At 37.7% G+C, this 144179-nt stretch overlaps 8 protein-coding genes across 8 annotated transcripts in view; 5 read left to right on the top strand and 3 right to left on the bottom strand.

Moving 5' to 3' along the window:
- Nucleotides 1-5296, top strand: part of LOC139719798 (uncharacterized) — a 7576-nt gene extending 2280 nt beyond the window's left edge. Inside the window, exons 3-7 of the mRNA XM_071631184.1 lie at nucleotides 1-76; nucleotides 731-812; nucleotides 1980-2679; nucleotides 3409-3572; nucleotides 5052-5296. The exon at nucleotides 1-76 is cut by the window's left edge and continues 69 nt beyond it. Of these exons, the coding sequence (XP_071487285.1) occupies nucleotides 1-76; nucleotides 731-812; nucleotides 1980-2679; nucleotides 3409-3572; nucleotides 5052-5296 (1267 nt within the window). The remainder of the gene's footprint in view (nucleotides 77-730; nucleotides 813-1979; nucleotides 2680-3408; nucleotides 3573-5051) is intronic.
- Nucleotides 5297-17814: 12518 nt separating this feature from the next.
- LOC139719799 (dual specificity mitogen-activated protein kinase kinase 5-like) lies at nucleotides 17815-52427 on the bottom strand. Its single transcript, XM_071631185.1, has 20 exons — nucleotides 52310-52427; nucleotides 50829-50877; nucleotides 47494-47561; nucleotides 42772-42841; nucleotides 41470-41507; nucleotides 40159-40223; nucleotides 39353-39395; nucleotides 38257-38321; nucleotides 37639-37678; nucleotides 36465-36533; nucleotides 27824-27905; nucleotides 27170-27231; nucleotides 26514-26562; nucleotides 25589-25713; nucleotides 24501-24572; nucleotides 21177-21203; nucleotides 20062-20088; nucleotides 19305-19337; nucleotides 18757-18818; nucleotides 17815-17971 (listed from the first exon to the last, which is right to left on the bottom strand). Exons 1-20 carry the CDS (start codon nucleotides 52409-52411, stop codon nucleotides 17815-17817), a joined length of 1305 nt encoding a protein of 434 aa, XP_071487286.1. The 5' UTR covers nucleotides 52412-52427.
- Nucleotides 32910-34290, top strand: LOC139719788 (complement C1q-like protein 2). Its single transcript, XM_071631172.1, has 3 exons — nucleotides 32910-32927; nucleotides 33448-33747; nucleotides 33784-34290. Exons 1-3 carry the CDS (start codon nucleotides 32910-32912, stop codon nucleotides 34288-34290), a joined length of 825 nt encoding a protein of 274 aa, XP_071487273.1.
- Nucleotides 52428-66857: 14430 nt separating the features above from the next.
- LOC139719800 (uncharacterized) lies at nucleotides 66858-71193 on the bottom strand. The gene is made up of 3 exons (XM_071631186.1): nucleotides 71144-71193; nucleotides 69486-69656; nucleotides 66858-67141 (listed from the first exon to the last, which is right to left on the bottom strand). The coding sequence occupies exons 2-3, from the start codon at nucleotides 69609-69611 to the stop codon at nucleotides 66950-66952; spliced, it is 318 nt and encodes a 105-aa protein (XP_071487287.1). The 5' UTR covers nucleotides 69612-69656; nucleotides 71144-71193; the 3' UTR covers nucleotides 66858-66949.
- Nucleotides 71194-72808: 1615 nt separating this feature from the next.
- On the top strand, nucleotides 72809-76540 carry LOC139719801 (probable peptidyl-tRNA hydrolase 2). Its single transcript, XM_071631187.1, has 5 exons — nucleotides 72809-72928; nucleotides 73370-73471; nucleotides 74165-74328; nucleotides 74480-74594; nucleotides 76429-76540. Exons 1-5 carry the CDS (start codon nucleotides 72809-72811, stop codon nucleotides 76513-76515), a joined length of 588 nt encoding a protein of 195 aa, XP_071487288.1. The 3' UTR covers nucleotides 76516-76540.
- A 6003-nt stretch (nucleotides 76541-82543) lies between these two features.
- On the bottom strand, nucleotides 82544-86215 carry LOC139719802 (uncharacterized). The gene has a single exon (XM_071631188.1). It carries the CDS (start codon nucleotides 86141-86143, stop codon nucleotides 84269-84271), a length of 1875 nt encoding a protein of 624 aa, XP_071487289.1. The 5' UTR covers nucleotides 86144-86215; the 3' UTR covers nucleotides 82544-84268.
- A 4511-nt stretch (nucleotides 86216-90726) lies between these two features.
- LOC139719820 (stimulated by retinoic acid gene 6 protein-like) lies at nucleotides 90727-107067 on the top strand. The gene is made up of 18 exons (XM_071631207.1): nucleotides 90727-91308; nucleotides 92800-92885; nucleotides 94241-94383; nucleotides 95205-95337; nucleotides 95892-95934; nucleotides 96958-97083; nucleotides 97770-97864; nucleotides 98338-98399; nucleotides 99258-99319; nucleotides 100090-100240; nucleotides 101174-101249; nucleotides 102064-102139; nucleotides 102765-102813; nucleotides 103430-103547; nucleotides 104435-104536; nucleotides 104865-105028; nucleotides 105898-106035; nucleotides 106616-107067. Exons 1-18 carry the CDS (start codon nucleotides 91060-91062, stop codon nucleotides 107065-107067), a joined length of 2325 nt encoding a protein of 774 aa, XP_071487308.1. The 5' UTR covers nucleotides 90727-91059.
- Nucleotides 107068-110358: 3291 nt separating this feature from the next.
- On the top strand, nucleotides 110359-127487 carry LOC139719821 (stimulated by retinoic acid gene 6 protein-like). Its single transcript, XM_071631208.1, has 19 exons — nucleotides 110359-110802; nucleotides 111522-111607; nucleotides 112031-112173; nucleotides 115380-115512; nucleotides 116248-116290; nucleotides 117028-117153; nucleotides 118267-118361; nucleotides 118892-118953; nucleotides 119340-119401; nucleotides 120009-120159; nucleotides 121100-121175; nucleotides 121563-121638; nucleotides 122289-122337; nucleotides 122819-122936; nucleotides 123538-123639; nucleotides 124068-124231; nucleotides 124585-124722; nucleotides 125898-126220; nucleotides 127182-127487. Exons 1-19 carry the CDS (start codon nucleotides 110518-110520, stop codon nucleotides 127485-127487), a joined length of 2538 nt encoding a protein of 845 aa, XP_071487309.1. The 5' UTR covers nucleotides 110359-110517.
- The last annotated feature ends 16692 nt before the right edge of the window (nucleotides 127488-144179 follow it).

Below are 144179 nucleotides of genomic sequence, written 5' to 3' on the forward strand. Positions count from 1 at the left end.
CAAGGATCTGCCACCAGATGAGGTCACGATATCTGCCATCATTGCCAAGGAATCACTTGAGGAGGTTCTCAACAAGGTGCTCATTTATTTTGTTGCATTTTTTGTATGTTTGTATTGTTTCAACCAAAAACATTGTATTTGTAGTTAGGGTTCATTGCAGGCAAGCAGATCAGTTTTGTTTCCCATTCACTGAGATTCCTAGGTGACACAGTATTAATATGCTATCATCACCATGCTTGTTTGTTTGTGCATTTGTCTTTTTAGCTTTGAGAAAGTGGAACACTTTTCAAATATTCACAGTGATAAACTAATGTGTATGTGGTAGGGTGATGAAAATCATCAGCACAGCATGACTTCCTGAAATTTCTTGTATCTTCTTGTTTGTTGCCCTAACATTTGCAAGATGTGCTGCCCAACATGTGGATCATACAAGAAACCATTTTGATTTTTTTTTTTTGCCATGTTTTGTGTTTGCGTGATCACGAATGCATCCCACAAAGCCATAGCAAAATTTTGTTTTCTCTTAGACCCTTTTTCTAGCGTCCAATTTGGTACAATTTTTTTCCCAAAAGCAAGTTTGTTTAAATGGCTCTTTCATGAAAATGTAATCATCTACATTTTAACATTGATAGCTCGTGCTAAGCTTTCAAAATTGTTGGTGGTGCTTTACTCAAGTATAAAACACTAGCAGTTAGGTTGACACTCTCTCTAAACTTTTTCTGTCTGTTAGCCAAACTCAACAGCTGACGAACGGGGACTAGCTCGTCTAATCCATCATAAGCTTATTGTTCAGCAGTTGGCCACTTTCAAGGGTAAGTTTGAGGGAGGAAAATGAATCCTCATTCTCTTTAATATTGTATATACGTAAATGACAGCAACACTGATGATAATGATATGCCAAATATTGTTTCTTAAGACTAAATGAAACGAATACAGCCATTGCCACATTAATCATTGATTGGTTCCTACTGTGTAGCTCTTCCCCTGAATATAATTTACAAGACAGTATACCATTCTATTCTGTTTATGTTCAAGTCATGCATTCATTCAAGTGGAATGGAGCAACAGACTTGGTTTGAGTCTGGTATGTTTATTGTTACTGGATCCAGTAGCAGTTGTCATGATTTTTTTTTTTCAAAATAGAAAGGGCATTCTGCCAAACTGATTTAAGTGCTGTCATTCTTAACTCTGGCACTATCAATTTGTTTGTGTGCACGGGTGTGTGCTCTGAATCATTGGGCTCTTAGGAGCCATTAACCCGTTGAGGACGTGCTGATTTTGCTACAACAAGCATTTCCCAAAGACATTTGCGCGATTATACTCAGGACTCATCTTCAACAGGTTAAGCATTCATCAGCTGCCAAATTTGGCTGGAAAGTGTCATTGGGCTTGTGAGAACCTCAAGCAAACTATTGGTTTTCCAGAATGAAAACCAGAGTGGTTAGGCAGATATTGCTATTTTATATACGCCATTGTTTATCATGAGCATAACATTTAACAAATCTGGAAGTGTATGACAATTTTTTCAAGGGGTTGAACTTGCAATCAAGAACCACAGCAATGGAATGAGAAATGAGAATAATCTCTCTTCTCAAGCAGAAAGTTTGCAATTTTGAAAATTGGACACAATATATGTACATTGCATTTCAGTTTTGGGCCACAAGTTATTACAAGTTTTGCATGTCATATCTCTACAAAATACTGTGGCATGGCACTTTTGTTGTTGAAATAGCTTGCTAATATTCCTGGAAATTTGGCTTGCATACATGTGTTGCTATGTATACTAACTTACCTATTCTTTGTCGAAGAGTTTGTGTTTATTACATCAATTTGATTTCAGTACAAGTGTCATACAGACATCTCTTAAATATTAATTTTGTCTGCCATGGCTTCTTTCTCCACACAAAACTTAAACCGGCATTTTCAAGTGTATCTATACGATACTCATTCAGTTTTTGTGCTTTGATCTCCCTCTTCAGATCTTGTAACGGATGATTTACTCGCAGTCGGGAAGAAGAAGGAAAAGAGCATGGAGAGAATTCAAAATCCTGAGCAGAAAACTAGTGAAGCATCAGATGTATCCGAAGAAAGTGAAAGTGATGATGATGAACGTGAGAATGATGAAGACTCCCTGATCGAATCTGGAAAGAATTCTGTGAAAGGGATCCGTAATTCAGCTGAAGAGACTCGCAGAGGAAAATCACAGAAATTAAAATCAACAAATGCGGTGTCACTGTCGGGACAGAAAAAGCAGCTTGAAAAACATACGAGAGCCAGACACAAACGGAAAGAAGAGTCCGACTTCTTTGTCACTGGCTCAGACGGAGAGGATGCAAATGTGTCTGGGGAGATATCGGACAATGATGGCAGTAGCGAGAGTGACTCAAATGCAAGTGATGCCGAGGATGATTACGGCGTGGATGATGTGGATGACGACCTCGATGATGATGATCATGATAACATGGAGGCAGACTTCGGTGCAGAGTTGAGGGAGCTGTCCGACCACGTCCACAAACAGCAATCCCGGCATGCCGACAAGAGTGCTGCTAATGAGAGGAAGAGATCGAAAGGGCTGGATTCCCTGTTTGTGGGCAAGCTGTCAGGCAAGAGCCCCCTGGACGCTGCTGCGAGTGTGAACAGGAGCGGAAGGAACCGCCCTGGACAAAAAGAGAGGCATAGGTCAGTACCTCTGCAACAGTGCATCACATATTACCATTCCTTGTTAGACCAGAGCTCAGTTGCATATAAACTGTGCTGAAACAGTTTCTTTCATTAAAGGCAACATCCAAAACATAATCTCACAAAACATGATCTTACAAACCATGAAGCCAAGTGCTGATATGAAGGTTGCTGTGGTAGTTCATTATAATTTTTCAAGGACAGCGTGTAATTTGTGTGATATAACTGTGAGAGGATTTATGGCAATATGATGTGGCAAAACATTATTTATCATTATCAGTAAGTTTATGGATGGTGATGGTAGTGCAGGTATGCTTCTTCTGTGTTGTGTTTGTCACACCTTATTGAGTCCCTATTTAGTTTATTCTCTTTGTTGCATTTTCATTTCTGATTTTATGATCTTGTCTTATCAAAGTATGAATAAACAAGGAAAATGAACTTGCAAGAACCATGAGTCGAAAGACTCACTCTCAAACACAAACATATTACGCATACGCACACAGATGCACAAACTATTTGGTTTCTTGTGCTTTGCATTACTCTGCTTAAGCTCACAAACACTTAAATAAACGTTTCACTTCTACCATGCATTTTGCCAATTTTATGTACCAGGTAGTTTAGTTAAATGAAATAGGCTGAATGAAGTGGTTTTCTCATGCGGTCACATATTGCTTTCTCTCAATGGAGTTCCTTTTCTTTCATTTGTTTTTGTTCTTCTTTTTTTTATAGAATTAACATCAAGAAGCAGCTGCAAGTGCTGAGAAGGCCATCTGCTCATCAGCCACAGAGCAGACATGTAGCCCTGGTAGATATGCCAAGTCTTGCCACCAGAGACAAAGCAGTGAAGAAAGTCATTACAGGCATCAATGCTATGCCAGAGAAACCAAAGATTGGTAAGACTACAGAATGTGTTTGCCCTTTACAAACATGCATTTACACTGTACTCCTAGCTACTTCACTCACTTTTTCCTGATGGTGTGTAGTGTATCAGTTGTCGTAAATTCAATCATAAATTTCAAATACTTTTCCAGTGTTTTGTAATGAGATAAAACCGTTGGGAACCGTTCTAAAAAAAAAGATAAAGATTTGCAGAACCGTGTGACTCTAATTTCTGTAACAAGTTGAATCAATATGGATAGATTTGAGGATTAAATCCAGTTATTGTAGAAACTTAGCCACCTGTAGAGCCGCCCTACACATCCCCACTATCAAGGGAGTGAAAACAGTGAATATGCAAGACTGTATTTTAGAGCCTTAATGCAATGGATGTATTACAAGAAAAAAAGTAAACAGAGTCAGGGAGGATGAGAAAGAAAGATGTAGCACATTCTGAGAGTAAGATGTTGGGGGTATTGAGCATTTGGACATTGAAGACAAGCTGATAAGAATGACACTAAAGAGGAGTTTCCCTTACCTGTAAATTTGATAGAATGTATGAAAGGATGTGCCAAGACTTTTGAGCTGGGCAGAGTGTATTGATAAATGGAAGAATTACTGAGGAAGTTTGTGGATTAAGGGCTATGAAGGTACTACTTTAGACATGTTGGAAATGTTAGGGGATTAGAAGGGTCCATGTGAATGAAGGGGGGGGGGGATTGTAGAGTGGTAATAGGAAGACAATGGAGAGCATTTTGTAACAGTTAACCATTCTTTATTCATCTCCATTTCCCCATTTGACTTCATCCAGTTCCTTCCTGCTGACCATTCTTCTCCCCCTCCATACAACTCCAAGGTGACCATTCATCACCACCAATGCCCATACACCCCACCTCCTCCTTTGTCCTTTTGTTCCCACACATCAGTTTTCCCCTCAGCTCCTATTGTCCATTAGAAATCCCTACCAGCATAGCTGAACCTTTTCCTTCCTCTTAAAGCCCAGCCCTTTGACCTTGTCCTTCCATAATGTCAAAGACATGATAGTGTTCCTCCTTTTGAAATTGCTTGCATCCTCTACTTCCTCTCCTTTTCACAGCACATCCGTGGCATTGTTTAGACAACAGATCAAACCTGAATGTAGTTCTAGTGCATACAAAGTTTGTAATTCATGGCCATTTTTTTATACAACCTATTACTTTTGTTGTTATCTAGGATTAAGAATTTTAATGCTAAAATTGATAGTTCACAGAAATTGAAGGCTATAGATGTGTCATGAGGTAATTGCTGTTGATTGTATAATTGTATGTCTTACATTGTATCTATTGTTCAACTAACAATTGAACGTAACTGGATATTATTATTCTGATTGTCTCTGCATATAACAGCCTCTTGGCACTGCTGCCGGAATATAAGGAAATGCATCCAATCACATGACTGCACAAAATTTATGCGACCAACTAATCCAATATGTGTGACATGTCCCTTTCCTTCATCAGAGCCCACAGGAGAGAAGAGGCTGCCGCCATCGCAGAGGCCCCTGGACCACCCCAAGGCCAAGAGAGGCAGGGAGAGGGATGGAGGAGGAGGAGGACGGGGACAAGCTGGAGGCAAGGGGGCAAGCAAGGCACCCGGGCAGAAGGCGGAGTCCCTCCACCCTTCTTGGGAGGCTAAGAGGAGGAAAAAGGAACAGGAGTCTAAGATTCTTCCCTTCCAGGGGAAGAAGATAACATTTGATGACTAAATTTCATGCAGAGAACCAACTGAGAAATTACATGATACTTGAATAAATATTTAGAAATGTGAAAATTGGAATATCTATAAGAGTGACTTCACTTTTTGTGTCTTTTCAAAATGAGGGAAAGACAGAGAGAAAGGGCTGCATTTTGTTATCATGGCCCCAAGATGTACCAAGTATGAAATATGGTTTCATGATACGTATGAATTAAAAGTTAATGAAATTCTTCCGTCGAGTTGTTTTTATTGCAACTAATTGACAAATTGCCCTACATTGTCGTAACTAAGCACTGAATTGATCAGTGTTTTAGTAGTAGCCGTGACTAAAGAAATCACAAGTGTACATACTCAAGAGCAGGATTCGAACCTACGACCTGGATAAGATGCCTGTCCGGTGATCAGGAGGTCGTAAGTTCAAATCCTGCTCGAGTATTTCATTTCATTTCATTTCAATTTATTTTCATATTTCTCACATATATCACAATAAAGTATATAAATACGAAAATTATACAAAACATAATTCAGATGAGACTTCATCAGAATGTACAGAAGTTTGATTTGGTATAAACACGAGGTCTGTATGCATGCGAATTACACTGTGGTCATAATGCGAAAAAAAAATATGATGGGGCCTGCGTAAAAGCATTAGCTTGTACAGCCGCAGGTCCCGTGAGTAATCAGATTAGGGGAAGTTTAAAGTACGGATGTTTTTTAAGACCAACTATATCTGGGGAAACCGATTAAAACAAACAAAACAAAAAATCCAATTAAATATATATCACTAAATAAAAATACAGAAAAACAGAAAGCTGAAAGGTCACATGTTGCAGCAGTGAACAACAACTGCAGAGATTCAAGGGGTGTGTTGCAGAGTATAGAAAATGGCGTAACTGTATGTCATAAATACATAAGTAGAAGGTGGGATAATGAGATTTGTCGTGAATGTAAACAATACCGAAAGCTCAGGAGTAACATTCCAGCATGGGTCCTAAAACCAAGCATTCCGTGTGACCATAGTAACCGACAGCTGTCACGCGCGAGAGTTTCGATAACCGAGTGGAACAATAGGTGCATGAACAGCGCAATAGGCAGACTGTTCAAAAATAGTGTTCATGGTTAGGATCCCGCCGGACTAAGGTGGGATAGACAAGGGGTAACAGTAAAGAGCAACAAGAACTATACACTATGCATGCCGTACAATGTAGCTGCTAAGAAGATATTGCTTCAGTTTTCGTTTGAATGAGGTTACAGTGGTACAACTTACAAGTTCCATAGGGAGTTCGTTCCAATATTTGGGCCCAGCGAACATAATGGTTTTTTTCGCGAAAATTGTTCGGGTACGTGGAAGGTGATATGCGTAACGTTGACGAGTTGGATAATCATGAACTGTATAATTTCTTGTAAACATTTGGGAAAATACGTCTGGTAATTGGCCAGTTGAAAATTGAAACATAAACAGGCCGACGTTGTAATAAAATAACTCGGGAATTTTCAAAATTTTATTACTTACAAAAAGTTCGTTCGTGTGGGATAAATATCCAGTGTGGTTAACAATTCTAACAGCTCGTTTTTGTACAAGAAATAACGAATCGATAAGGTTTTTAGAAGCATTTCCCCACGCCAGAATCCCATAGTTGAGATAGGGAGATATCAAAGTTAAATATATGCTCTGTAGAATATTACTTGGAAAATAATAGCTAAGTTTGTTAAGAACCCCGGTATTTCTAGCAATAATTCTGCTTACATAATTAACATGGGTTCTCCAAGATAAATCACTATCGATATGAAGACCCAAAAATTTTGTATTGTTGACCTGTGACAGATCAATGTTGTTTATCTTGACAGAGAGAGGTAACACAGGTAGCGAATTACTGAATAACATATACTGAGTTTTATCAATGTTTAAGGATAATTTGTTCGCAAAAATCCAAGATTGGACAGAAACAAGTTCTTTATTTATTATGTTTATAAGCGCATCAGGATTTTGATGAGAGAAGAACAAATTTGTATCATCTGCAAAGCAAACGAAGGAGAGAATCTTAGAGGAGTTCTGGATATCATTAATATATAAAATAAAAAGAAGTGGGCCTAACAAGGAACCCTGTGGAACACCACAAGAAATCAGTTTTGGTTGGGAATCGTGACCGTGAATACTTACAAATTGTTTTCTATTCGTTAAATAATCAGTGAACCATTCTAGCGCCCTTCCCCGAATTCCGTAATGATTTAACTTATAAAGTAAAATGTCATGGTCTATTGTATCAAATGCCTTGGAGAAGTCAAGGAAAACACCGACAGTGTGAGAAACATCATCTATAGCATGAGCTATCTTATCAATAAACTTGAGTAATGCGTGAGTTGTACTATGTTTTTTCCGAAATCCAAATTGAGATTCAGTAAATATTTTTGCCTGAAGAAAAAAATTAAGGGTGCGTTTATACACAAGTCTTTCGAGTATCTTTGAAAAAGAAGTTAAAAGAGAAATGGGGCGATAATTATTGACACGGTCTTTTCGCCCTCGCCCTTTTTTAAAAATGGGAACAACTCTGGCTACTTTCATTTTTTGAGGAACTTTACCAGTAGACAAAGATTGATTGAAAATATAAGTAAGAGGCGAGATTATTTCATGAATCACATTTTTTACCAAGAAGTTTGTGATTCCATCATATCCCGAACTTTTTTTATTATTTAACTTATCAACAATCTTTATTATTTCATCTTCGACAATTGGGACAAAAAATAAAGATTCCATATTCCTACTACCCAGGAAAGAGTGAAATTCTCGCTGTGCTTCAGGAATTCTATCAGCCAGATTTGGCCCAATGTTTACAAAAAAATCATTAAAAACTTCAGCTATATCTATGGGGTCATCAATACGAACATCATCCTCTTGAATATAACTAGGCACGTTATTATCAGTATTACGTTTCAACGCTCGGTTTATCACCCTCCACGTACCCTTCATATCAAATTTACATTTGTCGAATTGATTCATAAAATACATCCGTTTGGCTGACCGTAATGCAGAAGTGAGGATATTACGATACTGAGTATATCTGGACTTGTTTGTAACTGTGGGTACTTTGCGATATTTATGATAAAGTTTATTTTTCTTATTGATTGATTTTAAAAGTGATTTTGTAACCCATGGCTGCCGGGGTACTTTTTTATGATTTGAGTTAGAGAATTTACGACAAGGGATAGCAATATTAAGCTGAGTTATCAAAATATCTATAAAAATATCAAAAGATAGATTTACGTCATTTTGATTATATACAATCGACCAATCAACGAGTTTCAACCTTTCTCTAAAACTATTCAGGTTCGAGTCTGACATAACACGAAAACCGGATTTTTTTTGCACACTGTCAGCAAGAGGGTGGATACTACCAATAAGTGCATACACAGGAAAATGATCAGAGATATCCGTAACAACAATACCAGATGAAATATCAGAAAATGACTTGTTAACAAATATATTATCTATTAAAGTAGAAGAGAGGTCGGTGATTCTTGTAGGTCTCCTTATGAGAGGAATAAAAGACTTAGACAACAGTTGATTAAGAAACTCTTGGCAATTATGATTATCATAATTTAAAAGATTTAAATTAAAATCACCCATAAGAAAACATAATTTATTCTTGAAATAGTTATTCGACAAAATACCGTGGATTAATTCACCGAATTCAGTAAAATTAGAGTTTGGTGGCCTATAAATTTCTCCAACAATTACATTTCCTTTATTTGGTACTTTTATCTCAATGAAAATACTTTCAAAAAATTCTGTCATAAAACTGAACTCTTCTAATAACCGATGGTTTAAATTTTCTGTTACATAAAAACCAACTCCACCTCCTTTCTTGCACGGTCTATTATTTGTAATCAGTTTGAATCTATCAATATGAAACAATGAAGAAGGAGACACCTCCTGTAACCATGTTTCACTGAGGCCGATGACACCAAATGTGAATCGTAATTCATCAATGAATAAGCGAAGTTGATCAAAATGTTGGTTTAAACTCCTAATATTAAAATGAGAAAAAAAGATTTGATTTGGGTCCGAATTGGATAATGTAATGACATCTTTTTCTAAGCAGTAACTTGTAGAAAACATGTGAGGTGGAATATCATTAGGATCAAAATCAAGTTTTAATTCATCGGTTTCTGTGGTTGAAAAAAATTTTAAGTCAGAATTATCACCGTTCTCATTATTTGTAATGGTTACAGAACTTTCACCTTCCAATGACCGAACATCTACAAAAGCATTACTCATATTCATTGTGATAAAACTCAAAGCAATTCATCCTATTTTCGTTGGGAAATGTAACAGAATGTACAGCAATGTTGGGCAAGCCATATTGCCGTTGACCTGGACACAAAATGGTAGAAGACACGTAAACATGTTTGTCTTTGAGACATACATGCACCTGGACAGTTGATGCCGACATTGGAAAAACATGTTTATGCAAGAAGGAGGAAAAATACACCAGCGTGAATGCATGGAATTCGGAAATGCGAATAACAAGCGAACAATTAAGAAGTACTGGGGCACTGCAAATGCGAATGGAATGTGACACTAGGTGGGATAATGTATGAAACAATTTTCCATAGGTAAATATGAGAACATAGGGATGCATAGGTTCAACCTGTGCGGGTGACACTTCGGAACGTTCAATTAAAAATTGTAAACATGTGACCTTCCTTAAGGGCAAATGTGCACATTTGGCGTTGCCAATGAATACAAGGATGAAACATTTAAACATCAATGCAGAGACAAACGAAAAAATAAGCATGTACATCACTAGCTCTACCTTAGAGCACTTCACTAATGATAGTAGAGTGACAAAAAATATCAAACTACACATTTCTTTCGAAGATATCGACAGCCAACCCACCCTCCTCTCTTAATCCATTATATAAAATAAATTTTTAAAATCTAATTATCCAGGTTTATGGTAAGATTCATTATGTAGTACATAGCGGTATCAAAAGAAATATCACAACCCCCTCCAAAAGAGGGACTCATGTGAATACATTATACCTTGTGCATGTCACACGAGTTTAAAACATGGAGGGAATATACTCCGGTAGCCGTGGAAGAAAAATGTACTATACCAATGCATGCCTTGAACATGCAAGTTATGGGAGACTTTCCTTTCCAAGAGGAGCAAAAACAGACAACGAATACATAATGCTAAAAACACGCAGTTATTAAACCTTCAGTTAATCGTTGCTTAAATCACCCGAAAGGCTCCTGACCTACACACACAATACATGGAGTCGCAGCTAGGCCGCCAAACTCGCAACCCCCGCAAGCAAAGCCTGGTTCTAAAACAACATGGCGGTCGGTCTACTTCTCCGACCCGTAACCGATGCACATATCGGTAAAATATCAAAATACAATTTATCAATACAAAGTTGTGAGTCATTTCTTTTCACTATTGTAACAGTAATAATGTGGGTATCATCATCACCTTTGTATACAATTATAGCCAGAAAGCATAAAACACTAATACGGTGTATTGTTAAGAACTCAGAAATGGCAGAGGTTAAGTGCAAAATGCGTGAATGAAAAAGACGAAATAAATGAAAGGATATTACTCATGATATAAATTCCAGTCCGACGCAGCTTTTTCTTTCCATTTTAACACAACCTTGATTCATTATGTAGTACATAGCGGTATCAAAAAGAAATATCACAACCCCCTCCAAAAAAGGGACTCATTACATTATACCTTGTGCATGTCACATGAGTTTAAAACATGGAGGGAATATACTCCGGTAGGCGTGGAAGAAAAATGTACTATACAAATGCATGCCTTGAACATGTAAGTTATGGGAGTCTTTCCTTTCTAAGAGGAGCAAAAACAGACAACGAATACATAATGCAAATAACTTGAAGTTATTAAACCTTCAGTTAATCGTTGCTTAAATCGTTGCTTAAATCGTTGCTTAAATCACCCGAAAGTATGTACGCCCATTATTTCTTTTGTCATGGCTACTACTAAAACACTGATCACTTCAGTGCTTATTCACGTCAATGTAGGGCAATTTGTAAATCAGTGGCAAGCAAAAGTTAGCTAGAAATCGTAAATGATCTTTCTACTCTTGGTGTTATGTGCCAATGTAAATCAGATTTAGCGTAGTGCAAGCCACACTGTATGAGACCATTTTTTTTTCCGCCCTTTTTTTGGTGTTGTGAAATACGGCTTGAACTCCTTTACCAATCTCTTCCACTTTTACCCCTCCCCTCCGTTTCTGTTTCCTTCTGTGGTTCATTCCTATGTGATCGTAGTGCATTACCAACTCTTGTCAATACTCCCAACTCCTACATGAATATGTAGAAAAAGAAAGTCTTGAGCAACAGTCAAAGCAATGCCTTCATTACCAAAAGCTTTGATTTATGTACTGAGGGGAAAAAACAACATTTTTTTGCATTATTACTTACACAAACACTCTATAATCTATCAAGCTTTTGGCCACTTTCCCCAATATATGGGCCAAAGGTAAGTATATGAGTGAGGGAGGCAATGTCAATTATCTCTGAATGAATATTGTAGAGAGAAGTGTCCTTTTTTTTATCATGAAAAGAGCAAGAACACTAAATTAAAGTGGAAAAGAAAAACTTTGTTCTTTTGTGTTTCCATATCTACGTAGGTGTCTTGAAATATGATGATTAGCACTAAGGTCAAAGGTCCAATATACACGCAAGTAGTAACAATTTGTGTATGTGTATACATACCAGTGTTAAGAAATTGTGCTTGGGTGTACACTTGAATTGACCCTCATTTGGATTGTTGAAGCGAAGGAGGTATATTGGCTCTTGAAAAACTTCATGTCACATCTCAAGGTCCATAATTAGATATTAAAACACATACATCACAGGAATTGAGATAATATTAGTGAATAAATTACATATATATATATATATATATATATATATATATATATATATATATATATGTGTGTGTGTGTGTGTGTGTGTGTGTGTGTCTGTGTGTGTGTTTCTAAAATATTGGTTTAAACAATGCACATTATTTTAGACTTGGAAAAAAAAAACAACTTGCACAATGCTAATGTATTTGTACTGATATAAAAATGAGGCATGCAGGGTGGATCAATATAAAAAAAGAAATCACACATGACATGTTCCTTTAATTGATGTTGTTACTCTGTCATATTTAATTCAGATCTATTACCAGGTATGTACACATTTACATGATAATACAACTTTGCACTCAACACTGGACATCATCATGCTATGACTAACATATTGATAAGGGCATTTGGGGAACTTCATGCAGGTTTTATGAATCAGTAGGCTAGAAAGCAAGTTCAGTATTCCATACCACAAAATAGAGATAAGTATCAACTTTCTATTACAAAACACTACATAGTGATTAGACTGAAATGTACACAAGTATGATAAAAATGGTATTCTATATATTATCATTTGACAGGCACGGGTGACGTTATCAAACTTATTCTTGGGTTGGGAGCATACGAAATAAGGAAGGAAAAAAAAAAACTGTTTTGAGAGGGGGAAAAAAAGTGACCAAACATAAATTTACAACTGTGCGGAGTGGTCTTGAGCATATCGAACCAGCAGGTTTTGTGTCAAAAAGACGCAAATGTTGGAAAAAAAGAGAAGGTCACAGTTTCTCATCTGTGCCAACAAGTTCTGAGTGACAATTAGCAGAGAGAAAAAAACAAACACCCAACAATAAAACAGGGTAAACTTCAACAGACATTTTTGATCCAGGCACTCTTTCCCAGTCAAAATCTGGCCATTTTTTCAAAAGGTTAGAATCAAGGAGCATCAGCATTGGTTTTCTTTTTTAGAGTTGATGGAAGTAAGTTATGCCCTCCTGGTTCTAACCCAACGATGCAGACATATTTATTATATTCGTTGGTCTTGGAAGTAGAGACAGACAAGAAGGAAATGAAAAAGGCCATGATGCTATCTCATCTTTTCAGTGGATGTCCGATAAGATCACACAGGGCAAACTGAAGATAAAGCCAGAGGTGCCATCTTGTTTTCCAAGTGCCATAAAACAATTCTCATTGCTATGAATGAATACAATAATAGACACAAGATTGACATATATAGCTGATCACAGCTACACTATGTCTGTTTGAACATTTCGCTGCAAACTAACGAAAGTGCTGGCCAAACTAGAGCAATAGTCAGAGTGACACCACAATCAAATTGAGGAGAAGAAACTTGTGATATTCCATACATGAGCAGACACTGTCTAACATAAACATGACAAGCTGAACCATCAAGGTGGCAAAGTCGACTTGTCTAGATATTACATTGTAGTAACTGACACATCTTTGCACAAGATGGATGATCTCTCATTGGTTTGCACATGCCATCATCATGGAATGTCATTATTCACGATATTCAAGCCTATATGTATTTCTGGCAATCAAAACGAAAACAGAAATACCTAAAAAAAGACATTCTCACTGTCACAGTCTGTGAAGTTTCGACCAAAAATAATGAACAGTATTTTAAGAGACCAGGTGACTAAGTAATACAGCTGTATTACATGTTTCCAAAAAAACAACAATGACAACAACAATAACAATACAATAATATATAGATTGTCAGAGGAATATAGATTTGCAGCCATGCAATATGAATTGAAATTTTCAAGGAGAAACTCTACTTCATGTCCGAGTTCACTTAGCGAGTTAGGTCAACTGCGAGTTTTAATCAAAAGTTCAAAAACAGAAAAGAAAAAAAAAACAGCAGTGTAATTAAGTTTTCTATGTTTCCGCATAAGAGTGATCTCAATCATAATCACCATTGATGTCATGTCGCTATCTATAAATATTTCTTCTCTCTTTTTTTTTTAAATGAGCAGAATTGCTGCTTCTTCATGTAATATGATTTTCTCCAGTGGTAATCATAATGATCATTTCAAAGCAACAAATAGTGTGAATGTCACCAGAGTTGCATTCAGAAACCTGACAGAACATTAAATTTGATCAGCATCCATCAAATACCAGTCAACAATAAGTGGATACACATGGTCAGAGGGCAGTGGACCATTTATAACATTTTCTGATGTACAGACAATTCTTGGAAATGGAGCTTTGTAGAGTTGCGCAGCACAGCTAGCTAGATATTTGTGGGCTTGTTGGTGATGCTGCAGAAAGGGCTACTACAGAAAGGTCAAGGTGAAGGCAGTATGCATTACCCTGGTACCCTTTAATATATTTTTACTATCAAACCCCCACAAAATAAAGAACGGCCACTTTTGTTGTTGGTAACATACAGAATGTTCCAACCTCCCCTTATTAGGATAAAAAATTCATAGGATGGTAAACTCTGTATGTTCCCTCCAATGCCAGTCCTTATCTATACATTGATGCATTTTCAAAAGACATGTCATCCACTGTCCTGTCATGCTGAATCCGTGCAATGAAAAAAATAAAGGTATACAGATCTTCCATTATTACAAACATAGATGATCATACATTGATTTAAAAAAAAAAAAATCTACAGTCCAAAACACAGAGACAGCTGTTTTTGTTTGGTTGGTTTTTTTTTGTGAGGCCTTAAGTAAGGGAGACTGGGTAGGTTTCGGCATCTCAAGGAAATGGTCCGATAATATGAGGGTCATGCTTAAATATCACAGAACAGAAGATGCATCAACTGTGACAATGGGAGAGAAAAATGACCTGGTTACTTCAATGACCATGCTATAACATAAGACCTGCATTGCTCATTTGATAATGACAGAAGGATAAATCTTAAAATTCATTGCTGTGCACACAAATTTCCACTCATATTTTCTCCCAACACAAGAACTCGTCTTAACACGTTCAGCAACAGTATACTGCTATGAATACAAAGTGACAAAATTTTGCTGAAATTTTATATATACTACATTTCACTGAATGAATAAAATATCACAGTTGGTAATATTTTACTGCCAAAAGCTGATTTCCACTTGATTAATGTCCTTATCCTTTCAGCACCCAAACAATCTGGCTTTCTCATTGAACCACCCTAAACTGCCCTCACGCTGAACTCTACCACGCTGACATTTGTGTGGTCCCGTCCATTGGATGGCTGCGCAACTTGATGCAGCTCTGAAGGTGGAGGAGCAACTATCAAGATAGTCTTGATTCAAGCACTCGGTGCTGATGTGGAATATATTACATATATATGTGGTCAGGTCTGGTGGGCAGTTGACCAGTGAGAAGTGACCTCAATGCCTTTAGCTCCTTGTTCCTAAAGGTCAACGCTGGACATCTTTTTTTAGCGATGATGTATACGGTTACAGATCGAACACTGCAGCTTTCATATGATATAATTATTGCAAATGGAAAATCACTGGCCACATGATTACAATCTTGCTGACTCTCACCAATGCTGCAGTGAGAGTTAAAAGCATTTACCATTCTGCAATTCATCAATGATCTCATCTGAGCATTGGTTGAGTTTAATACAGTGTAGCCATTATCTCTTTTCTCCACCAAAAATAGCAGAATTCATTGCAAACTGACATACTTTGTTGCCTTGTAGCTACTGTCTGGGCATGTCAAAATAATCATTACTGCCATGACATCATTGTCAAACCAATCAGAACTAAGCCTGCCATAATAAGTAGGGGAAGTAACCAACGCTTCATACGGTTGTACACCTACAAGATTCAGCTGACTATCATATGTTCATTATATTTGGCACAGAATGCCTGTACAGTATTTGATTGCTACCAACCATGCTTGCCCGAGCTTACCCATAACCATTTCTCTCGATGAATGCCTTCCAAAATGCTAATTCATCAACGCTGAAAATTGATAATGATAACCATAATGATATAAATAATAATTATTTTGCTTCTTGTCCATCCCTGCTCAAAAAGTCCACAGACATATGCTTACATGTCACCACCTTTACTTTCACTACCTTACTATTAAAAGGGTGTAACTCCTTACCAAAATCTACCCAGTGAGTTTTCTGAAAAGCAATGACCAACAATGACCGAAGTTGCCCCTCAATGACAAAAAGCTTGTATATCAATATTCAATGGATTACAAAGAAAAAAAATAAAGAATTATCAAAGAGTATATATTCATTACTTCACTCTGCAAATTATCATGGCAATGACTCATCATCATCCTTGACAGTTCATTTTTTCCAACTCAGAGAGGTTGGACAGGTCATTTCCTTTAATGGCTCTCTTCTATGATATCCTGTCTGTTGGGTTACTGTGGGTGATTTTAGATGCCCTTCTGTCTCCTTTGATGGTTTTGCAGGGTCTCCCAAATAAGTTTTTCCCAGCAACTGGGAAATTTACTATTCTCTGGTGCCTGCGGGTCTTTTCTCTCCTGGCCACATATCCATACCATCTCAGTCTACTCTTCCTCATTATCTACCCTATCGTATGTAGATACATTGTTTTGCCAAGTCCATGCCCGAGGTGTGTTGATCAGGAGCACCCGTATCGCTGCTTACGTTGTTATGCCAACAAAATTTGAACAATTCCCACTGGGAGTGGGCGTCATATTTCAGTAACGGAATGGGTTCTGATTTAAAGATTTGGTCAAGAGTTAGACTATACTAAAATAAGCTGAAATATGTGACTAAGTCAATTTTCATTAATTTTAGACATACATTGTTTTGCCATCTCATGTCCGTATCCTTATTATGCCCTTTGACTGGAGGAGGTTTTCATTTTTCTTTCTAGTGTATAGTGATGCCCTGCACATCCATCTCACCATGCTAATCTTGGTCTTTTCAATTTGTTTACATTGGACAATTTCATTGCCCATGTCTTGCTGCCATAGGTCATGCATTTCTGCACACATAAGCTAGGTATTTTGCAAATACATGCATGTATGAGCCATGACTCAGAACTTGTCAGACAATTTCACAAATTTTTTTAATTTAAAGATGATTTCATGGTTAAATCAGAGATCACGAAACACAGCAGGGGAATAAGAAATAAAGAAATAATTATTCCTTCTCAAGAAGCAAAGCAAGCCATTTCACACCTCAGTGTGTGTATGTGTGTTACCTGAGGCAATATTTTGGCATATCGTTAATTTTACTGAACATTAGTTGACACACGAAATTCCCCATAAAACTATGGTACAAATGCCACAAGAACAACAAGAAGCAGAAGAAGAACCAGCTACAGCTGTAGGTATTGACAAAGAGGAGGTTTCAAGCAAAACTTCGCATGCACATCTTCTGGTCACACACACGGACCTACATTCTATCGTGACAGGCAGTGATAGATGTGAGATTCGCTTCTACACTCTCCACCAACCGTGTAATAAGTCGTGGCTGAAGTGTATAAATGAAACAAAAAGATAATGGGAGAAGTGGAGGAAGAGAGTCTGCATCAATGGGGAGGTGGTGTTGGAATTAACACCCGGTCATGCATCGTCAGGTGGCATGCTCCAGCTGGCATCCCCACAATGGTGGACAAAACTAGGAGTCTCATTTATATCTACATTTCACATGAACACATCCTGTCCATAGATGCGATATTTCCCCCCCTAGAGTCCCTTCACGAGGCCCCGTAGCCGCAACTCCTGGAGCTCCTGACACACCCACTCGGCGATGATCTGCTTGTTGCCGTCGGCGAAGATGCGGATGAAGGGATGCTGCATGAGGTCCTGGGGCTTGGGCCGTTCCCCGGGCTTCTTCTGCAAACTGTGTTTGATGCAACAAGGAGCAAGAGAGATTTTTAATAAAAGGAGGGAGAGGTAATGTGAGGGAAAAGAAAAAGAACACATAACAATTTCTGGGATCCATTTGATCAGTGCTTGTTGAAAAATGTTATAAATCTCAGCACTGCATGCATTGAGGAGAACTATGTTGGTGTGTGAACCTATCACTGATCCTGGGGCTATTGCACAGAAATATTACAGGCAACTCCTAATTAGAAATATATGCAGAGAACAATGGAACTAAATCCCACTCTATCACACAAAGAGAATGTTATCTGATGGCAAATCCAATGCATGAGGAAGAAATCTCCAAAATCTAGGCACATAATTTGTATGTAGATGTGTTCGAAAGAATTCTAGTAGTTTAAATGACAGACAGGGAAACAAACACACTTGTTCACAACCCCACTGCACATCACACATCACATCTCTGCACTGAACGTGTTGGTTTTCTGTGATAGCACATGAAGGCTCTTCCAATGGCCATATCTCACTTGGCTATATTTCAATTGCTTTAATGACAACAAGAAACACAAACTCTTGTATCCTGTGTATCACATGTCCAAAACTTGTCCTCAATTTGCCCTAAGACTATCACATTTTCCCACTTTCCTACAAATATATCTAACAAGAGCTTACAAAGTTTTCAAGTTTTATACATGCACAAGGAAGAAAGAATACATGCCAATGGGCAGAGTATCATGAAAAGTTCCTGGCATGTGTTGAATAGGATAACAGGAAAAAAAAATTGGCATCACTGTCACTCACCATCGACTGACAAAGTCAACAAATTCTTGTGTAAATTTGTCACTTGGTAACCTTGGAGGCTTCTGGGTGTCAGAAAAAAAATAATAAAAGAAGACAATGACTCACAAGTTATCAAAACAGATATATATTTGATTAGGTATATCAGCATCAAAGATAAAGAACAAAAATTAATATACTGCACACTAATTTCAGAATAACAAAACATGCCCTACTGTACCAAAAGTATCATATTATCTGCAATAAATGCATTGGAAAATGACATGATTTCATTTTATTCGTTTCTGATCCAATCTCATTCCTCTCTTTTCAACTGATTCTCACATCTATGGTCTGACTGCACTATTCATGCCACGGGATACTTGCACCTTCTAAGCAAGTTTTGCGGCTTATTGGGCTTCTTTGTTCCATATCAACTAATGTCATGTCTGGTCCATATTCTGTTGTAATGATTTATCTAAGGTGGTAAGGTGGTTTTTTTTGTTTTGTGAAGCAAAGAAACTCAAAACTCACTACAGATATATTGATACACCTGCATAATAAATATTTACCTCATGGACAATACACTGCAGAAGATCTATTGGCTGCAAAGAGAGAATCAAACACAGAAGAAATGAAATGAATTTCACAACTTCAATCACTGGGGAAGGAAAAGAAAGGTCCCATATTTTGAAAGACTTTTTTTAATGAGACTACTAAGATGAAAATTAGTACCATTTTCCATGCAAAGTTGTGGAATATTTCTTTGCCTAACTTTACTGCCCTATACCTGTGACTTCTGTTATCTCATTTGACTTTGTAATCATATAAGTTGAAAGGGAAGGCAGAATAGTAATCATGAAAATTGAAATTTGATTAAAACATAGATTTCATAATTTCAACTATCTGCAAGACAACCTCATTAGTCTGCAGGGGTAATAGATTGGAAAATGACATACTGAAATCAAATACTAAGGGCAATACAGAAGAATGAAAAATTATCAAAATGAACAGAGTTCATATTACTTCTGTAACACATAGAAGTGATACACAAAAATTCTACAATTCCCATCCATCATATGACTAATCAACAAATTTTTGTATCTCTTTGCATCTGACAAACATATTCCTGCCGGTGTCCACGCATACAGATGAAATGAAAAAAGAAAAAGCATCATCAATCAGCATCCACTACACTTTTCTTACAACAAGTCGAACACAAGAGCTAGAATATATGCGACCCGATGCAAAATCTTGTGATGATAATGTAACTAAAGTATGGCAAGTGTCTGCAAACGAGGGTTCAAAATGAGGAACAACACTACTCACCGAGAGGTCACGTTCTCTTGGTGTTACCTGCAGAATGGGAAAAATGAGGAAAGAAATGACCGTAGCTGTAGGCCCCCTATGCAGTATTTCCTCTTACAGGGAATGGGAGCAAAACACACCACAGCCTTGAGATGGCAAAACAATGTATCTACATCCAACCTCATTTCCAGTAAATCGAGCTTGAAGTTTTGCAAACCTTGTACAGCTCTTTTTCTGTTTTCGTTTAACACTTCATATCTTACCCTAGAAGGACAAACAGTATCAGTAATACAGTGCATGCAAATTTCACTAGACCCTTTATTTTTAGAATAATTTGCATTTAATCAAAACATACGTTGTTTTGCCATCTCAACATTACCACACTATTGCCATTGATACCGCAAAACAATGTAAGTCTCCATCACTGGGGCGTGTATAATGTATTACAATGTCAATATGTGCATGCTTCTGCAGCTGCATGCGGCACGCAGCCTATTACTGCGTAAACATGTAGATGGCAAAACAACGTTATCGCATGTAGATACGTTGTTTCGCCTAGTCCATGCCCGACGTGTGTTGAGCAGGGGCAAGCGTATCGCCGCTTACATTGTTTTGCCAACAAAACTTGAACAATTCCCACTGGGAGGGAGTGTCATATCTCAGTAACAGAATGGGTTCTGATTTCAAGATTTGGTCAAGAGTTAGATTATACTAAAATAAGCTGAAATATGTGACTAAGTCAGTTTTCATGACTTTTCGACATACATTGTCTTGCCATCTCAAGGCCGACCAATCAATGACTTCTCGACTTGAATTTGATAAATGGTATAAATGACACCCTCATCAGTCATTTGTAGCCCCTTATACATTTAATTAAACATAGGCTAGAGGTGACATGTCACAAGTCGCACGTAAACCCATTACAAATATGCATTCCCAATACAGACGATACCAAAAATGCCCAATGCAGATAGACAATGAACAAACAAGGGGGGGGGGGGGGGGGTTGGGGGTCACAGTTCATCATCATATTGTTTTAATTCCAGTCAGCAATAAGAACAAAAAGAAGCAGTAATTAGTCATCCTGTTCACTTTGTCAATGTAACTCTAAAAATGAGGGAAAATATGAAACTCACTGGATATGGAAATCGTCCGGTTGCCATCTGCAATGTGGAGGGATAAAAAAAAAAAATGTTATAAATGTAAAAGAAAAAAAATAGAAATGTCGCCATGGCGACTGGTATGCCTCCGCCATAATGCATGGTTCTCCTAATAGGTCTATAGTACAATGTCTTGACAATGTGTGATAACAGTTTCACATGATTGGCAAAATATTAAAATGACAGGTTTGTCACAAATGTGTTGAATGTTCACTTTCCTTGAACTGTAAGTTTAATTGGATGAATGGCTATATTGTCTAAGGGTGCAGGTATATGGGGATATGAGGATTTGAACTTGACTTTTGACCCTTTTATAAGTTCATGCATTGAGTAATTTTCAAGGTATTGAGAAAAAGTGTTATTTCAGTTTTATATAGTAACATTTTAGCATTAAACATGGCTTTTGATCCTTGATCTTTGACCCTATGACCCTAAAATTCCCAAGAGAATCACTGTCAGGTAAAACATGCATGAATATGTACTAAGTTTCATGATACCTGGAGTCACTTCCGAGATATGGAGGAAGAGGTGAAATTTAGCACTTTCACTTAACCTCTGACCTTTTGACCTTTGACCTTTTGGCAAGAAACTTCCAAGAGAATCTCTATTGGGCAATATATGTATATATTAAGTTTATTATCCTGCAGGCATTGCATAAATATGAGAGAAATAGTGACATTTTGAGTAGTTGACCTTGACCTTTGGCTCATGACCTTTGATCCATGACCCCCAAATTCCATAGATAATCACTGCCAGTCAGTATATGCATATGCACTAAGTTCCACGAAGATACCGTGAACCATTTGCAAGATATGGAGAAAAAAGGGACATTTTGACATTTTCACTTGACCTTTGACCACATGACCCGAAACTCTATTTGGAGAATCTTTATTTGGTAGTACATGTATACACTAAGTTTCAAGAAAATACCTTCAGGCATGGCAAAGATATGGGGGAAATAGTGAAATTTTGAGCATTTGACCTTGACCTTTTGACCTTTGACCTTCAACATGTGCACTCAAAAATTGATAGGCACAACTTCGCCCACTCATACATATACATGCCAAGTTCCATTAGGATACCTCAAACGGTTTTGTAGTTACGCTGTCCACAAAAATGCTTACGGACAGACGAACGGACAACCCGAAAACATAATGCTTCCAGTGACACTTCGTGGCGAAGGCATGAAAACAGTAGATGACTACACTTGGCTATCTCTGTAATATACACACCTTGTAATCTAATAGATTATCATTCAAAAAGTAACATTTCACAAACCTAGTCGTATTGACAAAAATCACTGCCAATGCCAACTACCATACAGTTTAAAAACCGTAACGTTCATATCCATGGAAAATTTGTTTGTTTATTTGTGCTGTTTGATTTGTATTGAGTACTCACTTTAAACAATTATTTCTACAACTCCTTCTCAAAACTGAGTTTAATCTGACAACCAGACTTCAACTGCATGTATCAAAATCATCTACACCAGTGGTTGTAGATCTTTCTCTTCTAAGATTTACATCTGGTTGACAAGGCAGAAACATACTGAGGCCAAATATCCTTCATCACCACAGCATTGCAGTGCACCAGGAAAAACAAGATATGGGACCAAAAAGATAACCCCCCCCCCCAACTTTCTGATAATATGTAACTAAAACCAATCATTAGCTCAATAATATTCTCAAAAGAGATTTGTCATGACACTAATGATAGGCCTTATCAATGCATATGTACAAATCTACTTTCTCACACTATTAAAGAATTACAAAATTTCAAACATTTCAAAGATTACTAGAAATGTCGCTATGGCGACTGGTATATGCCTCCGCCATAATGCATGATTCTCCTAATAGGTCTAGATAGTACATGTGGACAATGTGTGATTACATTTTCACAAAATTGGCAAAATATTAAAATGACAAGTTTGTCACAAGTGTGTTGAATGTTCACCTTCCTTCTAGGTTTAATTGGATGAATAGGAGAGCATGTATTTGGGATTTAAGGACTTTAACTGGACTTTGACCCATTCATACATTTATGCATTGAGTAATGTTCAAGGTATGGAGAAAAAGTGTAATTTCTGTATTGAACACTAAATTGTTACCATTTTCATCTGGCCTTTGACCCTAAAATTCATATGATAATCACTGTCAGGCAGAACATGCATAAATATGTAGTATGTTTCAAGATAACTTGAGCCACTTCCGAGATATGGAGGAAAAACTTAGTTCAGCACTTGATCTTTGACCTTTTGACCTTTGAGGCAAAAACAAAAGAAAAAAAAAACTTTCCAGAGAATCTTTATTAGGTTATACATGCATACATCAAGTGTAAAAAAAAAATAATCATGCTGGCATTGCATAAACATGACGGAAATAGTAAAATTTTGGAGTGTTGCCCTTGACCTTTGAACCCTGACCTTTGACCCTATGAACTAAAAATTCTCTAGATCATCACCGCCAGTCAGTACATGTATATATACTATGTTCCATCAAGATACCTTGAACAATTTCCAAGGTACAGAGAAAAAAGGTGAAGTTTTAATATTTCTACTTGACCTTTTGACCTTTGACCTTTGACCTCATGACCCAAACTTTCACCAGAGAATCATAATTGGGTAATACATGTATACACTAAGTTTCAAGAAAATATCTTCTGGCATTGCATAGATATGGTGGAAATAGTGAAATTTTATGTATTTGACCTTGACCTTTTGACCTTTGACCTTGAGCATGTGCACCCAAAAGTCGATAGGCACAACTTCACCCCCTAATGCACATACATGCCAAGTTTCATGAGGATACCTCAAAAAGTTTTGATAGTTACCCTGTCCACAAAATTCATTACGGACGGACGGAAGGACTGACGGACGGACAACCCGAAAACATAATGCCTCCGGCACCACTTCGTGGCGGAGGCATAAAAACAGTTCAGAATGCACAGTACGGGAAATCATGTCTGTCTTCAAAGTGGCAACCTGACTATGGCAGTCACTCATATATCACAGTCACTCATATATCACAGTACCATGGTAACCAAAAACATCAAACACAAGGAAAACACTTCTGTTCATAGAAATCCTTAGTGGTCACCTGCTTTAATTCGATATTCACTGCTTCCATTTTCATTGAGTGGTAATAACTATTAGCTTGTGTGACAGATCTACTATTATTCTTGCAACTGTCATATAGCATGTTACATTATGGTCAACAAATGGAAGCAGCACAGACAAAAGAGTTCCAGTTGTCATTGCTTGGTGGGGAGTTAAGTATGATGCCGGGGCCAGAGTAGCCTCACCTCTAATAAGAAGACTCCCAAACTCCAGACTTCTGAATGCACACCATACTCATCACCCAACACTCGCTCCGGCTGTGAAGGAAGGTTGATTTAAAGATAATATAAAGTTTTGGTACTTCAAAAGTTTCCCTGAGTTTCCTTGTCTTAGTTTGTGTTTCAGGTTAAAGTACCTTTCATATAACTAACACTGTGAGACTTACTCGCCCCAAAGTGCTCTCATGTCTTAGTAATCATGCAATAATGGTTTCGTACAATACGTGTATATTGATTGTCGCGGTACCGCGTCGAGTCAAACTAACGGCTCGTTCGCATTTTTCAGAGCCCGCTCTGCTCTGGTACGAAACCATTATTGCATGATTACTAAGAAATGAGAGCACTTTGGGGCGAGTAAGTCTCACAGTGTTAGTTATATGAAAGGTACTTTAACCTGAAACACAAACTAAGACAAGGAAACTCAGGGAAACTTTTGAGGCACCAAAACTTTATATTATCTTTAACGATTACAATCAAGGAAAATGCAAGGTACTCAGTATTTCTCGTAAAAGAGAAGAAAAGGATTGCCCATTCTCAATTCAAAGTGTGACAACTTTGCATAACAGATTTTGCTTCTGGGAAATTTTTCTTCATAAATCTGCAGGATGTTTGATGAAAATAGCATGAATCCAGCATTTATATACTCTACAATGACATAATTTCTTTACAAGAGAGGCGAAATAAGCTAATAATGGAGTTTTCATGAGAACCATAAAAAGTACTAGGTTGAAAAGATGACTGTCAAACAGTATCACAAAAAATTTATTCCCAGAAAGATAAAAATGGAGTCAAAAGGGGCCTGAGCTTTCGATCCTAGCAGAAAGATTATTCAAACTTTAATAATTACATGGAAGCAGCAGATAATCTTAATGCCTGTGCGAATAATGCATAAAATAGATGAGCAATGACTGTTTAACTGTTAGTGTTGCAACATCTAGTGCGCAATCAATCTTGTGTTCTACAGAATAATGACCACATTTTTTTTTTCTAACATGCTAAAACAGAAAGTTTTTACCTTGCATAAACAAGGTAAAGGAGAAGCCAGTTCGACTCACCGCCATGTAGGCATTGGTCCCAATGTAGGTTCTGGTGATAGAGCTGACCAGCTGGGCACTGACCCCAAAGTCGCAGAGTTTGATCTCCCCCTGAGTGTTGACCAGGATGTTGGACGGCTTCACGTCTGGGAGGAAAAGTCGGGAGACGGATTCACCGATGAATTCAGGCATTAGACGGTGAAATATCTCTTATGTAATTCACAAGAGAGAGGACTGAAAGGTAGACTAGCCTCATTCTGGCATGAAGCAACAACTAATCCAGTCACCTACGTGTAACTGCCAACATTCATTCTGTGTTCATGATACAAAGAAGCCATGATAAGCATTACACACACACACTTAAACAACAGTATACAAATAATGATTGGTTACGGGTGCAAAATCTCCTTCCACTGCATGAGTAAAGACCATACACTATTTATTTCAGACCAAAACTTGGACGTCAAGAGATATGGCCAACACCGACTATACAGAAATGGCAACCATTTCTTCATAAATGGGGAAGGAGTTGCACAATCAGTCTTATGCAAAACCAATCGGTTGAGGTTGTTTACAGTAAAATGAGTCACAGAATGCACGCTTGTAATTGTTGCAGTGCGTGCGGCAAAGGTTTGTTTATTGTGACATCAGAGCCATGCAATGAAACAAAAATTACAAGTCCATCATAAGTCTAACATGGGAGTCAATGGAAATTGGTGACGTCACCCATGCAACATCCATTTTTGCTCAAACGAAATTGCACGGCTGACAGCGACAACACGAAATGGTACATTTAACTGCATATCACGTAATGAGCAATCGACCAATTGGATAGCTAAGTTCTTTCTAGTTGTGCTATATAGAACACCGTCATTACGGGCCATATGGATGGGTTCAGAAATGTGTGTCACTGCTCTTGACTGCTTTAAGTTACTTTAATACTCACCTCTGTGCATAATCTTTAGATTCCACAGATAATTCAAGCCCCTGACAATCTGAAACAGTGACAACAAATATACGTAGATATGAAAGCAGCCATTTTCAACTTCAACAGAGCTCTGAACCAGCAGTTTCACTACACTCATCACAATGCAGCTATTTACTTGATAACTTCTATATTGTTTTTAGCCCTTTACATTTCAATTGAAATTAAACAGCAAAAGATATCACACAATGGCATATCATTCATGAACTGAGAAATGATTTGATTTATTTGAATTGTGACAATGCGAACTACAAATATATAACTACTACTACTACTACTACTACTGCTGCTGCCGCTGCTACTACTACTACTACTACTACTACTGATATTGCTTCCAATACTAATACAAATACTGTTACTAGCACTAATACTGATGCTACTATGAACTAGTACTACTAATAGTGTTGATGGAAACAATGATTATACACCACAGTTTGGTACTGCAGTGTTTTCTACTAACATTTGCAGCAGCATCCACGTAGAAAAGACACACATATCCTCATTTAATGACTCAGTGGTTACAACTCCATTATTTCTGGACATGGAGTAATGCATCCATATTGATCTGTTGGAAGTATATGGACAAGAGCAGATGATGACATCTAAATGACACTTACGGATACAGTCATCCTCCCAAGTATTGACTCTGGAATGCATCGATACATTTCTAGGGAGCCACCTACGGGGAGAGCGTGAACGACGAAAAGACTGCATCACAAACTTTGGCACTGAAATAATGTATTCTTTCAATTGCAACTCCACTCAAACAGGTTTCAAATGGCAAATCACAACGAAAATGTACCACTGAGTGGTTGCTATTACACTCTTTATCATAGAGATCAAAATAATATACTTACTAAAATGAAATCAGTACACAACTACATGCAAATAAGCAAATATGTCTTTTTGATTGTATGACTGCATTTTGTCTCTGAATTGCTTGTGTATCAAATGCTCTCAATGACCTTCCTAAAGTAAACACTTCTATTGTAGTCCTTTCAAATTATATAGCAAATTCTTTCATGCACATTATCATAAAGACAATTGTAACATTACTGCCACACTCTGCAGTAGTTTGTTCTTATGGAAAATGCCTTTAAAAGACAATAAGGGGCCTTGAAACATGTGATTACTGCATCACTGCAATTCAGCTAAAACTTCTCAACAAAAGAAACTACTTTGCAGATAAATCACAAATTTTGATAGTTGGATCAAACTTAATTATTTGGTACTTCTGCAGGAATTATAGATCACATGGGTTGTTGGCTTACCATCCATAAACTCTGTGCATATTGAGATTCTGTTTTCTGTGAAGAAAGCTCCATAGAAGCCAATAATGAAGGGGGAATCACACTGCAGATTGAAATAAAGGAGAAAGCACAAATCAATTGAATGAGAAACTTGACACAATTGGAAGGTGTTTTTTTTTTCTTAATCGAAATAAAGCACAAATCCCCTCTCTTCTTTACTTTGCCAGCTCACAGAATAATAAAAAAGAAGCAAACAAAACAAATCACTAACTAGACACCAGAAGACAGGAAACAGTTCCATCATCTACAATCGTATAGCAACATTGAAAAGTGAGCTTTTTTGGCTTTGTAATTAATTATCATGACATCTCAGATGCTGTACATAGAGTACCTCACCTTTGTTACACATTAACTTATCACCCACATCACAATTTTCAAATTTGTTGACTGACTTTCACCTCCATATTGTTGTATTCATCAAATATGTCCTCAGTATGGTAATTTCTGAATTTATCACAGAGGTGGTGATTCTAGTAAAAGTATAGTGACAAATTCATATGCAAAGCAACAAACAAAACACACTGTCCCCACACAGTAGTTTGCATGAGGTGAAGACAGGATGCTCACGAACGAAACTGGTATGAGAAAAGTCGTGATAACCTCCAATAGCTACCCTGCTTCATTGACATATTCAGTGATCAGTGTGCTTTAGTTTCTATGCTTTTCAATCATAGTAACTTTCAGCCTCAGAGTAATTCTCCTCTTGACTCGAAACTCATGCATGCCAACACACGGTAGAAATAAGCATGCACACTTCTGGTACATTTTAGGAGTGGGAGACTGACTCTTTCCCCGCGATGATTGTCCTATTCAGACATCCACTCTGATTACACACTCAGTTAGGCTCCCATTACAGCATCCACTCTCCCATGTAATCCAGGGACGCAAATCACCGCCCCACTTGAGGATCTATTCCGCTCATCAAATATTAATGTCTAACGTGCCTACAATCAGCCCATTCCCCTCCCCCCTCCCCCCTCCCCCCCCCCCCTCCCCATCCTGAGCACTGACAAAACCATACACCACTTGCTCCATCTTATCATGGTCTGAATAACTGAATGTAAAATTTGAATTACGAAGGGTTTAGAAAAAGTAATACCATAGACACAGCAAGTAATCTATGACTGGAAATCCTGCATCCTGTATTATTAACATTTTATGTTTTGCTTTGTCTTGTCTTGTCCTGTTCTAACGTTTTTACTTCAATTGGAACACATTATATATAATTGAAATTGAATGAATCATTCTAGGTCAGCTATAAATTAGGGACATCTCCTTTCTGGCTGCTACCTACCATAGCATAACTGTTAACCTATGTACGTGTAATTGTCAATCTATTTATGTATTTTTGTTCCTTTTCACTGTCTTACTGATATGTTTGTAATCATATCCGAATATTGATATATGTAATTGTTTTTAATATGTTCCTTGCTTTGGTGAAATAAAGAAACTTGAAACTTGAAACTTGAAATACTAAATAAATAACACTCAAGCTATTGCACAGTTGTTACAATAATCAGGTGAACTGATACTCCACATCTTATCTAACTTCCCATAATGTAGAGTGTAAAATCAACTGATCAAACTGGTAGAAAATTCATCAAAATCTGACAAAGAGTAAAAAAAAAATGGTACAGAACCTCACTGCTGTAGATATGTAGCCAGAAAACAGTGCAAGCAGTAGCAATTACATATGACAGTAAGATGGGATCATGATAGCATTGACCAAGGAGGTGTCTGGCAACTCTTACATTGAGTGACAAGTCCCTCTCTGACTTACACTAAAATATTTACTAAATTTCCTTTGACATGAATTTACACAGAAGAGATTCTGCAGTAAATCATGACCACTTGTAGTGACTCAAAAAGATTGACTCTTTAGGGGGAATGGGTGATAGTTACTTCTTGAGCATTGACTTATAATGAGTTTTTCTACAGATCAGTAATGCACAAATCGATGGGAAAGTTGTTAAAGATGATATGAAACAGGGGGTAGAAAAACACACACTCTAACATGCTGCACCTCATACTAGCACCCTCTCCCCCACCCCCCCCCCCCAAAAAAAAACCAACACATCCAGTTCCGCTGGCCATGTTCTTGCAACATAATTAAAAAAAAAATCACATCAACAATAGCAACAACAAAGAAATATCTGCTACTTGAATCTGCTTCAAAGATCCTACACTCTGTTCAGCAACGGGCATGAAATCTTGACTTTTCGCTGTTCCACACACTTTTCTAGTAATCATTGAAATATCTATTTATAAGAATAATCAGTCCTTCATACAGTACATATCCTCTCTCCCTTCTTATTTTCCTCTCTTTTCTCAGTCTGTTAAAAACCTAAGACCCTTTCAAATTTCAACCACAAAGATTATGCCCAGTCCAGCAATTTCTGCTTCTAAAATGCATGCAAGGATCATCCCCATCATCATGAACTCCTCGTAATCCCTCATAAAGATGCAAATTACCCCTTTCAAGCTTTCCATATGTCCTTTAATTCAGCGGAATCGAAGACACCAACTACTGGAAAACATGGTCGCAAAAATATTCGTGTGCTTTTATTTTCACACTAGTTTCTGGTTGCGCGAAATGAGCGAAAATTTCAACACCGTGAAAATTTCCACTTTTACAGTAGAAGGCGGAATATCTCTAAGACATGAGTACATCACAGATACACAAAACCAGTTTCTCTAGAAAATAACCTAAAATGATGCATTTTTTTTGGAGGGGGGGGGGGTGGAGGAGAGGGGAGGAAGGTTACAAGCCCTTCCTCCCAAGTAATCCACATTTCACACAATGCACTGCAAAGTCAGATTCTAATCCGCCTCTTCCTGATTTTTCCAAGCACAGCCCTTCTGCTGAAATGATGATAACAATAATAATACTAAAAAAAAAAACTTAATCCCTCAGCCTATAAATATGCATGAGGTAAAAATGAAATCATAAATATGCTAATCCAAGCAAACCTGGGAAATGTGAATGACCAATCATTGCCTTTCACTCTAGAAGTTACGGAACCGGAAGACTGATAGAGAAGAGAATCCGAGTGAAAGAGAGAAAATAAAGGATGGATTATTAGAAAGATAGAAAGAGAGAGAGAGAGAGAGAGGGGAGGGGGAGGGGCGAGAGAGAGAGGGTGGGTGAAGGAGAGAGGAAGGAAGAGAGAAAGGGAGAAATTCTCCTGAAATCATCCACATTAGGTATGATGCTTCCGCACTGGGACCATTTAATGCCACACGACTGAAACGGGAAGTTAGCCAAGCTGAAGCTACTCATAGCGTTCCGAGACACGTTCAACCAAGAAACGGCACGCAACCCATTTTACAGTTCAACACAGACTCGCCAAGACCCCCAAAAATGGTAAGTGCTTCTCTGAACAACTACACTGAAACTATTAATTAAAATATAGCAAAAATACTAACTGTATAAATAAGCGGCTTGTTGCCAATTGTATCATCACGTTTCCATAGAATAAAATGGACTTGAATAATGATCTGCACTCATCTGGTTTTCACACAAGTTTGGTCCTCATTGCCTCTTGTAGCAATGTGAAAATGGTGTGAAAATGGTATGTGTGTGTAAGTGACTTACATCTTAAGACTAAATGCTGGCACTTCATGATAGGAAAGCACTACAAATCTTCCCATATTTAATCTGAAAATGGCAGTTAATATGCGTCAAATAACGGCTCAAATTACAAGCAGGTTTACATGTGAGAAATGAAATTGTTTCCACGGATTTACTCCTCTTAGATCTGTTACTACTTGACCTGTTTTCTGTCAACTTTTAGACAATGGCTATATTAACTTGTCAGTGCCTACTGTGCTCCTCCAATGCACCCTAAACTGTCAACACTGGTCCTATACATGCATTCACATACAAATGCCAAAATTAGATTCTGTATATAAAGTAGCAGTTTGCAGTATTTTTTTTTTTTAAAAAGTTTCTGGTTAAACCTAGCCTCAGGTCCTCATAGAGCCACAGGATCAGAGCAAGCTAACACTGGCACCAAATCATTACACGTCATTAAATGACAGGTTTTGAGTTTGATGTATTGTGGCAAGATAATAACATTCAGTTCTTAGAAATGCATAATACCATAAAGAGATTCTCTCTATGTGTGAAGATACAAAAAAAAAAAAGATTTCAACATTCCTATAACAGAAGCACAATCAAAAATTATCAAAAAGGTAAGTTTTTAGCATGGATTTAAATTTATCAAATCTGTAATGTGTCTAATGAGATCAACTCTTGGGAGTTTGACATAGGCTCTCAATACACTGGTAGCTGAAATAGAGACAAAGTATCACCGCAGCATTCAAAATATAATTTCATTCATAACTTGTGCATTTAGAATCAGATGTACAATATGGAATCTTGCTAAGTGTGAAAGAACAATTTCTGTGGTAGCACATATTTGAGGTCAGATTTTGCTGTTTCTAGACAAATGAAATAACAATACTCATTTCAAATTCACTTAGCAGCACGCACATAAACATAGCATCTCTGTCAGTCTGATTGTGCTCAAATTTTGACAGAACTCCTAGTTTCATTTACATCCGCAATAGCAAATGATGTTTTCTTTGAACAATTTTCACACTGAAATGATGTCTGTATTGACACAAGGAGTAAATCCTACTTGGGGGATAATCTCTTTCTACTGCACTGAATCCAACTAATTCTGCTTGCCCCTCAATCATTTATTGCTTTAAAAGTAACGGGAGGGGGAAGGGATATATTCATCTTCATTTCTGCACCTTCATTTGCTTAACCCGTTTAGGACGGTTTGATTTTGCTACAACACGCATTTCCCATAGACACCTGCCCGAGTATACTCGGGACTCGTCCTCAACGGGTTAATGTTCTAGCCCACAGAACAGTATTGAAGGTGTGTGATGCATCTTATCTCTCAACAAATACAAGCTGGATCTCCAAAATTCCCATCCGTCTGAAAACATTATGAGTGCTAATATGAGGGCTGCGACTGGCTGGAATGCTCCCCAGGGAGTGGAGAGTGAACACTGTCAGTGCTGGTTAGAAATAATGTATCCAGTGACCAGGGTAATACTAGTCTGTAAAGCGCATTGAGATACTTGACAAGTGTGAAATGCACTATAAAAAACCAGCTATTATTATCACTATTATTAGTAACCCTGTATGATACCATTTTATATTGAATTTTTTCTTTATATTCTACTTTTGGAAAGACATAGGCAGAGTTATGAAAGTAAAAGCTCATAGAAATCTACATCATTAAAAGAAAATAAGTCACACTGTATAAGACAAATGGAATCATGATTGATTACCACATAAAATGTGATACACAAGATACAAATGCAACATACAAGAAATATACAACAATTATAAAAACTTCAGGCTAGATAATGTTTTCCAAGAGCTGTCAAGAGTGCAGAACATTTATTTGAAAGATTTCTCAGTTATCTTTCCATCCTCGAGCTTTCAATAGTTTAAAAGTAAAGATCTTCAGTAAATGGTAACTAGAAAGTGTTGCTAATGATAACATATCGATGCTTCATGATATCAAAAGCTTAAATCAGCTTCCTCTGAACTCTATTCACAGGTAAAGCAAACTCTTGTGCATATATTGTTACTGCTCCTTCTGCTGGAAGGAGGCTGGATCGCAGCCCATGTGGAGCCAACGGACCCCTCCTCCACCAGACGCCCAAAGAAAGGAGATCTCATCTGCAAGGGGCCCATCTTATGTCCCGTCTGTCCCCCAGGGCCACAGGGTAGCCCGGGGATGGTGGGCCCACCAGGCCTACCGGGAAGGGACGGAATGAGTGGGGCCCCTGGAGCAGCTGGCGTCCCGGGCCTGAATGGTCTCCCGGGAGAGAAGGGAAGCAAGGGAGAACCAGGAGTGGTGGTGACGAGAGAGATTCCTTGTGCCAAAGAGGAGACAGGGACCCAGGGGGATTCTGGGCCACCTGGAAGAGGGGCCAATCCTGACCTCACAGGGGGCCCTCCTGGATTAGCCCATAGGAGCAGTGCCAGCTACCGATCAGCTTTCACAGCAGCAAGGACTTTTGATGTCTACGGCCACAGCGACGTGCACAAGGATTTGACCTTTGACCACGTCGTCTCAAACATTGGTGGCCATTTCAATGCCACCACGGGACACTTCAAGTGTGCAATCAACGGGACATACTTCTTCATGTTCAGCATTGGACACAACAGGGACACGCTCGTGGTGTTGCTGAAGAATGGGGAGAAAGTGGTGGGGATCCACGGCGACTCCGGCAACTCCCTGCGGCAGTCATACACGAACAGCGCCATCGTGGACTTAGTCGTGAAGGACGATGTGTGGCTGCAAGTCAAGCAGCGGCATTCGGTCAGTGGGACCAATGACAGGTTCACCACCTTCACTGGTTTTCTGCTGTATCCTGCACCTCCTGCAGTGCACTGACTTTCGCTCCTCATCAACGCTTTACATACAATGGTGTGGAAAAGCATGATTCCTATTACACTGAACTTGTTCTGCACAAGACAAGACACTGTCTCTGCGGTGATAGAGATGACTTCAGGGACTGGAAAGTTTGTAACTGTTTTCTTAGATCATCTCTTTTGATATGAATATTTATTACTGTTATTATTCTCAAGAATGAATTGTACTATTTAGTCTCACATACAGTCACTCTTATTTCACATTATCAATATGTGTACAGGCAACTCCCGTTATAATGAAGTCCTCAAGACTGGTAGTTTTCTTTCGTTACATCATAATTTCATCATAGTCGAATAGTAAAGTGTATAAAGATGTATGGATGACAATTTTGGGACCTGAATTTTCACTTTGTTGTAATGAGAATTTAATATATAAAATGATATAATAACCATGTTTGTTATGACGGGAGTGCACTGTAATTAGATTATATGAATGTGCATGCCTGAGCACAATATCGATAAACTCATCATACCTTTGTTTTCAGGAATAGAATACATAAAAAGACAGGAATATGTACAAACTTTTTCTTTATGCACATTTCACAAAGGTTTAGGACAGTTTAGGACTGTAGTACATGTATTTGGTGTAGCACATATGCAGTCCTACACTATAGCACATGAATAATCAGCCACTATATTCTGTATGTTATCTCATACTACATGCTTAAAATTGTAACAAAGTGCTGGTAATGTCTGCGCTGATAGAATGGTTTCCTAATAATTCAAATTGTATGCTTTCCTAATAATTCAAATTGTATGCTGAACTATTCACTTCCTATTTAATTCTGAAATTCCAATACCCTTCATTTCATTCCTTCTTTTGCAGAAAGACAAATATAATAATGCCTCCGGCACCGCTTCGTGGCGGAGGCATAAAAATTGTTGCTCAGGCAACTTTAAAGGTCCAATTTACCTTTGGGAGAAGTGATTTACAAAATGTTCAAGATATCACATTTGATGCATATGAGTAGGTCTGTTGTACTGAAAAATATCCTACTATAGATACATTTTTTTGCAATAAAGCCTAAAATATAAGCAGATATAAGTACTTTTCTTAACAAACCGTAACCGTAGACAGTTTAGTCTGGAATCATGTTTATTATATAATAACTTCTGTTCACATTTTGTATATTCAACAATACTTAACATTAATTTTACTGATTCAAATTTTTACAGTGGTTTTTTCTATCCCAACTCACATTTTAGAACTATTTTAGAGCACTAATGCTGGGTTTTTATTTCATCTGCAAATGGTAAAGTACAGATTACAGAGAGATTTAAGGAAGTTGACAATGACAACTTGTGGTTCCACTCGCCCATCCCTTCGAAATGAATGTTCCCTCAAAATGGAAAAACTGGTATTATTGGCATTCAAACACTTAGTAACATCAAACAACAGGAAAATAACTCACAAAACTTTTCTGAAACATCAAAAGAGGGACTACTGACCTGTCACATACTACTATCATTAACTCTGTCTCTCTCTCTCTCTCTCTCTCTCTCTCTCTCTCTCTCTTCCTGCTCTGCTCCATTCTGTTTGACTGTCTGTCTGTTTGTTTCTGTCTTTCTCTGCATCTTCTTCATTACTTCCAGCCCCTCTATTATTTGTGTGTGTGTGTCTGTGTCTGTCTCTCTCTGTCTCTCTCTTTCTCTCCATTCATGTCTTGAGTGAGTTTTCTCTCTCACACACTCTCTCTCTATTTGCTGCTACTATCAAACTCTGAATTCCTCTAAGAATTGTATGCTCTTTGACATTTCAAAAGTGGATTTATTCATTTATTTGTTTCAATCTTCTTTTAGCAGGGTAGCCCTAGCAGTTGTTTAACTGTTCTACCAAGGGGCCCTGCTCACATTATGTACAGATAAATATGTCATGAATATCAAAACAAAGAACAAACAATAAAATAACTTATACTACAATTAAACACTACTCCAAAACAAAAATACAAACAAACTCAAACATTATTACGATTACAGCTTCATAACTGCTTGATTCTAATCAACTCTCTCTCAACAAAAGAAAAAAATCTGAATCTCCCATCTCAACCAAAACTATGCACCATCCCTTCAAAATAAGGAGATTTAGAATGTAACATCATTCAATATACTTATCATTATGACTTGTGACACACTTACCTTGTATAGGATTTGTAATTCGGACAGGATTTCTTTTTGTGCCTCTGGTGTGATATCTAGTGGGATGACCTGATGGACAGAGAGCAGGTGTAATCATTGTTGGTCAGAGTCCTCACTTGTAGCTTCAAAATATATAACTGTATCTTTATGACATATGATAATACTCTATTTGTTTATTTGTGCCATATGAACAGTCAAAATGTGCATGTATTGCAATACATTCTTTGAAGAAAGGAGATGATACATTACAATAAGACTTACTTTACACTTAATGCACTTTTATAATAGCAATGGGAATAGTAAGATCATGAACAATTCACAGCAGAGTATGAAGCTATACGTAAGCAAAGATAGCATATTGTCTGTCACACTGAGTGAGACATATGATACATATGATCACTATCATGGTTATCATACATGTATTCTATATTCCAATGTGAAAGAAGATTCAGAGGATGTAACCAACAAGACAACACGTATTGACACAACAAATTATATCAAATGAATTGTAATAAAAGCATGGTAAAGTATATTTTATGTTGCAATTTCAAATCAAATGTTAAGACCCAGAAAGTACTAACAAGGAGAACGGATGGTCAGTTGGTCATACTGGGTTACTGTTACAACCACTTTCCATAATCCCATTTCCGTGGCAACAAGGGCACACACTTGTAATCTCCTTTTTTTTTTAGGGGGGGGGGGGGGGGGGACAGCATCAGTGGTTACTGTCTGTTGTGTATCAAGTAACCCTGATTCTTCTTTTACATGCACAGGCATTCAGCATTTGAACTTGCCAAGCTTTTCCTATCAGCGGTCGGTAATCTATTCAAACTTTACCTCGTTGTTAAGTTAGCAAGCCCACTCAGGTGTAGCGATATGCCACAGTCCAACAGGAAGGCCATGGGGACATAGTGGGGAGGGGCGGATTAAGTAATCTCTGTTCATTGACAATTAGTTCAAGTCATCTGTGCCAATCAGTGAAGAAAGAAATCCAGCGCGATACCGATCATCGGCAAAGTACAGCAAGGGCTGATAACAATATTTCTTATTCATAGCATACAGTGTTGAGAAACAATGACAAGGTTGCATAAAATGTTGCTACAATAGAAAGGAAAGAAATTACAAATTGTATGAGATCTATTAAAGAAGGCACAATGGTTTCATAGATCCTTACCTTCACTGCCATGACGTTATTTGTTGGTACATGCTTGGCCCTAAAAAAAAGGGAAAATTAAAAAATAGTAACAGGATAGAGAGGATAATGGGTGACATATAAAAGTCTTGTTTTCTTTTCTTTTTCTTTTTCCACTGGAATATGAGGTGGAAGTTGATTGTAACACAATGGGATGAATTTGTATACTCCTAATATTTTACAGATACAACACTGATGCCGCATTTTGTGAAATTAACATATGATTTTCATAACACACATTTGTATTCATCACTCATGTATGAAAATTCCATCATAATTGATTCCTTAATATTGATGGTTTGTGTATTGACAAAGACCTAATCATGTTAATATTTATAACCATTAAATTAAATGTTTCAATTAGCACTACATTTCCTATCGTTGTTGTTTATATCTATTTGTTTTATCATTATTGGTGTTGTTGTAATGCCATCAAATGTTATAACTACAAGAGTATTTCAAATCATTTCAAGCCTTTTTTAAAGAGCATAGCATTGCATGCCCCCCTAATGGAACATTACTGTATCTTTCCCTGCTATTGAATTCATCATCTATATAATGTATGTCTACACCTACATAAGACTAATTTTGCAAACTCACTTGTATACTGTACCACTGTGACCATGTCCAAGAACCTCTAGATGTAATATATCAGTTTCCGCTATCTGTACAGTATACAGAATATACATTGCATGACATATTGAATGACTTCATTATATTTGTCTTGCGTTACTACTGTTTAATAAAGAGCATATACTACACTCAAGTTGAATCAATGGCTAACTCAATATATTTCTAGTGTAAAATCATGAAATATAACATCTAATAACTGTATGACTTTAGATGTACAATATTCTACACATCAAGAGAGTAAGAAATTAGCCTAGTATAGCTTCATCTAATTTGAAAATTTGTTCATCTGCTAAAAGTATGAATCAATGCTGCCAATATTCCCCAAATCAAAATGAAGGAAGCTTAGAGTGAGCAGTTAGGAAGATGTGTGTTACGTTAATTACAATGGGAAAAAAAAAATAAGAGCTCCTGAATCACAGAGATTTCATTTCTCCCTTATTCCGACATAGAGAGACATCTAAACTTCTCAGGAAGCCTCATGGCAAAGTCAGTGAGACTTTGCAACTCTTTATGATTCAGTTGACATGCATGATTAGCCTTTGGCTGCTGATCATGTTTTCGTCACATAACTGTTCAATGATGTTTCTTGAATGGAGCTGATCAAATGCCGTGATGATTATTGAAAGTCTTGCGATCATATCTAATCAACGATTCAGTGTATCACTTGCCCCTCGAGTCTTTTAAATAGCAAGTTGTCTTTAAAGATGAAAGTCTACACTCTGGAAACAAGTACAGGCAGACTACACTGACTTCAAGCACATGCTTTGCTGTTTTGTTCTTGTTCTTGGTAATGTTTCTGTAGGAAATATTATCTAGGCAGATTGCTTGAGTTTTGTAGGAGTTTCACTCGAGTTTGTAATTGCTTTTTTTTTTTTTGGTCATCACAGCTTGAGGGCATCCAGACAGCAGAGAAGTTCGGATAGCAGTGGGCGGCATAACTCCAGGTCTGACTGTACATGTCATAATTGATTGCTGGAAACTGACAAGAACTTTCATTCGTTCATCCAGAATGTTTCATATGACTTGATGCAGAAGTTGAATTAAGGTTGATCAGTGTGCTTACCCTTCCACTGGCTAGGATCTCTCTTAGTTCCGCATCGTGTCTCCTGTGATGAAAGGAAATGTGGAATAGATTAGATCTGTATTGAAACCATCTCTATTGGGTGATGTTCATTATTCAAAAGGTTTTTATCAAAATCATGTGGCACCAAAGGTTTAATTTCACATGTTTATGATTATAATCATTCATATAAGTAGATATTACAGTACTCTACACTAACAATAATTCAAAGTATGATAACTAATAAATCCTACCTTCCCGGCAAAAGTTATAAAAGGTTAACTAAGAGGTACAAGTTAAAATTATATAAAGACAATATGATATAATGATTCAGTCGCTCGTCTGTACTACACATGCCATTCTTGGGTGTATAATCACAACTACAAATGCTAAGTAATTCTTCAACCACAAACTTGCGCAACAACAAAAGTCAGCGCATATGATCAGCGACAGCATATTCCCAAATTAGGAGAGTGATACCAAGTGAACACTTGAGTTATAATTCCCATGGGTCATGTAGTTGTGTATTGATTTGGCTTTCAAAATAGTAGCTCAGCAACACCATTGTCCTGAAGTATACTGAGCAGGAACAGACTGTCCCATTAGAAATTCTTGCTGCAATTCTTTCTCTCTCTCCCTACAATGAATCTATCTACCGATCTATCTATCTATCTATCTATCTATCTATCTATATCTATATCTATATACATATATATATATATATATATATATATAAGTTTCTCTTTGTTTTGTAACTTTCATCACTTTTTGTATCTCTAGCTGTCTGGAGAGGGGTCTTCTTGACTCACCCATATCCTAAACTGATTCCACTGTCAGCCCCCTTTGGCACGGCTCCTGCTGGTCTTGTGTTCACCTGCAAATCAACCATCAACATTCATCACATATATGAGGGCTTCATGGACAGATACAAAGTAGATGATCATATTACATTATGAATATAGCACTAATAATAACAACAATAACATCACTGCAGTCTTTTGTTGCTCAGGTGAACATTCACTCACAACTACTGACAAAGTTAATTATGCAGATTATTTAGAACTAAGAAAACCTTTTATTTTTATTTTCTTTCTTTATTTATTTATTTTGGGGGTGCAAGAATTATCACCTCAAACATATTAAATTGATGAGACTGCCTACATCTGAAAAAAAACCCCAACAATGCCATGTTAAATTATCTTTGCTCTTTAAACATGTCAAAGTGAAAAGAAGAAAACAGGGCAAATGCAAGAAACCATCTACTACTCAGCCCTGCCAAATCTTCAGTACTTATCTACTATAGCAAACAAACCCTGAACATACCAGGTATACGAAACATTGCAGGGTTTCTCTGAAAAAAATAACATCCTCTAAGAACAGGTCCATAAACTTTCCCAAAGAGCAGCAGACAAGTAAAAACCACATTATTGCTTTAAGCTTCTCCTTGTTATCATACAGAATCTATGGAAACTATTGACATATTGATGATGTTATTTCTTTTTAGAACTGACAACCACTGCAGATGTTTTGAAGGCAAGAATCACATTTTGCCCAAGAAAAAGGAAAATTGCTCATATGTGGCATGTAAATTGAAGTTAAGTAAATATATTTCTTCTTTTAATTGAAAAAAAACTTTCCTATTTTCATGAAAGAAAAACACAAATAAAGTAGTAAAACAAAGATACTAGTTGGCAGCTTTCCTGAAGCCTTCCTGTAAAATTTCTACCAGATGGAAACAAATATTGATGTGTCTTTAATTTTGTTTTTAATATAGAAACATATTATCGTCGGCCTCATGCCAAAAGGGCCTTAACACCATAGACTTTGTACACTGTTAGGGCCCTTTTGGCATGAGGCCGACGTTATATACTGTAAAACATGATATATTCGCGGCATGAAATTTTCGCGAATTGGAGCTGACAGCCCTTTTCGTGGCATGATATTTTCGCGAATTGCCACTGGTGTTCAATGCATGTAGTGTAGACAAAAACTTTCGCGTGCATTTTAATTTCGCGAATTTTGGCGCTCGCGAAATTCGCGAAATTAAAATGCACGCGAAAATTTCTCGTTTTACAGTAGTATGTATTATTTGGAGAGGAAAAGCCATGCTTAATACTTACAGTTAGATTGTGAATGTTTTTTCTTCCCCCAGCTTTGACTGGAAAATGCAAAGAAAAAAAGGGAAAAAAAGTAAATTCCTTTCTCATTGATCACAATCAAGAAAGTTTTCACATTACACAGTAATTATAGACCAAAGTTAGGAAACCAAATAAATACAACAAAAACAAAGTATGCTGCAAATGCGACATCAGATGTGATGTTGTTTTGCTGCTGGCACCATGCCTCTCATCATTAATCTACATACACAACTGTTATCATATATAAATCAAGAAAACAGTTGTCGTAATTTGCAAAACCCTTCACTTCTTACGCATGTTGCAGTTGGTGCCAGAAAGGTGCAAGAGACATTTAAGAGGAAAAACATCATTAAGTTTGGTAATGATTCATGAAAATGTAGATTAAATTTATTTCACTTTAATAGAGTTTGGAAGTTGTTCATAATCACTCTAAGACAATGATTAAAAAATTTGAGGTATTATATCACGATGAAACCATGACTCACGCACATACAAATTTGTGTATTTGACAGGCTGTAAAGTTCTTGATTGTGACCAGACAATGTCTTTATGGACACCAAGGGATTGTTGGTCAACTGAAGAGAAATGCCGCATATTATTTTGGGGAAAAAATGCAAAAAAAAAAATGTTTGTGAACAGTATTACTAGTAACAGTACCAGTAGTGGTAGTAGTAGCAGTAGTAGTAATGCTACTGGTAGAAGTAGTAGTAGTAGTATAATACATGTAAGAATTGTGGCAGTAGTAGTAGAAGTGGTAGTGGAAGTAGCAGTAGTAGTATTAGTGGTAATAGTAAGTATTTACAGTAGTAGTTGTAGAAATGGTAGTGGTGACAGCAGTAGCAGCAGCAGCAGTAATTGTGGTTGTAGTAGTAGTAGTAGTAGTAGTAGTAGTAATAGTAGTGGTAGAGTAGTAGTAGTAGTAGTAGTAGTAGTAGTAGTAGTAGTAGTAGTAATAGTAGTGGTAGAGTAGTAGTAGTAATAGTAGTGGTAGAGTAGTAGTAGTAGTAGTAATAGTAGTGGTAGAGTAGTAGTAGTAGTAGTAGTAGTAGTAGTAGCAGTAGTAGTAGTAGTAATAGTAGTGGTAGAGTAGTAGTAGTAGTAGTAGTAGTAGTAGTAGTAGTAGTGGTGGTGGTGGTGGCATTAGTACTGGTATTACTAGTCGAAGTATTAATAGTAAGTTCAAGTACAAAACGTAGTAACAGCATGTGTAGTAGTAGTAGTTATTGGAGTACTTAGTGACCCTGGAATCTTTTCATTTGCACATTGGTAGTCGCAGTTGCTTACCCTGTGGGTAGATATCGAGGGGCGGGGCCATGACACGTCGGGCTTCACACTCTGCTAAAACTGTCAGGTACTGTTAAAGAAAAAAAAAACGACAACAGTAGGTAGCTCTGTCAATCACATTGCTCAATTCTGTTACTTGACATCACACACTCATGGCCTGGAACAACACTGACCCTTTTCGGCAAAAGGAAGTGCATTACAAAAGTGCAGTGTGTTGTATGTTGACCAAATGTACAAGTATATCTGTCATTTACTTTGACATCATAGTCACATTAGAACATGTCAATATATCTCAGTACAGGATGAATGCTTCGGCTGACAGCCTGGAATCCAAGTAGAACATGCTACATCCAATCAAATTTCATTATGCAAAACAAACAAACAAACAAACAAAAATAAAACAAAAACATGAAAATGTGCAGAATTGTCTTGATACTTTCTGCAAACCACTTCCCTTTCTGTGACATTCACAGATTTTTGCAGCCTTCTAATCAATCAAAAATAATGATCAAAGCCAGTATGAATAAATCTCATTTCATCTTTATCTATAAAGTTCCCATATATTCTCACTGTTGAAGCATCCCCTAGCCAGCAGCTATGTTGATTGGATATAAAGCCATTTAGGTCAGGGGTACATCTAATTCAGGTTTGTATGGGATCAAACATTGTAAAACCAAGTTTATACATGTCATGTGGTCAACTTGTTGCAGTGTTGGTAAACACATAATTGCAAAAAGGTTGGCATTTAAAAATAAGCAAATATTCAAATGGACCACACATAAATCATAATCGTTTAACTTCTGAGTCCATGCTGAAACACAATTTTGAGCATTATTAGTTTCATCAGGATAGCTGCCAAAAGAGTTTCTCTTTAATCAAACAGACAAAGTACAAACTGTGAATGTTTCAATTAACAGACATTCTCCCTGTCTTACAGTCTAACCGAGACATACAAGTGTACTCCTTAGTCAGAAAGTAATATCTTCATCAACACATGAGTGCCTAGATTCATATGTTGGGTGTGGGACCATGGACTTTGACCCACTTCACATATTCAGGTTAAAGATAATCTTAAAATGAACATCACTAGTTTTGTGAAACTGACAGTTAGTATGCATGATGAAATGTTGACAGGCAAGCATCAGAATCAGTTGTTTTACATTTGCTATGAAGAGAGCGAAGTAAGCATCAAAAGTTTGCACCCCAGGGGTCATAGGTCATTCATATCATACATGCCTGGGTCACGGGGGTCACATGGTACTCAGTCAGTGTCTGGAGTATCTCCCAGGGTTTGAATTCTCTACCCTGAGGCTGTGTGTCTGACAAGATACCATTTGTGTTAAATTCTCTTTATCTTAAATACTTTCATTTTCCTACTTTTGGCCAAGGTCTCTCCTTTCTATCTCTCTTCATATTTCTATACCTAGATCTATCCCTCCCATGTCATCTTTGTTGGTTTTCTGTCTTTCTATATCTTTATGTCTCTATATCAATATATGTCTATCTCCATCCATCTATTTATCCTCCTCATGATATCTGTGTGCCAATGCCTGTCCACCCTTTGCTCATTCTTTGTTTGTTGTTGTTGTTGTTGTTGTTGTTGTTGTATCATCTCTCTTCCTGGTCACATTATCTCCTCTATATCTTTCTCTCTTCCTTTCTTTCATTCTTTTTTGTTGTTGAGATATTTGGTATGTTTAATGGGGGGGGGGGTGTTTCACAAAAGCTGTTCGTAAAGTTATGAATGACTTATGAACGACTGGTGATCAGTTCTTGTGCTGAATTATTGAAATTCTGATAAGTATAGCACATCAGAACTGATCACCAGTCGTTCGTAAGTCGTTCGTAACTTTACGAACAGCTTTATGAAATAAGGCCCTGGTATATTTTTCTTGCATACTACCTCTTCTTCTGCTTTCAATGAATACCCATTCAATTTACATTCTTCATGATCAAAATTTTCTTTTCAGTGAGGCAAGGATACTCTGTAGATATTACCATAGAAGTAGCCCTGCTTAAAAAGCCATCACAATCATTTGGTAATGACAGTAATTCATTAGCAACTGGTATTTGGGTAAGACCCATAAGAAAAAGAATACTTGTTTTGCTTTTTCAGTGGTCCATGGATAAAAGAAGATATCATATGACCAGTAAATGATGAAATATTGGCCAGGAAATTGCTACATATCAAATAATTCTAAATAAATGACACAAAGTCTTGCATTGTTTGATATCATTCTCTATCCAGGTTGAAAAGTTCTCTGTAATGCAAATATACATAGCTGCAAAGTTGTGTCTTTAGGAGGAAATCTGTGTAACACAGCATACATTTAAAAATATAGATTTATGATACAAATGGATCAAGAAAACAAATAAAAACTGAGATGGATTGATTATCTTTATCCTCATGACAGCATCATGGGCAGTCTACAGTCAAGCTTGGCAATAAGCTTGGGTTGCTTAGTGATTGCATTGTAACTAATGGGTGGAACACTTTCACATTCACCAATTGCTGAATAACATAGGATATGTAACAAGCTAAGCCTACTGTTTTCAGCAATCATACATCAAGGTTTGTCATTTTTTTTCTAGGGAGTGGGGCTTATGTGCAAGAGAAAGTGAAAATTCTTGTTTGAAGAAAACAAAAAGATGGAATGTATTATTCAGATAAGAAGCTTTTTTAAGACAAAAAGAATAACTGAACCAAAGTGCTTTCACTCATGAGAAAATATCTTACTGGCTGAGTTACAGAAAAATAAAAACAATTCAGCTGAATCGCTTTATAAGCATCCACTCATAGATACTCATTGTCCCTACTGAGATTGCTATCAATTGCAATTTCTTAGTGTAGAGACGACCTGACATGTGCCAACTATACAGAACCAACAAAAGAGATTGAAAATAGTCTAGATGTCATTATTCTTAACTCACTTACATGTGAATATCTGTAGTTCTTACAAGCAAAATGTAGCAATTTCACTTTCATTTGTCTGTAAAAAAGGATGATCACACGATGTTAGTTAAAAATGTCACTATTTTGATACATTGCATCTAATGCACATTCCAATAACTGTTGTTCTCTCTATATGATTTCTACTTTCCGTGATGAAGGAAGGTACGATTCCTCCTCGTATTACAACAAATAACCCTTTTACTCTGCCTAGAATAAATGAATGAATTTAGTGAAGAAGTGGATGAGTTAATGAATGAAATAATTCTTGCACAACAAATGAATAAACATTGCACTTCCAAACTTAGCTCATCCTCAAACACATGTCCAACTTTGTCAAAATGTATGTGCCCAAGCACCGAGTTCTATACAATTCTAGCAAGCACATTAAAGGAAGGATGAAACAGGAACAAAAAAAAAAAAAAAAAAAAATGCTGAGCGGGATATCATTTCTCTGCAGTGGAATGACTCATAAACTGATGTACATGTTGATGAGCACAATTACTGCACTAATGTACAGAGGATGTTAGGTATATCAGGATTACCATTGACCCTGTATGCCTGCATGCAAACAGGAAAATCTGCAACAGGATCGTTGTTCACATCGTACCCACGCATTTTTTTTCTCTGCCCAATTGTATTCTCATATAGTATGCTTACCATGCTATATTGTGCATTAATGTGTGCTTAACCCTCCTTAGGAAGGACTAGCCCAAAAGTGAGAAAAATATGGATCATTTAAACCAAACGAGGCAAAACATTGTGAAATTTGAGCATAGTCAGGGAAATATCAAAGAATATTAACATGACTTGTAATGTTAGCACTTGGTCAACCAACAAAAAGAACACTGTCATAATGATTGGGTGATTATAACCTCATTTTCAAGGTACTCCTTAACTGTTGTGTGTATGAGATTGCTGCAAATTTCAGTTTTTCCATCAAGAGGGATTTCCTGTCACAACCTTGGCAATCCATCACAACCAGGGTCCCATTAAAAAAAAAAAAAAAAAAAAACATTATCAGGAACAAATACAACATTTCTATAACAAATTTGCTCTCAGCCAATCAGATGTAAGAATTTCAGTAGCTTCTAACAACCATTGCAACTTGTTATTGACAACAAGTTTTATGAAACAGGGCCCAGGATCATTATGTTCTGACACACTTTCGAAGACAGAAGAAGTAAATTTATTATCATACAAATATACAATACAATCTGTATCATTGTATCACTTTGTGAATTCAGTGCAGGATGGGTCAGGCATATCATGATAAAAGTATCAGGAGCCACATGGGCAAGACCTACTTATTCTGAAATCCCTTCAATGTATGCATGCACTGGACTCCTACTGTTACTGCCTGATAATTTGCATATATTTTATCTCCTATGGCAACCTTGGATGACATCTCACAGTGCTTTATACTGGGGAAAAGGTGAGTTATAAAGATATCAACTACTGTTGTTGTTGTTATTATCATTATTATTATTATTATTATCATTATTATCATTATTATTATTATCATTATTCTTCTTATTATTATCATCATCATCATTATTGTTATTGTGTATCACCAACTAGACAGCATGTCAGATTTGATTTACTGATTAAATGATTCTAATGATATACATGATCATTACAACTGTCACACTATTTATCCAGTTCTACTCAGAATTTAGCGACTCTGCTGCCTTTGTGTGACCATCTTCATCTGACAATGATGTCTTCCCTGGAGATAATCTACTATAAGCATATAAATGATATGAACTTACATAGTTTATCATGGCCTCCATTTCATCGTCACTACGGACTGTGATGCGATCACCATCTTCGTCTTCATCTGGAAAATGAAACAAAAATAACAAGCATTATTGCTGGACCTGATTGAATTGTAATGTTAACTAAATGCAGCACAAGTCACTCATTAAATGTAACAACACTCTGGGTTCTACAATTAATCAATTTTTATTTTCTCACATGCTTGAACAACTGGGCAAGTATTTTAAAAGGTTACCCATATCATGAAGTCACTTGCCCATAAAAACAAGAAAATATAGAATGACACAAAGGCAAACCATGCTTTTAATAATGATAACAATATATTAATAGTACTCATGGCGCTGTGGAAACAGAAATGAATATGATAAAATATGTTACAACATACTATCATAAAAGATAGAACATAAGAATAAACAAGTGAACAAACAGACAAATTGACATACTTTATATGTACATACAGTCTGTAAACAATTGTCAATGTGAATTAAAAAGCCTTTAGGTAAGTTTTAAGGTTTGATTGAAAGCATCAATGAAAGGTGCCTGTCATAGAGATATATTGGGAGGATATTTTAAAACTAAGTACAAGTCTGTTGCCTCTTCTGCATTAAGTGATATCATCCATTTTAATCCATTGTTCCTAAGTTCAGATATTGCACCAATCCCTACTTCTATCTAGAGCATGTCTGGCTGCCTTGAATCATGGCAACCCAGTTCATTTTTAGACTTTACATGATCGATAGAACAATTTAGTTGCCACTGGACAGAAGACTAATGGCTTTGTAACCTTAGCCCTAATTCTAAAATGCACTGAGGGATTTTAAAAAAAAAAAATCTAATATAGAGGTATGCACATGATAGCTACGGTATGATACCTTATGCTGCAAACATTTTACAATGTACAATTTAAAAACATTATGCAACCGTCAAACACTTGCTGAGAGATGATGATCTTTATGTGGTAGTATTCCTTCAACCCAACCCCCCATATTTTCATGAAAAATAGACATTCCCTTTCAGTATTACTGAGACCCATTAATTGAAAGGCACATAATTTTCCCAGTGCTTTGTGGCGATGCTAGATCAAGCGCTCTTTCATTGCCCAGGAAAGATTAATTTTGTGAAATTCATGAACCTTTTCTTCAAAAAGTTGTACTTCTAAACAAACAAAAAAGTGGAAGAAGTTTTCATTAAAAGTTGTGGAATTTAAAGTTTCATATCTTTAAAAAAAAACCTAGAATTTAGCACTCAGAAGCACAGACCTCCACCATGCAGTTCATTTCCACACATGCTGAAAATCACTCAATTTCCCAATAATAAAGAAGCCTTGTTCCTGCATGCTGCAAGGCCGTGCCTTGAGCAGAGCAAGCACCTTAAAGGGATGGTATAGTATTGGTGGGGATGAGGATTGAGCTTTTAACTTTTTGAGAGATACCAAGAAACCACTTAAGAAATAGTACAAAGCATACCATTCTAAGAGGAATTCAAAGTTTATTCGATGACAATCGGTTTTGGAATGGCTGAGACATCCAAAAACAAAGCAAAACAAGCAATCAGAATAAAAGCTGGGTCCCAACTTTTATCAGGATTGCTGTGTTTCGGGTATCTCAGCCATTTCAAAACCGATTTTCATCAAGAAACATTGAATTCCTTTTGGAATTACATGCTCTTTCACATTTCATAAGAGGTTTTTCATCATCTCACCAAAAAATGTTAAAAACCTGAAATTAGGTCTCGACCAAAACTATACGATCCCCTTAGTGTGTGTATGCAGACCTCAAATGCACTCAGCTTGAACTCCCAAGTTAATTGACCGTACTCGCCAAATTATTTTTTAAAAAATTCTTCAAAAATTCATAAAACTACCCAAATCACTCCCAAAATTTAATAATCTGTTCCTTGTGCCATTATCAACTTTTCCTGTAAGTTTCATTCAAATCCATTCACAACTTTTTGAGTTATTTTGAAAACAGACAAAAACAAAACAAAACAAAGCAGTGGTGGATCCAGGTGGGGGCGCACTGGGCGTGGGCCCCCTTTATTTTTTATTTTTCAAAACAAAAGAAATGAAAAGAAAGAAATGGGGGTGTGTGCCCCCTTTATTTTGTACAGCCCCCCCCCCCCCCCCTTTACAGAATTCCTGGATCTGCCCCTGCAAACAAATGCTGATACAAACATTAAACCTCCTTAGCAGAGGTAGTGGAAAAGCAGTGACACTAGTCACAACCAGTATGCACATCAGAAGAGGTGGTGTGATCATCTCACAAATCTCTCACTGACCTGGACATAAATCTCCACTAAAACTTATTTTTTTAATTTTGAATGAAAACTAAACAGAAAAATCTAAAGCATCAAATGACTGATTGTGTGGTAATCATCCAGCAATGGTGACTGTAAGATGGAAGGAGTTGTATTTGCTAGATTATTGACTAACGATATATATCTGATATGCAGAAAATATTTCCATGGCAAATATCAAAGCTCTGCTCCTAAAAATAGAATTTGAACAGTCCATTATTAAAAATGTACCACGCAGTTTACATTGCTTTGCATCCTGTTCTTGCATTGCTACATTTCAGATAGAATGTTTACAATAAGCACATATTTTCCATCATGGATTCTGACTGGTTAAATTCATAATTATTTATGTTTGACTCGAGGCATAACTCGCAATATGATGTAATAAAGCCTTTATCTTGTTTCATAGCAGGTCTGAAACAAGGGGATCAATAAAATGCATCAACCTGTTTTAATGAACGAGATATAAAGAAATGAAAGCCATTTGTATTTGATAGAAAGGGTGCAAAAATGTTAGGCTGCCTGTTTTTGAGATCTAACTATTTTGACAAACTGATGCATACCATCCAAAGCGTCGACAAAATTTGTGGCGTTGTGTACCATGGTGATGGCAACACAGAGCACCCTAAATTTTCACTTGAAGCTTGAATTGATCACAAAGCAAAGCTCGAAGTCCCATAAAGTCTGTTGAGTATTCAGAGAATTATCCTGGTTATTTACATTTTGGTTTCTTTGGATCAATTTTCTCTACATTGTAACTTACTCATACCACTGCCTCTGCACCACGATTTTACACGTATGGGAATGGCTTGTCAGACACCTAACCTGATATACTCCACAAATTTATATGATAAAGAAGTTATTTCCCTCCAGACTGGCGTGACTAAGCAAGAATTCATTACCCCTTGCAAGTGACAGATGCAAGGAAAATTTGTGACAACCCCCTTCCATCATCCTCTCAAGGTCAACCTTTCTTTTTTATCCTAATTATCATTCTTCATACACATCAAGATTTAGAGGATAGAATACTCACATTCAAAGGCAGCTGGTGTATTATCTTGGAGAACCTGAGCTATTACCTCCTGCAAGAAGAAGAGATAACAAAATGTGAGACTCATTGCAATCACTTTATTTGTTCTGGTCATATTAGAAGAAAAAAAATCAAAGTGGAATATGAAAATCCATGAAAGTGCTAGCCTTGTTTTGCAAGCTGACCATTTTCTTTTTTGTTACATTTCATGAGAAAAACTTTTTTTGTGTGTATCTTTATAAATCACAAGAACAGAAGCAAAAGTTTTTACTTCACACAATTTCATGTTTGAAAATGAAATATAAACATAATTTGTGACTTTCTGTTTCTTAAAGTTCTTATGATATCCATCACTTATTTTGAACACTTTTAACAGATAAAACAAGCTATAGAAGTTGTTTCATCAATCTAATTATCATGATATCCAATATTATCACATTTAATATTATAGCATAAACATGAATCTATTGTTATTTTGCACAATTAACGAAAACTCAATATTTTGAAACCTTAATAATATGTTACAGAACACTTTTTATTTTGACTTTATGAGGAACAAGTTAAAGTTTAGTCAGTTTTTTAAAAAAAAGGTAAATTAGACTTTGATTTCTGATGAAGACTGAGATGACAAAGCAAAGGCTAAAGCTAACACGTGCACATGTGGGATTATTGAATAAATCATGAATAATTTCTTTACAAAAAAGGGAAAGCAATTAATCAAGAAAAAAAAAAACTTTGTGGGTTATAAAAATATAGTCTAGATCTACCCGGTACTTATTTTCAGTATTATTCGCTCGGTCGTCAATGCACTAAAATCATTTGCATTTAGATCACAGAATGCATGTAGAAGGGGATTCTAGTCATTTAACGATACAGTAAGTCGATACTCCTGTCAGCAACTACTAGAATATCTACATCCTCACTATGCAATGTGGACAAAAGGAATTTAAGAACCCTGTTTTAGAAGCACAAACAGTTGAATATAGATATAGTCTGATTTCTTTCACATGTAACATACTTTCTTCAACGCAACGTAATTTTACTCCAGGTAGAAAGATATGAACTTCATGAAGTATTAAATTTAAATTAGACTAAATTACACTTTGTAAATTTGTGTGGTCAGGTGGTGACTGCGACTGTGGGAAAGATTTCTGCATACGAGTAGTCTAATCTCGATCAACTTTCCATTTTTGCTCTCGAAAGGCGACTGGTTGGACTTAGATAAGGAGGACAGGTCACGCTCGTAGGATACTTATCTGCTATGCATTATGTGCATTCAAACCGACAATTATGATAGTATCGCTACCGGTACCCAAAGCGCATGCAGTCTTATTCACTGCTATTTACTGCTTTCTCTCACACAAATACAAACGTATGGGACCACTGGCTTTCCCGCTGTAGAAGAGGACGACCAACGACCATTGCGCAACCGGTATTGCGACAGTCCCGTCAAAATCGATTCTTCGGGCAGAAAATTCACTTACCAATACTTCTTCGAATGAAAGCTGGCCTAACTGTACCGTCCAATCTACATCTTCCCCGTTTTGGGTCTTTATCCTGATAACAAGTGGTTGGGCAGCCATCATTAACAATCACGGAAGCCGCATCCACTACTAAGTATACAGTAATCGGCATGTATTTCACGCAGGTTAGAGAGCTAGATCAGCTTACACAGCGAGCGTATGCTATATACATCTGTGTATCTAGTCTGTATTTACAGACTCTTTAAATTTCGAGCCAGTCGTGATGATCCGATAGAAATTGTCTTTTTCGTAGACCTACAAGCTACTATGTGTATTGTAATAACTTACTGGATCAATGATTTGGACTGCTGTGTTGTTTCTATTGTTTTGCCTATAAAAGCATCATGCCGTGAGCTGAAGTTTTTAACAAGACACTTGTTTGTGTCTTTGATGGCGGAAGGACTCTACTTGCAAGTGTTTTGAAGGTCTCGTGCAAGAAAAAGAAGAAAAAAAATGTCTTTACTGTGGGTACATACAGTACGTCCTAACAATTAAGGAGACATATCATTTTCCGCTCAGTTTAGTGGACAAAGCAAAAATTCCCTGAGCACCAGAAGAAGACATAGTTTCTTCAAAACGTTACAACAGCAACAAACAATTCCAACTAATCTAGCAAGCAAGCAAATAAACAAACAAGACAACTGTAAATGGACACTGGGATTTTTTTTTTTTTCAACGCCATTGTTTATTCGTCACTCTAGTCGAGGCTAGAATTTCTGACAGCTTGAGCTTTGGTCCACCCTCCCACCCCAGTCCCTTCAAATTTATCCCGCTGCTTGCCAAGTTACACCTCAGCACCACCATCAACACAGACAGTGAAGTAAGAGGTAGTCGACAGAGTGGGACAATGTCAAGGGAGTTACCGCTTGCTTGTGGAGCATGTGGGATGGGAGTGCCAGAAAAAGGTGGGGTGCTCCTCACCTCCCTGGAAGGTTGATAAAGGATGGTACTAGTGATGGTGGTGCGTGATGATGATGATGATGGTGGTGGTGGTGGTGGTAGTGGTGGTTCTTGTTGTTGTTGTTGTTGCATTTACTTGTAGTTTTTGTTGTAATTTTCTCTACAGAAATCAATCTCATTGGAATATCTAGAATGTCATTCCTGCGAGTAGACCTTGATGACCCAAATTAGCAATATGACCCTGTGTGATTATACATCTAGTCATAATTGGAGCGTAATAAAACAAAACATGGACTCGTGGAGAGTTCGCTGAAAGGCGTACGTGGATCTGTCGTCAAGTGGTCGTAAAATGGTTGTCGTCATGTTATTTTCTTTTTCCCAGGGACTAGAAAATGGAAAGATTCGTTGACTGAAAAAATAAGAAAATTCCATTAACCTATAATTGAGAGTCCTCAATGAAAAGGAGTGTTTGAGTTTCTGAGATAAGTTGACATTTCGTATAGTTATGATTTATATGTCATTCGCAAGTGTTATAATTATACATTATTACTAAGTGAAGTCATTAACTGTTCTCTCCCTCAAAAAAAGGAGGAAAAATAGGAAAAGGGTATGCCATATTATTCAAGGAGTCTGGTGTGCATTTCCCAATTTAACTGAAATAATGACTGACTGTTATCCACGGACAGAGATGCGTAATCATGCTGTTTATGTTATTAATTGTTTAATGTTTTTAGGATGCTTACATTGTCAGGAGAACGAACCTGCATCAACTTAATAATCTTCTTCTTACATCAGTGACTGAAAATAAGTGTACGGGGAAATTCCAGCAACCAAATTATATCACATTTCAACAACAACAACAACAACAACAACAACAACAACAACAACAACAACAACAACAACAACAAAAACAACAACAGAACAAACAACTTCTGATTTTTCGAGATGCTATTCTTATGTCTTGCATAATTAGTTAAAAAAAACATGACGACAACCATTATAGCCGATAATATTGTCGACAGACTATATTAAAAGGCATTGAAAGATGGGATATAATGCATGGTTTTCTGTTACTAAGTTTGATATGTTTTGACTTGATTATACGAACGCAGAATAGTATTGTATATATTGAAATTAATTCTGGATACAGATGATATTCTGCAACCCACATCATGCAACTCTACTTTGATTTTGAGTTATAAACGCGAATATGATGTAAAGTGAATGTGCGCACAATACACGAGAAGGAAGCACCAATACAAGGTTTTTGGAAGAGACTTTGCATGATGCACACAGCAACGGGGGCTTAATTGATGACTAATGGTTTAGGTATTACTAGTAGTGTAGTGATTATTGTCCCTGCATCGTGCAGTGGAAGTTGCGGATGGCTCTCCACAAAAAAATAATAATAATAATAATGATAATAAAAATGATAACAAAAATATGTATACATACTGTATATATTTACATGATAATCGAATCTAGATTGGACTCTTCGGTACAGGTGTAACAAATTGCTTGGCCAAAGTGGTGATATTTGCAACATTCATGATGTTGACAGTGTGGATTGATTTGTTCAAATTCTTTCTCTCATTACTGTCATTCTCCTTCTCTTTCTCCTCCTCATCCTCCTCTCTCTTCCCTCTTTCTACATTTTTATCTTTTTATGTACATCCATCTCTGCCCTTTCAAAATTTGAATGACCTCAAGTATAAAAATGAGGATGCAAGTTCACCATTAGAATATCGAACAACTGGAGAATTTGTCATTTTGAATACATTGGAAGAAGAAAGTGAAAACGAAGGCAATGGTATTGTGTGTGTCTGTTGTCTGTCTGTTTGTGTGTTAGATCGATTTGCAATGGATGTCGTTTAATGATACATAATAAAAGTGACTATATAACTTTACGTTTTCATCAATACGCAACTTATAGTAGGCTAGATACTGCATGATTATTACCATACTTGAAAACAAGTGTAAATATTTTATTTAGTTATGTATATAGTTCATCGCGGTGAAAAAACTATTACATGTATTATCGAATAGACAAGATATTTGCATGGTTGCATGAATCGCACCTTTCTGCTTGTGGAGTTTATCTTGAAAATAAGGTCATCTCAAACAGCTTGAGAAATATTTCCTTGTCTCGTAAGCATGTCGTTCACAACGGAAAAGGAGATGCCTTTTAATGCCAGGTATCCCAAATAGAAATTTGATTTTAGCACTAAGAGAGATGGGGGGGGGGGGGGGTAACACTGGTGTTGGATCATGACTGTGAACCCAGTATATGTTACTGTCTAGTTTACGTATCAAAATGCATATTTCTAACTATAAACACAACTAAAACGTCTTTCATCTTCCTACGCATCTTTTTTATGCATCTTTTTTTTTTCTTGCTAAAAATGTAATCAAAGTTTTAGCTGGAATTTCATGTTATGCTACCACGACGTCATTACGTCCGAAAACAAGGTGGACGAAAGAGAGCTACGAGTATTCACTGTGCGCGAAGGGCAACACGATTCTCAACGCACTATTTTCACTCCATTATAAGAGGAGGGATTCAGTCTGTTGTTTAATTTGTGTTATTTTGGGGTTAAGATATTCTCCATATGAATTTTGTATAAAGCGATTATCAGGAAAAATTACACACACACACACACAGACACACAAACATACACATACACACACACACAGACACACACACACACACACACACACACACACACACACACACACACACACACGCACGCACACACAAATATATAGCGAAGGAGAGATGGCAATATCTCCCCCCGGATGGATATATCAACGAGGGTGACGCGAAATACTCCCAAATCCTCTCGAATTCTCGGTTCTTTGCATGAGTATGTCGACGAGGCCCTGTAATCCTTGGAATAAAAGTCTGAGGTAATGTCAATTTACACAAAATCTTCTGACTATACTAGACCTATATACTTGGTAACGATATCACAGGGTTGCATCTGTTCGCCAAATGTCTTTCGTGTAAGTGTCCAAGGAAAAAAAGAAACAGAAAAAAAATATCATATAAAAGCGCATAATGATATTCGAGTCCATTCATATCAATTAAGTTGGAATGTGAACAGCGGGAATAAATATATCGAACTGACGACCCTTAATGACCTCCTGGACATCTATGTCTTTATAAAGTAATCGGACATGGAAAACTTGTGTTCTTAAAAGACGTATAGCGATCGTTCTGCCGCCACTACTGGATTGAACAGGTGCCATAATCAAATAAAAAATAGCGTTATTTGTATATGAACATTGCCATTTACTCACGTAAACATGTTCGACTTGTTAAGATGAAAATGACACGAATCGTTTTTGTATATAGAAAGCCATATTGCGTTATTTATTTGTAGTCGAATGTAGTGCATTTAGTACAATATACATTGGAATGTACTAGTAACGCTGCCATTTGTTGTCGATTTTGGCTCTTCGGGGGCGATTTCTGAGATGGTAGCCTTCTTTGGCATTGACGTGACCTGACCTCCCGTGAATTGATAATGAATGTTTTTAAACTTTACCATCGGATGTATAGTCTAGTGGGATTTCTGAAAAAGGGCTCTCTAAAATGGTGTTAGAGGCATTTTTTAGTAAAAGTTGGGAACCGGTCTCTTTTACCTAATTTGAGTATGCTGAATCCGAAAAATCCGGTTCCCAAGCGAAATTCGCCGATCTTGACCATCTAATTTGCATAAACAAAATGGCTGCCAAGCCACAGAAATTATCATTTTCAGATACGCATTTTCTAGAAATTCTTTGCAAACGAGCTGGAAAAAAGTGATTTGAAATGTTTGTATAGAGAATAGAATTACAAATTTAAGGGATAAACGTTTCTCAGGTGGTAAATAGTATATTTTATTCATAATTATGCAAATTAGGACTGAAATATGCAGATGAATATATTTATATAATCAAATACATTAACACTGGTAGAGTAATTTTGACATTTTTTTTTTCTTGAGAGGCAAATTAAATACTAAATATGAAGACTTTAAGGTTTTGAGGGTTAGGAAAACTTCGGTTCCCAAGCGAAATTCACCGATCTTGACGATCTAATTTGCATAAACAAAATGGCTGCCCAGCCACAGAAATTGTGAGTAACAGACACGCATTTTCTAGATTTTTGTTTTGTTTTGTGAACGACCTGGAAAAAAGTGATTTGAAATCTATGCACATTGAATGGACTTAGCAACTTGAGGGATAAACGTTTCTTAGGTGGTAAATAGTATATTTCTTTCATAATTATGCAAATTCGTACTGAAATATGCAGATAAATATATATTAACACTGGAAGGTTTTTTATGTTTTTTTTTTCTTGAGAGGGAAGGTAAAAACACTAGACATATAGACTTAAAGGTTTTGAGGGTTAGATAAAAACCAGAATCCCTTTTCAGTGGTATCAAAATAAATGCAAATATTGTAATTGGTATCCAAATTATATGTAGGCTTCATGAGTTTTATGTGCATGCAGTTCATTCAATAGCCTATATACCCTGGTAAAATTTTATTTGTTCAAATCCTCTAAAGAGGTCCTTTGGGATTTTTTTTTAAGAATTCAAGTTAGGATCTCCAAGATCTCAAAAGGCGCAGCCAAATTGGCAAATTATCGAAAAGTTTAAGTATTTCAAGTGCGTTTGACTGCAAACTTTCTGCGAAACTTCCCACTACAGCTAGGGATATTTCATTTTGGCTGTCCTCGCCAAACTTCTCGATCTCTTGCCAGTGTGACCGGACAACAAAAGATCGTGAAGACTTCGCGATCTTAAACTTTGCGATCTTTTGCCACTTTTGCCTTATCATGATAAACTTAGATAAGGATGTTAGAATAGCAGTGAGGGAGAATAAATGGGAAAAAGAAAAGACGTGTGGCACACACCTACCTATATTTGATCCTTGTACATCTGTTATAAGAATGTAACTTACTCAACTTCCAAGACAGTTCGAACTCTGAAATTGCCTCGGCCAGTGCAATCTGCGAAATAAGGGGTTTACACCTTCCTGTTCCTTTTTGTTTTAGTTTTAAATTTACGTGGATAACATGCCGCCAGTGATAACCACCAAGTATGATGCATTTCAACTTATTCTTAACTGGACGACGCCACGCTCCTTGTCTGTCTGACTTATGATATATCTCACCAGGTGTGATTCAGATCATAGAAATGACATTCTTAGCAAACAGACCTCTAGCTTTAAGGGCCAATGGGTTGTAAGAACTAAGGAATAATGAATATTCATTAGAAACCATGTTACATACAGAAGATTCCACTTCGTATCAGACGTAAAGAGTTGCCATTTTGCCTCTCTTAATATGCTTTATCAAGTATAGTTTTTGAATATCCACGTTGTCACTTGAATTTCTGCCCAAGAATTAGGATATGGATCTTTTCATGGAGGACCTGGGTTTTCCACCACCTTGCTAACATGAAGTTACTTTTGTTCTCTTGAGACTAACATCGATCCGATAGCTACCTTAAAGAAGCCTTCTTCCGTAGATACAGGAGTTGTTTTTTTTTTCTGCCAGACTGATATTGACAGTAGCACTCTTATTAAAGCAAGTGATCAATGGCTCACAATCATCAAGGATGCTGCTTGTACGAGAAGAAAACTAAAGCGTTCCAAGAATATGGTTGTTATCAGTCGTCTTTATAAGAATAAACTTATATTCGATTCAAAGATGTATCACACAAGCTCGTTTGGCACAAAATATGTTCCGCCATTTTACCGACAAAAGTATCCTGAACGCTCGCGGAAGCAGTTCAACGACTATACTCCTGTCTTTAAAAAAAAACGATAAAAAAGAAGAAAATCCTGCTCACTGTGGCAGACCTGATCTTTCTTCACCAGTAGACAATGGATGGGAACGTTTTGATGTGGTCTACAGCCTGTACAGCTGATATATCTAGCTCCAATCCTGCAAAGTTGCCTTGAGATGATTTCATCTGCATGCGAAAGCAATGCAGAACATTTCGATGCAAATATCACAAATCAGGCCTACGATGTACAGCAGTGTGTGCATGTAAAGCTAGTATCTCACCAACAGAGACATCTCCGCGACGTCTCCAGCCTATTGTCGCAGCAGTCGCGGAGACGTCTCCAACACAAAATGTCTTGCGGTCTCACCAAGGAGACGTCTCTGAGACGAGTTATGGCAGGTGTCAAAATTTTTCAAATATGAGGGAGCCGTTGCAGGATCACCTGACTTGATCTAGGCAGGATGTCAGTACGCAGATGGGTCACGTGGTTTCTAAAGTAGGTCAAACAGCGTCAAATAGAGTCGCGGAGACGTCTCCGCGACCTCTCACCAGTTTTTCTGGTCTCCAGCAGGTCCCGGCGACGTCTCTGAGACGTCTCGGAGACATCGCGGAGACGTCTCAGCAGTCGCGGATATGATTAGTATCCGCGACGTCTCCGCAACTGATGGAGACGTCTCGGAGACGTCGCGAAGACTTCACGAAAAATCGAACATGTTTAAATTTCTTGCGACTGATCGCAGACTCTGTAATTTTCAGGAGAGGTCTCGGAGACGTCGCGGAGACGTCTCTGCAACTAGTATAATCTGGAGTCGCGAACTAGTCGCAAACTAGTTTCAAGCCCGGTGAGATACCCCTTTAGCAATAATGTGATGATGCAAACCTTGTATGAATGTAGATCAATTTAGCTCGATTGTGAAATAGACTTTTCGACTCAGATTATGTTTCTTTTCAGCCAAAATAAGGTGTTGATGACTAGAATTACAAAGTTCATCCTTCGTTTCTGTTTCCGACACTGTCCGAGATAACAGGATTTTTCTTACATTTTTTTTTTTTTGCTTGAGCCTGGAGAGTGGATGAAGAGATAGATAAAAAAAAAATAAGTTATGACGAAATTTATGAAAGCTGCCACTTGATTTTAAATCAAACAGATTGAAAATAACTATAAACCAATTTATCCATTAATGAAAACGCCAAAGTACAGGGAAGGATTAAGTGACCTTGCACTAATCCGAAGAGTAATGTATAGTGTTGTGATTGCCCGGCTGGCGATAACTTTGATGGCAAGACCTTGTTTTTGGTGGTAAATATGCATAGAAAATGGATGAATATTTGCATATACTATTATGCAAATGAGATAATAGATGTGTGTTGTTTAGTAGTTGCAGTCAATTTTTGCATCTCTTATTCACACCAGGAATCATTAACAGGTCTTGATGTTATAACTGTTATGAAACATATTCATATATTGCGGTAGTGCGTTGTATAATCTCGAAACTTCCCTGGTCTACGGCCTCTTGAATATCAATTTACAAGCATATTTCCTTTTAGTGTCATTCAGTTCTCCTTTATTGATTGATTCCAGTACCTGGTTCACTTTGGACTCTGACGACATCATAATATGCAACTTGTTTGCTTGATAACTTAGCTGTATTTTAGTAAGCCAAGGTACATTTTGATAGCAAGACTTTGTTTTAGGGAATATATCCATACAAATGGCCAACTATTTGTATAATTCATTATGCAAATTAGATTATTAGGGTATTTCTAATAGCGGGTTTTTTTTTTGCATCTCTTTATCACAAGAGAATCATCAACTTATGTCTTGATATTATAACTATAATGATTCAGATTCATATATCGCGGCAATGTGTTGTAGAATCTCGAAGCCTGTTGTAGTATAGCCTCTTGCATACCAATTTCATACGTCATTGCAAATATTGTTATTCTTTTTTTTTTATTCTGAATTGGTTGATTCCAGTACTCGATTTTCCTCAGACTCAGATGACACCATGTACAGTTTGCTTGACCGATTGCATATCTATTTTTCACTACGCCAAGGTACATTTTACTAGCAAAACTTTGTTTTAGGGGAAAATATCTTAAAAAAGGAAAAAGTTTGCTTAATTTATTATGCAAATGAGATGCATGTTTTATTTTAATACTTAAAGTTGGTTCTTGTATCTTTTTATCACACTAGGAATCGTGAACCGGTCTTGATACAATGAACTATCATCAGAATTATGATTCAGATCCATATATTGCGGCAATGCGTTTTTTTTTTTTTTTTTTGATTTTCGATTTTCGATGATTTTTTTTTGATTTTTGAGTTTCGATGATTGGAAATAAACTATGATTGAATTGAATTGAATTCAATTGAATTGAATTCAATTGAATTGAATTCAATTGAATTGAATGCGTTGTAGAATCTAGAATCCTGCCAGTTATGTATCCTCTTGTATACCAATTTGCATAGATAATTGCTTAAGTGTAATTCAATTCTTTTGAATTGATTAATTTTGATTCGACTCTGGCGACACCAAGTCCTTTTTGTTTGCCCGATAACTTTTTAAAATGATTAAAAACAGAAGTGAACACGTATTAGGTACTATACATGTGCATATATATGCGGTAATGCATTGCTGTGTCAGCGGCAACTCCTATTTGCATATTTCACTTCTTAATTTGCATATATAAGTGAAAGTTATGAAAAATTGATGACCTAGCTATTGTCTTTGCACCTTAATTACTGAAATCATTACTATTTCCGCATGTCTAGGACCATTTTAGGAAAATTAGATCATCGAAACACCATAGAAAGCAATAAATTGGCGGCCATTTTGTTTATGCAAATCAGATGCTCTTAGACTCGAAATTCCTCTTTGGAACAAGAATTTTTGAATTCAGTGTACTTGATTTATACGAAATAGCCCGGTTCCCGACATGTAGGTACAAACACATAGATACACGGATAGATGAACACGTAGGTACTATACATGTGCATAATATATGCGGTAATGCATTGCTGTATCAGCGGCAACTCCTAATTTGCATATTTCACTTCTTAATTTGCATATGTAAGTGAAAGTTATGAACAATTGATGACCTAGCTATTGTCTTTTCACTTTAATTTCTGAAATTATTACTATTTCTGCATGTCTAGGAACATTTTATGAAAATTAGATCATCGAAACACCTTAAAAAGCAATGAATTGGCGGCCATTTTGTTTATGCAAATTAGATGCTCTTAGACTCAAAATTCTGCTTGGGAACCGGAATTTTTGGATTCAGCGTACTTGAATTATACAAAATAGACCGGTTCCCAACTTTTACTAAAAAATGCCTCTAACAGTCATATTTTCCCCAAATCCCACTAGACTAGTAGGGTTTGCATGACATCTTACAGAGTGCATTGTGGCTGGATTGGGCCGGGTCGGGTGGTGGGATGATCTACATCTATATTTATATGTACAGGGTATGTGTGTTGTGAGTGTGTATGTGTTGGGATGAGGATGTGTGGGGTGTGTGTGTGGAGGGAGGGGGGGGGGGGGAGGGAGGTGTAGTCTGTGTGGAAGTTCAAGTTATGTTTGGGTAAGGTGGATCTTCTCGCCCCCTGATTTGGCTTGTTCCAGTCTCTGCAATGCACACATTTTTTTCAGTTGGAAGGGAGGATGAAACTGTTAATTGATCACTCATTATAGTTTGTTTACTTGTTTGTTTGTTATATTCTCCTTCCCCATCTAGGAATATCGCTCTTGAACAAGATCTGATTTGTATATGGTAACTTAATGTTCTGCCTTTTTTTTTTGTTCTTTTTTACAATTCCTCTACGTTGTTCAGTGATTGCGTTATATTAATCAAGTTGATTGTTGTAAATAGTGTGATTCTGTATAATTTTTCAATAAAACATAAATAAAAAAATGACACGAATCGTGAATAAAGTGATTAATTTCGAACAAAGAGATGCTTCTATATGTGGCTGTGTGACTAAAATCAAAATCGATCCCTCAAGATTCGAAAATCATTTTTTTAATCGACGTCTTCCTGTGAGATCGAATATTTCAACTTGCAGAGCAGATCAATCTTGAAGCATAACAATTATAGTGTCACTTTTTGACAGCTGTTTAGGTTAAATTGGCACACAGACCCCCCCCCCCTCCAGAAAAGCAACAACATAACGAACAGATCTGTTTTCTTATTTTGCCTCTAAGCTATTGACAGGAATTCCATCCATCTCAAGTTCATGCACGACTATTTCACCGATAAATATTTTCCCTGTGTACGTTACATCTAAAATGCTTTTTGGGGGCTATTCCTGAATATCGCCTTTCCTAGGAATTGTCATACTGTGAATATACTTCAATGTACCAAAATTTTCCTGATCATCAACAGACGGCAATACTTACACCCTGATATGACGGTAGTAACTATACTTATATAGGTAAAATCACCTCCCCACGCTTGGAGTTTTACAGAAGGCTTACATTATTTTCAATGCTCGCTGAATGTGATATTGTAACATTTCTTACTTTCTCGTTGGTTTCTTCCAATAGTTTTTAATGAAAATTCAAATATTAACTTTAATCTGTGATTGTGGAATACACACACACACACACACACACACACACACACACACACACACACACACATATATATATATATATATATATATATATATATATATATATATATATATAATCCACATACACCAGAAACCATACAGGTACACTTCCCAAAGCCTAAAACAAGCCCTGAACAAGACGTGTAAGAAGACATGTAAAGGGTCAAAAGCTTAGCAGCAATAAAAGGCAGCAAGTGAACGACTAAAGAAGATCTATTTCATTTTTATTTTATATTCACTCAACCTGACATACACAGGCACACACACACACAAACAACTTGACGTATGCATGTGACACCACACATTTTCAAGTAATACATTCAATAACCATTAAGCATTCTTTTCTTTAGTATTTTATTTCAAAATAAAAAAACAATCGGCATGAGTAAGAATGTGGCACGAGCAGTACACGAGACACTATCAATTTTCACAAGTTCGAATCATTTGCAATGAATCATACTTCTTTTGCAATACTGACAACCAATTAAAAAACAACAATCTCAGATAAGCAGGGATGAAATGAAGAGAATGAATTAGGAAAAGATCCCGCACACACAAAGTCATGGAAGAATCAGTCATGCTAGAAAATATCATGGACCACTTGATACATCTAAATTTATCCAGTCAGGGTATTGCTGGTACTTTGTGTTCAAAACATAATAATATGTCGATGCAGTGAACCACAAAACAGTACATACTGTATATCGTCGGCCTCATGCCAAAAGGGCCCTAACAGTGTACAAAGTCTATGGTGTTAAGGCCCTTTTGGCATGAGGCCGACGATATAGTAAGACCTGGCTGTCTTGCAAATCAAATCACACAAACAGAAGCCCAAGAGACAGATTTCCAGCAAAGCTTTGAAATTTGTTCAGATGCTGTCAATTTCTTTGATGGTAAGCAGCATACATTATTAAAACACCTGCTAATCTATGCGATGTTTATTTTGACAACTCGCAGTATTCACTGTTGCACAACACTTCATGAATCCATAACCAGCACCAACACTGCATGAAGCTAGTGTGACAAAAATGACTGTGCACAAACATCTTCACAACTTCAATAACTACATACCCTCTTGTAGCTGGAATTCATTTCATACATAGAGTGAAACCTCATTGGAAAGCATTACACCTCAACATATTGCACATAAACGTGGCAGGCACAATATAAAAGAATTCAACAAGATAATACTGGAACTACACAGCACCCAACTGAGCCTTTGTGGGGCTATCTGAAAAACAGAATGACCATGAACACTATCAAAGTCCCTCTCATGTATTTTTACTGACATTATGGAATAAGAGACTGAAAGATAAGGTTGGCTTGCATCATTTTGACACAGATTATATAATATTTTTCAATGAATTTGTGGCCTTACATATTGATCATTTTATTACAATCAGGGAGGGCACCTCTCTTTTACAATAGATCATCCTTCACTATTTTATCCGTATAAAGTGTGAAATTTAGAGGACAAGGGGTAAAGTATAAGATATGAGATGTAATAAAACACATGTGTACACATATAACAGACACATGTTCTAGCAATCATGTAAAAATTAAAAAAAAAATGAGCATATAAAAACGTTTATTATCTACATACATGTACCAAATGATAACATAATTGTATATAGTTTTCACACAGTCACAAAGAGCCCATCACCAGTAACAAAAAAAAGGTTCATACGAAAAAAAGACATTTCCCACACCAAAAAAAAAAAAAAAAATAGTAATAAACATATTAATACAAAATAACAATGAGAACAATAAAGCTCACTGTTCCTAAGTATAGTGTATAGATAATAAAATTCTTGCAGGTAAAACAAACAAAAAAAGTAACAGGGTGTTACAATCTACTTACTAGCCTACTGGAATGATATGATAAAAAATTGAATACTGAGAAGTGAACTTTTGTTATTTCAACCTGACATATGCTAATACTTGATGAAGTTTGCTGAAATTTTGTTCAGAAGTACTCACACAGAATATCATTCCCATGAAAGCATAATGCCTTGCACCTTAGTAAGCACATACATCTGGATGTGTATTTTATATAATAACATAACTTCTGTACATTAGGTGTTTAAAAAAGATCCAAAGCCTCTCAGTGCACCGAAACCAAATACTGCAAATGTGAAAGATCAGGTGGTAAAAAAGAAACCTGTCATAGATAATGCCAATGATACAAACCTAATAAATAAGATTAATGGTTATTACACTTGCCCATTTACTGTAACAGTAAAGCAATCATGTTAAAAAGCACTGTTTACATTTATTATTCATTTTCAGAAGCAATTGTGGACAACAACTCTTCATCAAATAAGGTTTTACCTACAATAATTTTGGCTGACATTTGGACCTCTGAAATGGTAATGATGGCTAACAGGCAGTTCACTTGCATATAAATTATGGTGACTGCTAATTTGTAGGCCTACAGCTTGCTGATATCATCAAGAAGGATGTATTATGCAGCTTGGGTAATAGTGGCTTGATTATAAAGTAATGGCAAACATTTCAGATTTCAATGGACATTCATACTGAGCTTGTATCTGTAAACTGCAGATAAATACTGAATTTTGATGTTTATTCTGGCACTCTTTTTACTGCATACTAAATGGGATGAAAACATAAGCATTTGCTTTGCATATTGATAAAAAGTGTCAAAATTCAAAATGTGCACTCACTGCATTGTTCACAACCAAAGTATGTGAGGCACCACATGTCTTTTACAGCTCAAATTCCTTTTTCCCGTAAAGCTTCAATTACCTTACTTTTTGGTTGATCTTCATTTTGCCTTACGAAGGAATCCCATGTCATATTACTAGCTGGCTTCTAAAGATGTGTGTCAGTCACAGCTAATTTCTAAGAAAATATTTTTTGAGTAAAAGCACAAAGTGAAAGCTTTAATTGTTTCAGTATTTTATCTGATGCAATCAAGAGCTATTATATGATCAAAACATGGTAACAATATTCAATCCTTTTATCCCACAATGGGTATGTTTGCTTATAGTCGACCCAAATTCAGCAGTTTAAGCAATGGTAAAATTGCAGGGTCACTTTTCTTTTTTAGTGAGAGGCTGGTTCATAACTGTATTATGTCTGAATTTATATCTAGATTCAACATGAAACAGAGCAAGTAGAACTGGCATACATATTCCTTTATAAAAATGTATTGTTTGTAGTGGTAGTGTTGATATCTTCCACAAGTAGAAATAAATATTGCTGTAGTAGTACAAGAAGAATCTCATCTATACCTTATCAGAGGGAATGGCTCTTCTTCTTCATTCTTTCCACTTCTGTTTCTCAATAATTGTAGCCTTTCCATGCGAAGGAGTTCAGAATGCCAATATCTTTCAGTTTCCCTTCTGCAACTCGTTTAGCATCTGGCGCTTTCTCACCCGAGTTCCTTGTCAACCTGTCCAGCATGTCATCTACTGCCTCTGGAGTCATTTTGGGATTTTGCCGATTCGATGTGAGTGGAATTTCCTTCCGTATCTTGGGTTGTAGAAATAAAAGTTTAACATTTTAATCAGTTTTCAGTATTCTGATATTCTGAGAGCAACAGATAAATGAAATGCAATGTAATACCAGCTTAAAGGGAACGCAAACCCAAAGAGCAATGTGGATTGAGTGAAAGCGGCAACATTAGCAAAGCACATCAGTGAAAGTTTGAAGAAAATCGGACAATCGATGCAAAAGTTATGAATTTTTAAAGTTTTTGTATTGGAACCGCTGGATGAGGAGACTACTAGCGGTTATGACGTATGAGTGGAGAACAATATAAAGAAAATATAAAGAAAATTCTACAAAAACTCAGTTTTCATGAAAATTACAAATTTCATCAACTTGATACTGACATAATGTTAAGGGTAGCAATTATTCCCGCTGCTTTCTGAAAGCGGTTAGTCAAGTGCCCTTTCATAATGCTAGAGAATTGAATTTTTGTTGAATTTCCTTTATATTTTCTTTGTATTGTTGTCCACTCATACGTCATAACCTCTAGTAGTCTCCTCATCCAGCGGTTCCAACACCAAAACTTTAAAAATTCATAACTTGTGCATCGATTGTCCGATTTTCTTCAAACTTTAACTGATGTGTTCTACCAATGTTGCTGCTTTCACTCAATCCACATTGCTCTTTGGGTTTATGTTCCCTTTAAGAAGTAGACAGGCACTAAATATGCACTCTAAAAAATTCCGAGTCAGAACTGACCCGGAACTGGGTCCATTGGGGTCACACACCATTCCGGGTCAAAAATGACTTGGAATTTGGTCATGAAGACCCCGAATGGGGTCACCCTGACCCAATTCATGACTCTGAATGGGTCATATCTGACCCCATTCCTTGTCATATCTGACCCAGAACGGTGTGTGACCCCAACGGACCCAGTTCCAGGTCAGTTCTGACTCGGATGTATTAAGAGTGTGGAATTCATGTAATGTTGCTGTCACAAAATCTCCCATTCACTGCATGTCAGCAAAGTGCATTTGAGAAGATACAGTACACCTTGATCAGTTGCAGTATTAACCACCAAGCTCTAAGGGCCGCTGTTTGTGTGTTTGCATCCATGCGCATGTTTATGTGTGTATGGAAAATACACACTTCAGGAAATACACATTTACATACATTTACACACATACACATCAGGAAGTACACATAGGCACTGTGCCAACACCGGGCAGAGTCTTACTTTTGCTCAGGTAGTGGTGTATGTGCATCTTCCTTAGGCCCTAACTCCAGGGACTTTAAGAATGTGCACTATGTATATTTAGCAATGATGACCATTACAAGCCTGTAGTAACACACTGAAGCAAAATAACCTTCATATCAACGCATGAGAATGTATGTGAAGGCATGTGAAATAATGAATGCCTGGATATTTCGCTTCCTCACCCAACCTTAAATATACAGTGTAACTCCTCAAGAAAGTACCTATATTCCTTGCTCAACTAAAGAGAAACAAGAATTCTTCTGATCTGAAAATTATTTTGTTTTTCAAAAAGATATAAAATGACCTGCAGAAGATGACTATGGTGCTAAACATTAAGACAACTGAGACTGTTTTCTCTTTCAAATTTTGTCTCCAGCACATTTCATACAAACGATAATAATGCATGTTTGAAGTGGAGGGAGTGGGTATATAGAAGCTGTTGATATACGTAGAGTAGATAATGGATTCACTCTCCTTGTCAGGCATCTACTAGTATTTCATTTCATGGTGGAAATGAGGTGTGTTCATGATATTCCCATTTCATCAAAATAATACGTCCACCTCCTTCACTCTTCTCATTATAGTTTATGTAGGTTTTGCATGGCATATTACAACTTTGCATGATATGATTGAACACTACCATAAATCATTTAGATGAATGACTATCAAACATTAAAGATAATATAAAGTTTTGGTACCTTAAAAGTTTCCCTGAGTTTCCTTGTCTTAGTTTGTGTTTCAGGTTAAAGTACCTTTCATATAACTAACACTGTGAGACTTACTCGCCCCAAAGTACTCTCATGTCTTAGTAATCATGCAATAATGATTTCGTACCAGAGCAGAGCGGGCTCTGAAAAATTCGAACGAGCCGTTAGTTTGACTCGACGCGGTACCGCGACAATCAATATACACGTATTGTACGAAACCATTATTGCATGATTACTATTAAGACATGAGAGCACTTTGGGGCGAATAAGTCTCACAGTGTTAGTTATATGAAAGGTACTTTAACCTGAAACACAAACTAAGACAAGGAAACTCAGGGAAACTTTTGAGGTACCAAAACTTTATATTATCTTAAAAGGAGACAGATCAATGTTAGCACAGTAGAATAAAGACAAGTTTTACCTCATAGAGTCTTTCTACCAGCTGGTCGACCTCATACATGCTGACTTTCTGGTGGCCGAGGTGCATATCATCAGGCTTGGTGATGGTGCCCCAGGGGCGCTTGGATGTGCGATGGGGAACAGCCATGATGCTTATACTGATAAGCTTCTGTGCACAGAGAGTAGGGATCACCTATTGTGGTAATATGGAGGCAAAAATACATATTGTTGAATATGTGTAGGATTTATATGTTTCTTGTATTTTTTCTTCCAGTCGGAAAATTTCTCCTTTTTTTCTCTATAATGGTGGATGTGAAATAAGATTATGTTGGGTGAAGTTAATGAAATTTATTGATAGTGTATTTTGGTAGTTTTTATAATTGAATTAGGGCATAAAAGTTATTCTTTTTCTCTCTTTGGTGTTAAGTTAAATGTATGTTGTTTTTTTTGTCCTGAAAAAGCTGATCAAATGTATCATGTTTGTTTGTAAATATGTATGTATATTTGTGTCCTTCCCAACTGTGTTGTAATGGACCAGGTCCATTGTATTTCTTTCCTTGTACTTACCTGCCTGTGGGCAGGTATAGTAACCCAGGATTGTTTCTTACATGCTTTGATTTGTGAAGATATAAAGTAATATGTTTTATATATATATAGTTACACTAACTCATGGAAGGAGGCCAGTTGTTTGAGCATCATTCCTTTCCTCACAAGACCACAAAAATAAACTGAATTGCATTGATTCAGCTTTGTAAACAGCAACATATGCACACCAAGTAAAAACATCAGATGATAAATCAGATGAGAAAGATATGTACATAGGTAAGCAAATAGGTAAAATTGGTGTGATATATAGGTACATATCAAATCCTAAAGTAAAAAAAGGCATGTTGCTGAAAGCCATTTGAGCTTGACACATTAAAGTGCAACCTGCTCAAAATTCACTTGCTCTAATTGTATGATTCTCTTTGCATGAATGTATAGAAATTGTGGGGGTTTTTTTTCTATGACCAGGTGAAACATGAAATAAACATGATTCTGCGCTTGGCACAAATCAAGGAAAACATATACAATAGGGTGAGGCTGTTTAATAGTAGATTCAATGTATCACAATGGTAGAGTCAGCAAGAAGCAGCATTACATAAAAGATGAAGACTAAATCAATATATTAGCAGGAACTAATGAATAAAATGTAATAAAGATTATGTATTCAATTCAAGTCATTCACCACATCTGAAAATAATGGGGAAAAAAAACACAGCACAGCTCCACTATAAATCTAACATTTAGCGTTACAATGTCATTCAGATTGAATAAACCTGTAACTACCACATAACATCAAAATCATCAGTGCAAGTAAATTAATGGCAATAATAAGAAAAATAATAGAATGAATAAAATCCTCCATACGACAATGTCTTGGGAATGTTAGACACGTTTGGACCACTACAATTAATGCTGGAACATAATTTTACTCGGGCTATATATGTAACGTTAGAAATACGTAAACACATCTTCCCGACTTTGGTTGCACGATCCGAATCACGTCTGCGAGCAGGCATTTTTGTGGTTTCCTTCGCAAGACATTGTAGCAGATATTTTCAGCGCCAGTGTTTATCACAAGCATATCATCACAATATTATGTGGAATTAAAAAATAATTTAGCTCGCTATACATTACCTGAAACACTTGTGATCAACTCGGCAGTGATTAATACCCTGCTGGCTGATGATACCCTGTTGGCGACGTATACAGTAAGGAACGATCGTGTCAACTACATGCAAATGTGTTGACATGGTACAAATTTCCAAACGCGCACTTGTCTTCGGTCGACTGAGTCCGGTTGTCAAGCACGGCAGGTGTACGTTGCTAGGCAAGGGTCTCAGCTATCCGGGGATGCACCACCAAGTGAGGGCGCTTGCTCAAGAGTTTCTCACAAAAATTTTTATCTTTCTTCTGTCTCGTTCTCCGCTGCTAGCTGCTGGTCCCCAAATTTGAGGACAACATCTCACGCAAAAGCATCACCCGGCAGGATAGGATCTTTGATTGCACGATCACACACGGAGGACAACATCCCGAAAGACAACAACAACACCCATATCTAGACGCAGTAGAGTAGTCTGTCGTGGGGTGTGATCGGAATCAAGAATCGTGTTCTATTCTGTAGACAAGATACAGTCCCATGCATTTAAATTTGTGCTGTGAGTTTCAAGTTGCTTTTACTTGGTTGGAGAATACCAGGTCCAGGGGTCTGTTTCATTAAAGCGATACGATTGATCTTACGCTTGATTTTATTGAACATAACTCAGCGAATCGAGCATAAGATCAATCCTGATCACAGATAAGTCTATTTGAATTTCATTAAAACGCTTACGCTTGATTAAAACAGATTTAATGCATAACATCAATTGCATCTCATGTTCGTAAAGGTCTTTTTTGACTTTGTGAAGAAACGGGCCTCAGCACACAGCAGGTATCGTACTGTCTAACACTTGTGTTGATTGCATGTTATAGTCTTATACCTTATACCTTACTCCTTACTATAGGGTTCCTTATGAGAAGTCGACCAGCAACATACTAGACCCTAGCTAGGTTGGATATGGATTGGAGTCACATTCATAATATCAAGTTTCGACATGATTAATGGGACTTGGTCTGAGAGTCTGATTCTATAACAACTCACGGGGCATTCCACTATCTCCACTGTCTTCACATTCGGGCTGGTTGCAGTTACTACCTGATTAACTAGACCCCTGAGGGGCATTTCATGAAGCACTTTGTGTTGATATTCACCAAGATATTTTTCTGTCAGACTGTTACAAGCTACTGAAATCCTTTCATCTTTATTGGCTGAGAGCGAATTTGTCCGACAACTTTGTCAGACAAAATGCTTCATGAAATGCCCCCTCCCCCAGATCTTGGTAGCCTGTATTCCTGTCTGTCATCCTTCAAACCCATGCAAGTGAGGAAAGACTTCCTTAAAATGCCCCCACTAATTTTTCCATACCACGCCACACTACCCAACCCATGCTAGCTTATGCACTGATGCACACACATTTGCATTTGACAAGTGGTAGGGTATGGGGGGAGGAGGGAGGAGTATATGGAAGTCTCCCTGCAAGTTAAATCCAGATATTGCTGAGATAACAATATTGCTGAGATAATATTGCATTGATAACTCCCCTACTGGGTACCATACTGTGTACTGTTTTCGGGTGAGGATTAGGTAATTATAACAAGGATCAGTATAGAGACTCATTTATGCCATAAGATTAGGCACATGTCATAGTCTTTGTATTTATTTATCTTCCCTGAAACTTGCAGGAGTGATTGAAAAAAAAAATCATGGCAGCCCTTCCTGATGATAATCCTGGTGGAGTCCTTGCCGAAGAAGGAAATGCTCCATGTGAGGCATTTGTGGAAATGCTCATGATGATGGGTATAGACAGAAATCTTGCAGAAAAGGTAATTGTTGTAATACCTGCAGCTGGTCTTTGTTTTATGTTGTTATTTTCACCATGAATTTTACTCAAAGAAAGAATAGGTTTTATGCTCACTGATAATTCAAATGTTCTTGTAAAGTGAGACATGTTGAAGGTACCCAGTACTCTAAAAACATACCGGGTACATTTGATTTACCATAGTAGTGCACCAATTGTGCCAATATAACTGATACTTCTTGACCGTTTTCCAGAACATTAGAAGGCTTCTTCAAAAGTTTGTTGTGTGCCTTTAAGTCATAAAAGTGGATTTTGATATATATATTGATATAAAATGAGAAAACAAAAATAAGCCCATTATATATTAACAGAAATAAATGAATAACTAACTACTTTTTTCAATTTCTGAAGCTTGCTTAGTTTGTAACTAGAAAAAAGCATTAGTCTTTTCTCTGTTTGTTTTCAGGCAGTTCAAACAACAGGGAATATCTCAGCAGAAGCAGCTGTTTCTTGGGTATTTGAAAATGCTGATATGTCGAAAGGAAGCATTTTAACAGAAAATGCACAGGTGAGATATTTACATCTATAGTGATATCATCTCCAGTGGTGCCATCATTTTTTTTTCTCTTTTTTTTTTTTCCATTGTATGGAGTTCCGAAAGTCATTTCATGGTTACAACAATGAGTAAGTCAGCAGTCTGGCAGACTAAGATTGTACATTGTAAGCTTCACTATCACTATTACATTGTAAGTTGATAAAACATTCAATGTGATGATTACCATTATGCTAGATGTTATGTTATCAAACATTTCAGAGCAATTAAAGAATGTTATCTTATACATACCGTTAATATAAAAGTATGAATTTACAAAAGTATTCTTCTATTCATAATAGAATATATGCCTTCATTTATCTTCCCCCCCCCCCCCCAACAAAAAAAAGAAAAAAGAATGCACTATTTTGAGCATATTTTTAAATCTAGAATGCCATTTTAAACTATATTCGACATCCTAGGTGTAGTCAACAACTAATCTCAGCCCGCCATGACATCAAATGTCTGGTAGTGGCAAGGATCTCATTTAACTCTTACAGTCTTCAAATCACTGTCCAGTTAGTCAAACCATAAATCCCAGCCCTGTGATTAAATCAGCACCACAATCTTAAAATGCTTCTGACAATGCATTAAACCTGTTGTTGACAGGACTAAAGGAGTCCAAGATCAAATCACCATGCTACTTTTTCACCCTCTGTTTTGTCGAAGGAATTTGATAATGTCAAGATGGTCTTCGCCGTCAATACTGCACTAAAGATGGGAGTCGGCAAAGTGGCGGCACAGGTAGGCCATGCCTGTCTTGGCCTCCACCGCATCCTGGTGCGGGAGCAAGAACAGTACGGGGATCTCCTCGTGCAATGGGAAGCATTCGGGTGAGATTGTATGACAGACTCCCTTTTCTTACAAATTGTCTTCAATTTGATTTGATTGACATTGAAATCAATCCCTTCATCGATTCCGTATTTGTATTGTTTGATATTGTTACTGTTACTGTTTTTATGATGTTCTGTGATTACTGTGTAGAGAAGGAAAGATTGTGCTGAATGGTGGATCAAAAGAGAGACTGGAAGAGCTTCAGGCACAAGCAGTTTCCCTGGGTCTTCCAAGCTACCTCGTTCAAGATGCTGGTCACACTCAAGTAAGTTTGGACAAAATCTGATTTCTCACTTTGTAGTTTGTTGCTACTGTTGTTGTTTCATGTAATCTTGGAAATACCGTATTGTCACTCTGTTGCAAACGTCTGAGTGGTGTAAAGCATATTTTACAGGACAAGGGGCTACATAACTTTTTTTAACCACTTGCGCGGTTGGGCAAGCGGATTGTCAAATTTGCTGCAAAACACTTGCCCAAACATTAATTTAGCTTGCCTGAAAAAAGTCCAAAACATAAGGAAATAATATAGAAAATCATCTGTAAGTCAAGGGCTTAATGAAACACAATTATTTGAATAAACAGCACACATCGATTTGCATGTTTAATCACAGTGGAGTAGCAAACTTGGTGTTTGTTACTCCATTGTGATTAAACACTCCAATCAAGTGTTGCTGTTACATTGCACTGGGTCTTCTTCACATACCAGTAAGTGTTGGAAAGTTGCTGAAATGACATATAAAGTGTCTTGCATCACTAAAGAGCCATTATCTTGGGCTTCTGTATGGTTGACTTTGTGGGTTTTTTTTTTTTTTGGGGGGGGGGGGGGTGGGGAATAAGTGAAACAATGGTGGCTACAATACTTTGCTTGCCCAATTCAGGCAAGCATTAGTTCTCATTGTTCAAAAACAATTGCCCAAATTTGATTTTCACTTGCCCCAGGCAATCGGGCAAGTGCTTATGTAGCACCCTGCAGGATAATCTTTTTTCAAAGTTTAAGTTCCATTTCCTGCACATTTCAGGTGTGAGATAGGAAGCTTGCTTAATTTGTCCATTGAAGAAATTTTTTGCAAGTGCTTGAATATATTCAAAGGAGTGGGGGAGGGTGGCCACAAATAAGAATAGGTGCCTTTAACATGATCACAATCCAACCATCCATCTGGTAGACACTTGTCCCCAATATTCAAGTAATGGTAGAATGTAGAGACTGATGGAGGCCCATCTAGGACACTTTGTTATTTATAGGCATTTTTTAATGAAAAATTTTCAAGTTTTTCAAGTAGCCACTCAAGATTTCAGCTGAGAATCCACATCTGTTCTATCTCCAAGTTCTATTTTCAGTCAAGCTTTTGCAGAAATGAGAGAGTCTCTAAAGAGGAGGTTGCCTCAATTTGTGTGTCAAAAGAGTGGTTGCTGTACTTAGGATGGTTTGATTTTGCTACAACACGCATTTCCCATAGACGCTTGCCTGAGTATACTCAGGACTCGTCCTCAACGGGTTAATGTACCTTCTCTCTTACACCCAAAGAGAGCCATTAATTATGTTCTCTTCTAAACCTGTCCAAGGCATCAAGTTATACATTTAAAGATATATTTCAGATTTGATTGAGATAGTGTGTTTGTGTACTTGAGGATTTTGAATGACTTTGATCACTTAGAAACATAGGGCAAAAAAAAGAGGAAAATCTTAGTATAATGCAGAGTAGCAGATTTTCGTTAAATTTGTGAGAAGGATGTGATGGTACCAATCTCTTTTGGGGGAATACGAAGGAAGCAATTCTATGTTAATGGGACTTGGGAAAACACATCAAATTAGGCAACATTTGACTTTTGCATTTACAGAAGAATAACACATGTAAGGCTATGAATGCACTTTAGGACTTTCATTTTCATCCATTTATCGAATTATCAGACACATGCGCCATCAACATACATGGAGGTGACTGTATATCATTCATCACAAGATTCTTTAATGGTTATGTTCCTGTTATTGAATTTTAAGAGTGACGAATGTTTTCATATGTCATGCTTCATTATTAATCCATGCATCTATAATACATTTCATTATAACAGAACACTATCGCTTGCTTCTATCTTTGTAGATTCCAGCCGGTTCATGTACAGTCTTGGCCATATTCGGACTTGCCAGTAAAGTTGATCAGGTGACAGGACAGTTAAAGCTTCTTTGACGAAGAGAGAAGCAAGAATTTGTTGACCAGCAGACATTCTGCCCCCCCAATGGAAGAGCCACTGTTCCATGTGCAACAATAACCGCCTGACGACAATAGTGCAGTGTTTGTAGCACACTATGCTCTCAGTGTTTGTGACATTGTTGCAGAGTGTCATTTGCAAGCGTAAGATTGGAGCTGTCCGTGTTTGCGATCGAAAGCAGTGTATATCTATGTGTGTCATTCGTGTGACTTTCACTGCTTGGATGTTTTCTGTGGTCTTTCACGATGGAGCTAAGTGCAGTGTAGTAATCAAATGACAGTTTAGTGCTTTTCTGCCAGTCAAGTTCTTATGTCTATCTCTGTGAAAAAGATGCTGGAATCACTAAGTATCATCATTGCACCTTGGTAGTCTCTTTCAAGGAAAGCTTGATTTTTTTTTTTCAAAGTTGTTGCAGATTTCATAACGGCACAAGTAAAGAATCACTGTGAACTGCCCATTGTTGTTGTTTTTTATGTTTAGGAAAAAAAAATGAGCAAGGATTACAAAACAGAAAATTCAATTAAATGCTGTGAGTTTTAAGAGGAAAATTTGAACAGATTTGAATTCTGGATCTTTATGTTTAATACAAAAGTTATCCTTTTTTGGACAGTCTGCCATGAAATGCCAGAATCATTTAGAGCTACTTGACTTTAAGTAGTGTTTGTCCTGTTTAAAGGACAAATTATCTGACAGGTTCTTAGGCTACATGATTTCAGGTATTAGGAGTAAAGATTTTTTTTTTCAGTGTTATGGATTTTGGAGATATCTCCCATGTGGTACATTATAGTGCAATAACTATGTTATGTTTCCCTGTCTAAGCAATTAATGGTGTTGGAATTGCGCTTTTATGTTAATAGTTGCATAGTGTTTTGAAGTGTCTATTCGACGAATAACTCACAATATTTTAGCTCCTTTACAGGTGTTTTGGACAACAGATGACTGCACCAATTTCATCTTGAAATGCCAGTGATATGCTGAAGTAGAAGTTAGTAGCCCTTCATCATATTAAAATGAGAAAATCATCCTTTGGGTTTTCATTAGTCATTCTTAATCATTTGTGCCACCATGAGCAAATGAAGAGAACTGCTCATGAGATATTGAAACAACTATGTTGAATGGCCCATGGAATGTGAAATGGGAGGATATAGTGACGTTGACAAACACACAACCTGTTATTTGTCCACTTTGTTCACATCAACACTGATTGAATGTACAAATGTACTATTACTCTCTCTTATGAGTCAAAATTTTCTTTTTACAAATGGTGGTTCTCCTTCATTTCGTAATGTTTCATCTGGAGGTTAAGGGCATATCCATTCTAATGTCTCGGGTTAATGATGAGAAATGACAGTGTGCATTGAAGTGTTCTACATTTCTCTGACTGTGTCATCTTCCTGTGGTCAGTGAATTTTTACATCATGATCACGAATCGGGAGGTAATGAAGTACTTGCCACAAGATTTGTTGTTCTAAGGCAGTAGGAGTACACGCTCCTCCCCCCCCCCTTTTTTTTTTAATGCAAAAATAACAGTTTCTAGCTTTAAAGATACTGGAAGACACATTGACAAACTGTTTCATCCCAGTCATTCAAAGTTTTGTTTGTTTTGGATTTTTTGTTCAACCTGAAGTCACCAGACTCAAGAGTAGTATGACCAACAATCTTGCACATTTGGTTTGGAACATCACATTATTATTATACCCCCGCCAAACGAAGTTTGAAGGGGGTATATAGGAATCAGCGGATGGTCGGGCGGTCGGGCGGTCGGTCGGTCGGGCGGGCGGTCGGGCGGTCGGGCGGTCGGTCCGTTGCAAATCTTGCATCGCGAACTACTTCCTCAGTTTTCAACCGATTCCCATAAAACTTGGCACAGATGTGTGCCTTGGGTTGTAGATGTGCAAGACGTATTTTTTGACAGTACCCAAAAGTACGTTGCCATGGTAACGGCATATTATGGGCAAAAATGGGTACAAATCTTGCGTCGCGAACTCCTCCCACAGTTTTTAATAAATTTTTATGAAATTAGGTACAGATGTTCGTCTGAATATGTTAATGTGCAAGACACATATTTCCGCAGTGGCAAAAAGTGCGTTGCCATGGTAACGGCATGTTATTGGTAAAATATAGGGCAAAATGCTTCATGGCATAACTGCTTCATCAGTGTTCTTCCAATTCTCATGGAATTCATATTGAATGTTTGTCTTAGGATATAGGTCAGCATGACACATTTCTTGACAGTGACAAAAAGTATGTTGCCATGGTAACAGCTCACATATTATGAGCCAAAATGATGGAAAATTTTGTGTTGCAAACTACTTCCTCAGTTTTTGCCCAATTTCCATGAAACTTGGTACAGATGTGTGCCTTTGGTTGTAGATGTGCAAGACGCATTTTTTGACAGTACCCGAAAGTACGTTGCCATGGTAACGGCATATTAATGGCAGAAGATCAAGGAAAGATCTTGCGGATTTAACTACTTCCTCAGTTTTTTGACCAAAGCTTATGAAATGTGGCACACACCTTGATCTTGGTGGGAAGATGTGGAAGACATATTTTTCGGACGTGTCGGAAGCTGCGTTGCCATGGTAACGGCATATAAATGGCAGAAGATCAAGGAAAGATCTTGCGGATTGAACTACTTTCTCTGTATTCGACTGAAGCTCATGAAATGTGGCACACACATTGGTCTTGGTGGGAAGATGTGCAAGACATATTTTTTGGACGTGTCGGAAGCTGCGTTGCCATGGTAACAGCATGTTAATGGTGGAAGATCAAGGAAAGATCTTGTGGATTGAACTACTTCCTCAGTTTTTGACAAAAGCTTATGAAATGTGGCACACACAATAGTCTTGGTGGGAAGATGTGCAAGACATATTTTTTGGACGTGTCGGAAGCTGCGTTGCCATGGTAACGGCATTTAAATGGCAGAAGATCAAGGAAAGATCATTCCTTGGGTAAGACTGTCATCACGGGGCGGGGGTATTAATCACCTTAAGTGATATTTCTAGTTATGTTCCAAACTATAATGCAACACTGTGAATGCTTTGTTGAAATTGGTTTCTGTTTGTATCAAACAGAAACTAGATGAACTTTATAAAATTATGATAATTTGAATTAATGTTGATTTCTAGAGTTGCAAATACAGTTAAAAGATGCATATTCCTATTACCGTACATACAAATTGTATTGTCATACTTCATGATCTTCAGGGATATAATGAAGGCTTTTCCACTACACATATGCAAATGCTAGTACAGTTGCTAGTGCCTAATCTTGATGACTCGGGCACAAGACCTATGTACTGACGAAGTGACTGTCATGTATGAAGTGACTGAAATTGATAATCTGAATATCACACAAAAGTCAGTACACAGGCTCACACAACCCACCATAACTTGTTCACACTTGAATGGCACTAACAAGATGAATTCATGCAAATTGTCTTTTTGTGTAAGTATCTGGTGAAAGTGTTGACTCTTTTGGTAAGAGGTGAATTTAATGCACCTTGGAATTGTTTCAGTGATATTATTGTCCAATTGAAGCTGTGTTCAAGTTTATCAGAGTCCCAACTGAACAGCACAAGCAATGAATCTTTAGGTTTTCCTGATAAGCTTTATGTTCATTCTTTTCTTGAAATTACAGTGTTTCCTCACTGTAAGGAGATCCTTGAAATTGAGATTTTTTTTCCATGATATCAGCATATTCGTGTTAAAAATCAGGAGCAAATGGGCTGAAAGAAAAGAATGAAAAAACATAAGACTTGGTTGTATTGTGACCAATGGAAATAGTTTGTTATATTAAGTAGCTCATTATACTGAAGTTCCCATTATACTCAGTACAATTGTATCTATGGGAAACAAGCTTTATTGTAAGGACAATTGCATCTCAAAATGGATTATGATTGGACTAGAAATTGTCAATGAAGAAACAACAGATCCCACGGAATAGTGTTTGAGTGCTATGGTGACATAGGTAAGGACTGAAATTCATGACAGATTGAATGTAGTCAGAACTCAAGTGGCTACCAACAGGAGTTGTAAAGAAACCTAGAGTATGTATCCTATTCCAATCATTTGACTAACTTACACAATATCCAGCTAGTCATGATTTCAGTGCCACTTGTGGACATATCGTCACCTGCGTACCCGTACTCAAAAGATATTTTATGGCGTTCAATTTTGTTGGCATGGACATTTTGCATAATATTATTTGATTATGTTTGAAGACTCCAAGTGTCCTTAGTAAGATGGGCAGTGATGTGAATTTTTTTGTTGAAGAAAATATTAGAGAAAGTTATTTCAGTACAGTGACAGAACACCCAGGACTGACGTGGGTAATCTTCAGGCCACAGTGGCTATCTGGAGGACCCCGTAAGGCGTCGGGTTAGATTACCAATAGCTGTTCAAAATGTGCCTCAAAATGAATAGCACAGCGGAGTCCATCTCATGAATATGAAAAGCTTGAGAGAGCAAGTGAAATGATTGAGGATTATGTTTTAAGTAGTTTAAAATGCAACATTAAAACAGTGTGCAAAATACCTGTTTCATTGCCGTGGTAACTTGACCAGATGGGGATACATATACCCTGCTACCACTGTAAACAATCAAATGAAATACACACACACAAACATACACATACATCTGTGTGCATGTGTTGGTAAATATACAAAGGTATCTACTTGATTCTCTATTCATGATAACAGTAATACCGAGTGTAAAAAGCTAGAAATGTTTCATTTATTGCAGGTAGAATTTTCAGTGGAAATATGCCATGATATTCACTGTACATGTTTACACAGTGTATACATCAACTGGTATGTATATGAAGCAATTTAATATGCAGCATTAGAGCAGTGTGCAAAATACCTGTTTCTTTGCAGGGGTTATGTAATTAACCAGATGGGAATATATATACACTGTACTCTGCTACCATAGTAAAAATTAAATAAAATACACACACACACACACACATTCATGTGTAAGTGTGTGTTGGTAAATATACAGAGATATCAAATGGAGTCCCGATTCATAACAGTAATCAGGAGTGTTTAAAGCTTGAAATGTTTCATTTATGGCCGGCGTATTCATTTCTGTGAAATTATACATGGCATGATATATATGGTACACAATGTCTACGTCTACTGATATGTATGCATGTACATGTATTAAGTATTTTAAAATGCAGCATTAAAACAGTATGTGCAAAATACATGTTTCAGTGGAGTGGTTATTTAAACAGATGATTATGATTATATATACATGTATAAGACTATTTCCAGCCATAAGGAGAAATGAGGAATAAATGATAGTTTGGGGGAATTTTGATAAAAAGCATAATAATATTCAGAAACAAATACATGTACATGTATTGCCCTCTCTTGAAAATTATGCATTAATATGGGCTCAGTGAAGCATTGAATTGACAAGAGCAAAAAAAGACATACCACTAAATTCTGTATGTTAATGAGAAGATACACATGCACAACCCTCTTTCTATTTTTTTAAAGAAAAGGCAGATACAATGTATCCTCCACCAATGACCAGTTTTCTATGCACATCCAATACATTGTATTACATCCATGATATTTTTTTTTTTGGCATCACTGACAACCTCCCCTAAATTGTATTGATGGTACAGTCCTCTACACACACTAAGCCATAAGTGTCCTACTGTGGAGTAGTCCTGAGGCCCCAAATCAATGACAAGGCATTGAAAAACATTGTCAAAACCGTAAGGGGAATCCAAAATTTCCCTTTCGGAGCAAATTCCCCTTAAGATACCTCATTTTCATACATATATTCTCCCTATGGACAAGTATATTTATATTTGTATACGTACATGTATGATTACATGCTCTGTAATCATGGTAATATTATTTTGAATAAAATACATATATGTACAAAAAAGATATTTAAAGCAATGCTACAATTACCTGTGGCCTTTCAGTAAACACACACTGCTGACACTTGAACAGTGTACTAGTAATAAAGTTAAAAAGCAGTCTTTTCTTTTCCTCCTCAATGACATTGTTTGAAGACAAGAATTTTATAAACCGATTCATGAAAAATATACACATTGACCCATCACACACTAAAACAGGATAATCAAATTTTTGTAACATCTTTCGACTTTTTAAAGATATTTATGCACATACATAATATCAATGAATTTGACTGGAAATTATATATGGTGTACTGTATACCTGGGTACATATACGCATTGCAATAGTTTGATGATTAACAAAACAAAACAAACTTCTAGATTTTGTCTTATACACTATGTACACTAAAAAGTAGAAAACCACAACAAAGGGTAGAAACATGCATTAAAACCCCTTATCATGCATTAAGAAATAATATACATGCACGCCTTAAGGTACACTTTTCTATGCACCACTGTATTTGAATATTTCAGTTGAAAATTGTAGGCACTGTTTTGTTGAGCTGAAAGTGTCAGTTTTACTTTGTTGGAATCTTATGTACACACATACTCTTTCCCCTTGATATTTGGCTTGTGTCAAGCTCAGAACAAATTTCCAAAACTGTCATTTCAATGATTTGAAGGAATGTCAACAAATTTTGTGAGGTCTTGCGCACACACCACAGCCACAAAAGTGGATGAGTTGTGGTATGCCTGAGACTGAAAACATGCAAGTATTTTACCTGTATTTTGCCTGTACATGTATCTTACTTTCAGCTGGTTGCTCACCAGTATAGTGTACGACGCTGTTGGCGCAGTATGCATGTTAATATGAAGAGTTTGTTCTCAAAAACCAATAAGTCAATTTTTGAAGATTTTGAAGTACGGTGTCTGTCATAAAGTACAAAATAATACCTTTTAAATGATATATTGGTCACTACATATAAAGGTACATTTTTGAAGTTATGGTCAAAAGAAGCAAAAAATTTCTTATTATTCTCTTTATTTTTCTTGACCTTTAATCGCAAATATCTCCATTTGGCAAATGTGGACTTATTGGTTTTTGCGAACAAACTCTTCATATGTTCTCTACATACGAGTGCCATATATCCTGCAGTTCCTGCAGGTGACCATGCCAACTACGCTTGATAAATAAAGCAGGTAAGAGAAGTCTTTGACATTGATAATCAGGCCTGCAGGCGACTCCCATAGTAACAAAGTCGTCCGGACTGACAGTTTTCTTTCTTTATAAAATTATCATCATCTCATAATATTCAAACAAATAAAGTATATGAAGATATCTAGATAACCATTTTGAGCCCTTAATTTTACTGCCTTGTATCCGAAATTTTGTGATACAGCCTGTACACGTAGTCATTTTTCTCATAACGGGATTGCACTGTATAAAATTATTTTCACGAAATTGAGATCTGCCAAATTACACAGAATGTCAAGTTGCTATAGTAGTATATGTATAACATTATATTCGACCTCGAGACAACAAGCATCATTTCACATCATGTAGGCCTACATTTTTTTCACATTCATGCTCTCTGAATTGTCCTTAACAGCTTGCGAAGATGACCAATATTTTCATGTTGTACATATCAAAAACCTCTTGCTGGTACATGTATTTCACGTTGGCTCTGCATTTTCTTTACATATTAATGGTCGCAACAGATGGTCACATCCCTCAGTACACCACAGAGTATTTCTCTCTATCGAGAATCCAATCCAGTCACACAAGCACTTTATGTGGTAGATTCAGTTTGCATAATTATAGTAGTATATCAACACTTGACGAGGTACCGGTATTCATCCGTTGACAGGCAGCGTGATGTCAGGGGGCAACTCCCACACGCAGTCAAGGCAAAGGGCGGATTTGCACTCGTCACAGTCGCCAAATTCCTTAGCCCGCACGTACTCGGTCTCTACTCCCGCGACCGTCAACTTCAGCCGGCCACGCGACGAAATCGATGAATATGGCTGTCGACTTGGGATTGGCAGGACACTCGATTCGGGTGACGGGCTGCTTGTGCTGTTCCTGAAACGTGTTCCAAGACTTATCTTGACTCTTCCCTTTGCAGATAAGATGTGCGAGGTATCGCTAGGCTTGGGGGCATCGCTGCCTTCCGTTCCTTCCGTGCCTTCCTCTGGCTCTAGCTCTCGCACAACTTCCTCAGAAATGTTAACAGCTTCTTTGGCGGTATCAGCAGCTTCCTCGGAGGTGTTAACAGCTTCTTTGGCGGTATTAGCAGCTTCCTCGGAGATGTTGACAGCTTCTTTGGCGGTGTTAACTGCTTCTTCGGAAGTGTTGGCAGCTTTCTCTGGGGTGCTGGCAGCTTCCTCGGAGGTGTTAACATCTTCTTTGGCGGTGTTATTAGCAGCTTCCTCGGAGGTGTTGACAGCTTGTTCGGAAGTGTTAATAGCATCTACTTCCTCGGAGGTGTTAATAGCAGCTTCCTCGGAGGTGTTGTAATTAGCAACTTCTTCTGAGGGATTAACAGCTTCTTCGGAGATGTTGTCAGCTTCCCCAGAGGTGTTATTAGCTTCCTCGGAAGTGTTAATAGCAGCTTCCTCGGAGGTGTTGACAGCTTCTTCGGAAGTATTAATAGCAGCTTCCTCGGAGGTGTTAACAGCTTCTTCGGAAGTGTAAGCAGCTTCCTCTGAGGTGCTGGCAGTTTCCTCGGAAATGTTAACAGCTTCTTTGGCGGTGTTATTAGCAGCTTCCTCGGAAATGTTAACAGCTTCTTTGGCGGTGTTAGCAGCTTCCTCGGAGGTGTTGACAGCTTCTTTGGCGGCGAGAGCAGCTTCCTCGGAGGTGTTGACAGCTTCTTCAGAAGTGGTAACAGCCGCAGCTTTTTCGGAGGTGTTAGCAGCTACCTGGAAAGTGTTATTAGCAGCTTCCTCGGCGGTGTTGACAGCTTCTTCGGAAGGGTAAGCAGCTTCATCTGGGGTGATAACAGCTTCTTCGGGGATATTTATAGCTGCTTCCTCAGATGAGGTGTTAGCGGCTTCTTCTGAGGTGCTAGCTGCTTCCTCGGAGGTGTTAACACCTTCGTTGACGATGTCAGCAGCGACCTGGGATGTGTTAACAGCTTCCTCGGAGGTATTAACGGCTTTTGCGCAGGTGTTCATAGCAGTTTCCTCGGAGGTGTTAGCAACTTCTTCTGAGGTGTTAACAGCTTCTTCTGACGTGTTATCAGCTTTGCCAGAGGTGTTGGCTTCATCGGAGGTGTCAGCAGCTTCCTCGGAAGTGTTTATAGCAGCTTCCTCGGAGGTACAAACAACTTCCACGGAGTTGCTAGCAGCTTCCCTGGAGGTGTTTGCAGCTTCCTTGGAGGTGATAGCAACTTCTTCTGAATTGTTAATGTACGCTTCTTCTGAGGTGTTAGCTGATTCCCCAGAGGTGTTATTAGCTTCCTCGGAAGCATTTATATCAGTTTCCCAGGAGGTATGAACAGCTTCCTCGGAGTTGTTAGCAGCTTTCCCGGAGTTGTTGGCTGCTTCTGAGCACAATCTGCCGTTCTTTCTCTCAACAACAGAGTTCATGTCATCCCCATTTAAGCTATGCTTTGTAAAATGTGATCCGCAGTTGGCTTGGTTGTTGGAAACGTCACATTTTGCCTTGCTATCCTCGCGGATCGGTGGAAATTCACTTGTTGATTTCAGCATGTTTGTGCTTTCCATTTGGCTCCGTCAGGTGTTATAGGCAGGTGGATATTGCCTCTACAACCTCTCTGCGTTGCAAACTGTCCTACAGCGAATTATAACGTGGAATATAGTATGCTCGCTTCCTGCACAAGCTTTTATCAGCGTTATCAAAGTCAACAATGTTGACACATTCGACTGCCTCTCAATGACTACGCGGTAGAAGGACTGCACTGGGGAATCCCCAGTGTTGATAGTCTTAGTTTCTAGCCTAGTTGCCGAGGCGAGGCGATGGTGGGTCCTTGCCATGCTTAAATTGATTGAAAGTGTTTGTCCTTTTTTGAAGAATACAGAACATGGGTAGATTGTTGTTGACAGTGAGCAGACCTTCAGGAGATGAGTATGCAAGTTTAAAATACGAGGGACTGCAGTAGCTGCAGCGTGGACCCCGCTTTGACCACCACACCACCAGTTCAGGTCATCCATACCATTTAATCAGGTAGGTGGTGAAAAAACGTGTGCAGTGGCGGATCTATGGGGGAGGGGGTGGGGTACCATGCACTATGTAATTAGTAATGCTCGAAAAGCGCACTGAAATTCCCAATCAAATATATACAAGCACACATAATCATATAATAAGTATATATCTTATTATACATATACATTGTAATAAACATACATGTGTACACACACATAGGTGTTCATATATCTCACTAAAATAAAATGGTAAATCAACATTCTGAGTGTTAAATTCAACATTCAACAATAGGTTGGAGTGACATTTAAATTGTTGATTTACCATTTCATTCTTATAGTAAATGTATGGATATAGCGTCGATTGTCCGCCACCGGCGTGAAACCACCGGCAGTGGACAAGACGCCAAAGCACAGGTACGCCTATTATATATCAATATGTATACACATATATATCAGGGATCAACATTAGCAGTTCAAGTGTCGGGCCACCAAATTTCCATGAAAGGGTGTGTACAGTTCTGGTCGAGGTAAGGATTTAGCTTTTAACGTCTCGCGAGATATTCAGAACCACTCTATGAGATGTCACAGGGCAAGCAATTCTAAGGAGTATCAAAAGTTTATTTGATGAAAATCGGTTATTGAAATGGCTGAGATATAAAAAAAGGTGAAACAAAGAGATCCTTATAAAAGGCGTGGCCTGTAGTATTATATTATTTTTACTTTTTTTGGGGGGGGATATCTCTGCCATTTGAAAACCAACTTTTATCAAATAAACGTTGAATCCTTCTTAAAATTACATGCTCTTTCATATTTCATAAGAGGTTCCTCATCTCACTTAGGAATGTAAAAAAAAAAAAGAATCCCCACCTCAACCAGTACTGTATACAGCCCCTGGTTATCCTTTGGTGACCCGATTTAAGATTCAAAACAGGTTGTTTGTCTCCATTTATATCGGGCCACTGCATTTTTTTTTTCAGGCCACCAAAACTTCATATTTGACAATTGAAAGAGACACCAGAAGAAAAAAAATAGTGGCGAGTCCTGTTTATGAATGTGTATAGCATCTTATTAACCGTCATGCCAAGCCATTTTTACCGCAACACTATACACCTGGGGTATTTCATGAAGTATTTGTCCGACAAAGTTGTCGGACAAATTTGCTCTCAGCCAATCAGATGCAAGGATTTTAGTAGCTTGTAATAGTTTGTCAGAGAAATATCCGACCAAAATGCTTCATGAAATGCTCCCCTGATGTCAAATTACTTAAATTTACGTTAAAAATGAAGCTAAAAACAGAACCGCCCCCGAAAATTAGGTCAATGCCAAACAGTCATTGAGTTCAATGTTTGAAATTCAACTCACCTTTGTGTGGTGTGGTGTGCTGTGTTTGTTTGTTTGTGTGTGTGTGTGTGTGTGTGTGTGTGTGTGTGTGTGTGTGTGTGTGTGTGTGTGTGTGTGTTCGGAGTGAGCGATTTAAAGAATGGAGGGGCGGTCCCCTCAGGTAGGCATCTCCCTGGCATGGTCTACTCGACTGTGGTTCTGCTTAGTAGATGCTCCATCGAGGTCATTTAAAGGGATGGTACAGTACAGTGGAGATGAGAATTGGGCTTTAAACAGTTTGAGAGATACTAAGAAAGAACTTGTGATATAGTACAGAACATACCATTTTAAGAGGAATTCAAAGTTTATTTGATAAAAATCAGGTTTGGAATGACTGAAACATTCAAAAATAAAGTAAAACAAAGCGATCGTAGTAAAGTGTGGGTCCCACACTTTATTACAATCGCCCCTTTTTGGATATCTCAGCCATTTTAAAACCAATTTTCATCAAATAAAGGTTCGATTCCTCATAGAATTACATGTTCTTTCATTTCATTAGAGGTTTCTCATCATTTCACCAAAAAATGTTCGAAACCTGAAATTTGGTCTCAACCAAAACTATACAGTCCCTTTAAAAGAAGGCTGCACCGTTTTTCTAAGCAGAAACATATTAACAAAATATGCATGTCTTAAAGTGAGTTTTTACTGCAACAAATAGAATACTCTACATTGAGAAAGGGAAGCGTAGATCTGTGTCCAACCTCCAGATAGGATGGACCCTACTTTGCAGAGGAATTTTGCCCAGGATATACACACGCGGCTGACAATTTCTCCTCAAATTGGGTCGGCCCATACCCCCCCCCCCCCCCCCACACACACACACACACAGACAGATGCAATAACACATGCGCTTGTAAACATGAGTTACTTATTCAAATTCATGAAATACTTCCGTCGAGATGTTTTTATTGCAACTGATAGACAAATTGCAGCACTTGCTGTCGGGCGAAATATCGGTGGTGTGGTGGAAATGACGCCTGTCCGGAGATCAGAAGGGCGTAGGTTCGAATCCTGCTCGAGTACGTACGCCCATGATATTTTTATCATGGCTACTACTAACATACTGATCAATTCAGTGCTTATTTACGTCGATGTAGGGCAACTTGTCAATCAGTTGCAATGAGTAACCTAAGTAATTATTTTGGAAAAGTCCATTCTTACCGTCCATTATTACAACTTACTATAGCATACGTCACACCCGGGCAAAGAAACAGCACAGTCCACAGTGCATGATGTCAGGTGGCTTTTTCTGTTCAGTTGTTTGTTGTTTCTTAGTTGTTGTTTTTCTTGTAATCAGATCTGAGTGCAGGTGATCGCGTTATATACGTGTATAAGCTGTAAAAGTCATGCCTGTTCTGAGTATTGAAGAACACGCTTCGATCAATTTTCCACAGTCCATATCATATTCTTTATTGTAGAGACCGTATATCCTAAATTTCACTGGAGCCCACAACGGTTTCAGTATATCGCATCACTTCCCTTGATAATTCCTATAGACCTTATATATTTGGCCACTCAGAGCTTGAAGATTAAAATTTTAAGCATACAAGTGAAGTGTGTGGAAACATAGGCTCTCTATATGTATCCATATTCCTTTTCCGGAGTTCACCTCCCCCCCCCCCCCCATTTTTTTCCAGTCAGTAGAGCTATTGGCGCATTGTTATATATGAATTTGTTTCGATTTTATCTGGCAAATCAGTAGCAAAATCAGTGTGTGTGTGTGTTTTGGCAGATTGTGCATAATGTTTCATATTTAACTATCGATTACTTTTTTCCAGCATTACATCTTTATCAGTATCGTTTTGTTATCACTGCAACAAAATTGGCTTTTTGAATGATTATGACGTCTTTGATTTGATTTGATTTCTGCTTTCACTTCTTTTAACACTTTATTTATGAAACATTTTTAATATCTATGCAAATAAATTGCATGTTTTTAACCCTATTCTCACCAGCGGGGGGAGGGGGGAGGGGGAGGGGGGGGGGCTAAAATACCCGACGTTTCGCGTGATTACTCCCCAACGCATGGTGCTCACGCGGCGATAGTTTATGACTTTTTTCTTTCAAGTATCGCGCAACTTTTGTCCCTACCGGGCATACCTTTATGAAGCCACGCCCCTTTGAAAATAATTCGTCGACCCAAAAATTGCTCAAAAACATGATTTTGTTTACAAATCCAATGTAAATTGTGTTTTTGCAATTAATTCATATAAAAATAAATATTTTTACTTTCAATGACTGATAATGATTTATTTTAGCATGATTATGCTTTAAAAAGTTTCTGCGACAAATTTTGGCAGGCTTCCAACCCACAATTCATATCATATTCATCGATAAAAATATCAATTCAAATCATATCTAATCACATTATATCATAATTATTGTCATATCGTATCGTATCATATCATCATATCATATCATATCATGATTTTTATCATATCATATCATATCATATCATATCATATCATCATCATATCATATCATATCGTATCATATCCCACTGCTTGATGCGTAGGCTGTACTGCCCTTTTAGCTCCACAGAGCTCCATGTCTCACCAAACAGTTCTAATAGAGATTGATTGACAGTTTTAGGGCTTTTGAGAGAAGGCTATCTTCTCTTTAATGCAAAACTAGCAAGCCGATGTAACGTCAGTGCGAAGGTCAACACTCTTGTGACACTGGTGGACTTTGATCACTTGCTTGTGTGTCAGTGTAATCAGTTATCTGTGCTGTGGTAGCAAGAAATGCATGAAATGCGGCTCGATTCTCGGGACCGCGGTCGTGTTAACTTCCGTCATGGAAGCGACGTTGGTCCTCATACACAATAACATACGAAGTGCGCATTTTAAGCTTCTATACCACAACAACTGTATACTTGCAACAAAATGTTACGCGTCGACCTTGCAAATGGGTGAATGAATGGATGAAACGAAACACAGGAAAGTCAAAACGTTCATGTTCTGCGGATCGAGATCGTCTAGCCACCCAAATTTGAAACGCCAGCCAACCACACGCACAGGCTTCCCAAGCGCGGTGTACTTCATCAACACAATCTGACATTGACCAATAGTTCTGAAATCACACACAGAAACCTGACCATGACTACCTGGTTTAAGAAGCACTCGAGTCATTTCATGCTCCTTGGCGGGCTTGCTCTGGCCATTTTAGGCTGCATCCTCGGCTATGCCGTCTTTTCCTCATCGTCGGGCAAAGGGACTGCGACCAACTCATCGACGATCATCGACTGGATCGACATCCAAGATACCAGCGAAAATGTCACAACGAACCTGTGTTCGAACCCGACGTTCAACGTGCAGCAGTGGACCATCTTGAATCTACCAGTGGCAGTAAGTTTACTTGGAACGGAATCTTGATGTGGGCCTATGTAGTGGTTAAGAAAGAAATATGCCAAACATAATAGGCCTGGTATTTGAAGAAAAAAAAATCTCTAAAAGAATCTTGTTTCTCAAACTCTACTGTCTACAAATAAATTTGCTGGTTTTGTTATCGTTATTCTATTTTATCTACTACTACACATGTACTAGCTACTACTGCTACCATCAGTATGTCGTTATCATTGTTTTAATTCTATACGTTATCATTATTCTACTTTAATCATTATTATTACAGGCCCTATCTTTATCTATAAGATTACAATCGTTATTGTTATATTAATTGATCTTGATCATCCTATTCTATTGTCATCATTGTCGCCATTGACACTAGGCCTAATCATTGTTATACTTCAATGTCATTGTGACTATCATTAATTTTGATGAGGTTTCTACTTTCTGTACTTCACAGAACACGCTATGTCCAGGCACATCTTCATTATTTTCGTCTTCATTGTGACGTTAATAGTAGTATGCAAATATATAAAGTTGACCATGCAGAGATTTTTTATAGCATGTAATTAACGAAGTGTCAACCCGCTTCTGTCTGCTTCATCGAAAGTAGAATTTGTATCAACACTGTATGTTCAAGTTTCCTTAACGCAAATCCGTGTTGCTCAATGATAGTTTCCTTTCATCCTTTTTTTTTGTATGAAGACAGTTGGCGTATGTGGAGCGAATTTACAGTGAAAATATAAATTAATGAACCATGACAGTGAAATGGTTTACAATCTCTTGGACTCTACCTCTTTCTTCCTCCCCCCACTTCCTCCTCTGATCCTCCTTCCTCCCGCTCATTCCTCTTCTTCCTTCACCTCTTATTCGTCTTTCTATGTATCTGTATCCAATTATTCCTCCCCTGCCAACCCATTCTTCCTCCTCCCCTCCCTTCCTTTCCGTCCTTCCCTCCGCCCGCCCCTCCTTCCCATCCCTCCTTCCCATCCCCTCCTCTCTCCCCTCCTCCACCCCGCCCTCCCCTCTTTCCCATCCCCTCATCCCCTACTCCATCCCCCGCCCTCCCCTCCTCTCCTCCCCATCCCCTCCTCCATACCCGCCCTCCCCTCCTCCCATCCCCTCCTCCTTCATCTCATCCCCATCCCCTCCTCCATCCCCTCCTCCCTTCCCTCCTCCCTCCCCTCTTCACCATCCCCTCCTCCCTCCCCTCCTCCATCCCCGCCCTCTCCTCCTTTCGGTTCCCTCCTTTCCCCCCCCCTTCGTCTTTTTACTTATCTGTATCCAATTTTTCCTCCCCTGCCGACCATTCTTCCTCCTCCCTCCCCCTCCTCCATTCCCCGCCCTCCCTCTTCCTCCCCTCCTTTTTCCCCATACGAACCCGTCTTCTTGCTATCTCCATTCTCCTTGTCTTTTTCTCCCCTCTCCATCTCCCTCCCCTGCCATCTCTCCCTACCTCCACCCCCTTTTCTTCAATCACTTCTTTTCTGGCAGACTGTCATCATCGTATTCTTTGGCTTCTTCCAGCCTCGAGCTCGCCTCTTTCCGGGCTGCTGCAATGGAAAGCCGAGTGTAGCGTAGTGAGTATACGATGACGGCCGAACCATGCAGTTTGTCCATGTTCTGTTCTTATTTTTCATAACCTATTACAATTAACCTCTTACAATATGCATGGTATGGAAGGTCAATATCCACTGGCATTGTGCTCTTTGGCATTACTTCGATCCGGAGAAATCAATCATTTTTTTTTAAAACAAGGTACCAGTAGTTTACCGAAGTTTTAAACTGAATCTTACAATCTGATGCATTTTATATATAGTTCACAATAAGCATGTATTGTGTTATCAGTTCAATTCATTTCAATTCATTTCAGTTCGATTCAAACCTGCTTTTATTTTATTTCATATTAATCCTATAATACAGAGTATGTATACAGTGATAAATCATATAGCGTTAACAATTTGTAAGCTATATAATTATTATGCAGATTATAAAACTTTTATGCAAAATATGAACGAATGAATAGAAACAATACATATTTTGCAATGGTGACAAAAAGTAAGCATATCGATGGAAGAGGAAAAGCAGAGCTTGTAAAGTATAGGTCATTATAGGTCAATATGCCAAAATCATGATATATTTCCGAATTTACCTATTTACAGTAAGGGCATTTGGGGATAACTGAATGAATGAATGAATGAATGAATGAATGAATGAATGAATGAATGAATGAATGAGAATGAATGAATGCATGCATGAATGAATGAATAAATGAATATATATGCATATATGCATATAATACATGTTGCAGGTGATCAAAAAACGTTACACACACTGTTTTAAAGTACTGTATTTTTAAGTATAGAGAACATACAAACTTAAAATGAGATAAAGTGTTGGGGCAAAGATGCACTATTCGTCCTCTTCGTCTTGTAATCATCCCTTCTAAGGCTACATCTCTGGTAAATTAATTGACTTATGTCGCATGTTGCAACATTTCTCTCTCATACTGCCGTTTCCATTAATCTTTCTTCGTTTGTTTGTTTGTTTGTTTTTCTAATTCTATTCTGTTTTCCTTCTCCACAGTTCCTCCATATTCTCATTGACCTTTCTTTACATTCTCTCCCTCAGTCTTCTCAATTGCACTATCTCATTCCGATTTCTCTGTGTCTTCTTCTCTCATGTTTTTCCTTTTAATTCCACTGTTGTATACATGTACATAATTATTTACTATCATTTCCGTCTGCAATCACCACAATCCTTTTCTTCCTCTCATTTTTTTTTACATCTTAGTTTTTCCTTCCATTTTACCTAACTGCGCTCTGTTCTGACGTAATCTTCTCTACCACTCTGTATGGTAAAAGTGTTTGGAAACTGTCGATGTGCATCGTGCGTCGATCTCTCTTGAATTCTCATTCTGCACACTTTCCAATAGCCCTGTTAATCTTCTCGACTCGTACTCGGATCGGCTCGCATTCGTATGCGCCTTTGGCATTACGTGCATTGGGATCCTGGACCTGTTCACGGGCAACTACTACCTGGAGCCCAACTACGAGGATCTGCCGGAGATGGTGCGAGGTGAGATGGTCGTTTGTGGATAATTATTAGAAGCCGCAAATGCCCGCTATTCTCAGGGTGATTAGGCATTCCTGTCTCATATCAGCTTGATTCAAAATGCAGATTGTAACCTGAAAGAGAAATCATGCATCCGCGGCGCTAAACACACGCATTCTTCAAGGAATTCTTATCCATTCACTATCCACTTAAAAACAATGTCTGTTATTTTTCTGATCATAGTATGAGGACAAATAAAATCTCTCGAGATGATATTAACACAGGCGCCTACGTCTCAAATGATCCACGTCTTACAAGCTTTGCTTTTCAATGGACTTCTTTTTTTTCCATTCTGATATTTACTTTTCTGTTAATCTTCCATATGTACATTGATATTTTTGTTTATTTAATGAAATTGTATGTATAGTTTATTATAATTCATGTCACTTTTATAATACTTTATGTGTTTTCTACTAACCCTGTCTACAAAATGATAATTGTGCAATACTATTTATTTAGCTTCTGTTTTTGTGGACGAATGGACAAAGATGTCAATTGAACTGAAATTGGACTGATATATTCTTGTCTAGTTATATACTTAGCAGTATTCTTTTAAATCTTTAAATTTCGGTAATTTTGCTAATTCTTCGGTCAGTTTTATCCAGGTTGCAGATAGTTTGTCTACAAAATGATTATCATCCTTAATTTTTTTACCAGCCACAATGCACTTTATTAATTCCCACTATGTACCTGCACACACACACACACACACACACACACACAAATATGAATTTAAAAAAAAATGCATTAAAGTCCTCAATCTTCTCTTTCTCTTTCCTAATCAGGCGCAGTGCGCAGCTGCATGGCGTACGTCAACGTGTTCGCCATAGCCTTGGTGCATTATCCAATCATGGTCAGTCTGACGGTTCAAAACTGGGTCGTCAGTGACGTCATAGGCCTACTGTACACGCTGGAATGGTGAGCTGAGCTGATAAAGTGTCAAGTCAAATACATAATTCTGGTGGATCATGATGTAAGCGATGCCAAAGTCAATACGCCCAGCCGAAGTTAACTGTTAGTTTCACTTTCGTATACTTGATATAGTCCTGTTGCCTCACAAAATTGCCATACTACGTGTATATAATTTTGAATGATACTGCTGCTATAAAACAGAGAGAGAGAGAGAAAGAGAAAGAGAATATATGTATATATATATATAGAAATATATACTGTACATATATACATACATATATATTATACATATATATGTATATATAATGTAAGTATACTTCTAGTTGAAACGTAAAGTCTTTAGGCCATAAAAATAACGTTATTTAAACTTCTGAATGCGTATTCAAACACCACGGTATTACTGCACAAGATGCGATTGCAAAGTTATTTTATTTTTAGAAATATTGATGCGCTTCCTTTTTCCCATCTTCAAACTTTAACAATGATCTTACGCAGCACTGAAATTTGCATTGGTCTAGGAACATTAATTTGAATAATATCATCACTTTCTTGCATTGCAGGGGATTCATGTATTACTATACACTAGCCGAATGCCCATGGCGAGTAAGTATTGGTTACTAATGACATTTTCAGAATAAGAATTACAATCATGAATGGCATTGTTCGTTTCTTCTTCTTTTTTTCTTTTTTTCTTTTTTTTTTGGCGTAGGTGACTGATTTTTTTAAGCATTTCTACAGAAAATAGGAGAAAAAAGTCACGCGGAAAAAAATCAAGGACAGTCATGTTGAACATGATAACATCCAATATATTCAATAATGATTTAAAACTTAAAGAACTCTTATTTCTTGATTATTGATCATTTATTTCTCTCACTCTCATATAATTCCAGGCATGAGTGCTGTCATAATCTAAGTAATTACAATGTATTTCTGTTATTTTTTGAATGCTGTCGGACACCTCTGTTGTGGTTATTTTGAAATAATCATATCTTTCATAATAATATTTTGCACGATTTTTCCGTTTGGTCTTCCCTCGTCTGATCAGCCAAAATTATTCTGCTCTAGAAATCCATTTTCATTTTCTCTGAAGAGAATTATTCTTTTTTTAAACCAAAAATGTCTTGCTTTAACCCTTTGTAAATTACGTGGTATGGCGTCGTTGCTTCAAACTTCGACGCTGAGTCCCCGTTTCATTGTATGTATACGACTAGAGACTTAATTGGCACTACTAAAAGCTACACGAGTCATTTCTCGCTATTCGCCTTCGTTGATGTATGTTTTGTGTGTATTTCTTACCGGGGTCTTCCCACAAGACCGACACCCAAGAGTCATACAGCCCACGAGTTCGACATTGAAAAGAGGTCCATGAGTGTCATACAGCTCACGAGTCATACAACCCGTGAGTTCGACACTAGGTAAAAGCAGCCCACGAGTTCGACAGATGCAACACGGGGCTTAATGTGTCGGTCTCGTCTCGTGGGCCAAGTTAGCTTAGTGTCGAACTCATGGGCTGTATGACTCGTGAGCTCTATGACTCGTGGGCTGTATGACTCGTGGGTGTCGGTCTCGTGACGTGCACCCTTTCTTACCTCTCTCTCTCTCTCTCTGCTGATACAACTGAATCAGGAATCCGAGACACTGGACGCAAACACTCTCATCTTGTTACCTGTCTACATCATGTACATCATACTTACGGTACTCTTCGGGAAAAGGATGTACGAAAATCACAAGATACGGAAAATGAAGAGAAAGGTATAGCTCTCTTTCAACTTCACGCACTCAGGTTCAAGTTTATATTACTTTTTTTAACAGAATAAACAGATGAGGATGAATAGAGATATTGACATTTAAAACTCGCTTGACAATCTTTTATTCTGACATTTTTTATTCTCTTTGTAATATTCAATTGCATTCTCTTTTGCTGTTCTTCATTCAGTCTTATTTATTTATCTAATTATTTCACATTTTTGTTTCCAAATGATTGTGAAATTATTTGGAAGGAGGGAGAGAAACTCCTATAGTTCGACAAATTGTAGAGTAATTTACTACACTATCAGCTTGATCTTGGTGCGGATGTTGAGGTTTATTTGTTACGAGATGTATTTAAGAAAAAAAAAGTGTGGGGAAATGTCGCACGTGAATATCTATCTTGTTTTTGTTTTTTGTTTTTGTTTTTTTCACCCAGTTCCTATCCGAAAATAATCTATAAAACTTCTGGATAATGTTTTTAAGCAGAAAGTTGGAATCGCTAGCATATAAAATCACTACATTAGGCACATACATACAGCAGAATAAAACCATCAGTGCAAATACGTGAGAAAGAATACCGGTATTACTAATCCCTGAAGCTAACGCCCCCGTCTGATGATTCAACTTCAACGTGATTATAGTCAGACAGAAAACCAACGAGTGTGAACTACGTTTTACCTCCATCGTAGGGTCTGGAGACGAGACTACAAGATAAGCTGTTTGAGAAGACGCATTACTACGAGAGAGTGAAGTACCTTTTGACTCCTAAGGAGCAGTGGGATAAGTACGTCTTCATTATTTCATATAGCTAATTCCAATTCAACTCAATTTCAGTCTCCAACAGAACGTCAAATAAGTTTACAATGCTTGCAAAAACATTCTGTTGCTTGCAACACAATGCCAAGAAAACGATACGCTGGTATGGATATCGGTATAGATAGATAGTTTGTTAGTTAGAAACTGGCTTGGACAGTGATTTAGTACTTCGATTTTTACCTTCCAGCTCCCCCCCCCCCCCCCCGTATGTATCTATATCTGGACGTAGGCTGTATAACTCGTGGGTGTCGGTCTCGTGACGTGCACCCGTCAAACATGTCAATATAATGTCAGTTCTTTCGTTAAGGAAATAAAATATGTATGATATACAGGGCAATTAATTGTTTAAATGTTAGTAAATGTTGGATAAACGTGTATGTGTGTGTGTGTGTGGATGTGCGTTCCTTGTAACGATGTTGCTTTGGTGTGTATGTTTTACAGAAACCAGCCAGAACCAACCAAGTTACAAAAGATCTTGAACAAGATTTACCAAAACGAACCAGGTAAGATATACAAACCGTCTGACATCAAGGACACATAATGGGTTGGGACACTGTTAATATGATTACGTATCTATTACTAATTTATTTATAACTAAATCGATCATATAATTTCTTGTATTACGTGTGGGGGAATGCACCCTACAAGCCCAGCTTTTCAGCATTCTTCCCCATTTCCAACATTTTCGTATACTTACAATTTTTTTTTGTAAACTTATCCTTTATTTTGTATTATGATGACATTTATGTACTTGTATTCAATTTCTGTAATATATTTATATGTTTTTGTTGGAAATGAAAAATAAATGAATGAATGAATGAATGAAAAATGAATTTCTCGCGACCTTTGAGAGTCACTGTGGTAAGGGGTATTACTAATACTGTATCTTATCTTATCGTTATTATTATCTTCATAAACAAAAATGGTATAAACATTGATGATAATAATTATAATGATAAGCAAAATATTGTCTTATTCGTTATTTTGACCTGCGTAGCCTCTTCAGTGTTAGAACTGCTCCTCCGAGAGGACCTCGCCATTATAACCGTACCCCAGCATTACCAGTTACCCATTTACACTCCAAGGTCAATTGTAGGCTAAACATTTCATTCAAGGACAAACGCAACGGGCGGAAAATATCAATGTTTAATTATGTATTTACTTTTTTTTGCGTATTATCCTTGAAGTAATCGACTTTGTAACAGTGATGACGAAATTTTGCGATCTAAGGTTATTGTTGTATGACATTAATGAATGGTTTCTTGCAGGTCAAAATTTGCTCAATTTAAAGACTTGTGCAATGGGACACCATTTGTCGATTTGTTTGATCGTTTGATTGTTTATCTGTTTCTTGTTTACAGGATTCCGGTATTCACGACGAATAGCGTGTACCATAGGACTAAGTGCGCTGTGTCTATATTGTGTAAGTTGTCCGCCGTTTTGGGCCAGGGGATTATGAAAGGAAACCCAAACCCAAAGAGCTGTGTGAATTGAGTGAAAGCAGCAACATTTGTAGAATACATCAGTGAAAGTTTGAGGAAAATCGGACAATCGATGCAAAGTTATGGATTTCTAAAGTTTTTGTATTGGAACCGCTGGATTAGGAGACTACTAGAGGTTAGGACGTATGTGTGGACAACAATATAAAGAAAACATATAGAAAATTCCACAAAATTCAATTTTCTAGCATGATGAAAGAACACTTGACTAACCACTTTCAAAAAGCAGGGGAAATTATACTACTACCCTTAGAATATGTCAGTATTATAAGTTGATGGAATGTGTAATTTTCATGAAAAATGATGTTTTTGTGTAGAATCACCTTTATATTTTCTTTATATTGTTGTCCACACTGACACATTGAACATGATAATATTATGCTATAACAAAATGCGATATGTCATAAGACCTATATAATATGAACATCGGTTAGATTTTGAGTATTTCCAATTGCGTCTGTTTAAACCTTGTCGAACCCGATAGATAGCTATGAGAGTGGAGGCTTCGATAAAATTGAATAAATATTAATATCTTTCTACACCTTCCAAATGCCGGAGAGATATTGAACATGTGCTGCCACATCAGTTTAAATATAAAGTGTATCGGTTGAAGAGAAAACGCCAGTTGAAGGAGTACAACGGCATGTAGCATAATGACTGTGTATATTACATTTTACCTCTTATATAATTTCAGGTTGGAATAATTTACGAAACCTTGGACGTGACTTTGAGAGCAATAGCGAATGCAACGTTTGCAGTCGATGGAGACCTTTACGAACTGTACCGACAGGACAACGATACAGCCGGCTTTTACGACCTGAAAGAGTTTGTGGATACTGTGGTTTGTAAGTCTCTAAGCAGGAAAAGTATCGTTTCCTCTTGGATGCTTGATATATGTACCGTTATCTGGAGGACACATAATCTGCTTAGTATATTGTTGTCACTAGCTGTACAATAGATCTTCGCACGCTACACATCCTTGTTCGAGTGGCCGTACAGACGTGAGAATGCAAAACTAAAGGAGAAGGCATATCTTAAAGGCTGATTTCTCATACAGTAATTAAATCAATAGGTGTCAGATGAATCGAAGGTAACCCCCTTACTAGTGTATTTTACTGTATTTCATGACACAATTACATTTGTTACATACATCTTGAGGTCAATGAATGCCGAGTAGTAACAAAATATTTAAAAATTCAGTGTTTACAATCTTCAAATGATATTTCGTGATACAGAATGGACTTAATCACTCCAGAGTGTGTCATATTCATATTAGCCCAAGAAGACTTATGCCGGGGAAGCTACATAAAAACAGATACTTGTAGGGGTAAGGTCCACGAAAAGAAGTCGAACATACTCATACACACATCATACACACATACACACATACACACACTGCACGCACGCATGTGCACCTGGACCAGCATGCGTACACACACACACACATACACACACACCCAAACAAACAAAAAACAAAGAAACAGAAAACTCCAACAAGATCGTCATAGGACGACATTAAGTAGTAAATAATGTGGATGCCTGCAGCTGAGAGAGGAAGAAGAAAATCCGTGTATGAAAAAACAAGAAATTGGAGATGAGACCATGTGGAGATGAGACCATTTTGCGCTGAAAAGTCGAAAACTTGCCTTACATCTTGAGCGCGGTCGAAATTAACCCCGTCTAGATTCAAATAACAACAGAAAAAAAAAGTCGGTTAAGCTGAGATTTAGTTCTTGTCACGGCTTTTGATTGCCATGAATCTCTTATCACCCTCACAGACACGTTTTCTCCAACTGTCTTTGCTGCGATGGTCATTATGATCTGCTATGCATTCATCGCCTTCCACACCTACAGGTATACTCATTAAGCTTCTTAGTGTATTCTTTCATCATCTATTGTCTTCATCAAACCCAAGTTTCTTTCTTCAGAATGTTGTTGTTGTTGTTATTTGAATTTATTTGGCGTTTATCATTCCCCTAGGAATACTTACACCAAATCTATATTCATAAAATTTCTTTAAATTTTCAAATTTTACCCTATATTATTTCCATGTTATTGAAAATAATTCAAAAATCATATATGATATGTATTATGAAAATAATTCAAAAATGATAAAAGAATGAAAATACATGCAATAGTCTCGAACGTTGCGATTGAAGATGTAAGCCGAAATACTAAAAGTTCCTTGATTGTCATCAGATGAAAAAAAAATTAAGCATAGACAGTTAATCATAGTTTGCGTTTTACTGTCCCAGCTGTTTCTCATGTTGGTAAGACGCTAAAAAATGTTGAATGTGTGTAATTTCCCACAGAAAAGAATCGTCATTAATGCGTCTTAACATTTCATATGGATTTCGTCAGTAGCATGACAAACATCCACTTCATTGAACCGCTTTTTATCATGAAGGGTGGTACTCTATATGATAAGATTGTCTTTTCGTTGTGGTGGAGCGAGGAACACAATGAAGGAATCGGTTTTTGTCTTAAATCCGCGAGAATGTAAATGTATACATTCGCAGACAAACAGCAAATGGAAAATGCTATTTTAAACGTTTTCTAATAAAATATCATTTCTCTTTTGTTCTGCATTCATCTGTAGTTAAGGATTTCGGCAAGTTTATATAATTATACTTTTTTGGTAATATATTATATCCTGTTTCTCTCTCAGGAAAAATACACTCAGCCTTTGGCGAGGAGATAAAAGCTTTTGTCCGAAAGAGAATTTCAAAAATACAACCCTGGTGGTAAGAATCTTTATAATCCCCTATGAATAAATGCTCCTGTCTCTACTCCCTGCATTCCTGCTCGGCAATTTGTTGTTCATCATATCCCTCTCATTATGTACTCACGTTGCTTTTTAATTCGTTTTTTTTTTCTTCTAAGCTATCTTCTAATACACCTATTAATGTCAGATGCCTTCTATGTCATATCATTACTTTGCTGTTATGAAATATTGTATGCTTATGCGTACTGTACAAGTGTCTTATTTTCCTTCGTACGTTAAAGTAATGTATATACCGAACGTGTGCGAACAGCTTTCCGTTGCGTCGTGATACGATCCCATAATAGTTTTCAGAATGTATTTCTTTTGTATGTTCTAGCAGAAAACCATATAAAGCCGTTAATAAAAATTTAAAGAAAAAAGGTTGACTATTCTTTGAACAGTGTTGAATAGAAGTCAAATTAGAAAGTTCCCCATAAAAAAATACAATGTTTTCCGCATTCTACATTGACAATGGTGCGATGTCATTGTCGTTAAAAAATTATCATGGACACGAAAGGCAAGAACGATACTAATCCACAGTTCTTATTGACGTGACAATTATCTATTCATTATAATTCACCACCCTTTACTATCATGTTGAACAGGTGTCGAGTTTCAAATACTCTGGTTTCCACATCGGCTTCGTGTTATGGGGTGAGTAACCGTGTTAGGACTTAATGTTTTCCGTGGCACGCCTTTGTATATGAAATCGTCAAATTGTGTTTATTTTGTTGTTGTTGTTGTTGTTGTTGTTTTATTCCTGGACTAATGTTTAAACGTGGGATAGATTCTTTCACCTCCTTAGACAGTGAAATAAAGACGATAGCTTCTTTTATAAGCATGACGATGTGCGCGAGATTTTAAACATAAGTATATATATTGGTTTGAACTTTTGATTACTGTTTGTATACGGTAGTATTGAAACGTTATTTTTTAAATTTCCCTATACAGGCATAAAGGTTGTTTATAATGTAAGTATAAATTGATGTATGGAAAAGCGTATCCATAAATTAATTTAATGTGTGATGTAATGCAGTCGCAGGTGCCAGTCATTATTTTCGCTATACAGTATACATGGTCTAGCAATAATGTAATCATGAATTTCATGTCATGTGTACAGGCTCCATTTTATTATAGCAGTTGATGCATCCCCTATCTGCACTGTTTGAGGAATTTATAAATCAGAATTGGACTGCATTTTAGCTAGTTATTCTAGTAGTGCCTTCGAGATCGTTAACTTTGCCGTATGATAACATGGTTCTTTGCGTAGGTTTCATACTGCTCCAATTGACGCTCTGGTTACTCGTCTTCCTGGTCATCTACTATCTCGTCATCCCTCTCATCGATCGAGAAGAAAACTGGGTATGGTCCATGATCAAAAACCAATGGTGAGCGGCTCGCAGACTACTCTACAGATGATGACATATTGAGCACGTCGTGTTACGGTGTAATGAGTACACAAAGTTCCATTAGGTTGCGTTGAGGCTTGGACCCTGTTTTTTGAAGAGATATCATTGATTATAATAGTTGATTATAATAGTTGATTTCTATAGTGAGTCTATGGCAGCCTGTGTGGTAAGGAAGGCTTATAATCGATTATATCTTTTGATAAAACGGGGCCTAGGTATATGTAATGCGCAACCTGCAACGTCATAAACACAAATATGACTAGTCATAAAGAAGTAAAAGGAGAATATTGTATCTCATCTGGATATTATAATCTATTTTTTTATATTTTGCGCTAAGTTTTAATAAAAGTTGTTTTGCTTTTTTATGATTTTTCCCTTTTAGCGCCTGTTTCTGAGCAGTTCGCTCGTTGTTACTCCGATTGGCGTACTACCAATGAATTGACGAGAACAATTATATTGTCAACAACAGACTTTTCTCTTTATATGTTTCAAAGGAATTGTAAGAAGCATGAACATGTAATTAGCATTATTAGGATGAGTCTGGTCTTGACCACATGTATAATGTGTATTTAAATGATGTGTGCAGAATGTTGTTTACGTGTGTCAATCGTCACGTATCGGTGTTTTTTTAATAACTTTATAAGATAAAGTGTAACATTAGCAGCACCACAGATAGTGTGTTCCAGTCGTTGTTTATGCCAGCTCATAGGAATTTTCACTGAGATCATGACCTATCAACAGATCTGGTCAGGAAAGGACACGGTCTCTGTATTTTATTTGTTTGTTTTTTTTTATGCAACTGTTTCAAGAGACTGTGAACCATGAATTATTGACTCGGGGCTTTCATACATTTTGCTTTATTGTAGGTTGACAGTAGTCGTGTATCTCAGCATATACTACAGTCAATTAATATCAGCAAAATACTTCTTCCTCCATGAGCGAGGGGCAGAACTCAGCATCGATAATAGGTAAGTAAATGAAAAAAAAAATGTAAACATGTACTTCTTAATGTAGCCATATATTTAACTGAGATATCCACATGTTATCTTCTGAAGCTAATCCATGCCGAAACAAATGTGCACAATACAAGATGTGTGTTCATAGGATGATATTTTTCCTATAAAGCTAACGTCATTCACTGCGATATCAGTACATAAGTACAAACTCAGTTTATCTCGGTATGATTACGTAACTCGAGGCCCGCGTGAGAGTTGTAGAATTCTTATCTCTAGCTACTCTGTACCATTGGAAATATGCACATTCTGAAAGTTCGTCTGTTCCCCTCTCAAATACTAGGCGAATGTTTCACGTTCAGGTGTACTTCATGTTCTTCTTCAACGTCATTCTCGGTTTGGCCTCGTGTCTGTTCCGGATATTCAAATCGGTTTTGTTCGGATTGCTCCTCGTTGGTCGGATAGATCGGTGCTTGCTCATGAGGGGATTCGAGCTCTTCGATTCAGGTAATTTCTCCATCATTTTTGTCTTGTCTTGGTGAATGATATCATTAATTCTAGATCAAACCCTTATTGTTTACAACAGTTATTATGGAAAAGAGAAAAAAATTAGATCATACTCTGTAGCACTTTATAATGAAGAGATAAACAGATCTCATAAACTTCTACTTTTCGTCACAACTTAAAGCGTGTCAATTCTTGATCCTCTAAGTTGTGTGCCCCGAAAATATCACCTGCACGATTCATAAATAATAACCGCATCTTTTGGGGACTCAATTTCATTGTTGTTTATTTTCAGACTCTGTCTCTTTGTGTCATTTGATCTATATAGGTATCTCAAGAACTTCTAGTATTAATAATTTAGTAATTATTTTCCATGAGATTTTGGTGTTCCTATGCAGAGAAATCGCTTATGTTTGAATACAAGATAAATCAACTTCTCTTGTGAGTTGGGACTACCATAGACGTTTTAAACAAGTCGTAAATTGTTACCATAGAAACACAGAATGAAGTAACGTTATTGAAGATTAGATAACGAGACAAAATCGCAGCCAATAGCGTCCTAAGAAACTCACGTCGTTTTTGTGTAATAGCTCATACTGATCTAAGATGAATTCATTTGTGTCATTTCAACTTCGCCCTTTCATGAAAAAGTTGCCGCTTTGTATTAGCTGACCTAATCTTAAAACGCCACCCCTTTTTTATGAAATGACACGCTGCTACCATTAATATCATTCACACGTATTGTTATACTGTATATAGGATTATATTATTACATATGCAAAAAGTGAAAACGATCTACATCATACGTTGTTTGTTCGTTCGGTGGTGGTGGTTTACTACGCAATGTTGTTTCATCGTTTTGGCGTTGACAGGTTACAAGGCTTACCTGGGCTTCTTGCAGCTCGAGGTCGCCCACACTCACCCCGTGGTCGTCACCTTCTGCCACTTCCTCCTCCAGACACAGAAGGAGAAGAGGGACAACGTTTCCGACGTCGACGTGGAGGATGACGGTAGGTCGTGAAGCAAAAGGAAGAGAACTGAGAAAAATGTTTTTGATTTTTTTTTCCATGATCCAACAGAGATAATTCACGTCTACTTTATGAGACAGGTACTAGACATACCTTTAAGTATTGCAGTGTGTGTAAGATTTTGGAAGGTAAAAAAAAATTACTCCCCTTTTCCCCAGCTATCTTATTGGGAGAGCCATAATTATGTTATCTGAATAGGGGAAAATGTGGTATCTCTATTCAAGAGGGATCAAAGGTATCTAAGCATGTTCGTTTCCCTTCTTCTGATTTGTTTACTTTTTCTCTTCTACTTTTCTTCTTTTCTTTCTGTTCGATGTACAATTCAGTAAGGATGCTATTAATGTTCTAGTGGTATTACTAAACTCAGTATGGCTGCATAAATGTTTTCCATCAATCATGTTTCTATAAAGCATTACCCGTTCGATATTCTGTTAAATGTACTTCAGCTGGAACGAAACGTTTTGCGCTTGAAATTGAAGACTAATAACTTTTATTCCCAAAGCAGTGTTTCGAACTAAGTTTGTCTTTGTCTCATTCTCTTTTTTTTTCCCACATGTTTCAGTGGAAGTGGAGCCCGCAAAAATAGGCAAGAGTCGAAACAGACGGGCCCGCAATCGTTGGCATCTGGCTTTGACTCTGCTGAAAAACAACCATCTACTCTCGCAGAGACTGTCCGCCATCTTGCAAGCGAACCGGGCAGAATTCTTGGGACAGATGGAGAGCGTTCGTCGGGCAAGGAACCAGATACTCACCGAGCAAGCCATCAACAAATTCGTCAATGACTCATGCGACGACGACGACGACGATGATGATGTTCCCTTGATCCTCGACGAACCGGACTGTGTTAAAATGAGCACGACGAAGGATGAAGAGGTGGTTGTAAGATCGGGTTCCGGGCATAGTTTGCAGAAAGCCGACAGCAACGACGAGGAACGTCGGATTCTTTTGGAATGGCCACATGCATCCGACAACGCTCGTTATCGTGCTATTCCACTTCGTGAATCGGAGGCATAATCATCTTGATTGTTGTTTGAAGACTTTGAAACAAACTACAAGAGCGCGGAGAGCGTAAGCTTTCGCAGAGGACGTTTAGCGTAACAAACGCCCCAAAACTGTTGCACACAGCATCATAAAACAAAATACTAGATATGCATTGTGATCTGGATTCCCACTAAAGACCTATCACGTGTTCCTTTTATTGTAACGCATGTATCCTGAAAAATTAATTCATCAAACCCTGCCTATCACTTAACTATTCGAGTGCAAATAGACAAACAAACATTGTAAAACCCTCGCAAAACACTGTTTTCTTGGCGGAGGTGAAAAAAATACGAAAGTCTCCCCACTCAATTATTATAGCCACGTTAGAGTTTTTTAGTAATTTGAGTGAACGAGAATGTTTTATCATTTTCTGGAAAGTTGACGAATAAAGACCAAGATGCAAGTGACGCAACAGATAATTATTAATGTGAGCGGTTTTAGAATGAAGAGACAAACCGGTCGCTGTGTGCATTATTCAAAGAGGTTGAAGATATTATTGTATCGTACGTTTTTGAAGAGAAATCTAACAATGCAACCTTCAACAACATTGTGCTTTATATCTTTGTGTGTCAGAGGTGCAGCTATTCTAGATGTGTAAATATAATATTTGAAACAAAAAAAAAAAAGAAAACAAAAAGCGATACTCTGGATTTGATAGAGCTACGTAGTTCATGATAGAGAGTGTTAATTTCTGAATGAGCTGGAATTAATGCTGTAGGACCTACAATGAATTCGTGCGTGGATGCAAAATATAAGCTGATTATAAATTATGTTGATGTGCATTTTGTTATGAAAAGCAAATGTGTTCAAAGTATTAGTCACAGTGTTCTTTGATTGATTGATGCGCTTTTACCTCTCTTTGCCCTGTATCGCGGACAATAATTATTGCTTCATATGTCACGAAAATGATATTGAATTATGATTAAAGACACCGACAATCAATGCTATATCTATTTTCTAGTGGTATCAGGTGGGAAGGCTCTCTGAAAAGTATTGTTCCTCGTATGCGGCCTTCCCCCCGAAAAGAAGATTCATATGATTATGTAAAGTTAATTATTTTTTATGAAGAAAATTTTACAGTTATTGCTATAAATCGAAATGTAATGGATATGATCGCTAGCTAGCTGAACTTTACGCTTGACATCATAACACAGTTCCTGTAGGTAATGAGTACCGAAAATGAAGAGAAGGAGTGGTAAAGATTATAGACACATATCACAGATTAAAAAGACCTAAAAGAACAGAGAAAGGGATGCTTAATAGAGCATCGTGGAAAATAGAAAATGAGCCAAAAGTAAACATGCTCATTGAAGGTTTCCAACAAATTTCCTGTCGTACTATAAATTTCACAGGTGTCGTATTTCATTATACACTTTCCCTTAATGATGGTAAACGACCCTCTTTGATTTTGTATCACAATTGATTATGTATTAGGAAATTATCATGCTGTATTCAAACCTGTTTGGTATTTAAGGCGTTTGAAGTTTAGTTTATCTTTGTAGCTCAAACGTTGTTATAACGATTATCTATCAGTATTATGATAAGACAATATTTTGACATTATGCAGTACGTGATTATTTACCAAATAAATGCTGACCAGGTAGCCTCTGTAAACAAACAAACAAAAACAGCCATGAAAAACATTCCATTTGAAGGCCATACGTCACAGATAAGAAATGAATGATCCTTTATTTGCTCCTGTCTTGCTTTTGCTGTATCTCTCTTGTTCTTCTTTTCTTTTCAATGCATGTGATGTTACAGACTCTTGAATATTGTCTTGCATTGTGTTAGTAAACGATATTTACCAGATGCTTTTTGAGAATAAATTTATTACAACTGTTATGAGTATTAAAATCAAATTGTCAGTTGTCGTATAATGAGGATACCAGTAACCCTATGCCCGAATTTTGATCAATATCATACATGTTTATGCATGCATGTATATAATACATATGAGTGTGTGTGTGTGTGTGTGTGTGTGTGTGTGTGTGTGTGTGTGTGTGCATGTCAACAATATGTGTGTATGTGTGTGTACGGAGACTCTTACTTTTTTCTCCCTCTCTCTCTCCCTCTCTCTCTCTCTCTCTCTCTCTCTCTCTCTCTTGGTGACCCGGTCGGGCAACTGAATTCTTTAAATCTGAAATTTTGGTGACCCGAAAAAGAAACGGAAACATAACAATTCATTTCGAATCATAAGTGCCCGATCGAGTCACTGCCAAAAATGGCCACTTCGGAAGTTTGGTCATTATGACCCGACATCAATTTTTAGTGGCCCCGGGCCTTCGCTAATGTCGAGCCCTGGATACGTTGACAGGATCTCGAACAAGGATAGAATGTACAGACATCGGGGTGAAGATAGGAGATGGACATCGAGAGAGACAAACCCCCCCCCCCCCCCCCCCCCCACCAAAAAAAAAAAAAAAAATGAAGTGAGGGCAATGAGGTAAGGTGTATATAGAAAAAAAAAACAAGCAAAATGAAAGAAAGAGATCAGTAATTCAGAAGGGTGAGTAAGTGTGAATAAGTGCTATGACAGACTGTCTTCGCTATCAATTTTCACCCTCGGTACAAATGTATTTGTAAGATTGCAACTGCTGATCTTACGGGTTTGTTAAAATGTAGATCAGCAGTTGCCATCCTACCAATACATTATTTTGTACAGAGGTTGACAATAAATTGATTAAAAACAAACATATCAAAACACAAAACAAGCATAGTTGATAAGGCAAGCAAGGGCACGCTGATACCAGGGAGTGTGGCCACATCCCTGATGATATGTAACCATCTGCGACCGCACTCATGGTATATTGGCCCAAATATTATATAATGTGGGTTCAGTAATTGCAGGAGAATGGCAATATATATATTAAAAAGGCATGAATTTGTAATGTAATATCTCCTTGGAAACAACACGCATTGTTTTCCCCGAGTCGTTCCTTTGTATCAGACACGGTGAACCATCTGCCCTGTCGAAAACAAATCTTAAGTCGTCGCCTTGACTATTTGAGCAACGACTTGAACTTTGTACCCCCATTCAGGGTGTTATCAATGTAATTACCCGTTTCTCTATGGCTGACGTGAAGAAACCACAGGCCCAACCCGATGCACAAACTTCTTGAGAATAGAGTAGTGGTTCTCTAGAGTGATTCAGAAGGATATTTCAGCCAGCGACTGCCAAAACAACAGTAAATAGAATATGCAGTTCGATGCCAATACTTCAAAGCTCTTTCCTCCATGCAGCATGTGTATACCTTCCTGTGATGTAACATGACTGGGATGACGTCCTAAAGTTCGTCGGTACTTCCATGTTTTCGACCAGGCGTTCGATCTCGTCTGGCTCTGTTTCATCGACTTTGCTTTATTGTACTCATTTCGTGGTAAAATTCAAAAGTTTTATATAATTCTGGTAACAAACTTATCACCATGAGAACCAAGAAAGAGTTTTCTCTCACAGGAATATCCATTTTGCTGCTGTTCGTCTTAGCTGGCATCTTCGGTTGCGTGGTCGTCTTCGTTCAGTCCACTGGCCCTCTGACGACCGTCAGGAATACGAGATCGAACCGGCTCCCCAGCTCGCAGAACATTCCGATCGATTTCGATTTAAATTGGACCGACATCGAGGACACGGCTACAAATATCTCACAGGGCACCTGCGAAAATCCGACGTTTACCGTCCAGCAGTGGACAATATGGAATCTACCAATTGCAGTGAGTTTGAAGATTTGTTCTTTCTGAGTACGCTTTGCTGATTCGATTCACCTTCGCATGGCCCATAATGCTAGACAGTTTTCACCATGGAGACACAAGTATAGTTGAACTACGATAACACGTGCAGCAAATGTAACAATTTTAAACGTTGAAAACGTGTCTCACTGTAAGTAATTTTTAGACAAGTAAATAAATGAAAATAGTCAATGTCTTTCGTGCATGATATCAAATGACAAATGAATACTAGTAGTAACATGTCAGCTCGAATGAAAAGTGTAATGACAAGCATATAAGTATTAAGCTGACTAAAAAATCTATGTAGTCTGATCTAGCAACAAGAAATGTGTTTCATCAGTGCATTTGCAGTTTTTCACAAATCAAAGAAGATATCCCAAAACATGATGAATACACCGGTTTGCACACTCTATCCAAAATCAGACATGAATAATGATCATTGTCATTGCTCCTTAATATCTTCGGTAAAAGTTTGTTTTTGTCACTACTTGTCTATCTGATCTGTATTTACGTAGCACCACTAATTTATCCAATATTACATTTGCTTATACGTACATGTGCCGTCGTATAGTTCTTGTTCCTTAGGGTTCAAAAGATAACGTTGATATTATTTTGTCCTATTGTTTCTGAGTTTACTCAATCTTAGTCTTTTTGTTATTCTGATGTATCTTTATTTGATCACTCCTTTATGCATCTTCTTGCAGGCAACAATCATTGTATTTTTCAGCTTCTTCCAACCTCGAAAGCGCCTTTTCCCAAACTGTTGTGGCGGGAAGCCGAGCGTAGCTTAGTAAGTTCAATCACCTCCTTATATATCCATTCAGTCATAGACACACTGTGTATTAAAACCGAATAGCACACAGCCATACAAACTTCCCAAGAGAAGGGCTACCACAAATTATGTTTTACGTAATGAAATTATAGGCTTTAGAGGTTTATGCATCGAATGACCATGTTACAAAATAAAAGAACAAAATTGTCAAAACTTATATTAATTTACCTATTGAATCCATTTTACCCCAGTTAAAATAACAATAATTCTTGAAATTTTCATGTTGAATTATGTGTTTTAATTAATTATAATTTAAATTAGAGGAATTCGCTTGTTTTAAAATTGCTTCAGACTTTGGACGCTTCCGTCAGTGTCAAAGATTTGTAGTTTGATCATTGTTTTCATCATTATAATCATCCTTTCTGCTTTGCTTTTTTTCAGCCCCGTGAATCTTCTCGATACTTACTCTGATCGGCCGGCTTTCCTATGTGCCTTCGGCATCTGCTGTATCGGGATCCTGGACCTGTTCACGGGCAACTTCTACCTGGAGCCCAACTATGACGACTTGCCCGAGATGGTGCAGGGTAAGACAAACATTCAAGGGATAGTATAGTTTTGGTTGAAATGGGGGATTAACTTTTTGCGAGATGATCAGAAACTATTTATGAAAGATTAAGGAACATACATAATTCTAAAGAGGAATTCAAAGTTTATATGATGAAAATCGATGTTTATTTCATTTCATTTATTCAAATATCTTTATTCAGGATAACTCGATCAGCATTAGCATCAAGATCCTGATAATTATACAGGACCTGGTGTAATGGCTGAAATAAAAAAAAGAAATAAAGTAAAACGAAGTCACCCTATAACAAAACGTGGCTCCAACCTTTTATTGGGACTTTTTTGTTCTAGGATATCTCACCTATTTCAAAACCGATTTATCAAATAAACTTTGAATTCCTCCTAGAATTGTATGTTCTTTCATATCTCATAACAGGTTTCTCATTTTACCACAAAACGCGGAAACCTGAAGCCCATATCTCAACCAAAACTATATCCATCCCTTTAACCCTCTCGTCACCGCAATTCTAAAGTGATACGGACTTTGCGTATAAACAGATTAAAGATGGTATTGAACGGCTGAGTTATTGCTTGTCTGCGGTAGGTCTTTGGAGTTACAAGACTGTCCAGCCGTCCTTATTCATACCTCTCTTATTACTCCTATGATTCACATAAAATATGTCACATTCTGACGAAAGCAAGTCATTACGTCGAATACGATATTCAGAAATAAAAGATTTCGTTTTCACACCTCTTAAGTTCTTAACATTTTACTGGAGTGCGCTCCATTACACTTGCCATGCTTGCACGCAGTGGATGATAATGATAAAAAGAAGAAGTTGTAGTTTATAATAGATCTAGACTTAAATATCACAAGCCAATGTGATACAACAATGTAAAGGGTGCAATTTGTCAGAATTTATGAGGGAAGGCCGAGGTGCCATCTGTGTCAATGTCACTCCCCGTGTAACATCAAGATTGCAAGTGATATTAGCCAATGAAGTCCCAAAATTCGCATTGATATTCGTTGATGCTGCGCCTTTGTAGAAATATAACCTTTCTTTCTATTTTGGATTTCTGGTATTTCAAAAGATATAGAATAAAAGCTTCTCACTCATGTTAACCTTATTTTGATTTTATAATTGTTTATTTCTGTTGCAGAGTTATGACAAGCCTCTAAATCTTTCAATTAACCAATGAATATCCTCAACTTGGTCACACATCGTTAAAGGGGCTGTACAGTAATGGTTGAGGTAGGGATTCATGTTTTTACATTCCTAAGTGAGATAATTAGAAACCTCTTATGAAATATGAAAGAGCATGTAATTCTAAGAAGGATTCAACGTTTATTTTGATGAAAATTGGTTTTCAAATGGCTGAAATATCCAAAAAAGTGATAATAATAAAATACTACAGGCCACAACTTTATTAGGATCTCTTTGTTTCACGTTGTTTTTGGATATCTCGGCCACTTCAAAACCGATTTTCATCAAATAAACTTTTGATACCCCTTAGAATTGCATGCTCTTTGACATCTCATAGAGTGGTTTCTGAATATCTCGCAAAACGTTAAAAGCTAAATCCTCACCTCGACCAGAACTGTACACACCCTTTAAGCATTGAAGTATATATATTCAATTCGGTTCAATTCAATAAAAAAAATACAAAGTATACACATGGCATTTCACATTGTATTACAATTTCTAGGAAATGCGAGTCATAAAGTGTGATATACAGAATGAACGTATGAACGAAACAATGCACACTTTGTAAGGAAGATAAAAAGAAAAACAGCGATAGAAAAGAATGTTTTTGTATAAAGTGAAAATATCTTTTCCAATCTTTTCCTGATTTTGAACAGATTGAACGATTTTTAGCAAATTCCACCAAATCTTTCTCCACTGTGGATATGCCATAGAATTTACCAAGTTGATATATGAACCAATAAGATAAGGAGTTTTGCATGCAGTAAATTAATTTACTCTTCACTTCCTTACTTCAAGTGACTAATCGTGTATCACTGAATAGACTTTCGTGATACCAGAGATCGATATCTTAGTCGGGATCGACTGCCTCCTCTTTCTACCTCCCCCCCCCCCCCCCTCTCCAGTCTCTGTCCCTCTTTCTCTCTTTCTTCATCTCATTTGCATGATTTCCCTCAACAATCCCACTTTTTGTAGCACCTCAAAAGCGATGAATGCTCTCAGACATTCTTACAAAATCTCACATTCTTACATCCAGCTCTAATAATGATTTTTGTAAAGTGCGTAGTTCATGTCAAGAAAACGCACAGCCTATAAGGTGAGATTAAAGTTTTAGCAAATATGGCTTTGGGCCGCGAATGCTTTCTTTCGTATATGGTTGCTTATTTACCCAGCGTATCGATAGGGTTGGGCCACGATTAATTGAAGTACATTCCCCAGGTTTGCAGTGGGTGAGCTGTAAGAAACAGCCACGATACGACTGATTGGTAGATAAACAAAAGGTTTAGGGGATTCGTGTTAATGATTGATGTCGCAAATGCCATCGATACGTATATACTTAAAGTTGATCATTAAGCCGGGGTAGTTGTGTTTTAGCGCATTTATAACTACGAATTGTACGTCCTAACATATCCTTACACAGTGTAATTGTTATATACGACAATCTAATTAAGAAGTAATTGAGTTTTATATGTCATTCAAGGTAATGTTATAAGGAGGGGAAATGTCACTTTGGGCTTATACTGTATCCGAATGCACAGGGCTGGAAAAACTTAAGTAGTATGAGCTCTTGGTGCCGAGACGGGAGAGCTGGAATAGAGGTGGTCAGTTTTTTACCCCTTTAACCATTTTATATTCACAGCAGGTGCCCATCGCGAACTATATACTGCCTTCCAAAGGCAGTTTGATTTTGTTTTGAACAAATCACAACCACAATTTTATGTTTTTGGAATGCGCGACAAGATGGTAGTGTCATTGTCACATAATTTATGTATAATAAGCAGATATGAAAGTATATGTTCCCCAGTTCTTGGATCCAGTGTTTGGGTTTTTGCAAGAATGAAAGAATGCACAAGCATCCCAACGGGGCACAAATTTTATCACTTCGATCATCTGTGCGACCAATTTCAGAACAAACATTATCAACATGACCAAGTAAAACTAAAATGCCCTTTCGTCTGAAAGAGATACGAAATGAATGTGTGAATCTGTTTTATTGCTACTTTCTACCTTCTTATAATCAGGCGCAGTGCGCAGCTGCATGGCCTACGTCAACGTGTTCGCCATTGCCTTGGCTCATTATCCAATCATGGTCAGTCTGACGGTTCAAAACTGGGTCGTCAGTGACGTCATAGGCCTACTTTACACGCTGGAATGGTGAGCGACGAAATCAATATTCGATACTGCGTTACATGAATTATGTGTGTTTCTCTTTCTTGAAACGTTGCGAATACTGCATCCCCGTCTAAGCAAGCAAAAAGAGACTGCGTTTATACTGATGCCAAAAAACAACAAAATTGACATTATGAATATAGTATACATATCATATAAAAGAAAAAAACGTGAAGGCTGATGACACTATCAACAATTATGTTCAATGATAGGACTTGTTGAAATATTAAGAGTTAAGATGTTAATATTGTGAAGACAATATAACTGCAAAACTGCAAAATGAAAATGGGGTTTCTTTGTAGATGCCACCGACAGTGACCGATATTGAGGTTGAATGCAAAGGACATGTTTTCTCAATGGTGCTTTACGTTTGTCTTCTTTTGCAAGTAGACATTCAGGCACATAATGATAGGGTATACCCTGATTGATGCTGTATTGTGTCATAATTATTTTGTACCTTTTGTTTTATTTGATTACACAACCGTTTGGTTCATTTCAGACGAGTAAAATTTCACATCCTTAAAGGTCTCTACCCAAGCATATCAAGGAGAAATGTCAATCATATTGCGCATGCGTTATCTCTAGATCTTCAACAATGCGTCTGTTAGGACATCAATATTTGTGATGTTAGCCACGTATTTGACATTTTATTGTTCGGAACAGCAAAAAGGGTCGACTTTGTACCGGTATTCTCTCTTTCTATCATTTCTTTTTCTCCAGGGCCTTCATGTACTGGTATACACTTGCTGAATGTCCATGGAACGTAAGTATCAGAGCATTTTTCAGCTTTGGCCCCTTCTAACATGTCTAAAGAACGCTACCGCCGCGAAATCGTTCGAATATTATCATTTTAACATTTCATATTAGCAGTTAATTCTTTAAAAGAGACCCGACATAACATTTACTCGTTTAGAATCACACAATTATTTCGACTTTGCAGAAGCTCATTCGATCTGCTACCTATTTCTCATTGGCGTTGGATATCAAATTAATGACCGCATTCCACAATTTTGACGCCAGTAACCGATTGATGAGATTTCATGTTCCGAAAGCATGTTGGTTTAGTTGTGTCCCTGGAGAAGTTGTGTCAGAAGTTGAAATCAATCCGCGCAGAATTGATCAATACAGCATTTTCGAGGTTGAATAATTCGCACTCTTCTTACCAAGCTTACGGTGAAAAACAGAGCTATGTATACATCGCATATCTTTTTATAATGAAAAGCCGATGGAGAGATAGATGTAATATGAGCTACACGGATAGATTGAACTGTCAACTAAAGGGTTATACAGAAAAGAAAGGAAAATTAAAAATAATCAGCTGCCATGATCACTTATATTCTGAGACGATGTACCACACAGGTTCGCTGACATTGACGTCGTAATTCTTTCCGGACCTTTCTTTGGACCTGTGATGTCATTAATTGTGGGTTTATGATTATTATCATCATCCCAAACAATGTGAGTGTATTTCTCTGTCTTTTGCCATTCTACTGCTCACAGGAATCGGATGAAGGGAACGTTAATAGGCTAATCCTGATTCCCGTCTACATCATGTACGTCATACTCGCCATCCTCTTCATAAAGAGGTCCTATCACAACCACAAGATCCGAAAATTACGGAGAGAGGTATAATTCCTTTGGGACCGGCCAAATAATAGTATATATATATATATATATATATATATATATATACATAATATAGGCAAATATATATATATATATATATATATATGCCCACACAAACACTATCCTGTTAGTATTTTTGTATGTTGCACAGTTCCATATATCATGCTAGGATTAGATAAACAAACAAACAAGCAAATAGTTAAATGCATCACGAAACCTCGTCGTATCCAAAGACACCACGGTATAACATCCATGTTGGAACATCCTGGTCGGAACATCCTGGTCGTCATAAAAGATCAATTCGTAAGTTGGTGAAGTATAGCACAGGAAAGGTAGTGTGCTGATAACAGCCTGGCTGCATTACGATTAACGAGACCAATAATGGACACCATCTTTGGTGTCTTCTTAAAAGTCTTGTTTACCTTTGGGAACTGTCATTTTAAAAATGTTCAAGATATCGCTATTGATGCATATGTGTAGGTCTGTTGTATCACAAAACATCCAACCATATAAAATGTTTCCAATAAAACTTAAGATATATGGAGATATCACTATTTTTCTCATTAAACCATAAATGTTTATTCCGGAAACATTTTCATTATAACTGCTGTTCACATTTTGTATATTTAACAATACTTAACATCGATTACACAAGTTAGAATTTTTACATTGGTTGTTTCTATCCCTTACTCATATCTTAGAACTATTTTGAAGCACTAATGCTGGGTTTTGTTTCATCTGCAAATTGTAAATTAGGTCTTTAAGTTCCTCTTTCGTTATATCAGATGTTTATCGAGTTCGGTGTGCACCATGTATTTGCCATTAATTTGACTCTTTAGTTGTCATGAATACAACCCCCCCCCCCAAAAAAAAACAACAAAAAACAAAAAACAAAAACAAAAACAAAAACAAAAACACACAAAACACAAAACAAAACAAAACAAACAAACACAAACAAAGCAAAACAGACAACAAAAAAAAACTTAACCGTTCATTTTTCATCCGTCTGCCTTGATAGAAATGGTTGATATGTCTACGTATATCCTGAATTAAAGCACAGAAGATTAATGGGTTAAATGGATTTTTATTTCTTAACATCACATGCACAACAAGGGACTGGAGGCTCAGGTTCACGAGTTGCATTTTGAAGACACACATTACTACGAAAGGGTAAAATATCTCCTCACTCCAAAAGCGCGATTCGAAAAGTGAGTACACTGCATAAAATTATTATCATTTTCTCATCGTGTGGTTTGGTAAACCGCGGTGTACTTCATAATGTTGGCTATCCTATTTAGTGCGATGTGATATCAATGAGCTTTTCAGCAATATTGTCGAGGAATGAATGATAAAAACATAAAGTGTTTTTGCCATGGCATCAGAAAACAAAGCTTAAAAACATGGCAATCTGTACTGCTGTACTCCGTATCATCAATATCCCATTAATCTGTAACTCATAGGAATTGTCAAAATAAATAATCGAATATCGATGTTATAAGCATGTCTTTTGATGAATGGCACCGCCTGCTATTGTCGCTGGAAAAACGTACATGAGGTGGTAACAGTGCGCCATAATCAGCTAGAAGTAGCCGCCACATGCAGTTTTTGAGATATCATGATTATTTTTTTTTTTTATTAAACAGGGCCAGATTATACAAACGATGTGTCCCATGATTTTAATTGTATGAATGTCTTACTAATCAATTCTTTATTTTATTGCGTTCTAATGACTTGACAGAAATCGGCCGGAACCGGGCAAATTTCGGAAGCTTATAAACAAGATTTACGAAAGTGAACCTGGTAAGTTTTTTTTTCCACTCATCTAAGATTGATAACACCTACTTAGCTGACTCTAATTTGTGTAGAAGTCTATTCGCCCAGTAACACAATTCTCTTATTGACACAGGGCAAAGTGCTAAATGATTTACATGACTATTCACAACTGGAAAATAAGGAAGATCAACAAGAAAAAAAGAGGACAAGCACAATTATTTTCTAAAATATTCTATTCACACTGAAACTGAATTCTCTTGACGGAAGGTCAGAGTAAAAACTAATGAAAACAAACGCAATTAGATGTATATTTATATATACATACATATATATAAAGGAAAACACTGAGAAGGAGTTAAAGGAATGAATAACAATATACTTGAATAATGTTTTTGAGTTATTTTTCCCGACAGGATTTCGGTATTCCCGTCGAATCGTGTGTACCATAGGACTCAGTGCTTTGTGTCTATATTGTGTAAGTAGTCTTCTATCTTTTAGTTTTCATTATTTATAATAACTCTATATTTACTTCGTCGCCAGGCGACAACAGATCGTGCATTCTGAAGAACTGTACAACATTTGCTTTGCTTACATATGCAGAACAAAGCAGAGGATGGTGCATCGGGATTAAAATTAATGTGAAATGTGACGATGTTTTCTCATTACTACACTTGATGGTCTTGATGATATCGTAACATATTATATATATATATATATATATATATATATATATATATATATAGATATATATAGATATATAGATATATATACATGTGTGTGTATACATATATGTATACTATATACGTGTATGTAATATTCTATTTCTTGTGCATTATTTCGTATATAGAAGTATCATTCAATAAACTGGTATTGAAATTTTATATTTGTTCTTTTTCGTTTGTTTGATGTGCATCCGTCCCTCAGTGCAAGTATGTAAGTTAGCGATTCTTTATATCTTATTTCTTGTAATTTTTGGAGAATCCAGTCTTCGGATACTGCTATCATACAGACTATATTTCAGGGCTATATAAAACTCATACCCCTTTTGTCTGTTGTATTTTCGTGCGCTTCTCCACGTATAGGTGGGAATCATATACGAGGCTACGGAGGTGGCTCTTCAACGATGGCTAGACACCACGTTTGCCGAGGACGGGGACCTCTTCGAGTTCTACGATCAGGACAACGACACGGACACCTTCTATGAGTGGAAGGAGTTATTTGATACGGTTGTTTGTGAGTCATTGTTCACAATACAACGCATGAGTGTATTATGTACTGATTACTCAAGTTAATGCCAGATTTGAGCTAACTTTTCTACGGTTGCTGAGTAAAGAAGTTACCGTTCATTATTCAGAAGGTTCATTAATCCGAAAATAAAATATGGTTCGTTATTTCGAATTAGGTTCGTTAGTGCGCACCTTTACTTCATTTTCGGATTGGGGATTTCAGAATTACGAACCTTTGGAATAACGAACCTCACTTCATTTTCGGATACACAAACAAACCTTATTGCATTTTACTTCAGAAAACAAACTTTATTTCATTTTCGGATTAACGAAACTTTTGAATAACGAACAATGGGAATAACGCCACAAATGCTCGGATTAAACGACACCATATTTTTATTTTCGATTTAATAACCAGCTAAGTATAGGAAATTTGTGTGATTTGGAACAAGAAGTCTTCGGAATAACGAACCTTATTTCAATAGATTTCAGATTATCAAACCTACGAAATGATTAACGTCACCTGTATAAGAGTACCTACTACGTGAAAAAGAGGTGTTCGACGCATGCATCATATCCAGAAATCGTTAGTTCAGAACCATCATATCTTTCGTACGGAAGCATACACGTGGCATAGACATACATGAAGTTAAGGGAAAGAGAAAGACTAGGAAAAGATTAACGCTTTAATGAATATTTCTCCTGATAAAACACCCAAGCCAACGGTCGACAGGACCATTGCTTTGTTGGAAATAAAGCATGTTTTTTAATCCTTTGTAAGATGGTTTGAGAGTAAATAACTTGATTAGAATCTAAATGACGAAAACCTAGACGCTTTCCATCATTCGTTAACACTGCAGCAGATTCTTGAAGTTATGCTCCTAAAGTTGTTTTTTTTTTCATGCATGATAATAAAGTTTGTCATAACTCTACTCCTTCTAAAACAGACACCTTTTCTCCGACCGTCTTTACCTCAATGTCAATCATGATCTGCTATTCCTTCATCGCCTTCATCACCTACAGGTAACTTACCTCTTCCGCTAACTTTCATAGCAATTTATTGTTTTTCATCAGAATGTTGCCCGGTGATATTCAGAAATCTTTCTATCACTATTTTAGCATCTTATAATCACCATCATGCAGATGGACATTATTAGAATTAAAAAAGTGCTGAGTATGATGAATTAGATGCCAGAAAATGAATTCTCTTCAAGTTTATATTTAGATATTTTAATATAAAAGGCTACCTTAACCAAAAGTCCGTGTTTACCCACTACTAGTGTCTTCATGAGTTCAATAGAAGATTTCAATAGCATTTGCCGGTCCAACTTCATATCGTTACACTGTATTGCGTGTATCAGCCCTTCGTCAATCAAATTATGTTAACGTTATTTTTCGTGTATAACACAGGAGAAACACAATATGCCTTTGGCGAGGGGATAGATCATTCTGCCCAAACGAGCACTTCAAGAATACATCGCTAGTGGTAAGTGTTCCTGCTTTCTACTTGTTGCTGATCAACCTTATTCCAGCATAAACGGTGTGATATATATCACTACAATTTCTAAGAATACAAGTATCATGTTAGTAGGCCCTTCACTTGTTACTAGTATACTGCTACAACTTATGACTACATGTGCTTTGCTATTTCTACTACACGACTACTACAGTATGACACTTCTTTACTCTTAATATCACCATAACTGCAACCTTTAACTGCTGCTGTGGCGACTTCTACGATAACTATTATCGTTACTCTTCCTATGGCTAGTAATACGGACACTTCAAGGTATTTATGATGGTGCTTATAATTATCATTGTTAATACAATGAGATAGGCCTACATTGTTATCAATTCTTGTTTCCCCCACGCACTGATCATCAACGCGATAATCTTCGTCAGCGATACAGAGTTTCAATTATTACCTCCTGTACCATAAGCTTCAATGGATTGCCTTTTATGTTTATTCTGCTTTGCTAGTTTTAACAAAATTGTAAAATTATCTTTAACGCGCATGGTGTCGTCTACGTCATTTATGTATTGACATGTGTTGCGTTCTCACAGGCAGTTTAAGTTTCTTGATGTGGCGTACTCTTGTCGTCTGATGTCATGAAATCTATCATTCTCTCGTGATAGGTATCCAGCTTCAAATATTCCGGATTCCACATAGGTTTCGTCTTATGGGGTAAGTACAGCAGCTTGTCAAACGATTCCATCACAGACTACCGTATTATATATTGGTACGTAAACAGTCTAGCAGAATCACAGAAGACATACCGGTAATGATAATGATAATAGCAATGAAGAAGAAGAAGAAGATGATGATGATGATGATGGTGGTGGTGGTGGTGGTGGTGGTGGTAGTGGTGGTGGTGGTGATAGTATGATGTTAATGACGGTAATGATAATGATAATGAAGATAATAACAATAACGATGATATACATACATGATATACACTTCAAAATGCAATGTTACCGATATCGTATGCTCAGACGAGAATTGTAGTAATGATGGCATTAATAATATTAATGATGATGATTGTAAAGAAAGTATGGATGCAACATATCTATGGCGCAAAACTGCCACGTATAGCCTCAAAGCTAGTTACATGCCAGCTAGAACATGTTACAAAATGGTTCTTTTTCTCTTTCAATTCCTTTCCCAGGTTTCATACTGATCCAGCTCGTCCTCTGGCTTCTCGTCTTCCTCATCACCTACCTCCTCGTTCTCCCACTCGTCAATGGAGAACTGAACTGGGTTTGGGTCATCATCAAAAACCAGTGGTGAGTTTTTGAATAGACAAGACTCGTAAAGTTAGTGGCTCTATGCAACAACGACGCCAAAATAGTTATGTTGCAGTGTTTGACGTATGAGATCATGGCGTGGAGTGCACGTGTGAATGAAATTTGTGCACATTTGACTCAGTTTTGTGTGAGAACTCAAATAATGATATCCCAGTAGACCACATGCAAACGTTATGTGGCTATAGTAACGATAAAAACTACACAAAAATAAATCACATATGTCTTTAAAGAGCAATATCCTCGGAAGCTCGAAGCATCAAACCAGGGAGGTGAGTCACCTCCCTGATGAGACCTTGTAATAGGCAAGTGGAGTGCCCAGCATACTTTCATGATCGAAAGAAAATTCCCAATTTATCATGTCTTGGTCCAATCTTCTTCAGATGTCCAAGCACACGGTGACATTCCAGAAATGAGTTGCTCTGTGTGTGGAGGAACTGTAGATCTATCAAGACTCTTACTTCAGCGGTTTGATTATATTCTTTTACATCTAATGTCGCAAGTACAGTTAGTAACCAGCATGACAAACCTAGTCTTCAGTAACTGATCGTGCCCCTCGTAAAAACGTGATCTGTCGATACAGGTTGACTGTCGTCGTGTACCTGGTCATCTACTATGCTCAAGTTTTCGCAGCAAGATTCCTCTTTCTCCGAGAAAAGGGAAAGGAGCTCAGCATCAACAACAGGCAAGAATAACAAATCACCTCACTCCAATAAATTCACATAATATTGGTCTGTAATTTGTCTGTTTTGCGATTGTAGTAGCATTACATCATAATAATACAACTTACAGACACAATTCTGTGCGCACTTGATTTTTATCTATTTTGAATATTTCAAAACGAGTAGCCCGATCAGCACATTATGCTGGCGGCTCCCACCCAGCCCCAGCCTCCACGGAATTGTTGAATGCACCTTTCGATGATATAATCGTAATCGTGCAAAATCTGTGTGTGCCTTTAGATGGACTCTATAACCTGCAGTTTGTCCTATAATGTCAATATAGCTGATAGGGTTTCTTTCCGCAATACAAGTGATCTTCCTAGCATAATTGAGTTTCTGGTAAAATCCCAAAATTGACGATAAGATCATTTCACGCTTTCTCCTGATTCAGGCGGCTCTTCCACGTTCAGGTGTACTTCTTTTTCTTCTTCAACGTGATCCTCGGTTTGGCCTCGTGTCTCCTTCGGATATTCAAATCGGTTTTGTTCGGATTGCTCCTCGTCGGTCGGATAGACCGGTGCCTGCTCATGAGGGGATTCGAACTCTTCGATTCAGGTGATGATAAACTGTAACGCCATTAATGTGCATTATCGGTTTTAGTGCAAATCATTACTTGAATCAAAAGGACAGATTACCATGCAACACACCGGATGATAAAAATGTTACATAATGCTTGGGCTTTGGATGCCTTCTGGTTTTGATGTCATGGTAGCATGCTTTGGTAAAATATACCTCTCGAAGAAATTTCTTGGCATTTAAAGATGTGCATTAGTGGCGATTTGTTGCTTCTCTATCGTACGCAGTGTTGATTTTTAAGGTCTGTTCGCGGAAGACGTGACAGTCATGTGCTTTGTGTGATAATGCGAGTTTTATACAATCTTTGTTTATTTTTCTCATCGCGGTGACAGGTTACAAGGCTTACCTGGGCTTCTTGCAGCTCGAGGTCGCCCACACTCACCCCGTGGTCATCACTTTCTGCCACTTCCTCCTCCAGACACAGAAGGAGAGGAAGGACAAGCTGCTCGAATTCAGCGAAAAAGATGACGGTGAGTCTACTTCGCACAGTAATGCCCCAGTCACGTAGACATCCCGGATCACCCCGGACCACCCCGGATCTGATCCGAGGTGATCGGGGAGAGATTCGTGTTGACGCCTTGGACATCCTTGGACATCCGTGTTTGTCCACGAAGATCAGGGGACATCCGGGAGGCCAACACGGCAACTTTCGGAGGTCAAAAACATCCGGCATCATCCGGGGATTGCCGTGTTGGCAGAGCAATGCAGAGTGGTCCGTGTGGCTGCCGTGTAGCTGTCGGCGTGTTCATCCGTGTAGATGACGTGTTTGTCTGTGTGTACAGTCATATCAACGCTCGTCGACACTTCATCGAGGTCGAAACTATCCCGGAACTCCCCGGACCTCCCCGGATCTCCCCGGATCACCGTGTAGATCCTTTCTGATGAGCATCCGTGTTACTATGTGACTGCGGCAATACCAGTGCTCGTCGACACTCCATCGAGGCCGAAACTACCCGGATCTCCCCGGATCACCGTGTAGATCCTTGAGCATCCGTGTTTGTATGTGACTGGGGCATTAGGAATGACAGGGACCCGGCTTGCGACGGGGATTGTCGACGAAGTAACGTCATTAACAGTTTAGCAGTCCTCATCAAAGAGGGCGCACGTCACATCTATGGGATTATCATCAGCCCAAATAACCAGAGTGTGTGCGTGCGTGTGTGTGCATTGTGTTTACTTTGTTTTGAGATTGAAGATGTAAATACATAAGAAGAAAAATAAAGGTTTTATCGTAACATGCTTTAAATCACTGACATTTTAGTCAACAGTTTAAAATGTTTTGCAACTCAGGTGGTAATACTTTATTGTTTTGTTTTGTTTTGTTTTTTTAATATTGTGAGAAAATAAGGCAATCAATGAGGTTTTAGTTGCCATGTGAAACTATTACTGAATGCAAGATAGTCGCAAGATCGTTTTTCGTTAGAGAAAATAAAGCTAGGAAATCAGGGTAGTATAGCTAGAGCCAAATAGCATGTGATTAGGGGAAACAAGTTCTGGTTACAAAATGATATATCCAGTGACCACTATATTTGAGATCTCAAGTATGCTTAAAAGAAAGGATGCATTTAAGGCAGGAAACGTATGTTTCATAACCTTTCAATGTTAATTATTGAGGTGTATAATTAGCGTCTTCTCTCTGTTGCAGTGGACATGTCGACTCGGCGAAGTCCCGATAAGAGGGCGCGAATTCGCTGGCATCTGGCTATGACCCTTCTTAAAAACAACCACCTGCTGTCTGACAGACTAGCCGCCATCTTGGAGGCGAGACGCGAAGAACTGCGAAAACAAGTCAGAGAAGAGATGGAGAAGCAGGAAAAGGAGAGCATCGAAAGCGCCGTCGAACCGCTGGACGATGTCGCGGACGAGGGAGGAGAGAAGAGCAACAAAGAAGGGAGTCCGGTGATAATGGTTAAGCCCGATTCGGGTCACAGTTCACGTGAGGTCAGCGAGGATGACGTAGAACGGCAGGTAACCATGATAAAGAATGATGATGGATATCATTAATGTGATAACGCAAGCTATTAGCGAGCTTTAGATCTACGTTAGATCTGCGACGTTAGATCTGCGACGCGAACGCTAAGACGGCACAGCCTTCCGGGTATGGAAACAATTTCCTCGCGTCGCGAATATGTAGAACACCATTTTTAGCCTACTGGCGTCGTCTTCAGCGTTCGCTTCGCAGATCTAACGATCGCTAATATACAAGTATACGCATCAAATCATAATGCAATAATGAAAATGTCTTGAATCCCCTCTCCATCTATGAAAGTAGTGGCTTCTCCGTGAAGAGATAGTAGTCCTTCTGAGCCGGTGTATATATGGAGTTGCACAAAGATTATTGAGAATTAGCTGTCGTCATCATTCTGTGATGTCTGTTTTTATGATTGAACCGTATCCCAACTTGAAAAATAATTATCTAAATGTTCCTAGATTTCCATTATGTATTAAGAACAAATGAAGAATGGTAACGATCTTTAAGTGTCATGGAAATTGTCTGTTCTCAACCTGATTCAAGCGTCGACGTATATTTTACAACAATGACTCCTGTTGTCTACATTGTTTTTGCTTTTGGTGCAAACGGATGCTACAACTGACAAGATACCAGCGCAATTTCTCAATAAATTTCATTTATGAGTTATTCTTATTAACATTCAACATCGATATTAAGCAACAATACCAACATTCAACATCCAAAAGCAACAAGGGCGCAATTTCAGTCACCAAATTAGCACATATATTTTGTATTATATTTTATGACTTAATTGTACCGCTGACAAACTGTTACTTTTTGTTGGAGGGAAATAAAGTAATTAAATGGAACTGAATTGAAAACCTCTCAAGCAACAAGATCAATAACCTTCAAATAGCAATATTACACAGAAGCGGTATTGATTCTTTATCTCAAATATTTGCACCCGTGAACGTGCAGAAATCTGATACAACGACGATAGATCAACACTCGATAGCAAGCACCACTTACTTGATACTGGAAGACGATGGGGTAACGTCAGCTGGCAGTAAGCGTCCAACTCCAAAGGACCAACTTGACGGCATTTCGCAGCCGAGTTCGATTCGGTCGTCCACGTGCTGGGCCGAGCAAAGCAGTACCGATGGTCAAAGTCAAGGCGCCCCGATAGCCATGGTTGATATGGCGACTGTAGACAGCAACGATGGGAGAGCAGACGGTAGTGACGTCATCATGGAGGACAATGGGGAAAACAAAAGTCCACCGTAGCCAAGAACAGATTGCAGCACATGAATCCTGAATGTGATTTGAGTTTTGCCGCTTGCACGAAGGCAATGATGGCCCTCGATGAGAAATTTTGACAACTGGAAAACTTTGGAAATCCGACAGCAAAAACTGTTGTTATGCGGCCCAAGCTGACAATTGCAAGGACATCATTAAACTTGATCAATGTATAAAATAGTGCATTTTGAGATATGCCTACAGATGTATCTTTGTTTCCGCAAGGCAATGAAAGTAGACGCACAAAACTGACAGAAAAAGTGGCATAATTATGAAGCTGTTTTTTTTTAAGTACACGAATAAGACGTTGGAGTTGCTTGATGTTCTGGCGTATTCTTGTGTAATGAAACCTTAGAAGTTGTTTAACATAAGATTTTTGTCTCTTGTCCCGTGTAGGCTAAAAGTGCACAGTAAATCATGTTAAATACACTCATCATGGTACGATGTAGGACCTACGATACCATCTCTTCGTTGTACACACTTGATCGCTGTATCCTACGCGAATGGTAGTTTTATCAATTCGGCACATCGTGTCATACCAAGGAGGTACACCTCTTGGCATACGAACAGAAATTAGTAAGATGCTTTAAAGGCCACCGCACACTATACGACTTTCGGTCGCACGACTTACTTTGGATCCGAAATAAATAGCGATAGCCTCAGAATAAACACGGTTATTTATTTCAGGTCCAAAGTCAGTCACTCGTGCGACCGAAAAGTGTGCGGTGGCCTTTTAATCTTGTCTTTGGCTGCGTTTATCAACTTTCCCCTGTTTAATCGGCTTTCGAAAGCCCTTTCGATAGCCTTTTCGAAAGCCCTTTCCATAGCCCTTTCCAAAGCCCTTTCCATAGCCCTTTCCAAAGCCCTTTCCAAAGCCCTGTACTATTAATGTGCCGCTTGTTTTCTAAGAAGGGACGGCGAAAAGCAATTACCATCATAAAGACATATCTTCTTTTGAGAGTGACGAGTCATGATGCAATGCCACATGAATCAATTGTCTTCCTATCTGTGAGGCAGCTCCAATTTAGCACATGCTTCAAATATTTCTGAGTGGCGGCATGAGACTTTGGCTGCGTTTATCAACTTTCCCCTGTTTAAACAGCTATCAAAAGCCCTTTCGATAGCCCTTTCCAAAGCCCTTTCCAAAGCCCTTTAGAAACGGCTTCCAAAATAGTTGCGTTTATCAACTCTCTTTGCGAACACGATAACTGGCCTGTCACTGCACAGCTGCATTGCTCAATTCGACCCGAGGAGAAGAGGTCATGTAAGGCGTGCATTGTTCGTAACTGCAGTACAATACTACAAAGCCGTTTCAAAACAGCTTTGCGTTTATCAACTTTCAAAAGGCTTTTACAAACAGGCTTCTGAAAACCTGTTTAGGAAACCTGTTTGGAAAGCCACAAATTTGCGGCTTTCGAAAAGGCTTTCCGAAAGGGCTTTCAAAACAGCTTTGCGTTTATCAACTCGTAAAAATTCCTTGAAAGCTGTTTGGAAAACCTGTTTCTGCCGAGAAAAGGAGAGTTGATAAACGCACCCTTTCGAAAAGGCTTTTCGAATGGGCTTTCAAAACAGCTTTGCGTTTATCAACTCGTAAAAATTCCTTGAAAGCTGTTTGGAAAACCTGTTTCTGCCGAGAAAAGGAGTTGATAAACGCACCAATAGACAGATTTGACTCAACTTGAGTGTCTGTCAGTCAGTTTTGTTCTATCGCATATCAGCGTAGATAAATCAGTGTGTGACCCACACAGTATGCAAAATTATAATGCTTTGTATAGAAGGGCTATATACTCCAGGGCATGCACGACACTGGCGCGCAAAGCATGCTCATCACATTTCAGACGTTGGGCAAATGTTTTATTCGAACGAAAATGTTTAGGGAACAATTTTGATTAAGTTAGTATCACATTGCAGCGTGGAGTGGCTTTGTCTTCTTTTGTAACGACCGCCATGTTTTGTCTTGTTTTGTTCCGTTCCGTTCTGTTTTGCTATGTTATTAACATGATCGTGGAATGGAAAATGAAGTGAATTAAATCTTTAAGAGCCATAAAATTACGAAGATATAATTTCTGTTTGAGAAGTCTGACTCATCTTTCTTATCATGGCACAAAATGTGGTTATTTCCTTTGTTGTAATGTTGACTATGAATTTGTCAGTCCTGAAGTTTCTTCGGATTTTTTTTTCCACCTGTAAGATTTTGATCTGCCTGTACCCTTCCAGGGAGTAACATCAACAATAATTATCATTATCACTGTCAATGGATGGTAAACGTCAGCTATGACATGAAATTAACATATCGTCTTATTCTATCGACTAGACAGCACGGCAACATTGAATTATGGCTTGTTGAAAGCACGGCGCTTCCATGCGTTTCGTCAAGTATCAATCCCATAATAGTTACACTGTCAAACCTGCTTCTGCACCGCTGAAGCAGACGTTCTGTACGTCGCGGCAAAAATCGATGTCTTTCCGTTCTGATAACTTGTAGAGCGCCCTCTTCAATTGAACCTGTTTCCTTGTGCCTTGGCCTAGAGGGCTGCAACGGGTAGGGCCCCTTACCGCGTCACGTCCTGCTTTGCATTCTCGGTCATGTCCCCTGTCATGTCTTTACCCTTTTTTTTTCCTTCAATTTTCCTCTTCCTCTTTGATCTCCTCCTGCTCATCTTCATCCTCCTCCTCATCGCCGTATTCTTTGTTTTTGTCTTCTTTACAATCATCATCACCCCTTTTATCGTCGTCATCATTGTCACCACCATCAGCGCCGCCACCACAGGCATGGCCATGACAATGCCAAATCAACATGATGCCCTAAATCTTACGTGAACAGAACAATAATCATAATTACCGTCATAGAATATGCGTCAACAATACCTATCTGTCTGCTATGCGTCACGCTCTAAATACTACACAGAAACAAGAAATAGTGTTTGGTACCGTCTATCTACACAGTGAAGATGAGTGGCCTTCGCACACGCATGCAAATACCAACATTTCGAAGTCAATGATTCGCCTTGTATAGAACTCAGGAGGCACATCGGAATTGATGTGTGACTATTGGTCATATATCATACGTCCCATAAACGTAAAGCCTGCTGAATACATTGGTGAATCACTTTATTGTGCTTTCTTTCTATCCTATCTACTCTCCTTATGACTCGACTGAATCGAAATGTTTATAAAATTTGATATCAGGGGTAGATTTTAAACCATTATGGCGTTCATCAATTCCCCCGTCTCGGATATCACTGTCTTGATAAACAGGCATTTAAGGGCATATCATCTTGCTGTCTCGCTTGCCGTAGAAACTAAATTAATTGCAGACCTATATTGGAAAAAATAAGTTTTTGAATTCGCACAGAATCAATATTACAATGAAACATTTCTCAATAGACATGATAGAGTAACGGTTGTAAACCTCGTATTTCAGTGGATTAGAAGCGAAAGACTTGTATCGCAAGCACAAGACTTGAACGACTTGAATTTTTTCCTTCGTTCTATAAATATATTGAGAACACTTAGAGGAGACTCAAACATACTCGACTATAGTATGCTGATGCATACAAGCCAAGTAATCACATTTTGTCAGACCCCTGAGGGCTGAGATACTTGGGAAGAACAAAAAGAAAGGAAAAACGAAGTAGCGGGAAAAAAAAGATAAAGAAGGAGAAGAAGGAGGAGGAGGGGAAAGAAGAAGAAGAAGAAAAGGAATAAGAAGAAGATGAAGAAGAAGAAGAAGAAGAAGAAGAAGAAGAAGAAGGACGAAAAGGGGACAGAATATAAAGCAATAATATAGTATGCTGTCCTGTCCGCATCAGTGAATTGTTGTCGTTGTTTAACCGCTTGCAGTAATTAGCACCACAGACGTGTTTCGGGCGTAATTGGAATTAGCGGCCCAAGACGTCATCTCATCAATTAAAAAGCCCACGTCACACAGATTTTCATTCTTTTTAGCAACTGAGGAAAACATTGACGCCTTGGGAAGTGTTTTATGTCGGGCCATTTTGAAGGAATTTCTCCTTGAGTAACTAAAGAAGACGAAATTTATCAGTCGATCAATCAAGAAATGAAAAACAAAGGGAATGAATAGAATGACTAATCGATCAATCAGTAGAGTATTGATTGATTGTTTGTGTTTGGTTTGTTTTACTTCTGCCTTTTTTTCAAATCAGACATAATAAAAGTATGGGAATACATAAACATTTTGGGAATAGCATTAGTCGATACATGAGGCTTAGCATTCTATATTACAAAGTAATTCAAAAGGAGATCGTAAAGATAACAATTGTAAAGTAGCTACGTAATGATTGAATATTCATTCAAAGTGTGTTATGTCATCACCATAACCGAAAAGTAGGAGAAAAAAAAATAGGGAAAAGGGGGTAATCTGAGGTAATGACTTTGGGAATTACATATTAATTGTGGTAATTGTAAGAAAAGAAAAGCAGGAGACCATTGTATGCAGCTGCTTGACATAGATCGAGGCCTCGGGGTAAAATTACGTAACTACGAGGCACGTGTCTACAAAATTGGAATTTTATAATCAACCACAAAGTATCGTTATAATTGTTTAGCAAAAGAGAGAAGGAAAAGAAAGAAAATGGTTTATCCATATGTAAACGAAGGATCAAAAAATAACGGACGTCGTGAATTTTGTGTTCTTGCACGAACTTTGGAAACGCACGCAACTACACCTCTTGCTGACTCAAATATTCAGAGCGCATCCTCTCAAGGACGTTCATAGTATTAAAGGGAAACTAGCAATGGAAGGCTACTGATTAATGATAAAAACGTGCACGCATTGCTTTATAACTTGCACCCTTGTCTCAAAACTGTTGGAACAATAACGATTAATCTTTTGATATGAATAATAATGTTGGATAAAGCTGTGAACACCAATCAGGGAACACAAGAGAGTCATGATACGAAGACGGGTTGAAATAATTGCACGTATACGTCGCGTCTTTTGCCATCACCTTGAAGGTAAATATACATACTGTATTATTTTGATCATGCATTTCGCGATGCCTTTATTACCCACGCCGATGAAAATCGGCAGGGGGTTATGTAAAGGGTTCCGTATGTTTGTTTGTTTGTTTGTTTGTTTGTTTGTTTTTTTGTTTTTTTGTTTGTTTGTTTGTTTGTTTGTTTGTTTGTTTGTTTGTTTGTTTGTTTGTGTACAAGATAACAAGAGAACGGGTAAACGGATTTGCACGAAATGTTCAGGGAATGTTTGGATAATGACAGGAAAGAATCGATTAGATTTTGGTGATAATCGGTTGACCCTTGCAAATTCTGTGTGACCTTGAAGTTTTGACCCCATGGTATAGTGACCATTCCGAAAATTTCCCGTTTCTCACTTTGCGATTTTCCGCTACCATACGAAGACATAAACTCCCCAACGATCCGACTTCGCTGCTCAAATGTTCGTAAGAATTCCGAAATTTACGTTTAGGCCTATTTGAGGGACTATGTCCTTCTAGATTTATGAAAGTTCGTTCTCCGTCATCACAAACTGGCCCGTATTTTGATGATTTTTCAAATTAACATTGATTGTTTTTTTCGTTGGAGGAGCATTTTGCTCGGTCGCAGTCACACTGCACGATATGCGTGCTCAATGTCAATGCGTGTGCAAGGCCGCTGAAAATGCATCGCGCTCTACACTGTTGGTGCAAAATTGCACCGGGGACGTTGCGGCGCTCGTTGGTGGCCGAATACTGGTGCAGTAGACATTTGCATTCAACCCTTGCATTGAATAATTCCCGTAGACACTAATCATAGGGGTAATTGCCTAGGGGGTACGTAAATTTTGTTTTTCTTTTTTGCTTTTTGTGGATACCATCAAAGATCGTACACTCATACGACCTTTGATATTTGATGATTTTTCAAATTAACATTGATTGTTTTTTTCGTTGGAGGAGCATTTTGCTCGGTCGCAGTCACACTGCACGATATGCGTGCTCAATGTCAATGCGTGTGCAAGGCCGCTGAAAATGCATCGCGCTCTACACTGTTGGTGCAAAATTGCACCGGGGACGTTGCGGCGCTCGTTGGTGGCCGAATACTGGTGCAGTAGACATTTGCATTCAACCCTTGCATTGAATAATTCCCGTAGACACTAATCATAGGGGTAATTGCCTAGGGGGTACGTAAATTTTGTTTTTCTTTTTTGCTTTTGTGGATACCATCAAAGATCGTACACTCATACGACCTTTGATATCATCACACTCTCGGCTTGCTATAATCAAAATATCCCGCAAGAAAACGGCGTATTTCTCGATTTTTAGCGCTTTTTCCGCGACCCGTCGCGTAGACAATACTCTTAAAACTGGACTTAATTCGCGCGCGCTTGGAAAAGTTCCGATTCTGCACTTTTGACGGTGGAATTTGGGATTTTCGATGGATTTTTGGAGGAGACTTAAGGACTTTCCTGTACGTGAATGAGTGTTAATACCGTATGTGTAATTATGTGATTTGCGTGTGATGTGACTGTAGAACCAAAGATCGTACACTTCAGTGTACGATCTTTGGTAGAACTCACTGGCTGGTGATAAAGCACACTGGCAATTAAGTGGCCGAATTCTGGTAGATGACCGAATGCACATTATGTTTACCCCGACTTTGTACTTAGGCGTGGGTCTGCCGCCTTTGACGGCCCCTCTCTAGTTGGCCTATTTTTTCATCAGAGCATTGCATCATAAGTATGTAAAAGGAATGTGCATAGTTCTTCGTTGCTATGACAAATCGCAGAATGATGGATTTGAATTGTGGATTCGCCTACTTCCTGTCGAAGCCAAACAGCCTAAAATTCTTCAAATCGTCGAAATCTATTAATTATTAGAACCATCCTTGCATTTTCAGACCAAAGGGGACACAGAAAACTACAATGTAAATGTTGTGACTATCATATTCATAAATTATCATGAAAATATGGAGGACTGTGATAATATAAGAGAGGGGTATGTATTCCCCAGTTGCACCTCCTCCTCACCTCCCCCCCCCCCCCCCCCCCCCTCCCCTCGTTCCTCTCTACCCTTCCCGACCTTCCACGATCTCGACATCCGTGCCCTTCATCTGCATGAAAAGCTTCGTGTCGTCGGTGGAATATTGCTGGAGCGGCGGGTGCCGGGTTTCGCCCAGGGGCTTCCCACACCCTGGCAACGGCTAATGATGTATGCAAGACGAAATGCCCATCTTAAGACATATTACACATATTATGAGATTTACAAGAGCAGGTGGTACGAAAGGGTCATTTTGTAAGTTCGAAATTTTGGGGCCGGAAATATCAAGTAATTATATTGGGTCTCTTTCTTTCTGTCTGTCTGTCTGTCTATTTATCTATCTATCCATTTAGCTACATGTATCTATCTATCAATTTATCTATCTATCTATCTATTTCTCTCTCTCTCTCTCTCTCTCTCTCTCTATCTATCTATCTATCTATCTATCTATCTATCTATCTCGGAGTAATTGAGAACTACATTTTACATGAAGCGACATTCATCATCATGTCATAATGTTCATTTGTTGATTGTTTGTCTTCTGTTTGCTGTTGTTATTATTGTTGTTGTTGTGTTTCTTTGTTTGTTTGTTTGTTGTTGTTGTGTTTTTTTTTTTTGGGGGGGGGTATCCTATTATTGAGAGCTGATGACAATGCCATCAACTGTTGATTTTTTTTTTTTACTTCTGATGACTCATTACTATACCTTCATTGACTACCAGCCAGTGTCGATATCGTCTAATTACCTTTAAAATTTAATGACCTTAAACGCCTCACATGCAGGTACCTTGACAATGAGTCAGAGTGCATTCATCAAGAGAATGGACAAGAAAAGCAGAATTATCTATCCCAAACTGAGTACATGCCTGCATTTTTTTCATGGTCATTTACCATGCACCATCATTAAACGTTACTGGATCTATTATACAGACAGAACAATGTGCCACAGACAAAGACATGTACACGCCCACCAACACACGCTGAAACCTGACTGATGAACGAATCATACGCGTACCATTACCCTGTATGCAGGGCCCGAGGCCGCCAAGAATTGATGTTAAACCACCAAATTTTCGTGGCCCAAGGCCACCAAATTTCCAAAAAGGCTATCTTTTGGTGGCCCGATCAGGCACTCAAGATTCAAAATGGATTGTTGTTTCTGTTTACTTTGGGCCACAACACTTCTTTTTCAGGCCACCAAAATTTCAGATTAAAAAAATTAAGTGGCCAAAATGGGCCACACGAGGAAAAAAAACCCCCACTAATTGTCAAGCGCTTATGTATGTATATTTGTATCTCTCTGTCTATCACATATTCATATTTAAACATATAATATACAATCAAAGCTCAACATTAGTGGTGGGCCACAAAAAGAAAAAGTTAATGTTGAGCTTTTTGTACATATATATATACACACACACACACACACACACACACATATATATGTATATATATATATATATATATATATATATATATATATATATATATTGATAAGGTAGTCCACGTGTTGGCAAGATAAAAAGATAAGTAACAAAGCTGCAACAAAGTTCATGCTGTATTCACCAACGGTTTATTTCTGTGTGAAGATATAAACTGTTGGTGAATACAGCATGAACTTTGTTGCAGCTTTGTTACTTATATATATATATATATATGGAGAGAGAAAGAGAGATAGAGATTTCAGATGAATGCCACCAACAAATAGAAATTGGTAGTGACATAATGGTTTTGAATGACATGAATTTTTGTACCTACTTATTCTACACAAAATAGTCAGTGCTATCTGTCATTATCAATATAAATACACAAAGACGAATCACAGGAATGAGAAAACCAAAATATCGCTAACGATCAACATGTATATGTACAAATCTTTAATCATGTAATTTCCAATGGACAATGCAATTACAATAATGCTGAAAAACATCAGGCAGAACACACGAACTGATACGTATCATTGAAAGGATGAAGTGGGTATAGTTGCCCTTTTTTTTTTCTTAACCACATGTTGTCTCTACGCTGCCACAAACGGGTCTAAAACTTCTTTTTAGATCTACGCACACACAGATTTGAATAAGTCTTCTGCGGCTCTGAGGAGCGAAACTTTACTGTTGCATATGAGGCATCTAAATGTTTGAACACAAGAGATGAGAGGCACATTGATAAGATGACAATTGATGACAGAGCAAAGAAATCTTTATGGCAATCAAGTGTTAGATGTTCTCTACAAAGTTTCTTCGTTTCAAATTATGACAAAAAATAATGAGAAAATATAAGCACCAATACGCAAAACAAATCAATCATCAAGCAAATATATACAAAGACACAGCATGTCCAGCTTGAAAAACTTTTGAAGAGGAAAAAAAAACACAAATATGAAAGCATAATTTTTTTTCTTTCATAATCTCTTTTGACACTTGATAAAAATTGGAATAGAATATCTTCTGCTCCTCCATAAGAGTGAGTAATAAAATATACTCTCTACTGTAATAAATGCATTCTGATGCTAAGACACTACTGCTATACAATTATGATATGCGCAAAGAGATAATCTCTATCTATAGTCTGTACTGTGATGGGATAAAATGGTCAACTGATACATTTATGGGCTCACACGATATTCAACATACGAGACAAAACACATTAGAAAGGAGAATGTGTGTGTGCTGAAAAAGAAACAAATCTGCGCTCGCTCAGATTACAAGGTTGCTTCTCTTCTGCACAATGCCGTGGATTTTCACAAACGGTGATTTACTACCCTCTGCATCTTCTGCTGACCCTACAACAAGCACAGAATGTCATTTATAATCTAGTAAAATGTGCCACAAAGAAGATTCCATGCACACTGATGTATTACACAAGTCTTTCTGATTTTTCTTTTTTCAAACCGGTATGTTATAACAGTCAAACCTGTTTTCAGTGATCACTTGTCTACAAAGACCACATGTATCACAAAGAGTGCTCGTCTGTTTTCATTCAATGCATATAACAGGGGAATGAAACCAAAAAATCATCATGTGTGATTTGAGTGAATGCAGAAGAGAACATATCAACGAAGTTTGAGAAAAATTGGGCAATCAGTTCAAAAGCTATTAGTTTTTAAAATTTTTGGTACAACCATTACTGGATGAGAAGACTACAACAATTCCATGGCAGGACAATGATATACAGAAATTTAAAGAGAATTCAACATTAACATATTTTGATTTTTCTAGCATAATGAAAGAGCACTTAGCTTACCTCGTTGAGAAGGTAAGAGGAATGATATTCCCTTGACAGTGTTAGTAACATGGAGAAGGAATGTGCACTTTTCAATAAATATGACATTTTGTCGAATTTTCTTTGTAGTTTCTTCATATCGTTGTCCAAGTGTGACATCACAAATTGTTGTTGTCTTTTTACCCAAGTTACTGCTGTACTGAAACTTAGAACAGATTGTCTGATTTTCCTCAAATTGCACTGATGTGTTCCACTACTATTTGTGCATTTATGCAACGTACATACATATTGACATTTCATTCCCCTTTAAATGCGAATAAACCTGTTTGCAAAGACCACCTGCACAAGGGGAGTACTTCTACTGTCTCCTTCCTGTGGTCTTGGTGAATGGGTCTCAGTGTATTTTTACATGTGCATGCAATACAGAGTAATCACCTAGATTAAAACTGTAACATAGGGCATGAAGAAAAACTATGGGAAGTAAAACAGTACTGAATTTCTTTACACCCTAGAATATTTCACCTAAACAAACTCTTTCTCACTTTTACCTAGGTATAAGCATGTCCACATGCATCTACTATCTATCATTGAAAACATATCTTTCCTTCACTCTAGGAACATACAAATTTGTTGACATGATCACATACCACAATACATGAAGGTGAGGTGGTTTTGGGTGGTGGGTATACAATCAATGATCTCAATCTACTCAAATCAATAGTAAAATTAAACAGAAAATCACAAATAATGCTTTGCATTCATCAATATCTTACACTGACCAAGTATTCACTGTGGTAGCAGTATGAGTTAGTCTGATATTTTTTCCACCCTTCTATTCTTATTGTGATGTACAAGAAATACCAGACTTTTTGAGGTAAAACAAATTGTCTGACTATGATATCCAAGTACATACATGTACTTTGAACACAAATACTCCCCTGGAAATTACAGTTCAGGAAAGATTGATTCGCTTGGACACAAGATGTGAAACATATTGAATCTTGAGCAGACGTAGGGGAATTATTTCACTTTTTTCTCCTTTAATATACATGTCTCTATGAGAACACAACTAGAGGCCCAAGACTTATGCCATAGTTTGACGAATGCAGCTAAAAGATGGATGAATGACGGTGACTTGGAATCGACAAAAATCAACGATACAGCGGGGCTTCTCCCTAGAGCAATCAGCATTCATAATTTCTCTTTGCCCAAAAATCAAACCTTAATCTCATTTTACATATCATGGGGGGGGGGGGGGGGAACGGAGCATCGTAACTTTGTCCGATCACATGTTTACATGCTAAACAGACACACGCTGAGCAAATCGTGCCGAAATACCACTCCTGTTTGTACATTTCACAGCCCCGGCTTGTCAGTATTGATTAGGATGTCAACACCGGCATGCGCGAATCCGCACTTGTTAGTTTGGGCTGATCGGCCTGCAGATATGTGCGGCATTTTCCGACGCAAATGGAAGCATCGACTGAATTTTGTTTGATTTATACATTCCTGCAAGCATATGTGGGGGAATATGCACAAGTTAGATGCGGGCAAGGATTATAGAGGGGCAATATGAGTGATAGGAATGTCTGATGTGGTTAGAAACACCTCATGATCCCCGACAGGTACAGATCTATCACACTTTAAAGTTGTCACAGTCCATCTTTCAGGGAGTTCTTTCTCTTTTCAACAAGGAAACCGTTGCGTGGCCATTGCTCTGTAATATTCTGCTATACGGTAAGGATAGAAATGCAACAGGATTACCAGTAGAAATGCAGCATTTCATTATTGGCCTTCAAAGTTTGTTCATAAGTATCTGATCAACAAAATATAAATGTAATCATCAGGCATTAAAGTTTCTAAACAGTTCCTTCAAAAAGTTTTGTTTTTCCTTAAAAGGCAAGTTCACCTCCCTGGGGAAAAAAAAACAAGAAGAAGAGAAAATATGCAGCACACAGAAGGGCTTTACGTAAAATCACACCAAACTATCAAAAGATGACGACATTTTGTAATTTTTAAAGATATCAATGCTCCATTCCTCTTAAGCATCTTAACATCATCTTCATGGAAAGAGGTTTGGAAACGTGACAGACATCAGTCAAGATAAACCTAATCCCGACGTGGGTCACATTTATGTTAAAACATAATAATTATACGCCCTTCTGTCACTCACACATCTAACATATAATGCCTAAATTCATTTGTCCGCAATGCTGTGGAGATGGGCCACCTGTTTATTACCTAGATGACTGGCATTCGTCATTGACTAATTACAAACCACTGTCTACTTTACAGTATACCCTGTCAGTGTCACTTGGATTATTTATTGCAGTGGCTGGCAGCAAAACACGGAACTAGGTGAAGTAGTTCAGCACGACAAATTATTACCCGGTATTACAAGATTAGATGAATGAGGTGGTATAAACAATGGCACCAAATAACCATTAGAGGATCTTTTTCTGCAGCATAGAGTCAAATGATGGACATAGTCATGATATCTTCATTATCTCTCTCACAGACTGTCCTGGGATGAAACATCAATCACATGGCATAATTTGGCATTTTTGTTCTTGTGACCTCATACAAAATAAAAAAGAGGACATAAAGCCACAAAACTTTCCTCCTGAACAATATTCTCTTTTGTAATAAGTTTGAGTCTGCGTATCGACAGATGCTTTGTCTTATACCAAAATAGAAATAGAGTCATCTGTCACTGCTCGTTGAAAAAGTTAAACAGATTTAGAAAAAAGAGCTGCATTCACATTGTTTGCTTATTTCCTGAGACCTTAGACACAATTTCACCCCCAAAACGTGATTGTTATACATTTGGCCATGACTTAATCTGCTAAAAAACATTGCTTTCAATTCCCTTGGATGATTGTAGATTGGCTTTTTCCGAACACAGTCATGATTCCGGTGTACACAGTAAATACAGAGAGGATATTCTATTAGAGTGCTGCTAGCATTTATTTACAGCATCACTTTGATGAAGACTCTATAGCCGCAATGTGTGCACACAGTCATAGCCAACTTCCCTACTGTCTAGACAGCATGATAAAATCAACACACACACACACACAAACATGTATGAGCAAAATAAATGTAATACATTCATTTTACAAATCAATCAGCTTTGAGTATAAAATGAATTAGGGTAGTCGTGGAAGCATGCAAGTGGGGAAAAATTTGACAAGCCAAAAAATGAGTAACAAATGAATGCAGAAGAACTTGTTTTATTTACAAGCGAGAAGAATGGAATTGGAGGCAAAATAAAGAAAACATGAGAATCATAGCCAATACGGCTTCCCATGTTCAAAATATTAGTATGAGCCTTGAATTATGTATAGTGCAAAACAGCCACAGTGCTAACCCAAGAGCTGACTGAAACATAAGTTTGAGATAAGATATGAAATACCGACTGACATTTTCTTGGTTTATGTCAGTTTGTAGCTTGAAATGAAATGTACCTTGAATTTAAATGAAGTCTAACTAAATCAAACTACAACAAATAGTTTCAAAACAAGCATTTCATAAAGGAAAAGAAAATGATGTTCTGCCAACTCTGTTGTTTTATTTCATAACATCATGCAGCTCTAAAATCAAAGTGATATATTTTAACTACGTATGCTTACTATCATTATAACCTCAAAAAGGCCTGAACTGGGTATATAACAAACACTTCTGAAGACAACGGAATACAAAGACAACACCTTGACATGAAAATGACTTGTACAATATTTTAAGATATGATGATTCTGAGGTCTCTCGAGTTCTGGATATATTTCTATGCATACCTGTAGTGGTAGTAGTAATAGTAGTAGAGTATAAGCTGTTATTTTTGTGCGGGTTTAATTTTCGAGAATCACAGTTGGACCGCGAATTTAACAACACGCGAAAATGTCACCATGCGCTAAGGTCATAGTGGGCTCATGAAGGCCTCCATGTCAATTCGCGAAAGACATCTTGCAAAAATGTCTGTGACCCCCTCAATCGCAAAAATATCTGTACGCGAAAATAAAAGTGGATCCAGTAGTAGTAGTAGTAGTAGTAGTAGTAGTAGTAGTAGTAGTAGTAACTCTTCACTATTATATATACCTTAACTAGTGGCTGTATCTACAACCAGTTCCATCTCCATGATTTTGAAAGTGCTTTAAGTCATTGTTATATATATCTCAGCGAGGTAAAGTGTAGTGGTGTCACATCAAGAATTTGATGATGTCTTCCAAAGAAGCATATAAGCTATGCAGGCAGCAAAAAATAAATAAATCAAAATAAATCAAAAATAGAATGTGGGCTTTTCTGACATGTTGGACCATCATTGGAAGTTGCTCGCTCCTTCCCCAACATTGCTTAAAAATGTCAAAACAGAAAACCCATCCCAAAGACCATTCTTATCTAAAACTCTGTCGGTCCTGTTAAAATTCCTTCTTCTCATTTCTTTTTTTTTTTTGGGGGGGGGGGAGGGGCCAATATAGGGCCTACATGTTTTATAGTGAAAATGCCAGGTGTTGGTCATGTGACTCTCCTCAAGTGCAAATAAAATGGTTACTTTCATCTAAAATTTGCACCTGGTTTGGAGATTTTCCACGTCCCATCATAGAGCAGCGACACGTTGCTTGTGCCCACTACATACCAAACAACCTCGCAAGTTGCTACGATGGTTATAAGAAACATCCATAGGTCTTCACAGACTTTTCTGCTGTAAGTGAGAACAGTACATTTACAAACCATGTTTTTGTTTTTGTTGTTTTTTCATATTGAGTTTTCACTGGTAAATGAGCCTGAATTTCAAATAACAGAAGTCTCACTTATCTACCAAATCATTCCCAATGCCCTTTATTTCTTTCTTTATATTGCTAGCAAGCAACATAAAATTTATGATGCTCTCATCTGCACATCTTTGACTTGATCAGGAAGATGGCAGAGTGCTGAAAGAGAGAAAGAGAGAGAGAAGGGGGTGAAATAATGACCTAGTCTGCTCTACAAGACCTGTTTATTTTATAGATTCTGGCATGATGGGGCCCGACTGGCACAAATGGGGATGAATCCAAGACTAGAAGATGGTCTGCGGAGGTCATCATCGGATACTCGTCAGTGTAGGTGACAGATTGGGACGCGAAGTGCATTACCAGGTAGAGGCATCGTCTCTATCTTTACGCCAACGCTCAACGACCCTGAATCTCGACGATGAGTTGTTGCGGCCTCATCCGAAACCCCAAATAGATGATGCAGGCACCAGATGAACGCTACCTCCGAGGCTTTACCAATTTGCGATGAGATCTACTTAAACCCCGGGCTCATTCCGTTTCACCTTGGCCTAATCATTTTCCATCATTACGGCTAACAGTGCTCGTAAGTACTCATCCTTTCTTGTTCGTTTGATCTAAAGGCAGCAAAATATCATTTCACTTTAGTTTAGTTTGAGCGAGGGTATGAACTTTGTCCTGTCTTCATTGTTTATGATTCATCCTCTGGCGCGCATGAATATTTCAGTCTCGGAGACTAGGTCATTCATTATTTCTGTCTCCATGGTGCTCGCAAATAAGAGTGCCTGCGATTCGCACAGGTGCCAGCGCATGTATCCCAAATTCATTATTTTTATTTGATGCACCATCTTGATGGTTTGCTGTCTCTGAGAGAAAAAGGGTGGAGGGAGGGCCTGGGGCTTGACATTGTTGCTGTTGCTGATAGATAAAGGAAATGAGCTCACGTGAGTATCAGTGTCCACATTTACCTGCCATTGTCTACACTTACAATAATAATTATGTGAAGGTTTTTTGGTTAGTCCCAAGCAGAATGACACATGCAAATGCACATCGATACTTTCGGCATTTTGGGTTGTGTACGACAGCTGCACCTTTTACTGGGGCATTGTCATCGCATCTACATCCTGGTCAAATGAACTAGGATTCAAACCACGCACAAGTGCTTTAATGGGAGGGGAGCATGTGCCGACCCTCAAGAAAGACCGGCCAATAGGAAGGGGAAAATGGGTGATCAATATACGCCAAACAGCCAGAATTCGGCAACCAACTCATCGCTACATAGTAGGATGCATAGCAACGCCGTTAGTATCTACTCAGCCAGATTCCTACATTGCTCTAGAATACAGGTGTACTTCTAGAACTCTTCAGGTTTCAGATATTTTTTTCCCGTTCTCCATGCTCTCTTTCTTCTTCCAATATTTGTTTGACGTGAAGAGTCTCTCGCACTTCTCCGCTTCCTCGTCCGCTGTCGATGCACATGGTATACTTCACCTCGGTGACGTGGATAGGTGATGTATTTCTTGCACCGATTTGAGCAGACACCATCTGGGGAGAAATGCGATTATGAGAACTTGCCTCTACTTGGGAGGCAGAGAATACTGCTGTAGTCTGAAATCTGGTTGTGCAGGGGGCGGGGGGGGGGGGGGGGGGGGGAGGGGGGAGGAGAGGAAGGGGTGTCCTGGGAAGAGGAGGGGAGAG

Source organism: Diadema antillarum, unplaced genomic scaffold, assembly GCF_040938485.1.
Source record: "Diadema antillarum isolate AM-2024a unplaced genomic scaffold, OU_Dant_1.0 scf00000115, whole genome shotgun sequence".
In the NCBI taxonomy this organism is placed as follows: domain Eukaryota; kingdom Metazoa; phylum Echinodermata; class Echinoidea; order Diadematoida; family Diadematidae; genus Diadema; species Diadema antillarum.

Coding starts and splice junctions, on each gene's coding strand:
- LOC139719801 (XM_071631187.1), top strand. CDS start 72,809: ATGGCAGCCCTTCCTGATGATAATCCTGGTGGAGTCCTTGCCGAAGAA. Junction 72,929..73,369: donor ACAGAAATCTTGCAGAAAAG/GTAATTGTTGTA, acceptor GTTTGTTTTCAG/GCAGTTCAAACAACAGGGAA. Junction 74,595..76,428: donor AAGATGCTGGTCACACTCAA/GTAAGTTTGGAC, acceptor CTATCTTTGTAG/ATTCCAGCCGGTTCATGTAC.
- LOC139719821 (XM_071631208.1), top strand. CDS start 110,518: ATGAGAACCAAGAAAGAGTTTTCTCTCACAGGAATATCCATTTTGCTG. Junction 116,291..117,027: donor TTGCTGAATGTCCATGGAAC/GTAAGTATCAGA, acceptor TACTGCTCACAG/GAATCGGATGAAGGGAACGT. Junction 124,232..124,584: donor ATTCGAACTCTTCGATTCAG/GTGATGATAAAC, acceptor TCGCGGTGACAG/GTTACAAGGCTTACCTGGGC.
- LOC139719820 (XM_071631207.1), top strand. CDS start 91,060: ATGACTACCTGGTTTAAGAAGCACTCGAGTCATTTCATGCTCCTTGGC. Junction 91,309..92,799: donor TCTTGAATCTACCAGTGGCA/GTAAGTTTACTT, acceptor CTTTTCTGGCAG/ACTGTCATCATCGTATTCTT. Junction 102,814..103,429: donor CATCGGCTTCGTGTTATGGG/GTGAGTAACCGT, acceptor TTCTTTGCGTAG/GTTTCATACTGCTCCAATTG.
- LOC139719802 (XM_071631188.1), bottom strand. CDS start 86,143: ATGGAAAGCACAAACATGCTGAAATCAACAAGTGAATTTCCACCGATC.
- LOC139719800 (XM_071631186.1), bottom strand. CDS start 69,611: ATGGCTGTTCCCCATCGCACATCCAAGCGCCCCTGGGGCACCATCACC. Junction 67,142..69,485: donor TGGTAGAAAGACTCTATGAG/GTAAAACTTGTC, acceptor CTACAACCCAAG/ATACGGAAGGAAATTCCACT.
- LOC139719788 (XM_071631172.1), top strand. Junction 33,748..33,783: donor GCAAGGGAGAACCAGGAGTG/GTGGTGACGAGA, acceptor GCCAAAGAGGAG/ACAGGGACCCAGGGGGATTC.
- LOC139719799 (XM_071631185.1), bottom strand. CDS start 52,411: ATGATGGCTGCCCAACCACTTGTTATCAGGATAAAGACCCAAAACGGG. Junction 42,842..47,493: donor TGGAGGCCATGATAAACTAT/GTAAGTTCATAT, acceptor TTTCTTTAACAG/TACCTGACAGTTTTAGCAGA. Junction 25,714..26,513: donor TCTAAAGATTATGCACAGAG/GTGAGTATTAAA, acceptor TTTTCCTCCCAG/ACGTGAAGCCGTCCAACATC.